The following is a 140,974-nucleotide window of genomic DNA, read 5'->3' on the forward strand; positions in this document are numbered from 1 at the left end:
GAAGAGCTTTTTGTTTGTTTTTTTATATTAATTTTTTACTAGAAATGTAAGTTTATCGATACATTCACACATTGTAGGAATGGCCTGTCCAAAGCAGAAAAAGCAAACAAGATTTACTTAAAGTAGAAATGCACAATGCAGGTTAGTCCACTGCGTATCATGTTTTCCTTGTGTCCTGGTTATGAAAAATGCCCACTGTTGTTTCATGACATGGTATTAAATCATAATCACAATATCCAAGAGAAAAACGACCCTTTGGTTTCTTAAAATAATCAAGTCCCCTTCCAATCTTAATCATTCAAATTTTCCAGTCACGTATTGATAAAGAGTAGTCTGATTTCAACAGCGTGTCATGATCCCCACTACATTACATCCCCTCTCAGACCAGTACATTGCCGCACTCTCACTGCCTTCATCCAAAGAGGTGAGAAGATGAATAGTTTTTACTTTACACGATCTTTCATTAAGCATGTCCCCAAATCAAAGGAAGTTATACAGCTAATGAGTGTGTCTAATATAGGGGTCTTCTATCCAAACGTCTGGAACTCAGTAAGATCTTCTTGGAAAAGTGACAAATAGCGAAAACCGGTCGCATTTTCTTCTACTTTGCTTGTGATATTTTCCATCTTCTTTTTTTTTCTTTTAAAAAAATCATTTTATTGGGGGCTCTTACAATTCTTATTATATTCCATACATCGATTATATCAAGCATATTTGTCCATAAGTTGCCATCATCATTTTCTAAACATTTACTTTCTTTTAAAAATCATTTTATTGGGGCTCATACAACTCTTATCACAATCCACACACACATCAATTGTGTAAAGCACACTTATACATTCGTTGCCCTCATCATTCTCCAAACTCACTTTCCACTTGGGTTCCTGGGATCAGCTCCTCATTTTCCTTTCATCTTCTCTTTATTAATCCAAGTATTTATTTACATTTTCTGCTCTATCCATGTAGTTGGAACTTCTTTTTCTGAGACTGCATTTCTTCTTGTTATCCCTGAAGCCTTTCAGAACTTGCAAAAACTTGCAAAAATCCCTTCTTGATATCACACCAGAGCTAGCTGTTGCCAGTACACTGAATCTAGTTCCACCGCTCACTTTAACACCGTGCTGGCGGCTGTGAGATCTGGGTCCTGCCCTAGTCCGGATTTTGCCATAGCTCCAGCACTTCACTCAACTTCAACCCCAACAAAGAAATGAACCAGAGGCACTGTCGAGAAGTGAGACACGATCACAGCTGGTTTTGTGTTTAAATGCCTTTCTTTCTGCTCCGTTTACCTTGCGTTCCTCTTCTCTCATTACTGGACTGGCTAGAACTCCCAGTACTGTTCTACGTAGGAGTCCTTGCCTGTGTTCAGTCTTACAGAGAAAAGTATTCCATTTTTCACCATGAAGTAGAATGTTAGCTGCCTGGTCTTGGCAAAAGGGACTCCATTTTGAATCCAGTGCCTTCAGCTTGGCTCTCAGAATTCACCTCTCATAGACCTCCCTCTCACTGACCTCCCTCTCTCACTGATCTCCCCCTGCCCTGCTCAACCTTCAAATTCCTGGAGCCAGCTCCTCCCAGAGCCAGAATGTTTTCTGAGGATAAGCACACTCCACTCTACCCGTCCTTGGCATATAGATAAGGTCAAAGGCCTTCTCCCTTCTGAACCACCTGTGTGCACAGATCCTCCCCAGCTTGGACCCTTCCCAGCTGTGCCTGCCAGCAGGGGTATAAAAACACAGCCTAAATTCCCCAAGGCTCGGTTTCAAAGGCTCAATCCCCTGAGTTGCTGAATCCGCCCGCAAGCCTCTCAATAAAGCCTGCTTCTAAATTTTGCTGATTGGATCTTTGGTTCTGTTTCACGCCCCAAAATTCCTTACATTAGCCGTAAACTACTGGTAGGTGATTTGTATCAAGCTGAAGAAGTTCCCTCTATTCCTATTTTCTGAGAGGTTTTGTTGTTGTTGTTTTCTTGTATCATGAATGATATTGAATTTTGTCAAATACTTTTCCTGCATTGATTGAGATTCTCATGTGATCTTCTTTAGCCTATTAATATAGTGATTCCATTAGCTGACTTTCAAAATATAGAAACGACCTTCCATCCCTTGAACAAACCCCATTTGCTCAATGATATGTACTTCTTTTTATACATTTTTGCATTAGATTAGCTGATATATGATTAATGAGTTTTTTGCATCTATATTCATAAAGGGTAGTTGTCTGCAGTGTTTGGGTTATTTTTTTGGGGGGTACTATATTTGCTTGGTTTGGGTATAAGGGTAAACCTAGTTTCACAAAACTAATTGAGAAGAATTCTCTCCTCTTCTTCTGTTTTCTGGAAGAGATTGTATAGAACAGGTATTAATTCTTTAATTGCTTAGTAAGATTCTCCAATGAAAACACCCAAGTCTGGAGATTTCAATGGAAGGAGAGGTTTTAAATTATTAATTCGATTTTTAAATAAGTTGTGGAGCTATTGGAATTCTCCGTTTCATACTGGACACGTTGTGGTAGCTGTATGTTTCTTGGAGGAAGTAGTCCACTTTGTGTGACTTGTCAAGTGTATGTACGCAGAGTTGTTTTTAATATTCCCTTAGTGTAATTTTTACTTCCGTTAGGTCTGTAGTGATGTCCTCTGTTTAATTCTGGATATTAGTAATTGTGTCTGCTCTTTATTTTTCTTTGCCAGTCTTGCTAGAGCTCTGTCAATTCTGTCAATCTTTTCAAAGAACCAACTCTGTTTCATTAATTTCATTGGCTGTGTTTTTGCTTTCAGTCTCATTGATGTCTACTCTCCCTCATGTCCTTTATCTAATAACTCTCTTTGAGCTCACTTTACTCTTTATAAACCCAAACAAAAACTTCTTAATTTATTTACAGAAGAAGTACCTCATAGGATTTGGTTTATTGGGGATGGAGATTTAGAGTCATGGTTTTATGGGACATCCCAGTTAATTGGTCTAATTTTTAAATTGATTCTCTTCTCCTTCCTAGTTCATTGGGTAGTGCCTGGATTTGAAAAGTTGCAACCATCTATCTAAAGCACAACAATAAGTCTTATTTATTTAGAGCAACAGAGGAAGACAGAGAATCGAGAAAAATGTGTATAGTGTGGCTACTGGCCCCTATGAACTACTGCTTCCTTTGTCCTAGACCCGAAGAACTCGATGGTGCCCAGTGACCATTACTCAATGTTTTGATCAACGATATTGTAGAAGAATCTTAATCAAAAGGGAGAACTGCAGAACAGAATTTCACATTCTCATGGGATCCAGCATTTCTGGAGCCACAAAGACGGGCTAAGTTCCCAAAACTATTGCCCTGAAATAATCCTTAAAATATAAACCAAAAATAGCCTCTGACGTCTTCTTAAAATCAAACAATCATTTAGCTTAATTGGTGAAGCATGTCTGCCTTCAGGTCTCCAACAGCTTTACTGGCCGAAAGAGGTCAGTGTGAGCTAATGATGCTGATCCTTGGTCAAACCTGATCCTTGGTCAGCGGACCTCCCTCTTGACCCAACCTGAATGGGTTCTAGGTGCAAGTATTTCATGCTTGTTCCATGACAAAAATTTCTTCCTTGGCTTTTAAAATATTGATGGTAGTCTTTTCTTTCTTACTCATTGTTTGTATTTTTATCTTTATATTATTATTATTTTACCCTTACCACTTTATTTTATTTTGATTTTTACTGTTTCCGTTGGGTTTCCCAGTTTGTGAAGCACAGACAGAGTGGATGCATAGAGATGATCACTGATGCAAGGGTTTACAGGGGGCGTAGGGGTGGGGGTGGGAGATGGGGAGGGTGAGGAGATTTGAGGAGCAGACAGTGAATGCAGCAGGGGAGAGGGAGCACTAGAACTGATCATGTTATACAATTCATTTTAAAAGCAATTTACCCATGGAAGTATATATGTGAATATTACATCAAAAACAAGGAAGGAAAAAAAAAAGAAGAAAGAAATCAGACTTGCCCAATGGTCAGCCTAGGTGAAGGGGAAGAGCTGTTGCCTGGTGGGCACTGAGTTACGTCGAGGGTGGTAGAGTAATCTGGAAAGGGTTGCCGATAGTGGCTGCCCCGCATGAAGAGTGTAACGAATGACAGCGGAGTACACAAGGAGAAGTGGTGGAATTGGAGAACGTTCTGTTGTGTATCGTTTTTGCCGCAATTAGAAAAAAAAATACTAATTACATGAGTGAAAATGACTTCAAGGAAGAAGAAAGTGTTCTAGAATTGAATATGGTGCTAATTGTACAAGTCTTCTTGCTGTGATTGAATTACTGACTGGTATGGCATGTGGGTGAAGTGCTAATAGAACTGTCCAATAGAGATGAGAAGGGAAAGAGTCTGTCAGGAATACACTTAATATGTTGACTATAGTTCATACAGTAAGTGCTGTCTTCATTATTTAGAAAAGAATGTCTGCCTGGAGCACTGAGCCATTTGAGGAACTCTCCACACAGCATGAAACTGACCGCAGGGACTCAATACAATGCAGGCAAGGATACTGAATGGAAATAAATGAAATGACAAAGAAAAAGAGGATCAAATGTTGCACAACTTGAGGGATGTAACCAACGCCACTGATTGAATCGCACGTGTAGACGCTGTTGTATTGGTGTGTATTCTGCTGTGTAAATTAACAGTAACATAAATAAGATAAACTGTCTTTAAAGGCAGAAGCTAAGATTATTGACTTGAGACCTTTTAAAATTTTCTAATTAAGGCTTTTGGTACCTCAAGTTTCCTCACCCATTTTGATAGGTTATGTTTCATTTCCATTCAGTTCAAAATACTTTCTATTTTCCTTTGTGATTTTGAAGTGTGCTTAATTTAATTTCTGAATATTGGGGTTTTTTTCTACATATTTCTGATAGTGATTTCTGATTTAACTCTATTGTGGCCAGAGAGCATAATTCAAATGAGCTGAAGCATTTTATTTTCATTGATTGAGACTTACTTTGTGTCCCAGAATAGGCTCTATTTTGGTATAGGTTTTGTGGGCATTTGAAAATATGCGTATCTCACTATTGCCGATTATACACATTGCTGATTGTCGGCTAGCACTCGCGGAGAGAGCGGTGTTGCTGTCGTCAACCGGAAGGGGGAATGTGCCTGCTTCTCCTTTGAGCCTGCTTCACGTGGTTTGCAGCTCTGTTGTTTGCTGTGGGCGCCGTCAGCATTGTTCTGTCCACTTGGCGAAGTGACCCTTTTGTAATCATATCATGGCCCTCCCGATCGCTGGCTCTTTTGTTTTTCATTTGACGTTCAAGTTGAGCTATTTCTTCTCTGTTTGGTGGGAACATAATTCAGTCCATCAGAGAGAGCATGAGAAGCTGACCCAGAGAGTCAAGGAAATCGGCGGAACTGGAAGAGGAAGAAAGAAACAATTACTAGAGAAAAGATGTATTAGCGGGGAAGCAATCCCACTGCCGCTCCACGCGGGAAAACGTGAGGCTGCGTGCTGTGAAGATGGTGGTCTAGAGACCCGGTGTCGAGTTGCTGTGGGTCAGGATCGGTTTTGTCCCTTTTTGGGGTGGGGGAGGGGCGCGCAGGGGGGTGGGTGACTTAATAATGAGAACACTAGCGTGTTTGAGCAGTGATTGACAGCCAGATTTCACCAGTCATTTGGAGAACAGCTTTATTCATGTAATAAACACAATTTCCATCAAGTCAGACACACCCATTTTAAAGTGCTTCAAGGGAGCCCTGGTGACGCAGTGGTTTCGCGGTGGACCGTGGGCCAGCACAGAAGCTCCTCGAGAGGAAGACTGAGCCTTCTGCTCCCCTCAACACTTACAGGCTCGGAATCCCACAGGGCGCCGCTAGGAGTCAGCGTGGCTCAGTGCCCGTGAGCGTGGATTGGCTAATGGGCACTCACAGACACATGGAGCCATGAGCCTCTGTTACAGTCAATATATGGAACCTTTCGATTTTCCCAAAAGGCTCTCGTGCCCTTTTGGGGGCAACCAATAACTTTCTCCTTGTTGCCATCACCCCTGAGCGAATCAGCTTTCTCTTACCATCGGGGAGATCGGTTTCTTTGGTTGCAAATGTTGTTGCAATTCATCTGAGGGTACAACAACCACGCCTCTCTTTTTTCACTCCGAAGGTAACCGCCGTCGCATGGTCTGGATGTGCCACAGCTGTTGATCCGTTCCCTTGGGCGTACTTCTCGAAGGACTCCTCTAGCAGAGACTCGGAGTCCATATGGTGGTCCAGACCAGAGATGACCAGGACAGTGTCTTGTCACACAGCCCCCAGGATATTCCCTGACACCCAGCAAATGCTTTCCCCGCACAGGGCCTCCGAACCGGCCCTTCCTCAGCCTGCCATGCTCTCCCAGACATGTCCACGACGTTGGCCTTCTCACTTCGTTCAGGTCTCTGCTCAACCGTCTCCTCCTCCCGAAGGCTTCTCCGACCACCGCTCCCCGCCCTCCTGACCTCGTCCCCACCTCTCGGCAGCATGCCTCTGTGTACTTGTTTACTGCCTGCCACCCGACAATGGAACGCACATTTCTTGACAGTAGTGTTTGGAACATCTCATTCACTGCCACCTAGTCAATTCCAACTCACGGTCACCCTGTGGGACAGACTAGAACTGCCTCTGTGGCTTTCGGAGACTGACTCTTTGTGGAAGGTAGAAAGAGGCTGCTGGTTTCGAACTGCTGACCTTATGGTTAACTGCCCTCTGTATAACCACTGTACCACCAGGGCCCCTACCTCTGGAACAGAGGCATTTTATAAATATTTGTGAAGTGATTCAATGAGGGGCAGAGCGTCTCTGTCTTTCATCTTTGGGATGTGTAATAGGTTTATTGTGCCAACGAGGCAGATAGGAACATGTGGGCGGGCTTTGATCAGGTCAAAGCTGGATTGGAGGATGACCGAGATACATGAAGATAGTTGGCTTTCCATATCTCTCTTGCTCCCTGGTGCTGTTGCTTTAGCTAGTTCTCTGCCTCTGCCTCATCCAGTGTGCGACACTACCTGTGGGCCAAGCCAACCCGTGGAGCATGTCACTAGAGCTTGAGACTCCCTTGAGACCTGTTTCACCACACTGCTGGTCTGTACATCGCTTGAACTTAAGGCTGGTGGATTCCATTCAAGTGCATCACTTGAGTTCGAGAGCCCATCGGGTCCTGCTTTGCTAAGTTCCTCTGGTGCTCCTGACTGTTGGTGACCCATCCTGCTGCCTGCTACTTGTGAGCTGACTCCGCTGTCTTCTTCCTTGACCCTGGACCCAGCAGCCCACGTGAGTTGAAGGACTTCCAGTATATTAACTGTTCCATGACAAGTGAGTTGAACTGAGCCCTCTGTACAGCTGTGTGGACTAATTAGCTGTTATATTCCCTCAGGCTGTATGAGCCTATATATAATCATAAGTGTCCTGGTTTTGTTTCTCTAAAGAACCCTGCCTAACACAGGATGCTATGTCTAGCCCACGCTAGGAGTCCAAGACATGCTGTCTATACATAAATAGTTTGTATGTATAGATCTATATAGTAGTTGAGATACAGTGAGGGAAATAGTCAAGGAGTCAAGCGTTGAAGCTTTAACTCTGGATTTCTTCCAGATGTGTCCTTCAGGTGGCCCCAGCTGTAGTTCTCCAGGTAGAAACAGGGGCCCTTAAAAAGCGACGGGCCAAAATACATGGAGACAGAACCTTCTAAGTGGGTACCAGGAGCTGAAGGGAATGAGACGTTGTGCCCAAGGGTGCTGAGTTTCTGCGTGGGGTGATGCAGCCGTGGAGGGTGGTGGTCGCTGCACAGACTGGTGAATGTACTTCACGCCCCTCAACTATACATCAGAAAATGCTTAAGATGGCCATTTTGGCCTTATGTCAATCTCTAACGCTTGTTGTGGAAAGATATGTGTAACAACAAGTTTGCCAGAAATGCAGTACCCTTTCAGCGTTGACGCTTTATCCCCGCTCCCACCTTTTGGCTTTGCTGCTTGAGCTATCTATAATAAGCAAAACTGACACTGTAACCCATTCCGAGTGTGCAGTTCAGTGATCTTTGTAGTGTGCTACCGTTGATGCTGTCCGTTCACCAATGTTCCCCACCTCGCAACAGACACTCAGGAGCCTTAAGCACTAGTGTGCCTTAGTCTCTTCCCTTCACTTCCTGGTGGCCCCTCGGCATCTTCTCTTTATGAAGTTGCCTGCTGTAGGTACAAGGGGATTGTATTTGTCCTTATGCTAATGAGGCCTGGACTGCAAACCTCAAGGTCAGTAGTTCGAAACCACCATGCACGACTCGGGAGAAAGATGGGGTGGCCTGCTCCCCATCTCAGTTTTGGTTTCAGAGCCCCACGGGCAGTTCTACCCTGTCCTGTAGGAATGGACTGGACGGCAGTGAGACTGACTAATGTCACTGAGCGCGATGTTCTCCAGCTGTGTGCATGTGGTCGCGTGCCTCGGCACATCAGTGCTCGGCAAGGCAAAGCGGTAGTCTGTTGGCTGAATGTAGCCCGTTTCGTGTATCCATTAATCAGCTGATGGGTACTTGGGTGCTTCCAGCCTCCGGCAGCTGTGAACGATGCTGCAGGGAATGTTGGTGTACATGTAGCTTACCAAAAGCAAGATTGAAAAGAGAAAGAGAGGCGAGGGAGATGGCCCGGGGTGGCGAGCCACCCTGAGCATGGTGGCTGCAGCAGGAAGACCATTCCAGACAAAGGGAGCAGGGTGTCGCGTGAGGCCCACAGCCCTGGATGGAGGTGCTGCAAGAACCTCTCCCCGGTGTGTGCACGGGAACCGAATAGACGCTGCACCCAGCCTCTCTCCAAGGCTTTCTGGCCCCTGCCCATTGGGTGCCCTGTTCTTCCCCAGCCCCCAGACTCACCAGCATAAATCTGGAGCAAGAATGCCTCTTCCAGCCTTTGACCAGCTGGTTGAAATGTCCCGGAACAGTGGGGAAGGCTAATGAGCAGTCGCTGGTGGAGTTGGGAGTGAGGGCGACCGTGTTGATGGCAGCAAGAGCACTTAATTAAAATCGGTTGGCTTGGCAGCCGTGGAGAAGCTGCCTTGATCTCTGTGGCTCCCCCGTCACTATCTCCTTGTTACAAACACATTCTGAAACGTGTGGTTTGTTTGTGGGTGACGTGCCTGCTGGGGCGTCTGGATGATCGTTATGCAGTTTTTCCTCTGAAATTTAATTTCACAGGCTGTCAAAACGGGCTGGTTATATTTATCTCTGAAATCATTAGGGATAGTAATTAGACCAAAAATGTTTCTCTATTAATAATTGTTTTTAGCTTGAAACTGTCGCTAATCATGGGGTCCTGCGGTTGGTTGGTTTAGAGCTCTCTCACCAAACCCGGGGCTGCGGAGTCAGTGCCGACGCATGGTGACGCTAATGGAGAGAGAGAACCTGCCCGGTCGGGCCTTCAAGTCTGTCCAGCCTTTTGGGAGCAGGTCGCCACATCTTTCCCTGGGCAGCAGCCGCCCGGTTTGCCCTGCTGATCTTGGTTAGCAGCCAGGTACCAACCAGGACGCTGCCAGGGGTCGGTGGGACTCCCTCGCCCCACAACAGCAAAAACTCACTGCCGTCGAGTGAATGCTCCTCGGAGGCCAGCTTGGCGAGACTGACTGACGTCGGCCGTGTGGTCAGGAGAGGCCAGTCCCTGGAGAAGGGCACCGTGCCTGGTAAAGAAGAGGGGCGGGGAAAGCGGGAAGGCCCTCGACAAGCAGGCTTCACACGAGGGGGGCTGCAACCACGGCCTTCGTAAGGGAGCAATGATGAGAACGGCGGGACCGGGCAGGGTTGGGTTCCCGTGTGCATCGGGTTGTTAGGGCACTTCACAACAACATTGTGGTTTGGGGGGTTGGGGTTGGGGGTGCCGCATTGATTGGCAACAGTAGCTCACCTTCCAGGAGGGCTCACAGGCAGACGCTGTTCTAATTACTTGCTTGTGTCAACTCACTGGATGACGGCAGGTCCGTACCCTCCCATTCTACAGATGGGGCTGCGTAACCTACCCAAAGGGGAAAAGCCAGGTGGGTCTGGTACCCCAACAGTCTGACTCCAGGACTCACTTTTAATTGCTCCGCGAGATTGCTTCTGTTCATTAAAACCTTCTGCCTGTCGGGGCGGGAATTATGATTTATTCCCTTACAGTCAGGCCGGTGCGATTCGTGTGATGGAAGAGGAACCCAAGCTTTAGGTTTGCCCCTGACTTTTCTTCATTCACGTACTCATTCCTTCCTTCAACGTTTATTTACTGACAGCTTGGTCTGTACCCTGGTGAATAGTGTGTGATGCGTTTGATTGCTAACTGAAAGGTCAGTGGTTCAAGCCCACCAGCTGCCCCGGGAGAGAAAGGTGAGGCTTTCTGCTCCTATGAAGATGTACATCCTTAGAAACCCACAAGGGGCAGTTCCACCCCGTGCTGTGGGGTTGCTGTGAGTCGAATGAGCTCAATGGCAATGAGTCTGAGTCCTGTTTCTGAAGGCGTGTGCCAGGCACTGTTCAAGGCCCTGGGGTTACCGTGGTGGACAAGTCAAATCCTCGTGATACTTGTAGCCCCGTGAGACAGGACATGCAATAAACTAACCAATAAGTACAAAGGTAAGACAATGCCGGATGATCGGGACCAGGTGTTCTGAGTGATGGTTCTTAGGGAAGGCTCCTTGTGAGGAAAAGAGAATGACAATGTAGACCGAGCTTGGAAAAGCTCACAAGAGGGCCGTTCCAGACAAAGGGAGCATGTGCAGATGCCCTAAGCTGTGAGCATGGCCGAACGGAGGTCAGTATGAGGTCTCGGTGCCCTTTGTGAGCCCAGGTGAGAACTATGGGTGTGTGTGTGTGGGGGGGGGGGGGGTTATTTATAAACACAATGGAATAATATCAGAGAGTTTTACTCAGGGAAGTAACGTGATGTGAGTTTTGTTCTCACAAGGGTGTGTGGTCTGCTGGATGGTGAGTGGACTGAGAGGCTAAGCGTGGCAGTGGGGGCTCTGGCGGGGAGCTGTTGTGACAGCCCTCCTAAGAGCTGGCGATGGCTGGTGTGGGTGTTAGGGATGGTGCGAGGAAACAGTGGATGGATTGGGATGTGTTCAGAGGGCCTGGCTTGATGATGAATCGGATGGAGGGAGTTGGGAAGAGAGGGTAATTTGGTCTGAACTACTAGGCTGTCGACTGAAAGTGAGAAGGTTGGGGAGCGTGTTTCAGACACGTAAGTTCACATGCCTCTCAGCTATCCTATTGAGCGGGTCTCTTGACCTTTGAGCTGGATTCCAGAGATAGATTAGGGCTGACGGTCCAGATTTCAGGGTCCTTGGAGAGCTGTTGAAACCCAAACCACGGAAATGGAGCCGAGGTTGGAGAAAAGTCTGTGGCGAGCACCGAGGAATGAGCCCTGCGTTTGGTGGGTGTTCTGCGCAGTGGCAGCTAGTAGCGCAAAGAAGGAAAACCAGACGTGTGTGGTGCTACGGACGCCGAGGGAAGAAGAGATGGTAAAATAAGAACCGAGACAGGGCAGCATGATGGTCATTGTGGGAGTTACAGCATCTCTGTCAACTTGAGGGTGTTCAGAGTGAAGGGGTGGAGTGTAGCCTGTCAATCAAATTGCAGCTTGTTGACCTCATTTGGAAGTGCAAAGGAGATAAATAGCTCACTGGAGGCTAGATCCAGTCTTTCTCTGCCTTCCGTTTTCTGCTGAGACACTCAGAGAGCTAGAGGAGCCACATGGAGACCTGTGCCAATGTTGAGATGCTTCCACCGCCACTGGATCCCCAAGACATTCTACCCCATCACTGCAGGTGCTGTGTGAGTCTAAAGAGGAATGTATGGACTAGTATTGAACATATGGGCTAATATTGGACTTCTGACCTTGGCTGGGATGTTTTCTCAATAGACAATTGCTCTTTGACATCAAGCTGTCTCTGACACATATAGGAGTGTCTCTGGATTTGTTTCTCTGGTCAACCCGGACTAATACAGCCATTGCTGACCCCGAGCATGGTCATTTCAGAGAAGTGTAATTGGAAGGAGTTGAGGGGAGGATGTAAGAAGCAGAGGAAGTAGGCAGAAGTGCAAACAACACTTGCAGTGATGGGAGCAGAGAAGGGGGACAGCCAGGGGCGATGTTGGCTGAGTCAGGGGTAATCACACGGGGTAACAGAGTACTTTAGAACTGCAGGGTGGTGTCCTTGAGAAGGGGAGACAGGCCCAGAGCCCTGGTTGAAGTAGGTACACCACAGGTAACAGAAGGACTGGAAAATGTTGTGGGGTATTTGGCAGTTTTCAGGGATGGGGAGGTAACAGAGGGGACTTTCCTTCTGATGGATTCCATTTCCCCTGCAACAAACAGTGGGTTAAGTTTGAAGTGAGGAGCAGGTAGGAAATTATCCATGTGTAGAAAAGGCAAATGAGCTTCCTGGAGGAAGAGGGATTAGTGGATTAGAGTGGATTAGTTTTCTAACCAACTGCAACCTGGATGGCTTTAATTTATTTGCCAGCAGAAATGCATTGGAGACCAGGAGTCTGAAATTGGTAGGACCATGCCCCTTCCAAGTTTCTAAGGGATGATGTATCTGCGTCTCCTCTGGACTCTGAAGTCGCCAGCAGCCTGTGTGGAGGATGTCAGTTCCAATGAACAGTGAACCGTGTTCAACAGACAAGCCACTGTCGGCTCCTGTGCCCACCTCCCGACTGTCATGTTTGAGTCCCTTGTTAGCAGCAGCCCTGTATCAACCGAACTCGTTGTCGGTCCCCCTTCTATTCACTGTCCCTCCACGTTACCAAGGATGTCATTTTCCTGGTCTCTCCTGATAACGTGTCCAAAGTACAGGAGAGGGAGCCTCCCCATCCTCCATTCTCAGGAGACCTCTGGCTGTACGTTTTCCAAGACGATTGGTTTGTTCTTCAGACAGTCTGTGGTGCTTTCCATCGTTTCCACCAACCGCACGAGTCAAATGCACCCATTCTCCTGTGGCCTTCCTTCCTCACGCACTGGCCAACTTGTACGTGAAAGCGGTGATTGAAAAGGCCGTATCTTGGGTCAGATGCACCTTACGCTTCAACATGACATCTCTGTCTTCAACGCTTTAAAGAGGGCTTGTGCAACGGATTTGCCCGATGCGATCTGTCACTTCATTTCTTGACTGCTGGTTCCATGAGCATTGATTGTAGATCCAAGGGACATGAAATCCTTGGTGACTTAAGTCTCTTCTCCAGTTATCTTCTGTTGTCTACGGGTCCAGTTGTGAGATTTACATGTGAGTTGCAATCCGTACTGGAGACCACAGTTGTCCACTCTCATCAGCAAATAACTCAAGCCTCGCTCACTTTCAAGCAGCAAGCTGTGTTCTCTGCGTATCACAGATTTTTCATAAACCTTTCTCCAATCCTGACACGTCATTGTTCTTCATGTAGTTCAGCGTGTCGGATCGTTTGCTCAGCACACAGAGTGAATCAATGTGGGGGAAAGATACAGCCCGACCCACACCTTTCCTGATTTAAAGCCCCGCGGCCGTCCCTTGTTCTCTTAGCACGACTGCCTTTGATTCAAGTAAAGGTTCACAGGAGCACAATGACGTGTTCTGGAATTTCCATTCTTCTCCCTGTGAGCCATAGTCTGCTATGACCCACACAGAGGCAGTAAAACAACACGTAAACATCTTCCTGGCCTCTCTACTTTCAGCCAAGATCCGTGCCTTTCCATGTGTTTATTTGAAGCTGGCTTGATTTTCCGTCAGTTCCCTATTGAGGTATTGCTGTAACCACTTCTGAATTATCTTCAGTAAGTTTACTTGTTTGTGATATTAACGATAATGTTCTATAATCTGCACATCTGCGGGGTTACCTTTCTTTGCAATGGACACAAATATGGATCTCTTCCAGTAGGCTGGCCAGTTAGCTGTCTTCCACGTTTCTTGGCATAGACTAGTGAGTGCTTCATTGGCTTGTTGAAACGTTTCGAGTGGCGTTCCATCCATTCCTGGAGCCCTGTCTTGTGCCGATGGCCTCAGTGCACCTTGGACGTCTTCCTTACGTTCCGTCGGTTCTTCAGCATATGCTGTCTCTTGGTGTGATTGAGGATCAGCTGGTTCTTTTGGTACAGTGGCTCAGTGTATTTCTTCATCTTTTCTTGCCTCAATATCTTGCCCAAGGAATCCTGCAATGTTGCAATTCAAGGCTTCCATCTTGCTTCACTTCTTCTTGAGCTGTTCTTTCACTTCATCATTTCTTCCACTTACCTCAGTGACCCTATGTGCAAGGTAAATTTCAGTCTCTTTTTTTAACAGAATATACATGTTTATTATAAAATCACCTGGGTTTCATGGTGAGAGTAGAAAAATAACACTATCAGCTACAAGAAGAAAAGAAGAAGGAGAAAAGAAGCAGCAGCAGCTTTGGACCTTCTGCACTGTCCCGGGGTGCACCATCGAGTTCCATGGGAAGGGGTGGCCCAGCACCCACAACCAGTGGTGGCCCAGGGGCTGCTGGCAGCCCGCAAAGCTTATATGGTTCCCACAGAGACTCTGACCATGGTGTAGAGAACTTGAGGTCAGCAGAGAAGTGGTTCTGAGAAGGGCCTAGGATGGTGGGCGAGGGGTCAGAAGGAGGAACATTGCTCCTCCCTGTGCAGGAGTTTACAAGAGTCTGCTGGGGGCCTGGTGCTGGGTTTGCTGCTCGACTGTCCCCTCTGAGGACAAGTTGCAACCACTCCCAAGGCAACATGAGCCTGCAGTTCCACTGGGGCGGCTCCAGAACCAGAAGCCAGTGTGAGGCAGCCCAGCCAGACTGCTGGCTGGCACGTTTGTGCTTCAAGTCCTGCCTCGACTGGAGAGAGCGACCAGGGTGAGCACCTTGAGCCGCAAGATGCTGCTCATGATGCCTTCCAGGCAGAGCACGTAGGTCAGCAGCAGCAGGTAGTCATCGGCCATCACGGCAGACGGGAAGGTCAGGACCACACTCAGGCCAAGGGACATCTTGTCCGGGCAGAGGTTTCCCTCTGTACCAAAGAACAACCGAATAACTTCAGTGCCGTGATAAAGCAGGAGCACCACCACATCCTGGACCAGGTGGGCTGTTGGGAAAGGGAGTAGAAGGCATCATACAGAAATAGGAAGAGTCCCAGCGGGAAACAGGTAGCATAATATCGGCTGTTCAGGATTTCTAGGGTCATGGAAGACAAGCGTTTATCTCCGGGATCTCACCGCATGGTGCCATCTTCAGTCCCCATGGCAACGATCTCAGAGTCTCTTCTGACATCCACTGGTGTTTGGTCTTTTCTTTCCTGTCCTCCCCCGCCCCTCCCCCACTCATTATGAGGCCATCCCACAGCCCATCAGAGCCTCCGTCATTGGTGTCTCTTCTTTGGTTGGTGACTCAGATCTGTTCTCGAGATGGTCTCTAAATTCAGGTGGGAGAGACTCAGGGTCCTATTTTGACCTTCACAGATTTATTTTTATTTTCTTCAACTTCAGTCTGAGCTGCATGTGAGCAATTCATGAGCTGTCCCGCAGCCAGGCCCCCGGCCTCCTTTTACCTGGTGCTATTGAGCTGCTCCGTCATCTTTCCACAGAGGTGGTCCCTTTGATGCCCGTGGCTTCCACCCGGCGAGTTCCGTGTTTACAGACGCTGTTTATGTGGTTGGGAAAAAATGTGCAAAATGAAGACGTCGCTGGTCTTCAAAAATTCTACCCTAGACCCCAGCTTTGTTTCTGTCACCACGGCCCTGTTTTCTAACCACTGCGCATTCCTCTTGGTTTCCACAATGGGCATTCCAACTGCCATGAATTACCCATCCTTCTTGATCGTATGTCTCATCAACTTCAGACTGAAGAGACTGGTAGAATTCTTCAATTTATTTATCACTAGCTTTCTTGAGTATGCAAATTTGAATAATAGTTATATTAACTGGACTTCCTTTATAGGATTATAGATAATATTCTGTCACGGACAGCGTCGATCTTCAAAAAGACCTTGCAATATTCTTTTAGACAATTATGGGGCTCCTTTCCTCCCGAAGTCGATCTTGGCGTAGTCCACCATATGATTGCTTAGGATGTTGATCTTCATGTGTTCCATTTGATTCCTGACCACTTTCAATTCTCATACTTGGTGCAGTGATTTCTCCTCCCTTTGAGTCTTGCCCCATCGGCAAAGGAATGTCCTGCAGGTCTCAGGCCATCCTCTGGGAGGTGGCAGCTCCTCCGCAGTCGTAGCTCGAGTGCCCTCCAGCGGGCATCTTCCAGCACTGCTCTGCCGCTCCTCATAAGTTCTCAGTAGCCAGCCCCTCAGAACTGGATGGCTTCTTCTCTCTTCAACGTCTGTTCTTAATCTGGAAGCTCCGTTGAAAACTGTTTGCCTCGGGTGACCCTGCTGGTCTTTGACATGCCACTGACATAGGCTTCAGTGTGACAAACTGTAACCCTTGGAGTGCTTTACTTGGTGGAATACCTTACTTGTCACATGGCCGTTTCTCCTCGGCCACCGTGTCTCTTCTTGTAAGGACACCAGGAACTGGATTGAGGGCCCACCCCTTCCAGAATGACATTAGCTTAAATAATAACATCTGCAAAGACCTGGTTTCCAACGAGGTCCATTCTGAGGCTCCACGTGGACGTGGGTTTTGGGTGGACATTATTTAACCCAATACGGGAGATTGGGGTGCTGGATGCCCCCCGGAAACTAGTAGCCATAACCGTGTTCTCTGGTCACGTCCATGGCCAGAGTGCATGGAGCGAAGAAGAGAGTCAGCGACATCAGATAGCCAAGTCTGGGCATCTCCAGGTGAGAGCATGCAAAGAGGGAGGGCAGGGTGGGCTGGGGTCTCCAGAATTACAGTGGTAGGCAGTGCGCGGAGGCCTGCCTCCACCACAGCCCATCTGCTTTCTACCCAGCCCTAACGCCAACGAATCCATTTTCCTCCTCTTTCCTCCAGGAAGTCCCCACCAGGAACTGCCGGGCCTCCCAGGCCCACGTGATCATTTCAACAGATGCAAACAGACATTTGACAAAATCCGGTACCCTTACATGATGAAAATACTCAACAAACTAGAAATAAAGTGAAATTCTCCAAGGTGGTAGAGGACATTTGGGGGGAGGGGGACCCAGCTAACATCATAGTGAACGATGGAAGACGAAGCCCTTCCCTTGAAGCTCCAGCCTGAGATGAACAGCTCAACCACTGCTACACCGCAGCTTTGTGCTGGGCGTTCCAGCCGGAGCAATCAGGCGAGCAGAAGAAATAAAATCGGAAATTGATTTCTTAAACGCATTTCTAATTGCATATGACACGATCCTAAAAGAACGGCAGCAAATACCCACTGCCACCTAGCGCCTTCTGACACGTGGCCACCCTACAGGGCAGAGGAGAACTGCCCATGGGTGGCCAAGGCCGTCAATATTTCCAGCAGTGGAAAGTGTCATCTTCCTTTCACTGAGCGGCTCCTTGTGAGGGGCCGTCAGTTGGTCCTGCCGCAGAGCCGTCCTGTGGACGCCTAACAATCGGAACACACTGTGACACGTTGCCATGTCTGGGCCCCTGGTTGCGGCCACTGTGTCCGTCCAGCCCCTCGCCCGTGCTGCTTTACTAAGCATGATCCTGCTCCAGGATCCAGGCTCTCCTGCTGGCAAAGTCTCACCATCCTGGCGGCTTAGGAGCGTTCCAGCCCTACTTCTCCCCAGACAAATCCGCTTCTCCTTTGGGTTTCCCAAAACAGGCTTCGCCAGCACCGTCCTTCCGATGCAGCGATTCTTCTGTCTTCCTTCCTTATTCAGTGTCCAACTTTCACACGCAGGTGAGGTGCAAAATCACGGTGGCGTGGGTCGCGCACACTTTACTCGTCAAAATGACATCCTTGCCCTTCAACTCTGTCAAGAGGTCTCGGGCAGCAGGTTGACCCGGCGCAGTGCGCTGTGTGAACTCGTGACTGCTGGTCCCCTGAGCGTTGGCTGTGGCTGTGAGCCCGGTGAAATCCTGGGCAACGCTGATCTTTTCTCCACGATCTGCTGTTACCAGTTATGAGGATTTGGATTTTCTACATTGAGCCGTAAACCATACAGAAGGCTAGTCCTTGGTCGTCTTCAGCAGATCTTCAAGGGCTCTCCGTGTTCAGCAGGCTCGCTCCTATCATCCGCACGTCGCAGGGTGTGAGACCTTCCTCCCATCCCGACGCCGAGCTCTTGTTCACGCCGTCCAGCAACTCCGATGACGACTTGCTCCGCGTGCAGATGGAATCAGTATGGAGAACGCTTGATTCATGTACACGGGTTCTTTACATTTCTCAGTGGCAGGGTTAGAAACACCTCGGTCCTTGGCTTCGCATGAGAAAGAGTTCGCTCCAAAGCCTGGTTCGTGTTCCAAGTGGGATTTTTACAGAGGACAGAAGCCGTTTCAGGAGCTGCAGTAAACTGAACACAAGCCAGAGAGAGAGCCCGTGGCAGAGCTGCCCTGAACTGTGTAGGAGCCACTGGGAGAGCCCCCGAGAGAGAAAGCTTCTGGCTTTTCACAGCCCCCGTTGGGAGGTGTGGTCGATGGCACTGGTCGACCCCATTGACTGAACCAAGCCCACCTAGCCCAGATTGGTGTACTGGTTTCCTGTCTCAAAGACCTGAATGTGAGCCTGCCCTCTAGCCTTAAGCAGCTTCCAACTTCCTGTTAGGGAGATGGGAGGATTTGGCATGTAGAGGGACAACCCCTAATTCTGCCTCTAGCTACCTAACATTTACCCCCTGAAGAGGTATGGACCCAAATCTTTGGGGTACTGGGAGACATCTCTAGCTGCTTCCTGCTGGCAAACAGGGTGGAATGGGGCTTTGGGTCCACACCCTTCCTACTCTGATGGAAGCAGCTGTCCATTCAGGCCCCAGGATGGATAAGGTTGAGGTGGTCCAGGAGCTGGTGGTCCTGAAGCTGGCACACTTGGTTCAGAGGCCTCGGTAACCTGAGAACTTCTGAAAAAACAAACAGGTGGACAGTTTAGGTGGGACAGGGGTGAAGCTGTGAGGTGGCAGTGCCCTTGGAGGTTAGTGTCATGGGACATTTTTAAAAAGGAAATCCTAGGGCTGACTGGCATGGGTGCAGGTTCACTTTAAACCCAGGAATGGGGTAAAAGCATTCACTGGCTAAAGGCTGTGATGGGCCTGAGGTAGGCTTTCTGTGAAGCCCTTATCTGTCCTGGGGTCACAGTGAAACACCCCAAGAGCTCTCAGGGGTGCTGGTCTGGACGCAACAGCTTCCACGGTTTCACCTGTGAATGGTGTTCAGGGTCCAGGGAAGGAGTGGACAGGACAGGTGGCCCAGTATCTAGGAGGACATCCACTGACCTCGCTGCCACATTGATTGGTCACCCGAGGTTCTGGACGTGCTACAGCTCTCCTTGCTGCTTCACTGGCCGGGCCGGGTCAGTCTTCATTGAGCGGCTGCTCACTGGCCTGTGGGCGCCCTTCCTCGTGGCTATCTGCCATAGGACAAGGGACACCCCAGTGGCCAGTTTTCTGGGGTGGCATGGCTCTCCAGTAGACCTGTTCTGGCTAGGGCAGTTCCAAGCCCAGTGACCCAGTTCCCGACACACCTAACGCTTGGCACTTTGGTCACAGGTCTTGGACACCTGGGAGGCAGTTGATGGGTAGTTAGCAAGTGTGGCCTGCACTTGGGCATGCCTGATGTCCTTCCTTATCTCCTTCTCCTGAGCCTGTACCTCCTGATCCCTGTCGTAAAGGGTAGCCTCAGCCCAGCAACCGTCTCTTCTAGGGAGCTCCTTCAGGCGTCTGCACTAACTTTTGGAGCTTCTGCTGCACTAGCCCCTCTGGGTCAAATCTATCCCAATTAGACAATACACCAAACTGGGGTTCCCTGTGTCACTGAACTGCCGAGCCTCAGCTAGAAGACAAGATAAAAATGACTGAGTGTTCGATGCCTCAAGGTCAGTAACAGCAGCTTCAGTGCACATCTCTAGGGTGCCGTGAAACTGGGGTCTCAAGCAGGTGCCCCTGCCCAAGGGAGGGGTCGGGGCCCCCAGCCTTTGCCGGCAAACTGGGCCCCGACTGCTTTCTAGGCAGCAAGCATTGGCCACTGACTTGGGTGACCGTTCAGGGCCTACAGAGTGAACTGCTTACAAGAGTGATTCACTGACTTCCGAAGGCAAGACCACTGCTTGGAGTGGCCTCCCAGTAGCCATCAAAAGTAAACGCCGGCAGGGAACCTTTTAGGAAAATTGGGATCTTAGCTGGACCCACTGTCACAGCGAAACTGTGCCAGGATCTATCCCCGAATGTGTTGAAGGTGGAGTTGGTGAAGGTTAACAGTGACTCAGGTTTGGCCTAGGCTTCAGCAGCGGAAAGCCAGGCAGTAGGAAAAACACCCAAACTAGCCCGCTGGCGAACGCTCAGGGCACACCCCGCAGGACTAAGCAGTGTGTTTGTAAAACCAGGAGAAGGAAGCAAGGGGCAAGAAAGCGGGAACCCTGGAGATGGGCAGCCAGCTCACCAAGGCCCGCCCCCGCCCCACGTGTTTGGAGCAGTGGGCAGCACGTTGGCCAGGGTCACGTGCTCGGTTGTCCCACAATGAAAATGGTGGCGGCCACTGGGCAGCACCGTCTTGGCAGTGAGTGGACTCAACAGGCGGCCTAGTTGAGTGGCGGGGGGCAAGCCACTGAATCCACTGAATCCAGAGTCCTGCGGAGACGTGCGTGCCCATCTCGCCTGTGTCTCGAGTCACACAGCATCATGTTAGGTTTCCCCGGTGGGAACTGCCTCGGTACTTGACTTCGCGTGAGAAAGAATTCTCGCCGAAGCCTGGTTGGTAATCCAAGTGAGTTTTCTGTAAAGGATAGAAGCCATTTCACGGCTGACCGGTCGGCCCTGCTGCCCTCTTGGTTATCGGCCCAACTTGCAAAAGGACCAGGCCGCCGGGGTTCGAAGGGTCCTTGACCGCGAGGGCCGTGAGGTGCCCAGGAAAGGCCAGGAAGAGACAATGGCAGGCGGTGTGAGGTCCGCACAGGTGAGGGCTGACGGTGACGACCGCAGGGCAGCAGCCAGGAGGAGAGCGGTTTGGGGGAGGATGGGGCCACTCACTGGATTTGGGCTTGAGCTGCCATCCCAGGAATGCTGTTGTGAGGTCCTGGGAGAGGCCCCTTTGTTGGGGAGAGGAAATCCTGGTGAGTTTGATGTGCAGGGAGAGGGTCGCTTGGTAGCGCTGCATGTCCAGGCACCAGAGCAGGCGCCCTGAGAAGGAATGTGGGGTGAGAAGCCCAGCAGGGAAGAAAGGCCGGGAGACACTCCTGTTTCAGACGTGAGTGGAGGAAGCTCCAAGAGAGGAAGTCAAGTGGCCAGAGGCAAGAGGAGGACCAGCAAAGCTGTGTGTTCTGGCATCTGGGAAGGTGAGCATCCTTCGAAGGGAGTGCTCCAGCGGGCTGCCTGCGTGCCTGTGGAAGAAAATGGAATGATTAGGGTGGCGTCAGCTGCCCCCAAAGAGGAAGACCCTCTACAAGATGGATGGACACAGTGGCCGCAACCATGGGCTCAGACTTAGGGACCCGGCGGTGTTCTGTTGGCATAGGGTCGCTCTGGGTGGGAACTGACCCAATGGCAGGTGTCAACAACAGCAGCTGCCCAAGGTCGGTTTTTGTGAGGCTGAGGTCAAGCATACTTCCACCTGAGACATCCCTCTGTACTCCAGCACCAGCTGTCCCTCCCATGACACCTGTCCTGCAGCTGGGCTCTTATTGCAGCGGTCACGCAGAACTAAACATGATGCTCACAATTATGTGGCTTATTAGGGAAGCTAACAGGTGAGACGTGCTCAGGGTACAGTTGGTCAGTCAGGAAAATGCCTTTTTTTGTCAGGCCTGCCTGTGGGAAACAAATTTCTCCCAAGTTGTCTCCCTCAAATATATGCCAAACTTAGCTGCTTGCTACACGTGGTGAATGACTGACTATACACTTGGAGGTCAACAGAAGTAGGTCAGGGGTCATTCTCCCTAAGGCTTATCAGCCATCCAGAGCAAGCAGACACCACTGTTTATCCCATAACAAGCAGGGCCCACTCCCTTCTGATAATGATAGTAGTAGATTGTTTCCCTGATGGAGAACCCAGGGAGGTCAAACCCACCCAAGGGTGACTTAAGGTTATGCCTACATTATGAGTCTAGGGTCTGCCCATCTTGTCACATGCATACCTCTAGTCCCACCCCTTCCTATCATGTGTACATCCCTAGCTCATCCCCTTCCTGTCACGCTTATGCCTATTGTATATCCCTTCCCTGTGACCTGTGGTTGGTATCTAAGCACGCCCCCCTAAGTAGAGATAAGCCTTGGTTAGCAATAAAGTTCCCCCCTGCTCTTGCTCTCCTGCTCTCTCTACGTGGATCACCAAGCAGAGGTGAGATGAGCATGCTACCATGAAAAAAAAAAAAAGCCGTTCCAGGCGTTCAGTAAACTGAACATGAGCCAAAGAGAGAGAGAGAGAACATGGCCCAGCTGCTCTGGTCAACCAGTACTGTCGACCACGCCCCTCTGCAGAGGGCCTGGAAAAGCCAGAATCCCAAGCCCGTGGTTCTTTTTCTCCAGCTGCTTTTCAGCCCGGCCGCTGGGGGTCTCCTCTGGCCGCAGGTCTCCTCGCGCGGTGTGACGTGCCCTGTGTAAAACCTGAAACATCGTCTGTCCTTTATAAAACGCACCTGGATCCTGGATGAACAATCTGGAAGAGAAAACAATGGACCGATGGGTAGGGGGGGGACATGGAAGAGGAGGAGGTGGGGGAAAAGGAAGTGGTGTTAACAAACCCAGGGACAAGGGAACAACAAGTGATGCAAATCGGTGGTGAGGAGGGTGTAGGAGGCCTGGTAGGGCGTGATCAAGGGTAATGTAACTGAGAGGAATTACTGAAACCCAAATGAAGGCTGAGCATGATAGTGGGACAAGAGGAAAGTCAAAGGAAATAGAGGAAAGAGCTAGGACGCAAAGGGCATTTATAGAGGTCTAAATACAGGCATGTACATATGTAAATATATTTATATATGACGATGTGTAAATAGATCTATGTGCATATATGTATAGGTTTAGTATTAAGGTAGCAGATGGACATTGGGCCTCCATTCAAGTACTCCCTCAATGCAAGAACACTTTGTTTTATTAAACTGGCATCCCATGATGCTCACCTTCTTGACATGATTGCTGAAGACAAAGTAGGTGCATAAACAAATGTGGTGAAGAAAGCTGATGGTGCCCAGCTATCAAAAGATATAGCATCTGGGGTCTGAAGGTAAACAAGCAGCCATCCAGCTCAGAAGCAAAAAAGCCCACATGGAAGAAGCACACCAGTCTGTGTGATCACAAGGTGTCAAAGGGATCAGGTATCAAAAAATCTTATCATTGAGAATGAGGGGCAGTGCGGAGTGGGGACCCAAAGCTCATTTGTAGGCAGCTGAACAACCCCTTACGGAAAGGTCACAGGGAGGAGATGAGCCAGTCAGGGTGCAGTGTAGCAATGCTTCCTTCCCCAGCCCCACTATCATGATCCCAATTCTACGTTACAAATCCATCTAGACCAGAGGATGTACACTGGTACTGATAGGAACTGAAAACACAGGGAATCCAACAAATGATCCTTTCAGGACCAGTGGTGAGAGTGGCAATACTGGGAAGGTGGAGGAATGGTAGGGTGGAAAGGAGAAACCGAATACAAGGATCTACATAAAACCTCCTTCCTTGGGAATGGACAATAGAAAAGTGGGGAAGGGAGACGTCGGACAGTGTAAGATATGATAAATAATAATTTATAAATTATCAAGGGTTCACAAGGGAGGGGAGGAATGAGGAAGGAGGGAAGAAATGAGGAGCTGATACCAAGGGCTCTAATAAAAAGCAAATATTTTGAGAATGATGATGACAACAAATGTACAAATGTGCTTGATACATTGGAGGAATTATGGATTGAGATGAGATGTAAGAGCCCCCATTAAAATGATTTAAAAATAAACACAAAAAACTCACTTGGATCACAAACCAGACTTCAGAGTGAATTCTTTCTTGCGGGAAACCAAGGATTGAGGTATTTCCACCTGAGAAACCTAACATATTCTGGTGCCTGACTCAGAGATAAAAGGTAAGCCAGCTCCAGATATTTTCCTGGAGTGACCCCCCACATCCTGGTCTCACTGGTTTTCGGGCACTGTGTTAGACAGGGTTCTCTAGAGAGACAAACCAGATTTCTAGTGATTATATATGAATACATTTATAAAGATAGATATATAATACAAGAAATGAACCATTAAATTATATAAAGATAGATAATACAAGAAATTAACAGTTAAGTTATAAAGCAGTAAGACACTAGCAGTCCTTTAAGGTTTGAGAGCTGCCAGTTGCCAGTCAGTCCCCTTCTGTAGAGAGAGCTGGGCTATATATACCCAGGCAGCAAACAGCAAGGCAGGTCCCCAACTGTCATCAACTGTCGGTCCCCAGCTCCAGAGATGAACATTCCAATCGTGTGGGCTTAAAGGGACCTCAACTTACAGCGACACAGTCCACAGGCTAGGCATCCCACAGGTAGTGTGCCCCTTTAAATTGAAGCACAGAACAAGCAAGGCGTGGCTCACCGAGCCATTTATCCCTCTGCCCTGCAGTTAATCCTACTTGTATTTATCGGCCAGGCTGGCACAATAAACTATCGCAGGCACCTTCTGGACTTTTCGCTTCAGTACCCTCGGGAGAAGACAGGTAGCTGGAAGGGAAGCCGAGCTGGACTTTTCCCGCTAAAACACAGCTGTGCATGGTCCTGGAACCAGCTCTTTAGAGTGCGTTGCGGTGGCCCATCCCTTGTGTCTGTCTTTTCATCCATTCTCCCTATTGATCTATGGGGCTCTCATCTGCCTTTCTGTGTTTCCGGACTCGCATGCTGTCCCAGCCTCGCTTCCTGGAGGGGATGGGAATGCTGCTACTTGCAGGGTTGGAGAATTTGGACCCCAAAGTCTTGGTGTCCTGGCCAGCTAGATGGCCGGGTGTGTACTTATAAGCCCTGTTGGTCTCTGCTGGCCCTGTGCCGACTCTCCTCTAAGAAAGTGAAGCTGCCATTTTCTGATCACGTGACTGACCACATGACTCTGTTTCCAGTGAATGGCACCACCCAGTGTCTGCCATTTCAGCTGCGGGGAGATGGAGCATGTGACCCTGGCCAGGCTGGCCCCGCCCTCCGAACACGTGCAGGGGCCGCGTCTAGTGGTTGGCTGCTTGGGCCCTGGAGTGAGCCCACCTAGTCCTGGACGCCTCTTCCCTCCAGCTTTCTTCTGGGTTTACAAAGTAGCTGCTTGAGCCTCTGCCAGCGTCCGTTTGTCTTTCTCCTGCTGGCTGGTGTTCCATTGCTGAGGCCTAGGCCAAAGGCGTTCGAAGCCAGGCCTGGCTGTCGCCTTTCAGCAATGCCTTCCGCACTTTGGGGGACTGTTCCTGATACAGATCCGCTGCCAGCGTGTGCCCAGCCACAGATCCCAATTTCCCGAAAGGCTCCCTGAGCTACTGAACAATCGTTCCTCCCCTTCAGAGGTTTCAGAGCCTGCTCCTGCCAGCGGTGCCTTTGAAGGCAATGGGGGCCACCCTAAGCAGTGGCCCACCCTGCTTGTGGTCTGGAAAAACGGTCAGGACCTAGTTGGTCTGCAGAGACTGATTCCCTGGCCCCTCCCTCGCGCAGGGGCGCCTGCCTGAGGCCTCAGGTTCGCCCTAGAGGTGCATGCAGAAGCTGCGGTTACTGACCTTGAAGCATCAAGCTACCAATAACCTCCCTGTTCTGTGTTTCTAGATGGGGATCGGCAGCGGTGACACAGCGAACCCCACCTTGGTGTATTCCATCTAATTGACATAGATTTGACCCGGAGAGGCTGGAGAAACAGAAGCCGATTTCCATTTGCAATTCCATTTGGCCACAATAGGACAATATATTTTAGAAAAAGGGCCACGGGATTTGGATTCTGGCATTCCGGCCCTCCGCTGGGAGGCGTGGTCAACAGTACTGGTTGACCCCTTGTCTGAATTCAGCTCACCTGGTCCAGATTGGGGCCCACCTAGGTGTATAGTCCCTTCCTGGCTCAGAGCCTGTATTTGGAGCATGCCCAGTGCACACCCTGTTCCCTGTTCTGACTACCTAACAGATTGATTTCAAAGACATTTATTTGCTATGGTCAGAGTTTGTCCATCTGGATAAAATGTAAGATTTTGGAGAAAGCTTTGAAGTTAAATAGATTCAAACAGGGCATCGGCTTTCCGGCCATTACAGTGACAAGTAGCCAGATACTCTCTGCTGACAGTTTACAGACTGAATCCATTCTCTGAGTAATCTGGCTGTGGGACAGGGTGGATTGGGTTCCAGCCTGCATGGCTTTCAGAAACCTGATACTCAGGTGTCATTTCACAGACAGTTACTGTAACTTCTTGGTTATTGACAAATTCACGGAAAGTCAATAAAGATGGTTCATGATTTTAGTTATTTTTACTTGAGCCTAGCTTTGTTTCTTTTTTAACAATTTATTAGGGGCTCATACAACTCTTATCACAGTCCATACATATACATACATCAATTGTATAAGGCACATCCATACATTCCCTGCCCCAATCATTCTCAAGGCATTTGCTCTCCACTTAAGCTCTTTGCATCAGGTCCTCTTTTTTTTTCCCCCTCCCTCCCCGCTCCCCAAACGTTAACTTTTGAAAGGAGTAGACAGCCTCATCTTTCTCCCTGGGAGCAGCTAATGAGTTCGAACTGCCGACCTTGGGTTAGCAGCTCAATCTGAAACCCACTGTGGCACCAGAGGTCCATTGGTTAAACCTAGAGAGATTATAAAACCATGACTAGAGAGGTAACTAAAACTCAAAGTGATTTTTACAGAATGGAGTGGCAGCAAGATTTCCTGCTACGTCTCCAAAGAAAGTCTTCTGTCTAACTAGATGAAGGTTTCTGTGTTCATATACAGCCTGAGGCTTCACAGAATGCAGCTGCTACATTACTGCCTAGATGGACAAAGGCCATGAGGTACTCGCTATTCTTGGCACAGAGACTTTCACCTCTTGCTTTTGTGAGTTATTTCAGACAACAGGCTGGATATTGTTGATATGTCTCTTCTACCTCTGGCTTTATGGAAATTGCGCTAACCCTCCAAGGGTCTTTGTAAAACGTTGCATCTTGCGGAGGGGGAGTAACTGGTGCCTGAAAGCCATTTTTTAATTGAGCAATGGTTCAAAGAAAGTAATGAAACGAGTTATATGCTTTCTAGTGGTCATAATCAAGCTCTTACCTGCATATTGCACATCTTAAAGCTAGCTTTCCAGAAGAATTCTGACCTCAGCTTGAGTCAGTTTGTTGTTGTTGTTGTTTTGTGGGGGACCAAATGGCTGCTCCAATATGCCTTTGCTCTCCAGTTACCCTAATCTCTGACTCACTCATGACAGCGATCAAAGGATCCCCATGGAAATCTATGATCAGAAGAGAGGAAAATATGTAAGGGCACCCCAAATCACCACATGGGTAACAGGGCACCCCAATCATCTAACTACCTTTTAGCTTCACCACATGGGTAGCAACAGGTCACCCATGTGACCTGGTTTGGACTCCATTTGTCTGGCTCGACCTAGACAAGAGAAGTTTGCCTTTGGGAAAATCACTTAGCATCTTTTAAATAGACTTCCAACAGGCAGGACTGGCCCCCCATTTTCTTGCTAATCATGTCTTCTAGCTGAATGTTTTCTTCTGCTGTTTTCCATGATCCTGGCTTCCTACAGATTTGAGATTGATCTTTGCAAAGTGTCACAGCAGTTTGATTTCACCCCACAATATTTTGTATTGGAGGAGACATCAAAAAGACTCCCTTGAAATTCCACTAAATACACTGAACTTTGCTATGTCGAATGCTAGACACATTTGGCTCAGATTAGAGGAACTGAAGCGCTCATTGGACTTGAAGCCGACACACCCTAAACGGGCTGAAGCAGAGGGGACATTTTTCCCAAGGTCGCTGGGCTTTGTTCAAATCTTGATTGAAAACCATTCCACGGAGATTGTCAGTATGTCTGTGATCTGTGTCCATATCCATTACTTTTGGCTCACAGGCCTTAGGTTCTAGAGGCTGATGGTGTTGCCTTGGTGAATGGACGTCATCAACATGAATGCTTTGTGCCTAATGCATACTCTTTTTGAAGTCATTTTGTTTTTTCACTAAATTTTTAATAATTTGTATAGGTGAACCTTTCCATATGTCTTGACTGAGAAGACTTCCTTTATAATTTTAAGTGATATCTTTAAAAGCTATTATATGAAAATTTCCAAATGTGTGGAGGTTACTTATAATGTAATTTTTCAGGAAACTAATATGCTGTCGATGAAGTGAACTGAGTAAATATTCTATGAATGAATTTGAGCTCCCACCTGAAAGCATAAGGCCGAATCAAAGAATAAGCGGGTCTTATGATGTGACCACTGAAGATTTGGATGCTATTGTAACACCCAATGAGGGAATCAGATGACGCTCAGCTATCCGAAAGGGGCCTTTAAGGCGTGTCCTAAAACCAGGAGTCATCAGCTAGTCTGTGCAGAGCAGCACCCACCCACCTAAGTATGATCAGAGGAAGGGAATGTATTAGAGTTTCAATTCTAAGCACTTAGTTTGCAGAAGTCTGAGGTTGACAGTGGGATTTACATTCAGCTTCCACTTGAACTCGTTCTGACCCTACGCTGTTGTTGTTAGGGCTGGAGTTGGTTCCACCTGGTAGCGATCCTATGGACCAAAGGACGAACCCTGCGTGGTCCCGCATCATCCGCACCATGGGCACGGTGTCTGAACCCGCTGCTGCAGGCACTGAGGCAGTGCAGCTCTGCCAGCCTTCTCCTTTCCATTGGCCCTCTACCTGACCAAGCACGATGTCCTTTCCAGAGACTGCTCTCTCCTGACCACCTCTCCAAGGCATCCTCACTCTGGCTGTACTTTTCCAAGACGGATTAATTTGTTCTTCTGGCAGCCCATGGTATTTTAAAAACTCTTCACCAACACCATAGTTCAAAGGCATCAGCTCCTCTGTGGTCATCCTTATTCACTGTCCAACTTTCACATGCATGAAATGATTGGGGGGGGGGAATGATTGCCATGGCTGGAGCAGGTGCCCCTAAAGAGGTCTTGTGAGCAGATTTACCTAGTGCCATGTAAAAATCCTCACTGTCCCCGAGTCGATGCTGACTCATAGTGGTCAGCTAGGACACGGCAGACCTGCCTCTGGGGGTGTCTGAGACGGACTCCTGATGGGAGTAGACAGCACAATCTTTCTCCTGAGGAGTGGCTGCTGGTTTCAATAGCTGACCTGATGGTTGGCGGCCGAACCCATAGTCACTGTGCCACCAGGGCTTGAGCTCTGGGCTGCTGCTTTCGTGAGCATTGATTGCGGATCCAAGCAAAATGAAATTCTTGACATCTTCCATCTTTTCTCCGCTTCTCACGATGTTGTCTACTGGTCAAGTTGTGAAGATTCTGGTTTCTACATTTTCATCAATTAAGTGCGTCAAGTCCTCTTGGACTTCAGCAAGCAAGGTTGTGCAATCTGTATACTGAAGGCTGTTAATAAGCCTCCCTTTATTCTGATGTCAGGTTCTTCTTCATACAGTACAGCTCCTTCCGTTATTTGCTCAGCATCCAGATTGAGTACATATAGTTAAAAGATGCTGCGTTTCTGTTCTAGTCCAATGAACTACCTCTGAGTCCATGGACAGGTTGTACTATGGAACTTCCATTCTTCTCAGTGTGGGCCATAGTTTGTTATGATGCACACAGTTGAGTGCGTTTGCTTAGCAATAATAACTGGCATCTCCGTAAACGTCTTTCTAGTGTCCTCGGCTCTCATCCAAAGTCCACCCGAGGCCATCAGTGACAATATCCCTTGCTCCAGATCTTCTGAACCCAGCTTGAATTTCTGTTGATAAATTCTGCAACCATTTCTGAATTCGCTTCAGCAAAATTTTACTTGCATGTGATATTGATATTGTTCAATAATTTGCTCATTCTGCTAGGTCAACTTTTTTTGGAGTGGACACAAATATGGATCTCTTCCAATAGGCTAGTCAGGTAGCTGTCTTCCAGATTTCTTGGCATTGACTAATGAATGCTTACAAGGGGGGCACCCTCCCCGCTCCAAAATGGAAAAGGCTCTGCTGGGCAGTGCTTTCGTAGTACGCATTTGTCCTGCTAGGCGAGGATCCAGCAACCCTTGCTGAGTTGGTGCACCCAGTGGCATTGCCTGGGAGGATTACCTCTGGTCACAGGGGGCTTTTCATATGAGCCGTTTCGCTCAAACCTTGTTTTTTGTGATGGCCAATTTAAGAAAACAGCGTGCAACTGTGAAATGTTGTTTCCTGCTCAGGAAAAATGCCGCAGAAACTGTTGTGATGTTGAATACAGCTTACAAGGACAGAGCTATGGGGAAAACCTCACATGTATGAGTGGTTTTCTTGTTTCAAAGATGGTGAAATGTCGACTGATGACAAACCTCATCCTGGACATCCATCAACTGCCCGAACAGATGAAAGTGTTGACAAAATTCATGCACTTGTGCTTGAAGATGGGTGAAGGGTCTGGACGATCTTGGAGCTCAGGTCAGCAAATTTTAGTGGAAGGTTTGGGAGTGAGAAAGGTCGCTGAGACATTGGTGCTTCAGGTTCTGACTGACCCGGAAAAAGGGCGTTGAGTAGAAGCATGCCGCTCTTTGAAGATCAGCTTTGAAGTGACCCAGACTTTCTCTCCAAGGTCATTACTGATGAGGAGACACGGTGCTGTCCTTATGACTCCGAAAGCAAACGTCATTCAAGCCTGTGGAAGATGCCATTGTCACCTCACCCAAAAAGGCTCGTCAAGTGAAATTAAAGATCAAGACAATGCCCAAAGTGAGGGGGATAGTGCCTTTGGAGTTCGTTCCAATGGGTCAGGCTGTTAAATCATACCTTCTGTTTAGAGGTTCTGAATTGATTGCATAACAGTGTGCAAGAAAAAAGGCCTGATTTGTGGCAGACGGGGGTTTTTCCCCCCACTATGACAATGCACCAGCTCATGCAGCCGTCTCAGCACATGAGTTTTTGCCAAAAAAACAGCATGCCTTTCTTGCCCCCATGCACCTTACTCATCTGGCCTCTCTCCGTGTGACTTCTTATGTTTTCACAAATGAAGATGAACATGAGAGGACAAAGATTTGAGGATGTAGAGAGGTAATGAACAAACGAGGGAAGTGCTGTCAGCCATCCAAACAGATGAGTTTGAGAAATGTTTCCAAGAACGGAATGGCAGATTTGACACATGTATTTAGTGTAACAGAGAGTACTTTGAAGGTGAAAAGGTTGTTTTTAATTTTTTTAAAGTATTCCCCCCAGGAGAATTTATTTTAGAAGACAGCTCTGGGAGAGGGACATGTCTGATCAGAACACACAGGAGCAAATGAAGAGGAGGGAAGAGAGAGTGGAGCACATCCTGGCCCACCAAGCCTTGACGACAAGATTCCTGCTCAGAGCAGCCAATCCACAGAGAAGACCACATGGCTGGCCCCACTAGGAGACACGACATCCCTCACTGACCCATAGCCCTACAGGGGACAATAGTGGAGACACAGTGTGGGAATTCTGCCCTATCTGACCCCACCACACTGAGGCAAAACACTAAGGGCATGGAAAAGAACAGCAAGGGGAACAGAGAAACAAAGTCCCCAGGGAATACAAAAAATAGACTTTGGGGCCAGGGCTTGGTACCCCATCAGACTCCACTGGAAAATACTCCTAAAGGTCAAGAAACAGTCCTTGAACTAACTACAAGCTTTTCTTTCTTGTTGTTGTGCTTGGTTTTGTTTGTCATTGGCTTGTTGTTCTTTTTGTTTTGTTTTATTTTGTTGCTTGGTTTTGCTCTGCTTTGTTTTTGTGCATGTTATTATCTCCGCAGGTCTGTCTAAATAAGATAGGCTGGATGAACAATCTGGAGGAGAAAACAACGGGACTGGCAGTTCCGGGGGGACATGGGAAAGGGGGAGGTGGGGGAAACAAGGGAACAGCAAGTGATCCAAATCAGTGGTGAGGAGCGTGTAGGAGGGTAGGGTGTGACCAAGGGTAATGTAACTGAGGAATTACTGAAACCCAAATGAAGGCTGAGCATGATAGTGGGACAAGAGGAAAGTCAAAGGAAACAGAAGAAAGAGCTAGGAGGCAAAGGGCATTTATAGAGGTCTAAATACAGGCATTTACATATGCAAATATATTTATATATGAGGATGTGGAAATAGATCTATGTGTGTATATGTATAGGTTTAGCAGTAAGGTAGCAGATGGACATTGGGCCTCCACTCAAGTACACCCTCAATGCAAGAACACGTTGTTCTATTAAGCTGGCATTCCATGATGCTCACCTTTTCGACAGGAACGCTGCAGACAAAGCAAGTGCATAAGCAAATGTGGTGAAGAAAGCTGATGGTGCCCGGCTATCAAAAGATATAGCATCTAGGGCAGGTGTCCTCAAACTATGGCACGCGGGCCACATGCGGCCCACCGAGGACATTTATCTGGCCTGCCGGGTGTTTTTGCCCCGATTGTTTTTTTACTTCAAAATAAGATATGTGCTGTGTGCATAGGAATTTGTTCATAGCTTTTAAAAAAAAAAACTATAGTCCGGCTCTCCAACGGGTGTGAGGGACAGTGAACTGGGCCCCCATTTAAAAAGTTTGAGGACCCCTGGTCTAGGCTCTTAAAGACTTGAAGGTAAACAAGTAGCCATCTAGCTGAGAAGCAACAAAGCCCACATGGAAGAAGCACACCAGCCTGGGAGATCACAAGGTGTAGAGGGATGAGATATTTATTAGGCATCAAAGAACAAAAAAATCAAATCATTGTGAATGAGAGGGAGTGCAGATTGGGGACCCAAGACCCATCTGTAGGCAATGGGACATCCCCTTACAGAAGGGTCACAGGGAGGAGACGAGCCAGTCAGGGTGCAGTGTAGCAATGATGAAACATACAACTTTCCTCTAGTTCCTAAATGCTTCCCAGCCATCCCCCATCCTCGCCACTATTATGATCCCAATTCTACCCTATAAATCTGGCTAGACCAGGGGATGTACACTGGTACAGATAGGAACTGGAAACAGGGAATCCAGGACAGATGATCCCTTCAGGACCAGTGGTGAGAGTGGCGATACTGGGAGGGTGGAGGGGGAGTAAGGGAGAACTTCCTCCCTGGGGGGTGGACCACAGAAAAGTGGGTGAAGGGAGACATTGGACAGTGTAAGACATGACAAAATAATAATTTATAAATTATCAAGGGTTCACGAGGGAGGGGGGAATGGGAAGGGAAGGGGGAATATGAGGAGCTGATACCAAGGGCTCAAACAGAAAGCAAATGTTTTGAGAATGATGATGGCAACAAATGTACAAATGTGCTGACACAGTGGATGGATGGATGGATTGTGAAAAGAATTGGCTGAGCCCCCAATAAAATGATTAATTTTTTTTTTAAAAAAGAATCATCTGTAACTTATGAAGGGTTCGTGAGGGAGGGAGGGAGGGAGGGGGAAGAAATGGGGAGCAGATATCAGGGGCTCAAGTGGGAATGCTTTGAAAATAAGGATGGCGGCCTATGTGCAAATGTGCTTGATACAATGGAGGAATGTATGGATTGTGATAAGAGATGTAATTAAAAGGATTTAATTAAAAGAAAAAGGGAAATCAGCTAAAAGCGTGGAAAGTGGCCGCCTCTGGGGAATAAAGTTAAACAAACTCGCTGCCTTCATGCCAGGCCACGTCCTAGACCCCGTGGAAGAGGCGCTCTGTGCCCCTGCGCGCTTCTGAGAGGACTCTTCAGGGGTGGGCAGCCCGGCGCTCTCCCTGGGGACCACGGGTGGTGCTCAGCTGCCCATCTTGGAGCTCCCAGCCCCACCAGGGCTCCTCTGCAGTTAAGGTTAGCAGGCCTTTTTCAATGGCGGGTTCCACTCATTAAATTACAATCGCGTGCAGCTCTGATGGGAATCTCAAACTCCTCCGCGCTGGCGGGCGGAGCTGACTCTTCCAGGAGTGCCGGTGGTCGGTGATGGGGGCAGTGTGCGCATCGCCCTGGAGAAATCTGACGGTGGAACGAAGCCCATTCCAAGGGAAGGTTCTGTGGTTCCCTGGGAGCCTTCCCACAGCCAATGTCCCGTGGGAGCTCCTGGCGGAAAGAGGAAGATCAGGGCGCGGGGGCGGAGGGGAGGGGGGGCTCCAGAGAAGTAACTAAGTTTCAGATGACCGACTCAAACCTGCTCAGAGCGAACGCGGCCGCCCTGAAGAAGGCCCAAAGGAGCTAGAGTGGGGCAGGAGAGGGTGCTGCGCAGCCTGCTCTCGCGCAGGGCCGCAGGGCTAGGTTGGTGGCTCCCGGCCCTGGCTGTGTCCATGGGAGATTTTGAAGGGAAAGGGCAGAAGCGGGGCTGCAGTGCTATCGGGCAGCTCGTTCTCCACCTCTGGCTAATGGGGCTCTGCTGCCTGTTGTGTATTCCTGAGGCTTCCCATCTCCGTAGCCACCGCGGGGAGAGCAGTGTACAGTCAACCCTTTGCAGCAGCAACAGCGGCAGACACCATCATAAATGAAACCATTCGGACAACTTTAAAACTGGCAAGTACACAAGGAAAGAAAGAAGCGCCCAGAGTCCTGTGGGGGCGCCTTCATCTCAGGGAGCCTGCACTGCCCTTGCAGGCATCCACCCGTTGGAATTAACGAATTGATCGCATGGCTGTTGTTTCATGCCTGCGCAGGGAAGGAGCGTGCGGACCCCCTAACCGCACGCTATGAGGTCAGGGCACCCCGTGCCCATCACACCTTCTGCTCTGCTCTAACCCTGCACCACTCTACACGCCAGAAATGCCAGCCTCCTCGTTCTGACTGGACGGGATAGGGTACACGTGGTGGTGGTGGTGGTGGTTGCTGCTTTAAAGCAGCAGGCTCTCCGTGCAGACCAGGTGTTACTTAGCCAGGCAAAAAAGTTAGTGGAGGAGTTATTGGGGGATTCAAAGCACTTGCTGGGAGGGTAGGAAAGGAAGAAAGGGGGACCCATCGCAATGATCGACAGATCACCACCCCCGCTGGGGGATGAACAACAGAAACTGTAGGGGAAGGGAGACAGCGGTCAGTGTAAGATATGAAAATAATAATACTTTATAATTTATCAAGGGGTCACAAGGGTGTGTATGGGAGGGAGGGAAAAAGGAGGAGCTGACACCAAGGGCTGAAGTAGAAAGTCAAGGTCTAGAAAATGATGATGGCAACCTAGGTACAAATGTGCTCGTTATCATTGGCCTATGGATTGTTATAAGAGCTCTAAGAGCCCCAATAAAAATGATCTTTTAATTAAAAAAAACCCTACATGCTGGACTGTAGACAGTTCACATTTGCTTCCTGCAAAGGTTCGTGTGTCACCTGAACAAAATCAAAGTCAACCCAGCCAGGGCTTTGGCCCAGGTCTTTGGTGGTGTTTGCTGATGTGGTTTTGTGTCTCTCTGCTCCCCGTTCTCCCCCTTACTCCCACGCACCCCACTGCCTGCCTCCCCACACTCTCGAGCCCGAGCCCTGGCGCCACGCTGCTGCGTCTCTGCTCTGTGCACAGTGATGATTTGTGTTCTCTTTGGCACAGTGCCCCCTGGGTCACTCTGGACGGGCCTGAGACATGTGCACAGGGATGCCTAGGCAGGGAAGGAGGCTATGCACCGAGGCCTGCAGCAGGGCTGCTGCCTGCTCTTCTGTGGACTCGGGCTTCTGTCCTGCTGCCGTCTCTCAAGATTGCCTGTGTCTCAGAACCACCCACCCAAGGAAGGGGGAAAGCCAAAGGAACTCACTGCTTCTCTGTGAGCCTCACCTTTCTAGCCCTCTGTGCTGGGGACCACGGTGGATGGAGCCGCCTCTTCTTTCCCTCCTGGGTTGTGGTGAGGTTTATTAAGGCTGCAGCCCCTGCACAGCCCGCACAGTGGCAATTCGGGGGCCATCCCACCCCTACGACCATGCTGGAGAATGGGAGGTGGAGCTGGGGTTTCAGAGACAGATGCCATCCCTGCCTCTGGGAACTCTGGGGAAATGGCAGCCGAGCAGCTGAGGCCCTGTGGGCTCCTTTCCAACCCTCTTCTGCTCCAACCCCCTTCCTCAGCACCTGCTCCCAGCAAAGCTGCCTCCTATCCAATGGCTTTTTATACCTAAACCCTGAGAGCCTCAAGACCCCCAGAGGGACCTCAGGTGCTACCCACAGTGCATGTCCATTTCATGTAGGTCAGTCTTACGTCCGGTTTCATGAAAAGGGATTCTACTTTTTTAAAAAAACATTTTATTAGGGGCTCATACAACTCTTATCACAAGGGATTCTACTTTAGAAGGTAACTGTTACCCGTAACTGTTACCGTGATGGGCTGGGGTGTTGATTCTGACTGCGACATACAACGTAAGGAAACCTGCCTGCCCTGCGCCGTCCTCGCCACTGCTGTGATGTTTAGCGCCTGTCGGAGGCCCCCGTGTCAGTCCATCTGGCCAAAGGCCTTCCTCTTCTTAGCGGCCCCTCCACTTTATGATGTCCTTGAAGCACCATGTCCTGGGACTGGTCTCTCCTGACAACATGCCCGAAGTACAGGAGGTGAAATGTCACCATCCCAGCCCCTAAGAATAATTCTGGCTGTGCCTCCCCCGAGACAGATGTGTTTGCTCCGCCGCCAGCCCTCGGTCCTCCCACCATCCGCCTCCAGCACCGGCATTCAAACGCATGGTCTTAGGCGGAATTTGAGAACTAGAGCGAGCTCTGCGGTCAAGGTCTCCTGATTTGTTACTTTATAGATACAGACAGTTCCCACTTGCCCCTTCTCTAGACTGGGGTTAGCTCAAGTGACAAAGGACGGGAGAGTGTACACACACACACACACACACACACACACACACACACACACCACTACGTACCTGCCTGCCCATGAAGGTGGCATTGAGGGTCACACGTTGAACTACAAAACACAAAGTCGGATGGTTGGAAACTATCAGCTGTTCTGAGGAAGACAGATGGCGTTTTCTATTCCCATAGGTGTCTTGAGAACCCACAGGGGCAGTTCTACTCTGTCCAATAGGGTCGCTATGAGCCAGAATTGACTTGATGGCAGTGATTTTTTTATCTCTAAAAAGGCTGTGTCAAAAAAAAAAAAAAAAAAAAAGGCTGTGTCCTGGCTCCCTGGGAGGCTGCCGTTGTGCCCTGTGGTCGGAGAGCACCACCCAGAGGTTGCGTGGGGTCATTGCATGTTGAGGAGGGCCCTGCTTTCACGGAGGCACAGAGCATACATAAAGGGTGGCTAGGGGTGCTGAGCTTTGGACTAGGGCAGAGAAGGGAACCCTTTGTCCTGAAGAGTAGCCCCTTCTTTGTCAGAAGGGGCCAGAGCGTCCAACCCACTTGTCGGGAGCATGCACACGTCTCTACCGGGGATTGAACTCTTCATGGGAGCCAGCTCAGGCCAACAGACAGCCCCAGGCTCCAGAGGTGGCAGGGCCCAGGGAGGACTTTCGGCCAGCTCCCTGCCCTCCCTGCTTCCAGCTTGAGAGAATGCTCACTCACCCTGCGGGATCACGAGCTGTCTAGTCTCCATCTCTCGGCGCAGAGACCCCCAGCGCAGCTCGGAGTGAGCACAGTTGGCTGTCCCCAGTTGAGTTTCCCATTAGAAAAGAGAGGGTCTCTCTGAGCCTGTAATTATTTTAACAACAATAATATGCCTCCTGGGTTCTACATGTGACCTTGTCCCTGCGGAACGGACAACAGAACAGTGGGTGAGAGGAGACGTCGGACAGGGCAAGATATGACAAAATAACAATTTGTAAATTATCAAGGGCTCATGAGAGAGGGGGAGCAGGGAGGGAGGGGAAAAAATGAGGAGCAGGTGCCAGGGGCTTAGGTGGAGAGCAAATGTTTTGAGAATGATGAGGGCAATGAATGTAAAAATGTGCTTTACACAATTGATGTATGTATGGATTGTGATAACAGTTGTATGAGCCCCTAATAAAACGATTAATAATAATAATATGACTCTCACTTTGCCCTCCCGTCCCCCCTCACCGTGTCCTCACACTGGCTGCCTCGGCCCTCCTGCCCGACCAGAGAGTCCCCCGAGGCTCGGTTGTTGGGCGTTTTAGAGTTTGTAGCAGGTTACCCATCACCCAGGTCCTCAGAGGGATCACCTGAAGTTGAGGGTATCTAAGTCAGCCAGTCCCTGGCCCCTGGCCCGCTGGCATCTCAGCCGCAGGCCACTGCCCAGGCCTGGCTGCCACGGCCCCTCACCCTCCACAGCAGACTGGGAGGTGTGGTGGGGGGCAGGGAGAGGGGGCGCGGTGGACCGGCAGCAGGCAGGCCTCCCTTCCTAACAGGACTTTCTTTCTCTCCCAGCTGCACACCTGAAATTTCAAGGGTGTGACCCTTGCCCTGTCCCCCTCAGCTCGATTGTGGGTCTCACTCTATCTTTGTGTGCCCCCCAGCTTTTCTCAAGTTTGATCGGCTAATAGTGCCCACATCGCACCTTTCATTCGTTGTTCCGCATCAAGAAGGGTGTGCACTGCTCCACTTCCACAATCCATGTGGAACAGGCGGCTGCCTTCCTGTCCTCGGCATCGGCAGCTCCCGCTCCTTTTGCCCTTGGAGCCTCTGCAGTGAAAGAGGCTGAGCTGGGACCCACATTGACCGGATGTCTTCCCGACTGGCTCATGGCTCAAAGACAAAGGCGGGTGCGGACGTCTCCGTTTCTCACGTTTCTCACGCGTCTCCGCTCCCTCAATCCTGCGGACATTGGAAGCAAGCCCAGGAAGCTCCCCGGGAAGCCTGAGGTAGCCCTGGTGCGCCTCCTCCCTGGTCTCTCCCCGTGACTGCGGAGCCCAATCTAATGGGTTCTGGAAGGATCCCGGATGGTGCCGTAGGTTAGGTGTTGCGCTGTGGACCCAAAGGTCGGTGGTTCAGACCCAAGGGCTGCTCCGAGAGAGAACCTAGATAGGGTCCCTATGAACCTGATGGCAGCGCTAGCCATCTCCAATGCGTTCCAGAGAACCCAGGGGCCCCTGCAGGTTCTCCGTGAAGAATCGATAGAACATGGAACCAACGGAGCCATCACCGTGGCAAATAAATGTGGGTGTGATTGAGACCCTCCACCCGCTCCCTGCTCTCTAAACTGCTGCAGGAGAACTGAGAAGCTGGTGGGCCTTGTCTGCTCATCCAGGGTCTGGTCTGTGGGTTCTGGGTCAGGCCAGCCCTGCCTGGGCTCCGGACACATTCACAGGGGGTTTTGGTGAAGCGAAATGACTCCATGTGGCTCTTCCACCCGCAGTCTAAACCACCCCCACCCCCACCCGATGACGGTGTGGGAGCATCCTCGGACTGGGCACTTGTGCCATTCTTCTGGGTACAGCACGAGCCGCCCGAGAAGCAGGAACAAAGAACCCCACAGCCCAGTGCGGGCGAGACCCGTGTGAAGAGGCAGCAGCCCAGCCTGAAAGGGAGGCGGCTGAGGGCACAGCACCAGGACCGTGGGACAGAGCACTGGGCTTCCCAGCCCTCAGAACAAGGAAAGCCGAGTGCCTTTGAGGAGACTGGCTTGCAAAATGGGTGTCCTTGGGCCATTTATCAGCAGCACTGGTGCAAAGCAGCACAGAGGCCAAAGGCTCAGAGATACGCCTGCCCGTCAGGTTCAGAAGCAGCATTTCTGCGGGCAAAAGGACTCTCCTCACAAAGTCTCCGATCCCACTTGTGGGATCTTACTAACCCGCAACCTTGACAAGTACTCTCTGCCAGGTGTGTGGCTGTGGCCACGTGGACCAGAGCCCAAAAGGGAAGGCAGAGTGCTGTGGGAGGGATGGTTGGTGTGGAGACACAAAAGTTCATTGTCACCAAGCCGATTTTTATTCATAGCAACCCTATAGGGCAGCGCCCAATGGCCTCTGTGGGTCTCCAAGGCTGTCGATCTTTGTGGGCACAGACCCTGGTTGGCAGTCCAGGGGGCTCCTCTGGTTGGTGTCAGACTAGGGAAAAGGGTGGGGGCTGACAGCATGTCTGACCTCTGCAGGTGGCATGGGGGGGGGCTTCTCTCCGCGCCCCTCCACACACCCATCCACTGAAGTGGAGGTCAGCATGGCTTCCACATCATTTCCCTGGGTCAAGACTTGGGAGGTGGTTTCATCTCTCCTTGCCTTCTTTGTGGAGAGAAGAAAATCCACTCCAGATAGGGTGGCCTTGAGTCCTTTCTTGTGCATTGCAACTTTGTTTTAACTTTAAGGGCACATTTGGCCAGCGCAGTGGTGGCGGGTGCTCTGGGCGTTGGTGTCCCACAGAGCATGGGCAAGAGCGCTTCCCTGTAGGCTGAGTGTGAACCCAGTTATGCCCACGAATCATCTCATCAGAGACTAGCTATTTAAATATCTTTTATTTGCTTCATCCTTTGGTAGATGAGAAAAATACGTTACAAAATACATTGTACAGAGGACAGCTCACAGTACACGCTACAAAGAACACAATTTCACACCCCAGCCAGGGCTGGTGCTAAGTCCAGAGAGAGGCCTCAGGGGCCTTGAGAACCAGGCCTTGGCTCCCTGCAGTGAATTCCTCCCCCCCATGTGCCTTCTGTCCCATCCTCAGCGTGGGTTGTTGGTGTTAGGTGCCATCGCATCGGTCTGGACCACAGTGACCCTACGCACAATGGGACAAAATACTGCCGGGTCCTGCACCAGCCTCACAACGGTTCCTATGCCTGAGGCCAGGGCTGCGGCCACGGCGTCAGTCCTTCTTGTCCAGGGTCTTCCTCTTTCGCTGCCCCTCTGCTTCACCACGCACAAGGTCCTTCTCCAGGGACTGGCCTCTCTCGACACGTCCAGTGTGTGAGACGAGCGTGTATTAGCACCTCCATCAGGCAGGGGCGGAGCAGCACGGAGTAGGGCTGGCGAACCTGCCACCCACCTGAAGCAGCAATACCTTACTGGCCCCCAAAAGGGAGGAAATGGCCCAAGTCCTGCATCCTGCCGGCTCCCAAACCTGGGGTCTCTAGCAGTAAGTCACCACCTCGGCCTCCCTCGGTCACCGCGTTCACCACCCAGTCTCTTGGCACAGCTCTGAGGGGCGGCCCCCACTCCAGGGCATGCCGACAGCATGCGCAAGCAGCCCCAGCTGATGACCCCATTTCCAAGGGCAAGAACCCCTCCTCCACCTGCCCCCAAGCTAACACACTTTCCAGTAGCATCCACTGTGGAGAACGGCTGGACAGAACCCACAATTCCCCAAGCCAGGCAATTGACTTCTTATGCCAACTTACACGACGCAATGAGGTAAGGAGGGAGGAAGGTGAGTGGGAGTGGGCCCAGTCATCACCACTCTGCTACCTAGAGGCCACCTGCTTCCTGGGTGGGAGTGGAAGCCAGGAAGACCCCGGAGTCCAAGCTACCAGCACGTGGCTGCCACGAGGAGAGGCCACAGCACTGCAGCTTCTGCCCCGCTCCCACTCCGTTCCTTTGACAGCAAGTCTGTGAAGCAGCCTCTTAAGCCTCCTCCTTCTTTTTCCTAGAAACTTGAAAGCATTTTGGCGATGAGAAAAGCAGTCCTAGGAATTCGGCCGTCGCCTCTGCCTACTACCTGGTAGCGCAGCAGGCCAAGAGCTCCACTCCGAGGGGAACAGGCGCTGTGGCTCCGGAGCCTTCGGGAGAAACCCAGAGCCATGGGCGGGGCGACCATGGCAAGGCTGGCCCTCCAGTCCTCTGGGCTCAGCGGCAAAGTGCAGCCTCGTCTGGGTCGTCGGTCGTCTCTGCCAACCAAGAGGGCTCGAAGCCTGCCCTCCCGCCTGGCAAGGAAGTCCAGGGGTTGGGTGGGGGTGGGGTGGGATGTGGGCGTCAAAATAAAGAGGAGTCAAGACCAGCATCTTCAAATTAACAAACTGTAATTGTTTTCCCAAAGATACATTTTTTTTCATACACATCCATCATACACTGTAACCAAAAAAAGCAGTGTACATGAAAGAAGAGAAAATAAATTAAAAATCCATAGCATAGGTAAGGAGGCTCTAGTCTGGAGCACGGCTGAGTCCCAGCAACGTAAGGAGGCTCGAGAGTTTCGTTCATAAGAATGCCTGCTAGCAAGGGTTCCAGCAAGGTGGTTGGTTGGTCTGGAAGTCAGTTCTGTGTGTTGTTTTTCCCTTAGCGTTTAGAATAGCCATCATTGTCCTGCAATAGGCAGAGCTATCCCATCCAGGAAAAGGAGGGAGGGAACCACAGAGGCAGCGTGAGATCCGAATACAGCATTCAAAGGTAATTGGTCCAGTGGTGCCTGGGGAGGAGGGCCGGGAGGGCTCTCCGGGGTTAGCCATCTTCCTTTGGGGGTGTGTACCAGCCTGCCGAAGAACAGAAGCAAACCCGGTCAGGGCGGGCACGGGGCTGCAGGCAACCCCTCAGCCCGTGCTTGAGATAGAAAGAGCTAGGAAGGTTTGCCCCATGCGCGGGGAGAGGTGGTGGGTGGAAGCTGAGGACCACCTGCCTGGAGAATAAAGGGAGGAGAAATGATGCATGTGGACCCCAACCCCAGATGACAGGATTGGCTGAGTCTTTTCACAGGGTGGCAGGGGAAGGGGTAGCAGCCCTGTCTACAAAGGCTGTGGGCAGAGGTTTGGTGGGCAGGGTCGGTGCTGTGGTAGTGGTGGGGATGGGGGGAGGGGGGATGTTTCAGAACCCGGATAAAGGGGTCTCCAAATGGCGTGGATCCAGCCTTACCGTTTTTTTCATGGATCTGCACCAAGGACTTGTAGGACTGCTGTGCTCTCGTCAGACTGTACTGAGACTGCGGAGGGGAAGCCGCCCATCAGCGGCAGCCAGCTGCCCCCCGCCTCCCAAAACACGAGCGCCCACCACCTGAGGAGGCTCCTCTGGAGCATAGGCCACAGGCCTTCACTTTCTACACCTGTGCCCTCCTCCCCAAGGCTTCGGCTGCCCCTCAGGCCTGCTCTGTTGGGCCCCAGCCCAGGCCACGCCCTTGGGTCTCAGCTCCTTACTTTGTTGGCTCCGAACTGCACGCGTGCTTTCCCCTTCACCAGCGTGGCACTGATCTGCATAATCACGGACTCGATGGAGTAGGCGCTGCTCCAGCCCTGGGGGTGGGGCAAAACCGAGCCATCGCACCAGTGCGAGCCCAGCGGGAGCTGCTTCTCTGTGCAGAGCCAGCAGGACCCTGCCATTCACTCCCCGCACAGCCCACACCCAGGTGCCAGGATAATGTGAAAGGGACCCCTGAAGCCTACCAGCCCGGCCCGTACGGGTGTGGATGTGGTCAAGCTCACCTAGCCCGGCCTGACCCCTGAGAGAGCGAGCGGGAAGTTCACCTGTTTAGTGAGGAGCTCCATGCAGATGGCGCCTCCACCCAGAACATACCTGCGGAAGAAAGGTCAGCCAGCTCTACGGTCCATGAGCAGCAAGCCCAGCCCTGCCTCACCCTCCCCCGATGACTCACCCTCCAGAGAGGACTGGAGACACAACCCTGACGAACGGTGGGTCAAAGGGAAAGTTATCCTGAGAGAGAGGGAGACAATCATCAGGGAGGGCGGCATCCCCTCCCCAGGTGGGCGCTAAAGCACCAGGGCACCCAGAGCTGGGGAGGGAGAGAGAGGGGAGGGGCTGCCAAGGCGGCCGCCTCACCTTAAAGGAAAAGTTCAGTAAGATGAAGTCAGCTCCCTCTTTCTCTTTGAGGATCTGGAGGTCATTGTGCAAAGCGCTGTCCTGGTCAACTCTGAGAGAGAAAGGGTCTGGGGTCACCTGCAAGGCCAGCCCACAACCCACAACCGACCGACGGGCTGATGGGCTGCCCTGGAGATGCCCACCGCAGCAGCTCTGTGTCCACACCACACCACTTCTCCACTTCCTGTCCACCCCCGGGGGAGGCCCCACTCACTTGAGGAGTTTGACATTCCAATCATACAGACTGTCATTCACCAGTTCCACTGCATAGTTTCCTGGGAGGAGGAGGAAGACAGGTGTGACTGAGGTGGCCGGGGGGGGGGGGGGGAGTGGAACAGGTCCACCATGCAGACCCCTTCCCCCAGGAGGAGAGAAAAGGATCGAAGGTTGGAAAACTGCATAAGCACCCATGTATCCCAGAACCCCCTGGGGCACCTCCCCACCATCACAGACCCTCCCTCTCACTAAGGAACCCCCAAAGTGGACTCACCGCCTTTGTAACTCTGTGATCGGTATATATCCCTGAGCTCCTTCATCAGCCGGTCAGTGGCCTGCACCGAGCCAGACACCGCGCCCTGCAAGGGGGGGGCGACAGGGATGTCCCAGGGTCTGGGGTACATGTCCTAGTCCCTAGGGGCTTGCCCAGGATTTAGAACGATCAGGCACACCCGTAATCCATAACTGCTCCCCTCTGAACAAGTGAGGGCCTGCCACCTCCCAGCGGGAACCCCAAACCCACTCTGCCCAGCCTCGCTCCCCTAGAGGGCACGTACATTTAAGTAATCTTGCCTCTGGTTCTTTTTAATTTTCTCTAATATGGCCAAGTTTTCTTTCCCAATGCCGTCGTCTTCAGACTTCTTGCCCTCAGCTGGCTCCTCCTCTTTCATTTCATAGTGATCTAGGTCTTCCGTGTCCTGACGGAGGGGAGAGGAGGGACGAAACCAACATGGGGAGTGGCAGGGCCATCCTCTCCCAGTCCTACGAACACACCACCTTTCCCATCTTCTGGGGCATCCCCAGCCTCTCTCCAGTCTAAAAAAGCAAGGCAAATGGCCTCTCTTATTCGGGTTTCACGAGCTCTGGGAAGGACTTAAGGAAAGCAGGCAGAGACTTGTCCTCCAGGCTGACCTGCTCCCGCCATCCCCAAAACTCTTCCGTGGCGGTACAGATGCTTCCCAGATTCCTAGCAGAATGACTGCGACCTGACAATGACTCACAGCTCGTATTTCACTAGGTGACTACTGCACTCTGGCGCTCATAGGGCCTCCGTGTGAAAGAGAAACTGAACCTGAGATTTCCTCTCCAAGAACAGGGTCAGAGACACTACCACTGAGGTGGCAAGGAGAAAGGGGTCCAGAAAGAAAGGGGGCAGTTCACAGGGGAGGCCTGCATTCCCCCGCTGAGAGGCAGCAGCTCACCAGGCCCAAGTGGAGAAGCCCGTGTTTAGGGTCCAAGCCCTCAGTGAGAAACAGGGTGGGGTGGCAGTATGCCAAGGGAGTCCACTGAACTTCATGGATCACCAGCTCCAGGTGGACTCTGACAAAGTTTCAGAAGTGGCAGATCTAGGATGTGGTCTCCCTGCTTCACGAGGAGCGAGACTGCTCACCTCCAAACCTAGTCACTAACTGCACCGAAGGCTGCCCCCACCCCGCCGCCCGCCCCCCTAACCAGGCAGTAGCTACACCAGCCTTGCTCAACTCACTCAACCATCACCCATGCTCTCCTTGTTCCTCACTCCCTGGACCAGGAAGCCGAGGTCTGGTGAAGTCAATTATCACACCCAAAGTCATACAACTCTTAGTCGAGATAAGGCTTGAATCATCTTCTGGCTGGCTCTCAAACCAAGTTCATCGCTAAACTCTACTCTTCTGAAATATTCTTTTGTAGAACAGAAAAATTACTGACCACCTGTCACATACTATATACGACACATCCTACACATAACACCTTTATCGCCAGGACAACCTGCAGGCAGGGGTACTTTACACATTAGAAACCGTAGCTTAGTGAGCGGCCTAGGGGCAAGTCCCCAATGAACACACGAGGAGACTGGGGAGGCACACAGTCGGACACAACTGTTGGACCACATCTGTCATGGGTCCTGCAGTGGTTGGACATGCGTCCTGGCCTCCTCCAGGACCTAGACGGCTCCTCCAGATCAGTCAATCTGCCATGATTCCCTTGGCATTTTCCTGTCCCTGGTTCTGGCTGTGGGCTCTACACCTGGCTGATCCATGCTGCTGAAAGAAAGAACTTCCTGGCCATGTGGGGTGTTTGCTGCCCGGAGCAAGCCTACCTCAGGCATCTCCTCATCTTCATCTTCGGAAGACACATCTTCCTGTGTGCACTGAGACAGAGAGGGAAAAACAGGCATCAGGACCCCCGTGGTCTCCCAGGAAGCAGCCCCTACCCTTGGCCCCAGGGCTGGAAACCGCATGCCCAAGGCTGCCGGCCTGTCCACTGGCCAGGCCAGAGCACAAGCATTAGTCCAGGGAATGCCTCTGCAAAAAGCCCACCCTACGCCGGCGACGTGCCCAGAGCACGTTTGGTGGAAGGCTGGACACTCCCTAGCTGCCCCACGCCTGCTCCCGTCAGGATCTCATTCCAGAAACCATCCACCAGGTGGGGTTTACCAGATGCCTCCCGATCCAAGAGAAGGGTAGTGGTCGTTTCTGTCATCTACTTCACAAATTTCAGTTTACTTTCCCCCAAACTTTTTTTCCCCACTTTTCCCTAGACTAAAATTGCGCTCCTAGTTCTAAGTGAAGGGTCTGGGTCCCAGTGGCCACCAACTGCTACCACTGACAGAGCAGGAAACACTCTCTCCCTCCCTCTCAGTATGAGACTGCTCCTGAGAGTGAATGTTAATAGGCACAGGTGCTCCAAGCACCCCACTGAGCTAGGACCACCCCCTCCTTCAGAAGAAATAGGCTGAGAGTCAGGGTATGGGCCTGAGTGCGGCGGGAAACAACTGCAGATTCTCCTCAACTAACAAGTGTTTCTACTGAGGCTGTCGGGAAGCAACACTGAGGGGGCCAAGCGCCCCCCACGCCCTGCTCATGCTCACCTGCTCTGCCGGCAAGGGCTGATCCAGCATCTCCACATCTGGGTGCTGAGGGAGGTTGTAGAGTTTGCACAGGTCGGAGATGATCCTCTTCAGATGCTGCAAGAGCTGGAGGGGTGGAAAGGGGCACGACACGGACCAGAGTGATATCAAACATGTACCCACCCCCACCTCAATCAGAGCAGGTGTTTGGATGAGCTAAGAGCCTAAGCCCCAAATTGGTCCCTAATTCTCTAGCCTTTCTGCACTGCGTGGCTATGGGAATGAGCCTCGTGGAGGGACCAGCCTGCTGCAAACAGGGGTCTCCCTTGGCCTTCCCAGCCCTTCCTCGGCCCCTAAGGAGACTGCCCCTACCATCTACTTCTCAGGTACAGCTCCCTGTCACTGGACAGCTCCAAGACCGGGGACTCACAGGACCAAATGCCCATTCCCCACCTCCTTACCAAGGTGTTCCCTTTTTTAATGTCCACCAGCCTCTCCAAGACAGCGGCCAAGTTAGGGTCATCGGACTCCACGGACCAGATGGGGGGCACAGCAGGGTATGACTCCTGAGGGGAGAGGAGCAGGGAGAGCAGTCAGAAAAGGTCCAGTTTTGCCACAACCCTCGCCACCCCCCCCGCACCCCCCCCAGCTCGGCATCTAAGCAGTAGGCCCTCGACTGGGAGCAGAAGTCCCTGGGAGAGCACTTTCCAAGCAGCAGCCTAGAACCTCTTCCTTCTCTCCTTGAGAGTAAGCACAGAGCTGACAGCGGAGGAGCCACACTCCACTAGCATGGCGGGAGGTCTCCTGCTCGCCTGCACTGCACACCCCCGCTCCACCCTGGAGGTCCTCTCTCCACACACGGACAGCCCTTCTTGCTTCGCCAACTCTCACTACAGGAGCAAGGCTCAGCTCACCACCACAACACTCATGTCGAGAAAGCAAGCCGCCGAGGAAAGGAGGGGTATGAAATCGATGATGCTCCCAGAACACAGGAGGAAATGGGAATCCAGAGGAGTCTCCCTCTCCACCCCCACCCCCAGCAGAGCCCCTCACAGACCTAGCCCCCCACGCCCGGCTCCTAGGAGCCTACCACCCTCTCAGTCCAAGTGGGGGCTGCAGGGCTCCACATGGCAGGCCTGGAGAAGGGAGCCTACGCTGTTGACATTCCCAGCATTCCAAGGCCAGGGTGCCAAAGGCAGCCTGACCAGACTCCCACACTACCCCAACTCAAGGGGCCAGTTTCAGGCCAAGTCTCACTTGGGGAGGACCGGGGCAGGGAACCTCCTCTCCACTAGCGCTCCCATCAAGGAGAAAGACAACACAGATGGCCCGCGTCCACTGAAAGGTTAGCTAGACGGAACAGGAACACCTGAGGTCTCCCCAGGGCCCAGGAAACCATCCTCTCCTGGGGAGCACTCTGCTGCTGGGAAAAGTGGTCGGAGGGGCCAAATCTTTGCCTAAGTCCCCTGTTCTCCTGATCTAAATGTTTAGTTTTTTAAAAAGGGTGTGGTGGGGCAAGACGCGTTGAGTTTTGGCGGGGCACCGTCCAACCCAAGCTGAGACTTGCCTCACCAAACGCTGGCCTGCTGTCGAGATTTGGTTGGAGGCAAGGGCTAGGTAACAAGACCCATGCCCTTTGGTCCAGCTCCCAAGGACCTGGGAATTCACACGCCGACCGTCCCTGGCCTGCTCCCATTAGCAGTCGGCTACCCCAACCAATAACCAAACAGGGCGATAGACCATGTAGTACCGGGCAGTCCCAGAGGCCAGCCCTCAGTCTTGGGGGCTATCTGTTGGTGGACTAGGTAGGAGACACGGAAGGTGTCTAGTCTACCATGCCCAGCTGCTGACTGGGGAGAAATGCCACAATGCATGGGGTTGGCCCCGGCACAGCACCATCTCTACCAGGAAAGGCCAACGACCCCACGGCCCCGGGGGGTTGAAGATCCACGGGGAACAGGGAGGGGAGGGACAGGTCTGCTACCAGCTGGGACAGGAGGAGGCGAGTTAGAGGTTACACATGGAGAAAAAGCACGCGCGAGCACACACACACACACTGTAAAGGAGTGAAAGAGTCTATGAACTGCCAACTACCACCTGGTACAATTCTGACACCCATGAGGGGCTGCCTGAGGGCTGCCTGGGCAGGGGATCCCACAGGTGGCACCGTCCTAAGTCAAAGGAACTACTGCGAGGGGGCATGCCCGCAAGGTGCCAGGGTCCAGGTCAGGTCCTGCCAGCTGGGTCGGTTCAGAGGCCTGGAACCTTGAGATGGGAGTGGGGGAGGAGAGGGCCGTTCTGAGGTGGCAAGATAAAAGTCGGGAAGGAGTCGCCCAAAGGATCCCAAAGCCTGACGCCCTGGAGGTGGGCGGTGGGACGGGGAAATGGGGTCGCCGGCGCGCCATATGTCACGGCGTCCCTCGCTCTCAGGGGTCGACGGCGGGTCGCGGGTCGCGCCGGCGACGGCAAGCAGCAGGAAGGAGTGTAACCTCTAGGAAGAGGCCGAGCCCTGAGGGTCTTTGGCCTCCCCGGTCCTACGAGAGCAAAGCGCGGTGCGGGGTGCTCCCTGCCAAGGGGCCCCAGAGGGGCGCTCGCAAGAGGGGTCCTCACCGTGATGTTGCAGTGTATGCGGACGGGGTCCCCGGGCACCGACCCCCGGGGGGGCAGATGCGGCCCGGGCGCGGCCCCCGCCCCGGCCCCCGCCAGCAGGAACTCGCAGCTCAGCTCGTCCAGGCAGGCGCTGGCAATGCGGAAGCGCTCGTGGCCGCGGTGGAAGATGGACTCGAGCAGCTTCAGCTCCCGCCTCAGGCAGGGCCCCGGCCCCGGGCCCCCCCCCGGGCCGCCCCCGGCCCCCGGCGCCGCCCCCTGGCCCCCCAGATGCTGCCCCGGCCCCGGCTGCTGCTGCCCCTGCGGCTGCGGCTGCTGCATCCTCCGCTCCGCTCCGCTCCGGGGCCGGCGGGCCGGGCGCCTCCGGCCTCCGCTCCGGGCTCCGCCGCCGCCGCCGCCGCCGCTGTCCGCACTTCCTGATCCCCCCTTCGCCAAGATGGCGCCGCCGCCACCTCCGGGACAGGGGCCCCCCCTCCGCTCGCCGGCCCCCACCAGCCGCCGGAAGCCGCGCGCCCCTCCTCCTCGGCCACCTCCTCGGCGGCCCCGCCTCTGTCCCCCTTCACGTGACCTCCCTGGACGGGCCTCCTTCACGTGACCTCCGCCTTTCCCGCCCCTCAGCGCCGGCCCGCCACCCTGTGCACGTGACTGGAGCGCCGGGCCCCGCCCTTCCCCCCGCCTCGGGGCGTTTGTCTGCGCGACGTGGGCGCATGCGCACGACGGTTCCTCGCCGGCTCTCCCCTGTCACGTGACCCGGCGCCGCGTGCTCCCAGGGGCTACCCGCGCGGGACCCTGCTTCCTGCTTGGGGCCCTAGTCCCCCGCTCCCAATCGGCGGTGAGGGTGCCGGGAACTTGGTGGGCCGAGAGGAAAAAAACGAGAAATTCGGTTGCAGCCTTCATTCGGCGTGCCCGCCCTCCCCCATCCCCCCCCCGTCTGTGGCTCAACGGCTGGGGTTCCCGACCCCTCCCCACCGTGGGAATGGGCACGCGGTGTCGCCACACCGAACTGAAGGGGCGGTACTGGGGGAGCCGCACACGAGCGGCCTGGCTTCTGGGCGCGCTGTGACCTTGGGCTAGCCGCTTTTCCTCCGAGCCTCATTCTTCGCACCTGTACAATGGCTCGGACGAGGCTAACGCCAGCTTTGTCTGCTCCCAATGTTGGGGTGCGCCGAGGCCGTGAAAGGCGGAGATTGGGGCTCGTCGCCCGTCGTGCTTTCCAGACCCCGTGGGGCTGGGCAAGTTTGGGGCAGGGGCGACATGGCGCCCTGTTCAGAGTCGGGGAAGGACTGCACCGCTCGCCTAAACCGTTAACCTGGCCGTAGAGCGAAGGAGACGGCTTCTAGCAGAGGCCATGCCCGACCGCAGTCTGGCACGGCGGCGACTGTCGCAGTGGACCTGGCAGCAGCGTCTCCGGGCGCTCGCTAGGTGGCGCTGTCACAAAGGACAAACAAAGCTGGGGCCCGCGACGCCGGGGCTGGTGTTTCCCTCGCCGAGAGGGACAGGTGTTGGCTCTGGCAGGGCCTGGGGACTTCTGAGATGCCAGGCGGCTGCCATCCTCTCCTGAGCTAAGACGAGCCCGCTTTTGGACGCTCACGGATGGTGCTCCAGGCAGTTATTTGTTCAACAGGGTTGGTAGAGGCCGCCCGTGCCCCGCGTGGGCTAGGAGGATTTAAAGATGGGTGAAACGTGGTCTTGGCTCTGGGGCCTAGCTAGCTACATGTCATCGTGTGTCTGTGTGTGCAAGCTGGCGGTATAGATGGCTGTGGAAAGAATTTCCATTTACGAAGCCCTTTCTCAGTGCCCTAGTGGCACTGTGGACTAAGCGTTACCACTGAATCCGTAGCCCTTGGGGTCAAGCCCACCAGCTGCTTTGGCAGAAGGATAAGATTGTCTGCCCTTGTACAGTTCTAAAACCTCAGCAGACCTACATAGGGTGGGTATGAGTTGGAGCCCACTAGATGGCATTGGATTTGGTTTTTAGATTCAGGATCTTGCAAGTATGGCTAAGCCTGCCAACAACATTGCAAGGTAAGCACTTTTAATCCTATCTTACCAGTAAACTGTGGGCCTGCCTTCACCCTTCCACCGTTGTCTGCCGTCCCTCGTGCTTTCTAAGAGCATAGATTCTGAACACCTTCTTGGCAGAAGGCAGTGGATGAGAGTGAAAACCCAAAATCCTCTTGCCAAGGCCCCAAGTGGATTCAGCTTCCATGGAATTCCTTCTGACTGTTGTCGGGACAACGTGAACAGTCTGCCCTCTGCATTGGAAAGTGGATTGCCTCCACTGCCCTGGCCGGCCCAGGGAGAGGCAAGTCTCCCGGGCTTGCCTGGGTGGGAATGTTAAGTAACTAGCATTAGGGACTGGGATGTCCATTGACATATGCCCTGGAGAGCCAGCATAGGACAAAGCTGGATTTTCCCTTCGGTGGGCACGGATGGGCATTAAACCTGGATCAGCCCACCTGGGCCAGGTGATTGCCGTTCAGCCAATGGGACCAACCTGGGGTCGTTCACCATACCTCCCCCGGGAAGCCTTGAAAAGGCAGGAACCTAGAGGGAGAGGGTCTTCTTTGTCGGAGGAAAACTTGGGAGAGATCTTTGCTTGACCCCGAGCAGTCTCTGCCGGGCCGCATGGTCAAAAGGAATCCTATGGGTCCCGTGTAAAACCTGAAGCTTTTTAACTCTCATTAAATACACTTGGATCAAGAACCAGGCTTCGGCGTGAATTCTTTCCCGTGCGGAACCGAGGACCGAGGTGTAAATCTAGCCCGGAGAGAGAGACTTTACAGGTCCTTGAGGGAGGTCACCTTATAGGGGTAGCAGAGTCATGAGTCATGCCCAGGATGCCTCATTCCAAAGGTCCCGAACCAGCCTTAGAAGTTCTGTCTAATGTGTACATGTCCCAGTCCAGGGACCGTTCCCTTTTCTGTGGCCCCACCTGTAACTGAGATGTGTTGATCTGCGGTCAAATCATGCTTTCTGTCTAATGTGTACATGTCCCAGTCCAGGGACCGTTCCCTTTTCTGTGGCCCCACCTGTAACTGAGATGTGTTGATCTGCGGTCAAATCATGCTTTTGTGACAGTTTCCTTTGCCCTCCCACCTCCGACCTTTCTAAGTCCTTGTGATTCTAGCAAACCCTTGGGCGCCATTATGACCTTATGCTGATGGCCTCCCGCCTCCGGATATTGTGTCTTTGCCTTGGCTGTCTTTTTGAAGAAGTAATAAATGTTCTCCTTAAGTTGGGGTTGAGATTTGAGGGCCTCTTGTATCCTAAAACATTTCTCAAGGGTTTTTTTTTTTAACGTTTCAATTGATTCCAGTCCTTACCAGAGAAATGTATAAAATGCAGCCGTTTAGAAGGTCCTGAATGATGGATTTCATAAAGGGTTTTAATTAGAAAACAACATGATGAGACTACCCCCCATCTTGCACAGATGCTCCAAGTCCCCAGGGAGGACATCGCAATGTTAGGGCACAGAGGTGAGGCCTGTCCCGGCCTTCTGTCTGGCTGCCGGTCTGCTCAGCCTCTCTGCTCAGCCTCTCAGCTTTCTGGCTGGGAGAGCCCTGTTTGGGAGCGTAAATTCTGAACACTGGATTTGCCATAGGACCTTGGCGGGTTGGGCAGATGGAAAGGAGGCCAGTGTAAGGCAGAGAGTGGTTGCAGGTAAGGTAGGCAGGCGCTGCATCTTAGCTGGTATTCAAAGCCATGGTTAGGAATTCAGGTTTTCTTAAGTTTTCCGTCAGGAACCCTGGGGCAAGGAGTGATTGTAGCACTGCCAGAGAACGGGTCTTCTCAGAGAGACCGAGTTTCGTGGGAAAGGTGAGTTATGCACATACTGAGGGGCAGAAGAAGGGTAAAGGGGGTCTGTCTCTTGGCCAGAGACAGCTGTGGTTGTGAGTTCAGGAGAGAAGGGAGGATCACAGATAGATTGGAAAGTGAAACCGGCCACCAAGGGGGCACAGCTGAGTGGAAGGAGCAGGGCGTGGCATGGGGAGCCAGAGAGACCTGGGCAGGGATTTGAGCTCCCCTTTGCTAGCTGTGTGACCTTGGACAAATTATTTCTTTTGGGGCCAACCTGAGTTTCCTCGTCTGCTGGTTGGATGGTATTTGTGCCAGCTGAGACGAAATGAGGTGCATAATGATCACTTCAGTGACAGGCACAGACTGTACCAATCGGCGAAGGCCAAAGATGGCTGTTCTTACAGGCCACCTGGTGAATCTGTGGTGGACCCCTGGACCTGGATGGCTCACCCAGAAGTTCTGGTTTAAGCTCACTCAGTGAGTGACCTGGTGATCTGCTCCCCAAGAGATTAACTCATTGCCATGGAAACCCCCTAAGATGGAGTTGAGCTGTCTTGTGGCTTTCTGAGACCTCTTTTTCCCACCTGGAGCAGCTTAGTGGTTTCAAACTGCTGACCTTGCAATGAGCAGCCCAGTGTGTAATGCACTACACCACTGGGTTTCCTCTGAAAAGATCACATCTTAGGACATCTTGTGGAACACTTCTTAATCACACTGAGTAGCTAGCTATGAGTCAAAATCCACTTGAACCAACTCTAAGGAGATAACAGCTACTATTATACTGTCAGCAGTCGAGGGGTCTGGGAGAACCTGGCACTAGGTTACCCAAAGACAGAGACCATGTGTAGTTGAGAAATTCAGAGTTCATTCCTGCAAGCGCTGGCAGAAGGAACAGTGGGATTCCTACCTCCAAACGGTTTCAACGATTCAGCGGAAATCAAGTTAGAGTCCCCAAACTCTGTGGCAGGTGGGAGCAGAAATAACAGGCTGGGAAGATAATATGTTCGTGCAATGAGAGGATCTTCCAACAGTGGGACAAAGGGCGCGAGGTTCATAGGAAAGTGCCCACGTTTCCCCGAGGGACTGGGGTTAGCACGTCCACGTTTCCCCGAGGGACTGGGGTTAGCAGCCCGGTTGGGCTGCAATTGGGAAGATAAGCAGTTGGAAACCACCAGCTGCTCCTTGGGAGGAAGGTGAGGCTTTCTACTCCCGTAAATAGCTAACAGTCTCGGCAACACACAGGAGCAGTTGCACCCTGCCCTAGCAGGGCCCTATGACTTGGCGTCCTTTCGATGGCAGCAAGTTTGGTTTTTTGTTTTTATCACTGATTATAGTTACTGCTACAAAGTCATGTGAGGAACCACTCGGTAAACATTATGAGGCTTTACCATGTGCCAACAGGACTTCCTGGGTGCCACAAATGATTACGCACCTGGTTACTAGCTGAAATTCTGAGCACCCTGGTTTGCAAAAGGGTATGGATGGCAGTGGCAGTCCCCAATCCATTTGTGTGCCCCCACAGAGAGTGAGCCCCCATTGCATGCTTTCTGATCTGTAACCACGGTGTGGATCAGCTTGCCCTCAGGGAGAATGCTCTAGGGAGTAGATTGCCTCCACCCTTCTCTGGCCACCCTGGGGACACAGTCTCTCTCAGGGGCTTGCCTGGGTGTGTCCTTGATGGAGGTCACCGTACGGAGAACTGGGGTTGCCCTGTCATCATGAGTTGCGCCCTATCAGTTTGGCCCTGGCTGCCTGGGTCAGTAGGTCCCGAACCTGCCTTCTCACCCCTTCTATCCAATCATTTGCCTGCCCCTGCTCCCATAGACCGGCCTCTTATTGTGCTGTGTTGATCTGCCACCAGTCATGCTTTTGTGACTGTTTCCTCCCCAGTTCTCTGGAGTCTCAATTGTGAGCCCTCAGACAGCCGCCACTTCACCCTCGGGTGGGCGCGCTCCGTCAGCTGATGCTGTGTCTGTCTGTCTCTTTGAAGACAGTACAATGTTCTCTTTAAGTTGAACTCAAAGTGGGGCTTCTTTTGAACCCTAAAACAAGGGTCACCCAGAGGTGCTGAGCAGACGGCCGGTGGCCATTCTGGAACAGCCAATGGCGCACTTCTACTCGCTTCAGCCTCCACATGGGGAGGAAGGGTACGTGGTTGGTAGGGGGGGTCAGCGCCCCCATGGGCCTGAGGCTGGCCTCGGGATGAGCACCACCATGGAGCAACATCACAGAGCCTGCGGAAAGAAGAGAGAGCCAAGGTTAGACACTCCCTGACCAGGAGGATTGTTAGGTAGCTAGCTTAGGGACGGGGTTGACCCTCCCATGTCTGCAAAGGCCCCCATCGAGGAGGTTGGAAAGATCAGGCAACCACTAGACACCTGTGAAGGCCCCAATTCAGCATGTGCATACTCAAGCGCCACTCCCACACCCCCCAGCCAGGTGGGAAGTATGCCTGGACCAGCCCAACTAGACCCAGGCTCATGACATCACCCAGGTGGGCCTAACTCAGCCAATAGGGTCAACCAATCCCATCAACCACCCCTTCTCTCACCCAGGGAATAGGCTGGATACAGTGAAGGTGGGGAGCATGCTCTGGGACGCACTTCCCCTGCTGCTGATCAGAGGCAGGTGGAGGGGGAGGCTATCCCTACCCGACTCAGGCACACATGCGCCTGTTCCGGGCCTGGTTGAGCTCAAAGCCTCTAGGGTTCTTGAGCTTCTGGCCTCCCGGGATCCCCCCAATATCCACACATGTAGGTGCTCTTTTCCACATGGTCGTTCGGGCCCAGCCATGAACCCCTTTGAGATGGTAAAGCCTGAAACTTGTCCTTCATAAAAAGCAACTTGGATTACAAAACAGGATGCACGTGAATTCTTTCATCTTGCGAAGCCAAGAAGTGTGGTATTATTACATTACAGACTCCAGAAAACTAACAAGGTGCCTGGACTAGGTGAAAAGGGCCGCTATCCGGAATAAGGAGGAAGCATACATTTTTGGATAGTCAGGATGGGAAGTAAGAGTTATGAGATCACAAAAACCATCCAGGGGTCAGGCGGGAACGCTAGCAGCAGGGGTTGTCACCCAAGTGAGGGGACATGGTAAGGAGACATGCCCTTCCGTAGGACAGGGTGGTCACCTGGGAGTGGCAGGGCAGGTTTTGGGGGTAACCTGTGAGTAGACCGGCTTCCTCCGTCCTCCCTGTCTCTGGGGGTCCATGTTGTAAAGATGTATTGATCATGCTGGGCCTCAAGACCACATCTTGCATGTTTGATCAAAGGTCTCCGTAATTGATTGTGATGACCTGTACCTGGTGGACCTCAGCAACGAGCGACGTCTCCCCAGGGCACATGGCAGAGTCAGCGGCAACTTAAGAGGAGCCGCTGTGAGAAAAGGCTGCCGGTAAAATCAGCGTGGATTCTAGACTAAAGAGAGCTCAGGCTCTGCTCTCAGATTGCTCTATGCACATACCAGCAGCCTCGGGCAGCGGGCAGCAATGGATGAGCCGGACCAGATCCCTGCTCTTGGTACCTCCATGCTAGGTGAAGGAGTCAGGTGAGGCATCTGAGCCTGATGGTGACTGGAGGCTGGGTGAGTCCCAGAGCCAGGGGTTGAGCTGGGATTGATGAGGATGAGGAGAAGGTCGGGCGGGCTGGGGAGAGCAATGCGGGCAGAGGAAGTGTGTGGGACAAAGGACTTTGGGCCTCTTGTCTCCAGTTCCTGAAAGTCTCGGAATTCCTTGGCATGCCCTGGCAATGGAAGGTGTCTTTGTTGTTCTAAAAGAGGAAGGCCACACTCAAGCATGTACAAAGGAGCAGGAGCTCCTGGGCCACCACACGCTGCGGACCCGTACTGTTATAGAGGACCTGGCCTCAGGGGCTTCTGGGTTGGTGATGCAGTGGGAAGACCCACCCCCACCCCCACCGGGGACGAGAGGCTTCCAGGGAAAACCATTCCCAGAAACTCTCCTGCACATTTCTTGGTATGTACCCTTTGCTGTTATAGTTTATAAATAATTGTATTGGGGGCTCTTACAACTCTTAAAACAGTCCATACATCAATTGTATCACGCATATTTGTACACGTGTTGGCATCATTATCGCTGTTATATTTTAAAGGCCAAACAGTGAGTCTATAGCCCTTTCCTCTCCAGGAATCCTCCCATCCGATTTTCAGCTCCCCAGGGGGCTGTGAGGGCTAGCGGAGCCTGCTGTCTGTGGACTGGCCAGTGGACCAGTGGCCGGGAAGACCAGAGAGGGCGCTCACTTGTGATGGGAGACTGCTGGACGGAGGGGAGCCGGGCAGGTCATCATCTTAAAGAGCTGAGTGCCCGGTGGGCGGGTGGAGAAGGGGGAGCATGCGCTGTGAGGTCTGCATCACAGTTGGAGGCTGGATCTGGCATCCAAACAAAGTCAAAGCCCTGGGCATGGGACTGACCCTGGGGTGTGCTGCAGTCAGAAACTGTCGTCTCCTGGCTAAGAGCCTGGACTTTGAGCGCCCGCCCTGCCAACCACTAACAATGTGACCTCCGAAAAGCTCCTTTGTGCACGTGTCAGCCCGACCCGAACTGCACCTTCCTCCAGGGAGGCCACAGGGAGATACTTTAGATCGGTGCGCTTAGAATAGCAAGAGCTCAGAAAGGGTTTTTTACTTTGTTTAAAAAACAAACCAGGAGAAGCATGTCTCGAGTCTTATGGGAGAAGAGGAAAAACTGGGTAGGAGACATGGTTAGTGAAGAAAGCAGGGCTGAGACAAGGAGGCCACAGGGGGCTTGTCTGTACTGAGTGTGGTGGGAAGCCGGATCCCAAGCAGGGAGAGGCTCTGAAAAACCAAACCTCTGCCACCAAGTTGACGCTGACCCGGTAGAACTGCCCCTGTGAGTCCCCGAGACTAACATTTAAGGGGAATAGGAAGCCTCCTCTTCCTCATATGGAGCAGCTGGTGGTTTCAAACTGCTGACTTTGCGGTTAGTATCTGGCCACATATCGACGCTGCCGCCACAGCTCCCTAGGGAGTGGCGAGGCCTCCTTGTAGTGCGTGTCTGGTGGAGGTGTAGACAGCAGTTTGTAGATTCCCAGTGGACAATTTCCACTGTGTGGTGCCCTTGGCGACAGCCACCAGTGCATGCAGTCACATGATTTCTGCTCTGGAGCTTCCGGTTTGGTTTGTTTTTCCCCCAACAGTCACACATTCTCGGGGGGTGGGGGAGGGGTGGAAGGGCAGGGTGGACTGCTTGTACATTTGACTGTCTCCCAGAAGCATAACCTTCTGTCATCAACTCTGCATTTGTTGCCCGGCCCCGGCCCAAATGCACATGGGGCTGCAGACAAGTCAGGTCCAGTCCCTGTGGCAGCACCCAGCAAGATGCTTGTCATAGAGGAGGGACTGCTTCCGTGACAGCTGCTGCTCTGGCTTGGCTCGGTGGTGTGTTCCGCCCTGCCCTCAGAAAGTGCACAGGGCAGTGGACAAGCTAGTCCTGGGACAGACACAATACCAGGGATTTAGAAGGGTGGAGGCCTTGAAGGGTGGGTGATCGTAGTGCCCGAGAAAGAATGTGAAAGATGAGTCGTCTTCCTTAGATGGAGATGAGGGGATATTCTAAAAGATCTGGGACCTGAAGCACAAGGAGGTTGGGAAGAAAGGCTTAAGACCAAGGATTTAAGAGAAGGGAAGTGGAGAAGGAGGAAGCTCTGAACAGGAAAAACCTGTAGCACCTGTGACTCTGGGTGCTGAAGCCACAGTGCCCTGGGTCACCCTGAGAGGGTCAGTCCTTCTGGAAGCCCCTTCAGCAGTACAACCTCACTATAAACCCATTGCCACAAAGTGGGTGCTCTTCGGGTTTCCTAGGCAGTGAATGTTTGTAAGAGCAGGCAGCCTCAGCTTTCTACCACAGAGCAGCAGGTGGGTTTGAACTGACAACGTTTCCACCAGCAGTCCAATGTACCAGACATGCCGCTGGGGCTCCTCTACTTGTCTCCGAAACAAAGCCAAGCTCACTGGCGCTGAGTGGATTCTAACTCCGAGCTATCCCATGGACCGAATAGAAATGTCTCTGGGCTTCAAAGGCTGGGAATATTGATGGGGGCAGGAAGCCTCATCTTTCTCCCACAGAGCAGCTGGTGGGGTCCAGCTTGATTGGGTCATACCTCGGTTCCGGCTTCACAGGAGAGAGAATTCATGCCACAACCCGTTTTGTAGTCCAAGTGGGTTTTGATGAAGGGCGGGAGAAGGTTCAGGTTCTAGTCTCGAAAGAGGATATACTATTTCAGGGTGCATGCCGAGCTGCCCTAGGGTTCACAACTGGTCACTCTCGACCTCCTGGAGCAGAGCACCCACGCGTGCAGAACTGGGGGAGGGATCATGGGGTCAACAGAAAAAGGGCAAGAGGCTGCAGAGGCCTGGGCACAGGGCAAGAGGACTGGGGCCAGAGAGAGCATGCGGCATGAGAGAGGCTGTGGGCCCCAAACAGGCCTGGAGTGGGTCCATGGACACCCGTATGGAGGAGGGAGGCTCTTACCCTCCGACCTGCCGCTGACCAAGAGCAGGCCAAGAGGCCGGCCTTCTCACCACCAGGGTATTTCAGGCCTCTGGCTGGGGAGGCCTGGTTGATGGTGTTGGTTGACACCACTGCCTGTGTTGAGCCCACCTGGGTGATGTCATGGACCTGGGCCTAGTTTGGGCCGCCTAGGTATACCTTCTACCTGGCTGGGGCTTGAATTTGAGCATGCTCAGTCAGGGTCTTCAGAGGTGTGTAATGGTCGCCTAAGTTCTTCCCAACCTCCTTTATGGTGCCTTTGCAGGCACAGGAGCCCCCCCCCCAATCCCTGATTCTAGCTACCTAACACCCACTTACCTTTTGGTTTAAGTTCATCATTTACCGGACCAGGCACCCAGGGTTCCTGTATTTATCTGTGCAGCTGTTAAAATAATGATCTGAGAGTACTTGACGATATCCAGAGATATTTGAGGAATATTAAATGATAAAGTTACACAGCTCTATGGCAACTGTGGGAAACAACCAGGAGGTGAGTGTATGTGGCAAACTCTCAACATTCAGCCACTAAGGAGTCTGGGAGACCAGGGCTCCTGTGGAGGGAACCTTCACGTTGGTGGGCTGGAGGTGCGTCCCACCCACATTCTCCTAGATAAAGTTATTCCCCATAATAAAGCCAAATGTAAGGTGCTCCTTGCAAGCACATGGCTGCTGCTTTAGACCCTTGAAGGTCAACTACTTAAAGGCTTTCTGCATAAAGGTTATCTGCCATCAAGAGCAATCAGACCTTTCCCCTCATGGGCCTGATAAGAAGATGGGGGAAGATACTGGTAGGATCCGCCTGTCATTGTGACAGGATTCCCCGTAGTGCCATCCTGCTGCATATGAAGTGAGCCCTCTGATAGCCGAGGGTGCGGTCTCATCACCAGCAAGAGCCAGGAGTGCAGGTCCTCTTCTAGACCAAGCATCAGGCTTACCTGGACTGGACAGCACACACCACCGCAGGAGCCATTGCCTCCAACTTATGACAGCTTTCGTGGGACATTGAAACAAGGGACTTTTCAGAGCCCAGACACAGGGGAGGAGTGGGGGAGATAATGAAGCAGAGTAGCATCTTGGAGGAGTTGGACTTTCAGGATTTCTTCACTCCAGTTTCTTGGAACAAGTTTGCTACTCTTACAAAAGAAATTACAAGACATGAAATAACCCAAATGTCCATCAGTGGTGGCATAGATAGGCCATGGTACATGTGGACAATGAAATACCCTAACGCAGGAGAGCATGTGAACGGCAACATGCACCAGAATTTACGATTCTTACAAAGATACAGTGCTATGATTGTATTCATAGAAAGGTCAAAGGCAGCCACAATCAGTGTATGCTTTTAGAAGTCGGGATGGTGCTCCTTTTTCCTTTTTTTTAATGTGCGGTGTGAGTGAACGTTCAGAGAGCGAATTATTTTTCCATAACTGAGTTGCAACCTTCAGTCTATCAGCATTCTTCCCACTTCCTCGCTGCGTCCCCTGTTTGCATTCACCCTTCTCTCCTGCCCCTCCCTACATCTCTAGCCTTGCTCTCGGGTCAGCAGTCCCCTGTTGCTCTCGTCTGGTTAATGATTCTGAGGAGCATCTTCCCCATGAGTGTTACTGTTCACCTTATCTCCCTGCCCTCAAGTCAGTGCTGACTCATATTGACCCTACAGGACCCTGCGCATCTATGAGACTGTAAGTCGTTATGGGAGCAGAAAGCCCCATCTTTCTCTCAAGGAGCACCTGGTGGTTTCAAACTGCTGACCTTGCAGATCGCAGCCCAGAGCATAAACACTCCACCACCAAGCTCACATAGGCCTGTTTATTGTTCGGCTGCAAGGTGATCGCTAGGGGTGGGTTCTGTACCAGGTATGAGGGGTGTCTAAGGCATAGACAGTCTCGGGGTGTTCTAAGTCTCTGTGAGACCGTGGGTGTGCCCTTGTTGATGATTTTGGATTTTGATCACCCACTCGACCCAGGACCTGCTGTGGCCCTAATCAGGTCAGCGTGGTAGCTGGGCACCATCTAGTTCTGGACTCGGGAGAGGAGAGGCAGTGGTCTGTGTTGTCCATGGGTCCTTTGGACTGATTGTTTCTTGAGTGTAGTTCCTTGTTCATATTTTACTTTTAGTTGGTGTTAGTGTCCGGTTCAGACTCACAATGTTGTACAGCCGTGCTTCTATGCCAAACAAGCCTAATTAAACACTCACACCTCCTCCCCTAGCTTAGCCTAGGGAATTGGGAAGTCCATTTACGCATGCCCAGGAGAGCCAGCAAAGGACAAAGCTGGATTTTCCCGCCGGTGGGCTCCGATGGGCGTTGCACCTGGAGTGGCCCACCTGGGCCAGGTGACTGCAATTCAGCCAATGGGATCGACCTGGGGTTGTTCACCACACCTCCCCCAGGAACCCTTAAGAAGGCAGGAACCGAGAGGGAGAGGGTCTTGCTTGGGTGGTCTGGTCGTCTTCGTGGAAGAGGAGAGATCCTTGCGTGTCCGGGAGCAGTTTCTGCCAGGCCGCATGGTCAAAGGAATCCTATGGGTGCCGCGTAAAACCTGAAACTTCTTTTAACTCTCATTAAATTCACTTGGATCACGAGCCCGGCTTCGGCGTGAAATCTTTCTCGCGTGGAGCCAAGGACCGAGGCTGAAATCTAGTCCCGGAGAGAGAGACCTAACAGTTACTTTTGACAAGACGGGAATGATGACTGGTCGGGAAGAGGGTGAGGACTTCTGGGGGCTTGGTTGGAGTCTTAAGTTTTTAATTGGGCAGGGCAACACAGCTGTGCTTGTTCTGCTGCAGTGAGTACAGCCTAGGCTCAGACTCAGCAAGCAGCGGCTGTGAGGATGGCCCAGGACTGGGCAGCATGTAGGTCTGTTTCCGGGGGACCAGTCTCCACAACCAAATGGGTGTGAGGGACAGTTGTGTAGTTACGGGGTACATTAAAGAGACATCAGACGAGATAAAACTTGCACGGGCTCACCTCTCAGCCCTGACTTCAGGTGCCAGGTTCGAGCAGAGAGAGTAATTAATCTCACAAGTTTACATAATCTCAGGCATGACAAGCACGTATGTAACAGGAAGGGGTTGTACTAGGGGCACACACGTGACAGGAAGGCACAGAAGTAACAAGATGGGTGGACTTTTGAGTCAAGATGGCAGCCTAACCTTGGTCATCTGAGGTGGCTTGACCTTAGGTGTCCTTGAGCTCTCCTTCAGGGGAACAGTCCAGGATCCTGATCAGAAGGGAGTGGGTCCTACTTAGGGTGGGACAGACACCAGGGTCTGACTGGCTTTGATGGCAGACAGCTTTTAAGCAGTTGACCTCCAAGTATGTAGTCAGTGACCATGTTTGCAAACAGTGCCTTAAATTTGGCTTTATTCTGGGGGGGGGGGGCAGCATGGGGAATAACTTTTACTTAGGAGAATGTGAGTGGGACGTACATCCAACCCAAGAATGTGAAGGTTTCCTCCACAGGAGCCCTGACCTCCCCGACTCCTTTTAAATGGATGAATATTGACAGTTTGTCCGCATACACTCTTCCGGTTTTCAGTTTCCACGTCTGTTGTATACAGTAGCTATGAGCCTGAATGAACTAACTTATCCAATACATGACAACATGTTAGGTAGCTAGTTTAGGGGCGGGGTTGTGCTTCCCATGTCTGAAAAGGCCCCCATAGAGGAGGTTAGAAAGAAATCAGGCAACCATTAGACACCTTTGAAGACTAAACTGAGCATACTCACACTCAAGCCCCAGAGCCAGGTGGAGGTACACCTGGGTGGGCCAAACTAGGCCCAAGCTCATGACATCACATCACCCAGGTGGGCCTAACTCATCAATGGGGTCAACTAATACCATCGACCATGCCTTCTCCCAGCCAGGGGGTGGGCTAGAATAAAGACAGAGACCACGCTCTGGAACTCTCTCACCCTGCTTCTCAGGGGGAGGGGGAGGGCCTCCCTCCCTACTCTGCATGGGCGTACATATGCCCACTCCTGGCCTGCTCGGGCCCATAGCCTCGACCCACAGGCTCTCAGCCTCTAGGGTTCTTGGGCTTCTGACCACCTAGGGTCCCCCCCCCCCCCCGGCAGTTCTGCACATGGTTGTTCATGCCCAATTTCAAGCCCCTTTGAGACTGTAAATCCTAAAACTTGTCCTTCATAGAAACCACTTGGATACGCAACGTGTTCAGGAGAAATTTTTTCATTGTGCAAAGCAAAGAACCGAGGTATTACTGTCTCCAGAAACTAACAGATATGGAATGGAAATTTACCTGTCTTTAAGTTTATTTATAGAAAAAATATAACTCATATAACTATATTCATCTCTGTTTTTTCTAAGTATATATAAATAGATAAATTTGGGAATGTATATATGAGGACTACAAAAAGTTTGTGGGAATATTCTGTCTTTCAATTCCATTTTCCCCCAACTTTTTGAAGCCTCTTGATATAAAGTACTAACAAGGTTTGGTTTTGTTTCCTAGGAATTGGCATCACGAATCCATTTTGGTAGGTACTTTGCCTTGCTAATTTGTGTTTTCCAGTGGGTCTTCGTGAACATGTATTACTTGTCCTTGTCTGGTTTAAGACTTAATAAATGCTGTCTTCCAGTTAAAAAAAGAAAAAGAACGTGGATTTTTGTGAGTCTCGTGAAGAAATATTTCTTACTCTGTTGCCTTGCAGTTGATGGGAGTGGAAGAAATGAGGGTGCTCCAGTTCTGCTTGGCCACCGACAGGGGCCAGCGTGAGCAAGCTAGCTGGCCTGGCCTGGAGAGAGCTTTCAGGCAGCAGCCCAGGGCTTGCACTATTAAGGTGACCCCAGTCCATCCTCCCAGAGACAAGCAACCACTCCAGAAAGAAGATTCCCACAAGAAAAGACTTCCACAGCCACCTTTATTTGCCCCACATCCACCTCAATAAGGCACGGCTGAAGCTGCCACTGTCTCCCTTTTAAGAATCCGGAATGTCTTTAAACCATCCTTACCCTTACTTTCTCATCTTTCCAATGCAATGTTCATCCCTAATCCCTCCACGGCCCTCAGGCACTGTTAACCTTTGCCTCTTCTGTGCATTCACAGGACAGCCTGTGTATTTCTACCAGAGCGGCCTCCACATTACGTAATAATTTATGTTACCTATCTTTGCCATCAAACCATAATCTCCTTAACAGTGGAGCTCTTTTTGATCACTCATCCTCAAAACCAAAAATCTCACCAACTCCGTGTGACCCTGTAGGGCAGGGAAGGAGGGCTCCTGTGGGTTTCTGAGACTGAGTCTTGATGGGAGTAGACAGCCCCGTCCTTCTCCCTTGGAGCGGCTGGTGGTTTCAAATGGCTGACCTTGCAGTTAGCAGCCCAACTCCTCCCCCACTATGTCACCCGGGCTCCTTACTGCATGCTCCACACCTGCACCACTCTTGGGAAACAGTAGATATTCAACACTGACCTGAGTCACTGGAGGGGCTCATCTTCCCACCCTTGACCCTTCCTGCAAGTGGCATGACTGACTACCCATGGCACTTCCCTTTCCTTGAGATGTGCTCACCACCTCTTCCTGGATTTCAAGATTCCTTTAATGCTTGTACATGTTGGCACATGCAAGTGCCCCCGAGCTAGTGGGTACCGACGTGACGTATGCCCGCGTCTGTGTGTATTACAAGGCCAGTGGTTTGACTTCCAGTGACTGTCTTTGTGATTGCCACAAAGTGACCCAGTGAAACAAGGTAGATATAGTGTTTGTGGCCCACCAAAAGGATGGGACAGCCTAAGAATGCAAATAAGGTGCGTGAAACCCCTGTAGGGGTAGGACCACACAGATAAGGGGTGTGGAACTGTAACAAGGGGGCTGACCAGAAAGCCAATCTCAGAGTAAAAGAGGGCCTCTCTACTACTAAGAGACCAGCATAAATGCATCCTTTGGACTAGAGCCCATGCATCGAGGACCTCCTATGCCCAGGAGACATCAGGGATGGTGCAAGACAGACATGAGCCAGGAGACGGGTGTTAGCACTGTGAGTCTCTCGGCCTATAAAACAAGGAAATAACGGGAGGTATACTGGCCTGTGAGTGTAAGAGCTGAGTGTCTTTGGGCAAGAGATTTGCTGGCAGGGTACGTTGCCTCAGGGCATTTGGCAGAGCTAGGATAGCTGACCCACAGAGCTAGAGAGCTGAGCTCCTAGGGGCCAAGGCTTGCTGACAAAGTGGGACACCTCTGAGCACCTATTAGTGGATCACAAGAGTTTGCAACCCTTGTCAAAGCAGTGGTGCTGGTCTGAGGCTGTACAGCAAGGAGAGGCATGACGGGTTGTCCTCACCAAAGAACTATCCCAAGTTGTTCTTGAACCTGAATTATAACCAGGTCATTCTCTGAGGGTCATTTGTGAGTTCTGTGTGGTCGTTACAAAGAATCATCGATATGAGCAGGAGAGAGTCCCGAAGGTGGGACAACTGGTGGCAGAACTGGTAAAAGGCTGGAGAGAAGAGGTCTGACCTCCGTAGGAAGCAGCCTTGGCCTGATGCTGGTGGTGAGTCTCTCTCCCTAGGGAAGTTGGAGTTGGCCTGTGCCCCCACCGTGTCATTTTGACGTTGAGCACTAGGGATACAGGAGCGAGCAAACAGCTCTGGTCCCTCCTGGTGCTTACAGGCTGAGCACAGGAGAGGAGCATAAAGCAAGCAGCATGGTGAGCGAATGCTTTGGAAACACAGTAAGGCACTTCGGCGGGTCATGGGTCAGGCACTGGTTTCTTGGGAACTGAACTGCCTGCTAAAGACTCAGAAGGTGGTTGAGAGAAAAATAGGTGACAAAAGAACCACCAAACAAAATGCCACGCCTCTGTTTTAAGTCCTCAAGTGTGGGGGAGGAGTAGGTAGAAAAAGAACGTTCAAAGAATAAAAAAATGGTGCGGAGGGAGCACTAGAATAGATTGTGATGGCTTGAATCCTCTTACAGGCGATTTGACCATGGGGGGGAGGAAAACTCTAAAACTGATGTGAGGGTGATTGTACAGCTCTCCTTGATATGCTTCAGTGAATTGTTGAAATACGACATGTAAGTTACTTGCGAATAAAACAGGAAAAATCTGAATAAAATTTGGAATTTAGTTGCTAATAAAAACCTCTAAAAACAAACTAAAAACCTCGCCTGGGATAATGATTCAGTAACCCTAGAGGACAGGATACAAAGCCTCATCCTACGACTGCAGGGAAACTAGTGGTTCTGAACTGCTGGCCGTGTAGTTAGCATCCCAATAGGTAAGCAGGAGGCCACCATTGCCAGTGGCTACAGTGAGAGTTCGAGTGGACCAGGAGAAGTCGGAGTAGACATGGATGGGGCAAAACAGCCGTGCTGTATAGAAAGTTAGGCGTTCTTTGGGTTCACAGCGACCCAAACAGACAAACCCAAAGACCCAAGTCTTTGCATTTAAGGGAATGGGCATTGGCACTATTGGCTTAGTAGCTACAGGATCCAAGATGTGAGCAAGTGTCGGGCCCTCTGGCCTTCCGCTTCCTTCTGCACAGAGTCCCCGTGATTTGGTTCGATTCCCTAGGCTACAGAGGTCAAGACTCGCGTGGGAGGGAGGGGAGACCTGCTCAGGGAGGAGGGGCCCAGATCTCCTCCTCACAGGCCTTTCCTGGGGGAACGACAGGAAGCTTGACCTTTGAGGTTTTTATATGATAGGGAAGCTGTTGGCTTTTCCTAAATCGGAAACACACAGCCCCGATCTAATTCTCTAAAGGTCTCAAATGCATTGTCTTCGTTATATCAACTTTGTCGGGGTGTAGAATCATTTGGATTTGGTTAAAAAGAAAAAAAAGGCAGGGAACCCTAAAAGGTCATCCTAACGTCCGCTCCCCTCCCAGCCACTCACTCACCACCCCCAGGTGGCCCTGCCCCACTCACTTACTCAGGCTGCTGCTTCACATGCAACCTTGGGCCCCTTCCAAACTCACATCCCCGCCCGCCTCCCCGACCCTCCCCAAGTAGCGGCCTCTGAACTCCACCGCCCCAGCACTGGCTTGCTCCGCCTCACGGCAGGATCAGCCGAAGGACATCTCACCCAGAGTCCGCCTTTTTCTGGGACCAGGCGCTTCCGCCTCCGGGGCGAAGGCTCCTCCCCCGCCATCCCAGTTGTATTCCCTGGAAGAGCCAGCGCCCGCTCTGCCCGCTCCCGACCGGATAAGCTAGGAGCCGGTCGCTCCCACAGCCCGCTTCCGGATCCCCCAAATCGCCGGGGCGGCGGCCACCGCAGCACCAGCCGGGCCCGACTTCAGCACCACGGACAGCGCCCAGTCCGGGGCGTGCAGAAGCGACCAGGGCAGGGCGGCGAGCTATGCCCGCAGCATGGCCCGGTTCTCGGGGCCCGCGGTGCTGCTCTTCAGCTTCTGCCTCCTTGGATTGTGCCCAGGTAAGGACGGGCACCGGCCAGGCCCCGACCCCGGCCAGGGGCTCAGGATTTGCCGCGCTCTATTGTCCCACCCCGACCAGGCTGGAAGGTGGGATTGAGCCATCTCCCAGGGGATTTAGGGAGCCTGTTGGGGTTTAGGGGAGTGGCCCCAAGGGACCGGATGGAGCTCCTAGCCGAGTTGGGGGGAAGGCGTGATCCGAACGAGTGAATGGTGAAGGGGGATGTGAAAGCGGGGAAGGAGGGCCAGTGTGGAGAGGAAGAGGGGGAAGAGGAGCTCTCTGCCGAGCTGCAGGCAGTCAAGGACCACAGCTGAGATACTATTTGGCTCTGAGTGAACTATTGTCTCAAGAAATCCACCTAGGTCAGCGCCTTTGCCTTGGTCACTAGCATTTCCTCTAACCTGCTTTGGGCTTCCAAGTCCAGTCGCTCCCCCCAGAGAAAGTGGAGAGAATTGTAGGGTGGGACAGGAAACCTTGAAGAGGTTGAGGGGGGGCAGTAGTGCTCAGGGGGCAGGGCTCTGCCTGAGGGCAGAGTTGGGGGTGTGGAGTGGCAGCTACAACTAAATGGCCTTCCATAGCCCAGGTCACCGCAAAGGGACTGGGCACTTGGGGTTGATATATGCCCTGACCCAGAGCTCAGGAAAGCGAAATACTCTATTTCAACCCAACATTGTTTTGGGATGGGGCAGCTAGGGCCCCAGTGGCATGTGGAGCCACATAATGTTACCTGCACACGCAGAGGGGCCCCTGACACGCAGAGGGGCCCCTGAGGAAGGTGTGCAGTAGAACGCAAACAGCTGTTCTCCCTTCACAACTCTCCCAAACCTACCGCAGTCATCTGCTGGGGAGTCCCAGAAGCAGAATCCCAAGCCTCTGAGCCATCCTTGAGACCTTAGGGCAGTGGTTCTCAACCTTCCTAATGCTGCAACCTTTTAATATGGCTCCTCATGTGGTGGTGCCCCCCCCAAAAAAACCCATACAATTATTTTCATTGCTACTGTAATTTTGCTACTGTTAGGAATCAGTAGACATAGACCCCTGTGAAAGGATCGTTTGCCCCCAAAGGGGTCGAGACCCACAAGTTGAGAACCACTGCCTTAGGGGCAGAGCACCTCGCCCAAACCAAACTAAACCCACTGCCACTGAGTTGGTCCCGGCTCATCATGCCCCTACAGGGCAGAGGAGACCTGGTCCCTGTGGGTTTTCATTATTTCCCTGGGCTCTCAGGCTGGAGGGATTGGGGCAGTCCTTTTAGAGAGGGCCTTCTTATGAGGGTCTTGGTTTGGGCTTCTAGAGGATCAGCCATGCATATTTGGGGGGTCGCTATGCGTGAGAACTGACCCGATGGTGGTGAGAGTTGAGTTTAGGAATGGAACAGTGGGAAGCTATAGCCTCTTGATTGAGCCTTAGTGGACCCTCCCAGCATACCTCCGCACCTTCTGTCTGCCCACTCCTGTCCAGAGGTGTGGGGGACAGATACGGAGGAGCGGCTGGTGGAACATCTCCTGGATCCTTCTCGCTACAACAAGCTCATCCGCCCAGCCACCAACGGCTCTGAGCTGGTGACGGTTCAGCTCATGGTGTCACTAGCTCAGCTCATCAGTGTGGTGAGTCCAGAGGGTGTGCACGTCCATGCCGGCTCCTCTGGTATCCCTAAGGCTGAGAAAGCCCTGGGAGGGGTCTGGGGGCAGCGGGTCCACAGGCAGCGAGGGTCGCTCAGCAGCTTCTCTCCTTCACAGCATGAGCGGGAGCAGATCATGACCACCAATGTCTGGTTGACTCAGGTTAGTGCCCCTCCCACCCACCCCTCCTTGGCCTTCTCTTTTGAATCCTTCTGTCTGAAACACTTGCTTCCCCCTCTGTAGTCTCCAGTGGGATCTCAAGTAGTGGACTTTAAAGCGTGGTTCTGTCACTTAGCAGCTGTGACTTTGGCCAGGCTTCACTCACGGAGACCCGTTTCCTTATTTGTAACATGTAGAATCTGTTACCTGGGTGGGGCGGTGCGGAGCAAATGAGAAAGTATTTTACAAGCCACGCGTGCTCACTGTGGGGAAACTGGCTTGTGAATGTCTACCCCCGTTCCCCGAGGTCCCTCTCGCCCCGGGTCCTGGCCAGGACAGGGGCTGGTGCTGCTGCTCTTGCTCCCTTCCCCAGGAGTGGGAGGATTATCGCCTCACCTGGAAGCCTGAGGAGTTTGACAACATGAAGAAAGTTCGGCTCCCATCCAAGCACATCTGGCTCCCAGATGTAGTCCTGTACAACAAGTAGGTGGCTCTGGGGCAATGGGGGGTGGTGGATTGTGGGAGTGCTCAGCAAGGGGAGGGGTCGTGGGGGAAAGCAGGGGCTTTTAATTGGCTGATTCATGGATGATCAGCTATCAAGGGGGCCATGGAAACCCCATCCCAGCCGATTAGAATTTCTCATGTTTGCACCCGCAGGGGTGCAAATTAGAACTGTCAGCCCCTACTGCCTAAACTGGTTCAAGACTAGGCTTTCCTGGGAGCCTGGGTAAGATCAAAGAACCTTAAAGCCTCAATTTTCTCCCCCAAGTGTCATTCCCATTCCTGTCACATACTTGCTCACCTCCAAGACACAAATCTACCTCCATCCACTGATGTGTCATCTGCTGGGCCCATCTGCTGGGCCTACTTCTCCACTGCCTGGAGGGTGTCACTCAGCCTTCTTGGCTCCCCCAATCTCTCCACCCTCGTGCGAAGCAGCCAGCTCACACAATGTGTGACAAGTGGCAGCTATGCCCTTCCGACCCTCGGATCCACCTGCGAGCAGCCACACGGGCCTCTTGACAAGGACACCTCTTCCCCCCACCGACACATTTCCTCGCTCTTGCTGCATTCCAGTACCATGTCTTTACAGTCTTTACACCCCTTAGCCCTGGGCCGCCTCCTCTCTCCCTCGGGCTTTCCTCCCCTCGCACTCGGGGCTGGGTTTGCCGGCGCAGAGGGAGACTGCTCAGGCCAGTGATGACTGTGTCCACCCCTTGGCAGCGCTGACGGCATGTACGAGGTGTCCTTCTATTCCAACGCCTTGGTCTCCTACGACGGAAGCATCTTCTGGCTGCCACCCGCCATCTACAAGAGCGCGTGCAAGATTGAGGTCAAGCACTTCCCATTTGACCAGCAGAACTGCACCATGAAGTTCCGCTCATGGACCTACGACCGCACCGAGATCGACCTGGTGCTCAAGAATGACGTGGCCAACCTGGACGACTTCACACCCAGCGGGGAGTGGGACATCGTGGCCCTGCCCGGCCGGCGCAACGAGAACCCGGACGACTCCACCTACGTGGACATCACATACGACTTCATCATCCGCCGCAAGCCGCTCTTCTACACCATCAACCTCATCATCCCGTGCGTGCTCATCACCTCCCTGGCCATCCTGGTCTTCTACCTGCCGTCCGACTGCGGCGAGAAGATGACGCTGTGCATCTCCGTGCTGCTGGCGCTCACCGTCTTCTTGCTGCTCATCTCCAAGATCGTGCCGCCCACCTCCCTGGACGTGCCGCTCGTCGGCAAGTACCTCATGTTCACCATGGTGCTCGTCACCTTCTCCATCGTCACCAGCGTCTGCGTGCTCAACGTGCACCACCGCTCGCCCACCACGCACACCATGGCGCCCTGGGTCAAGGTCGTCTTCCTGCAGAAGCTGCCGGCGCTGCTCTTCATGCAGCAGCCGCGCCACCACTGCGCGCGCCAGCGCCTGCGCCTGCGGCGGCGCCAGCACGAGCGCGAGGGCGCGCGGCCCGCGCTCTTCTTCGGCGAAGCCCCGGGGGCCGACTCGTGCACGTGCTTCGTCAACCGCGCCTCCGTCCGGGGCGTGGCCGGGGCCTTCGGGGCGGAGCCCGCGCTGGCGGGCGGCCCGCGGGGGGCGTGCGGCTGCGGCCTGCGGGAGGCGGTGGACGGCGTGCGCTTCATCGCCGACCACATGCGGAGCGAGGACGACGACCTGAGCGTGAGTGGGCCGGCGGGCTGGGGCTGGGGCGGGGGGCGGGTGGCCACGCCCACCGGACGGGCTGTGGCTGGGGTTCCCCCGTGGCTTCAGGGAGCCGCTGCTACCCAAGTGGGAGAGGGGACCTTGCGACTTCCTGAGGACCAGTGTCAAGGGCATCAGGCCCTGGAGGATGCCCTGGGAGTGTCCGTCGGAGGGCGTGGCACGGGAGGAGGAGGCGCTAGCAGGTGCAGCCACAATCCCCGTCGCCCCTCTCTGCCTCCTGCCTTTCGTAGGCTGCTTTTGGCCTTTGGGAGAGGAGCCCTCTGTGTGTCCTGAGGGGCAAAATGAGGGCAGCGGAAAGGGGGGTGGGGGTGGTGTGTGTGTGTAAGGGAAGGAGGAGGTGTGTGTGTGTGTGTGTGTGTGTGTAAGGGAAAAAGGAGATAATAGATAACAGAAGCCTTACAAGCGAGGCTCCCAAATCAATAGCCTTTCCTGCTCTTCTGGGCCCTGGCCACAGCCTGGTAAAATATTTGTGGAGGTGGAGGTGAGGAAGGTGACTGGCAGGGCCTCCCAGAAAGAGAATTGTGCGCTGGGCCCAGAGCGTGGTGTGCGTATGTGTGTGTGTGTGTGTGTGTGTGTGCACGCGCCCGCGATGGGTCCAGACACCCATCCCGCTCCCCCTTTGCACTTGGCAGCCCTACCCCAGGCCAGTCTGGATACCTGGCTGGTTCTAGGCCAGGCACAGCGGTTGTCGTGGTGACCGGTCAGGCTTCCTGGGGCATGCGCCCATTGCAGGGTAGGGATGAGGAAGGGCGAGCTCCTGCACTACTGTTTGTGCAGCAGGCTTGAGAGCCTTCCCCCCATTTCTGGCCTCAGGTAGGGCAGGGGATTGCACTGGGACTTGGGCCAGAGAGTTCTGGAGTTCTTTGTGGTGCTGAGAGGAAGAGAGATAGGGCCTGAGGTTGGAGGAGAGGGAGGCAGCAAGCCAGGAGCGCTGAGGCGCTGGGGTGCAGGGGCTTGGTCTCTACGGCAGGCAACGCCTGGCCGCGACTGCTGCCCACTCACGCGTTGTACATTTACTGAGCTAGGGGCAGGCGGTGACCTACTTGGATGCTTCAGGAGTCCTTAAATGTAGCATTTCTAAGGCAGCACACTAAATCTAGTCTTCTCGGCGACTTCTCCCATCTCTGTCCACTGGGTGCTTCATCATTCCTCTGTCACCCAGCCTCTCTCCAATCCCCAGCCACCGGTAGCTCTTGCCTGGTTCAGGGCGACGTCTCCCAGTGGTGTTCCTGGAACCCTCCATCCACACACACACCCCATCTTCCTACCCCCTCTCGTGTCTCTCCCCCTTGCTGACGTGCCTGGCCGAGGCCTGCTCCACCCAGTGTGTGCCCATATGGACTCTGCCTTTTAAAAATTGTTTTCAGCTCTTATTTGCTTTACTACTCCTGTAAAGCGTCAGTCTTGGAAACCCACAGGGACAGTTGGACCCTGTCCTACAGAGTTGCTCTGAGTTGGCATCACCTGGATGGCCAGGAGTTTGTGAGGGTCAGCCAAAAACACAAAAGATAGACTCTTAGTTAGGTGATGGACGCAGCAGCTACATCAGTGGGTCCAAACATGACAACTGTGAGAGGGCCAGGGGCAGGGTAGGGGCCACCCCTTAGTTCTTTAGTAAGTGGGGTGTTGGAGCCAGAGTCAGAGCCCGGAGGGCATTGCCAGCAGCACATGACAACATGTGCCCCCCTACCTCAAATATTTCAGCTTCTGTCTCCTAGGAGTCGAGCAAGCTCATGCATCACCCCGGGTCAGCGATGATCACATTTCGGGGCCTTCGCATCAGTCCAACAATAGCTTCACCTAGTGGGCACCCATAACTCAAGCTTACCAATTTTTCTTCAGGGCAGATCACACACTACTGGCAATCTTCCCGGCCGTTTCGCTACCCTGTCCTTTGTTTCCCATATAAGCACCTGCCAGTGTGTCCCTAGTTCAGACCTTCACATTTTTTAGTCCATCCTTAGCAGGTCTCGAACGTCAGACTGTTCTGTCTTGATCTAGTTCAAAGATTCCCAAACTTTTGGGTCCCACGGCCCCCATTTCAGAAAGAAAAAATTACTGAGTGCTCCTCTGGCCATTAAAAATGTTTGTATAGCAGTCCATTATCCAGGTTAAAGTGTATGTATCTGCTTTTGCAGCGCCCACTTTGGGAAACGCTGCTCTAGTTGTATGTCCAGCATCCAGCCTGGAGCCAGATATACAGTAGACACAACTGTGATACGAAGGCATGGTTGTTGCGGACCTGCCTACATGAAGGTGTGCAGCTGTTCTGGGTAGAGAAAGGGAGAACAAGAATTCCAGGCACAAAGGAACTCCAAAGATGGGATCTGAGAGGACACATTGGAGTTTGGGAAGTCCGAGTTGTGGGGTGGACCACATGGTATGAGCAGCTCTTAATCCCAGACTTGGGGTCTGGATTGGCCTTGAAACCAGTGGGGTCACTAGGGATTTTTAAGCAGGTAAATCAGGACCATGGCTTGGCAAGGTCACTCTAGGGTCCCTGAGGGAGAGATGTGTGTGTGTGTGTTTGTGTATGTGTCGGGGGGGGGGGGACGGGATAGAGTGGGGGTGATAAAAGCTGCATGTTTTTTTTTTTTGTAAAATAATTTTATTGAGGGCTCTTTTAGCTCTTATAACATTCCATACATCAATTGTATCAAGCATATTTGTACATGTGTTGCCATCATCATTTCCAAACCATTTTCTACTTGAGCCCTTGGTATAAGATCCTCTTTTCCCCCCCTCCCCCACCCTCCAGCTTTCCTGAATCCTTGATCAATTATATATTGCTATTATTATTTCGCATCTTTTAAAAAATCATTTTCTTGGGACTCGTACAACTTCCATCCGTCCATTGTATCAAGCACGTTTGTAAATTGGTTGCCATCATCCTTCTCAAACCTTTGAAAACCTGCATGTTCTCATCCTCCTCCGTCCTGAATCATGCGACTGATACCCAGGCATCCCGGATCCCTCCATCCAGGTGAGTGAGGACTGGAAGTACGTGGCCATGGTGATCGACCGCCTGTTCCTCTGGATCTTTGTCTTCGTCTGCGTCTTCGGCACCATCGGCATGTTCCTGCAGCCGCTCTTCCAGAACTACACCACCACCACCCAGCTCCACCCCGACCACTCGGCTCCCAGCTCCAAGTGAGGGGTCCCCTCACACTGTGCGCCTTCCCCCCTCTGCAGGCTGCTGTGGTGTGGGGCAGCGGGGCCAAGGCAAGCAACCAAGCAGAGGGTTCGTAGCCCCCACAGATCCACCCATTTACTTCACCTGGAGCCCCTCGCACGCACACCCCTCCACCCACACAATCAGTGCCAACCGGGAGGCTGGAGCAGCAGCCTTGTCTCTTGGCCACGCCCCTCCTCCTGTACCAAGCCAGGCAGCCCTGGTGGCTGCAGAGGGTGGAGGCTAAACTTGGGGGGACAGGGCTGCTGAGTCTTCCACCCTGACCGGGAGGAGCCAAGAAGGGGACTAATTCATCTGCCTCCAGGTCCTGGGGGAAGCGCAAGCTGGATTGTGGGAGGACAGGGACTTGGACTGTGGGCGGGGCGGACACAAGATGGACACAAGCTCAGAAGAGAGGAGCAAGAGGCCTGCCTGGGAGCTGGCGGCCGCTCTTTCTGGTGGACAGAGGACAGCCGTTCCTGCCTGGAGGGCTTAGGCACGTGCTGAGGGCACAGACCCCGGGAGTCTTCCACCTCAGCCTCTTGCTTCTGAGGGGCTCAGCCCAGAGCCCTAGGCCCCGTTCTGGTCCAGTGAAGAATTCTCTGTACCCCTAGATGCCCCGTTTTCTCGCTCAGGCTCAATGTGTGGACGACAGTGTGTGGACACAGTGGAGCTTTAGTTAGGGCTCCAAGGTCAGAGTGTGGGTGACCTGCTCTGAGTGAGAAGTGCAGGTTCCCATATCCCCCCCTAGCTGGAAGAGCCCCTCGTAATTCTACAGGCAGAAGTCATGCAACAGCGGCTGCCGACCCAAGCAGGAGACCTCTGCAGCACTGGGCCTCTGACCTTCAGCGCCGACACCCATCTGGAGTGCCCTGCCTTTCTGCCCACTCGGGAGTGACTGACCGTGGAGGATTTCCATTGGAAGTAAACCTAGCCTGGGGCAAGCTGTAGAGCCCGCTGGGCCGGGACTGGCTGCATTAGCACCGCTCCGTGGTCCTTCCAGCCCACAGTCCATCCTTTCTGCTCCAGATACCTCTCCCAACCAACCTGAGCACTGTAACGCAGACTGTGGGAAGGGCAGCTGGACAGAAAGGGCAGCCTTCCCTGTCCTGCAAGCCCCTGGAGGGAGGCTGGCTCCTGACACTGCTCCCAGGGATCAGCTGGAGGCTGCCTGGCCAGTTCCTCCAGGAAACAGACCCCCAAGGGCCCTCCCGTCCACCCCTCCCTGCCCTCCCACTTGCTTGGCTCTGGTTTGTGGTTCCAGCTGATGCTCTGTGAGGAAGGCTGGCAGATGGAGGGTTGCCCAGGGGTCAGTCTGCTAGGTGCACTCTTGAGACCTGAGGGTCTTTGGGGCCCAGCAGGGAGCAGGTGCTGATGGGCAGAGCAGACAGCATAGGCGAAGAGTGCTGGGCAGGATCCCAGAGTGGCAGGTTTGGGGGAGGGACCCCACTGTGAGGCCCTGGTATTGCCCACCCCCACCCCCCAGCACATTTATATGCTCTGGGGAGGCATGATCCTGGGATTGGTGCCATCAGGGAAGCTCCTGGCCCCTTGCCATGGCGGGGCTATCTCGGGAGAGGAGGCGCCCCACTCCGTGCTAGCTGTGGTCCTGAGGCTGGTGAGCAGCTAGGACAGGAGCTGGGCCGGTCTCCCGGAGGCCCACTGGTGCCCCATAGCCCTTTCTCTCTGAGGGGGCATGCCCAGGCTTTCTGCCCCTGGTGGCTGGCAGTGCTGCAGGAGGGGCAGCTGTGCTGAAGGATTGGGAACTGAAACACCGGGAGACCTGAGCAGCACTGGCTGGATGGAGGCTGTCTGCTTTCCGAGGGGGGCTCCTTTCCCTCTAAGGAAACAAGGCTTTGGGGAGGGCTTGGGGCTGTGGCCCAGGCTCTATCCTCCCCGTCCCTTTCTAGGTCATGTTCACCCAGTCTGCTCTCAGCCAGGTTCTTCAGATGCAGTCTTTACTCTGACCATTCGGGGGTGGGGGGAGGGGGAATGGGGCTGTTTTATAATAAGTGGCTAAGAAGCCAATGGACACGGTTGGTCACCCCCAAGTCCATGCTTTGGCAAAGAGAGCTCCTTGGGTAGAAAGTGAGGGACACCCAGCAGGGTCTTCTGACATCACACCCCACCCGAGGGTGGACTGGGTTCCAGCCAGTCCTCGTGTTTCTAGGGCAGCCAGGGCTGGTGGGCCACAGCTCCCTCACCCTTGAACTGCTGCTGGCCAGTCTCCACGCCCTGATGTAGAACAGGGACCCCCTTTCATCCCCAGAGGCCAACGTGATAGCCCCAGAGTTCCTAGAGGCCCGCTGGACTGACCACCTCGAGGACACCTCACCCACCCACCTTGAGAATGCCTGCTCCCCCCACTGGCCCTGTCTGCACTCCCAGAGTATCTGCACTGGTCCAGGTCTGCCCACGCCAGGCGCATTAGGAACTCAAGATTCTTGAAAAGAAGGTTGTTTGCAAAGATGTCTGTCTTGTTGCTCTATTGGTTGTGGGGGTGGAGTCACCAAATCTGGGGACAGGGATGGGGCAAGAGCATCGAGCTCCTGAGAGGTCAGCTAAGGCACGCTGAAGGAGAGGTGCGTGGGTAGCAAGCTACGCAGGACGTTGCTGCTCCGTGAGCTAGTCCTCCTGAGGAGGGAGGGAAACAGTATTCAGGTTTGGCCCCCTGAAAGACAGGAAAGGGACAGTGATGGAAATGATTAAGGTCAGGAGGAAAGCCCTCTTGTGGCCCTCAGGCAGTGCTGCTCCCCTGTGCAGGTGGGTGGGGGGAGGGGAACCTAGCACTTGCTTGAGCTGATGGGGAACGGGCGCAGTTCCCTTTAGAGGGCCTCTGGGGCTGTGTGCATTTACCCTGCACTGTTTCAGCAGATGTTAGAGACCCGCACGCTCAGCCTGGCTTGATGTGGCCAGATGCCTGTGTGTGGGAGGGTGGGGGTGATAAAAGCTGCATTATTTTTTTGTTAAGAATTTTTGTGCTGCCAACCCCTGCCTCAAGTTCCCACCTGTCCACAGAAGGCCTCAGTGTGGGAAGCTTCATTGTGACTTGGGCGAGTCTCACACAAGGAACTGCATGCACCTCCTGATGGCAGTTCTCAAAGGTCAAGGATAAGTCTGGTCCCACTTCCATGGTAAAAAGTAGTGCATGCTCTTGGAGAGCCAGGAGGGCAGTTCTGGATGCCAGGGATGAAGTAAGATGCCAAGGCAGCCTGGGGCCACCTCGGACTCAACAGCTGGTGGGTAGAGGGTAGAGACAGGAGACCCACCACCCAAACCCTCCGTTCCCACCTAGCTGCTCACAGGGTTTCCCAGCTGCGCCCTCCAAGGCAGTGACTGCCACAGCTGCCTGCAAGTGCCGACCGGTCTGAACTGGCAGCAAATGCTCACCACAGGGCTCCTCCAGGGGCACGCCTCTCACTTTCATCGCATCAGTGAGTTTCTGAGGCTGACTAGTCACGGATCGGAGTAGAAAGCCCTGTCATTCTCCTTCAGATCCGTTAGTGGTTTCGAACGGCTGACCTTGGGGATCACAGCCTAATGAGTAACCACTATGCCACCAGGGCTCCTCAGAGAGTTAGGCTTGTGTAAAACTTCTGTGAACTTGTCTCAAGGGTGACTTTCCTATTCTGGATCTTGACATCTGCCTACGAGTCTCGGGGACAAGCTGTTCAGTATAGGGCTCAGAGGGAACTGGGGACATCATCCCAGAGTGCAAGGCACACCACACCCGGCCCAGCCACCCCAGGAGCCCCTGGGATGGGCTTGCGGCAGGCAGGGCAACTCTCCACCACCCTCGAGTCAATGCTGCTGGTCCCCCGCCCGCCCCCAAAACCAAACCTTGACGTCTAACAATTTGAACTTTTTATTGATGGGGAATGTGTATCAGTCAGTGATATCAAGAGACACATAAAAGCAGAAGTATAAAACTGGACTGCAGCCATCATGGTCCCCAAGTCTGTACTTGGGCACTTGCCAACTCTGCTCTTGGGGTCATGAGACCCAAAGACCATCAAAGTCCCTTCAACACGAGTAAAGGAAATAGCTTCAAGCAGCAACAATTCTTACAAGTGATTACCCACAATAGCCAGAGTTCAGACAAATGACAAAAATCATTAAAAAAGGCAGGGGGTAGGGTGTCCTGCTTAAAAAAAACAACAAACACTTGTAAGAGTGAGCAGAGCCCCTGGTAGGGCTCAGCGGCCTCTGTCCGAGGCCGGGCAGGAGAGGTGGTGCGGGGTGGGCAGGGCCTGCCTCGGGCTGGCTCCCGGCAGACATAGGGAGCCGGGGCTCTCTTCCTACAGCAGACACGCAATACTGGGAATTTGCTCCATCAGATCTTGGGGGCGAGTGGGGCCCTGATCTTTGAGAGCCCCCATGCTCCTGGGGAGATGTGGCATGCAGGCCAGGGTAGCACCCGAGATGCCCGGCGGGCCCAGCTGTCCGAGGAGCCAGCATTCTGCGGACCCCGGGGAAGAGCTTCCTCCTGATGGTTGGGAACCACACGCCTGTGCCCAGCCTGATCACGGCCAGGGAGCGAGCCCCTTGCCTCCAGCAGACAGACAGTGATTCCCTGGCAGCTGCTCGGCCGCCTGGGGCTCTGCAAGGACATGCCCAGTGTATTCTAAAAACGTGGGTCTTTTTGTTTGGGCCAATATTTGGTTACGGAACAGAGGGTTTGTAGCCACAAAGAATAAAAGTGCACATGTGGATGCATCTACTGTGGAAGAGGTGGACAGACAGGGTTGACTACTCAGTAGTTTGCCAAGGGGCAGCGGGACTGGGGAGGGCTGTGAAAGCATGTGGGGGGAGGTGAGCATGAGGCTCAGCAAGTTCACAGGGGCCAGGGGCCACCTGGAGGGAAGAGGCAGGTCAGTCCTGGAGGTAGCACAACCTCTCTAGTTCTTGTGAGGCTGACATGGACCCTACAGAAAGGCTGCAGGCTCTGACCGGCTAGGGTGCAGACAAAGGACTTTACCTCTCCGGGTGGGAGGTCAAGCTGCCCTTTCACCAATGAAGACTGCCTTCATAGGCCAAGCCTATTCAGAGTCCCTGCAAGGCCAGGAGAGAAGCCTCCAAGTGTGAGCCCCACCCTGTTCCAACTTCCGGATCCACCTGGTAAAGACGAGAGCACTTGGATCAATGGAGACAGACGTCTGGATTTCCACTCGGTGCGACTGCAGGCCATCGGTGGCAGGCAGGACGCCACAGCGACTGAATTCTGGTGAAAACGCCCACGTTCCCCGAGTTTTCTCAGGAGAAGCACGGGACAGAGATCTGGCCCCAGGTGATGCCCTGATTATCTGAGCGGAGGTGATGGCTACCTGCTGCCAGCGATCCTGGGGTTCGTTGGTTGTTTCCTGCCAGCTGGCTGGCTGTGGCCCTGCTCCCTCCGTTGGCTGGGCAACTTCCTAGGAAGGCTTTGGGAGGAGCGGCTGGGAGCTTGGCCAGATTCCCAGGATTGGCTGTGCCATTCTGCAGGGGACCCGGGCACACTCTTGCCTGGGCCACTCCTCTAGCCCATCGCGATGGGTAGTAGGCCTCCCTGCTGCCTGTGGGAAGAGGCCCCATGGCGAGCGGAGCAGCAGTTTCCCAGCTGCCTGGCCTCCCAACGGGCTAAAGTGCAAGGTCCAACGATCACTGAGCAGCAAGCTACCTGCAGATTCCAACCACACGCTCCCACTGGTGCCAGGAGTCAGCTGGCCGCCGCTTTCAATTCCTGCCCTTGCAGATGTCTCAGTGAACATTTTTAGGTTTCTCTCTCTCCCTCGGGCAGCGAGAGAAATGGAATGATCACAAGGAAGGAAGGAATCTCCACGTGGAGGGGACATTCTGTAGAGGGCCGCACTCGCCACCAGGGTGTCCACCGGTACCTAACATGATTCACACGGCTCACCTGGAGCCCAGGCAAGACCACAAGAGGTCAGTGTAGCAAACACAAACTCCAAGGAAATGGCAGGAAACAGAACCAAACGGAAGAGGAAAGGGCAGCAGACGCTGTGGGCGAAGAGAACCCCCTTGTTCTCCCCTTAGGTCCCTGTCCCTTCACTTAGGGCAACAGAAGGGGGCTGGCCAAACCCAGCCCAGCCACCCCAAAGGAAGCGGGATACACAGAAACCCAAAGTTCTCAGTATTAGGACTCTTGGTTCTGTTTTTTTTTTTTTTAAAGTAGAAAACATAAATGAAAACCACCACCCTCTTCCTAAAAAAACAAACAAAAACCCCAAACCTGAAAAACAACCCTGACCAACGTGGTGAGGAATGCTACAGCCGCCTCTCTGAGCCCTGTGCGAACACCCACAGCCAGCCAGCCCCCAGGGGACTATACGGGGCACAGGTAGAAGTTCTTTTCCTCCTGGGGCTTGCTGATCCAGTTCCCGTAGCCCATGTCTTTCAGGCTCTTTTTGAAGTAGTTCTTGGCTGTCTCGTACTCCCGGGCGGCTCTCTTGGCCTCACCATAGGAGAGTTTCAGTAGGTCCCTGCGGTGATGGAAGGAGCAGAGCTTCTTAAACTGAAGGAAAATGTTCTTTTTGGACACCCGTGACAGTTCATTCTGGGGCCTAGAGAAGTGAAAACACTGGTTATCCCCCTGAGGCTGGTGGGGGTGGGGGGAGCCGGAATCTGGTCAGCTTTGGGCACCCTCGGGAGCGCCCCTCACCCGTCCACAGTGCCTCTGGTCCCATCCAGGATCTCCAGGTCATAGCCATCAGCCAGACACCAGTTGACACTCGTCTCCTTAGTCTTCCCAGATTGCCTTTTGGAATCATAGACACTGACTCGGCCAACCTGGAGCAGGGCAGGAGAGGGAGACCTGTCAGCACAAGGCCAGCAGCAGGGACTGAGAGCCTCGGGAGGGGTGGAGGCGCCTCGAGCTCCCCCTCCCCCACTCTGTGTCCTGTTTGGTGAGACTAGGCAGCATCTAGCTATGCCAAACCCTAGCCAGTTCTGGACTCTGAGCAGGATCAAGGTGCCCTGGTCATGCAAAAGGAGGGGTGCTGCGAAGGCTCCTTTTGCCCAAAGTGCTTATTTTTGCTTAGTCGACAGGATGGCCTAAAGGGTCAAGGGAAAGACATGTGGGGTTACAGTACCTTCGGGTGGTTGACAATGAAGGGATGTCGCAGTCCGTCCTCAAATGCCTTCCCGTCTCTTGTCACACGGCAGCAAATAGCACGGGTCAGATGCCCTTGGCTGAAAAGGTAACCTGGATACAAAAATGCAAGGGGCTGGGCGAGCAGCCGGGGCTGGGAGGAGGCAGGGGTGGGGTGGGGGGTGGTGGAGGACAGGTTTAAAGGCATCAGACAGTGCCATCAGGGCGACAGACCAACAGTGCTGGTTAGGAAACATCTTGTGACTGTGGCTCCCCAGACATGGATGGCATATCAAATACTGCTGTAATCTAGATGCTTGGGGTCAGGCCAGGGACGGCGGAGAGCAAGGATGCTAGGACGCTGCCGTTTGAAGCACTGGGCTGCTTTAAGTCGCCTGCCATGTCTTGGGCTTGCTGCCTAAACTCCAAGGCGGTCGGCCATCAATGACTGGCCGCTGAGTCAAGCATGCTAACAACATCTGGCCAAAACGCACACAGCTCGCGGTTTTTGGGCACCATCGGACATACCAGTTCCAGCGTCCTAGGCCCGCCTGCCCCTTACCCAGTGTGACAGATTTGAGATACACAGGCTGCAGGAAGTGGGTCAACAGCGCCCCTTGCAGGCCGAGCACGTTCCAGCGCAGGATTTTGTCACTGCAGGACATGGTGCGGAGTCGCTCCCCGAGCCGGATGCCATCCCAAGTAGGCACGATGTCACTGGACTCCACTGGGATGGTGCCTTCTCCTGTGAATATGACTCGGGTTAGAGCCCCTGGGTCACTGGCCGGCCTCACGCACTCTGCCTAGATCTCAGAGCACCTACTCTGTGCCGGGCACTGCACTTAATGCTGCGAAACAGTGGTGGGAGAAGCAGGTGAGAGCCTCGCCTTCACGAATACCCTACAGAGTGGGGTTGGGGTAGGAAAGGGACGGACCAGCACACACTGGGGGATTCCAGGTGCTGAGGGCTTCAGGGGAGCTGAGACATGGAGGAAGAGAGGAGCCGCTGGAGCAGTAGTGTCCCAGACAGAGAAACGGCTAGAGCAAAGGCCCTGAGGCAGCAAGGGTAATGACAAGAGGCCACGTGGCGATGGGCCCGCGTGCTCGCCTGGGCTTTGCTTTTACATGAAGGGCAGCGGGAAGCCACTAGAGCAGCGGTTCCCCACCTTCCTGATGCCGAGACCCTTTCATACAGCTCCTCATGTGGTGGGGAGCCCCCACCATAAAATTATTTTCGTTGCTACTTCATCACTGTAATTTTGCTTCTGTTATGAATCATAATGTAAGTATCTGATATGCAGGATGTGTTTTCATTGTTATAAATTGAACATAATCATAGCTGAATATAAAAAGATGGATCAGCATCCAGATGGTGTATATGTGTGTGTATGAATATATATATTTGCAGTAGTTGATGATTTCACAGTACATGATTTTATATTTACTCAGTAATTATAATTCATGGCGTGTCATGTTACGTCCAATACTGCTCCTTTCAACACAGTAGCTGCTTTCAACACAGCAGCTGCTTTCTACACGCATGACTGGTCTGCATAAGTATATTATGGCGCCAACCCTGCCATATACACCTGTATTTGTATGGGATGTACGTGATGGGGTTGGTGCAATGATGTCATCATGCTGGGTTCTCGTATATGGGCGTATCTGCATGTGGGCAGACCCGCCTGGAGATGGATAGAGGAGTGGTGTCTCGGTTCCTAAGACCATTGGAAAGATGTGTTTTCCGAAGGTCTTAGGCGACCCCTGAAAAGGTCATTCAAGCCCCAAAGGGGTCACATCCCAGAGGTTGAGAACCACTGCCCTAAACCTTCTCCGCTCAGCCAGCAGCTGTAGCCCAGTGCAGTGATGGGCCTGGGGCTGTGCGGAGCCCTTAGGGGGCGGAGGGAGGGCGTGCCACTCACCATTCTCCACCTTGGTGCGGAGCTTGCCTTGTTTGGGGTTCTCGAAGACAGGGTAGTGGCGGGATTCAGTGCTCTCCACAGCCCGGTCACTGCAGGACTTGTCGAAGAGGGCACCATCTCCACAGGGAGCCGTGCTGCGGGAGGGGACTTTGTGAGAACCCACCTGGGCAGATACTGCCTGCCAGTTTCTTGGACCACAACAACAGTCCTATTGGCTGAAGCCAGGGATTCTCCTGTCACCCACCATGGGCCGCATGTGGCAGGACAGTAAGTGAGCCCCCAACCCCAGCTCGGGCCGCGAGACAGTACAGACCTGATGTAGAGATGGAACGACACTGTCTTTTTTATTTGGAGCTTCCCTCCTCCCTTAGCAATCTCAAAAATGCTGTCCTCTGCAGTCTGGGGGTTGTACTTCATCAGCTCGCTGTAGAGAAACCTGGGGAGACAAGGCCTGGCTGAGATCTCAGGCAGGCTCCGTGCGGGGCCAGGGGTCTTGCATGGTTTCTCAGGCTGACAAAGTGCAGAGTTCTCCGGGGAGACCTCCCATTCCTGACAGGAAGCTAGCCTTTCGGGTCAGCGTTGCTTCTACGCAGGGCACCTGGCTATAGCGGCTTCCAGGATCCGTGGGCAGGACAAATGGCTGTGGGAGGCTGCATCTCCCCAGGGCGCTCCCTCCATGGATTACAGAAACGGTGAGGTGGAGGCGAGAGCTGGCAGGGGTGGGAGAGACGGCTGCCTTGTTTCCAAGGCCCAAAGTCAGAAATGTCCTTTGAAGGATTTCAAAAAGGGCAGGAATCAAAGCTGGCAAGGAAGAGGCATGCACTGGGCCAGGCAGCAGGGTCAGAGGGACTGACGGGTCAGGCAGGCTCAAAGGGCCGGGCTACAAGCAGATGCCGGGCCCAATGGGGGCCTGAGAAGCCCGGGGTGGCACGGGCTGGATGCAGCGACAGGGTCCAGGCGCTGCTCACCTGATGAAGCCCCTACGGGAGATGATCTCCGCATGGCAGTCGTTAACGGTTTCTCCCTTGAGGCTGAGAGAATCTCCTTTCACACAGCGATTCCCTGGGGAGGGGGAAAGCAAGGGGGACTTCAGTCTGTGCACTCCCACATCCCCTTCCCCGGGAGAAGAGGGCCATTTCCCGCTCGGGATCGGGCAGCTCCAATGCAACAGACAAGAGCTCCCCCCGCCACCCTGCCCCTGCCTTACCGGTGCCCAAGCTGACCACAACGCCCAGGTCTTCGGCGTCCTTCTTCATGACGATGGCGGCCAGGATCTTGCGGCCGAGCAGGGAGGGCTGGAAGCTGTTGGTGAGCGTGTTGAAGCAGCGGTGGCTGAGCATGGCGATCTGGTCGTGGAAGGTGCTGCCGGTGAGGGGGAGCTGGGGGGACACGAGCCCCGTCAGGGCCACGGAATAGACACACCCCAACCCACCCACGCCGCGCACTGCAGACAGCTCACAGGCAGGGAGGTCCCGCCCCTCTCCCCCCGAGCCCCGCTTTCCAGGCTATGGGGCTGACACGAGAGCACCAAAAGTAGACGTCTTAACTGTCTTTGGCTGTGCTTCTGGGGAGCGGGAGAGGAGAAGCATAGTTCTTCTGAGACTGGCCCCCGTCACTGGGGTTACCTCTGTGAACCCCATGCGCTCTGCCTTCTCGTTCTCCCCAATCAAGACACGGAGCGCCGCATCGGCTGCTTCCTGCTTGCCCTGCTTCTTGCTGTGGGCGCAGACGGCTGGGAACCAGCGACCCCCAACCTTTGCCTGATAAACGAACCTGGGGGGGTGAGAAGCAGGGCATAAGACAAGCACCAGAGGTGAGGTGGGCAGCTCGCTGTGCCTTGGAGGACTGGCTTACGCCACGGCCCGGCTAGCAAACAAATAGCCCGTCACTTCCTCAGTCCGGTCTCCAATCCCATGGTGAATCGCAGCCCACTCTGAGTTCGAGCCAGAGCGCCGACAATACCCCTCCGTGTCTCTCTCTCAATGGAGCCTTAAAGAATCTGGGTCTGCAAGGGCCCAGAGGCCCGCCTTTCCTCTCACAGAAGATCAGCAAGTCCCAGAGAGGTGTAGAGAAAGCCTAGCGTCTTCAGCAAAAACGAGAAGGGACTGACTTTCTCCCCATAGGAGCTAATGCTGCTTAATGCTTTGTCAAGTTCCGGATTCCATTTCCTCATCTACTTCCTGATCTGCTCAAAAAGGCCTAGCCCTGACTGAGGGGCACGTCCAGGGAGCAGGCTGTCCTGAGGCGGGTTCAGACCTGGGCTCGGCTTGGCCCCTGGCACAGACAAGGCAGCGAGTGGCCTGGCCCGCCGGGCCGGGGATTTCCTTCCTGGAAGAGCATGCTGGAGCAAAAGGGCCTGGAAACTTACCAGGCGATTCAACAATCCTGGCTTCCAACCAGGTCCCAGCCAGGGGCCTGGGGAAATTCAGCTCTGGATAATTCAACTGCCTCTAACTGGATGCTTTAGTAACCAGAGCTACCGGGTAAAGTGAGGGTAGGAGGCCAGAAGTGTGGGATCTTTGCCCAGGGATCCAGGATAAGTCCACATGTTTGCGAAGAATGTGAATGATTGGGCACAATGTCTATATATCAGATATACAGGGGCTTCAAAAGTTCATGCAAGACCTGCACTATCTGTTAATCGAATTTTCTTGAAATTTTAGAAGCCCTCCTCACATAAACATGTGGTACATACACATACGTATGTGTGTACCTATCCTTCTTATCTATGACATATACGATATATTCCATATATATGAGCATGTATTTTGAAGCCCCCTCCCATATACACAGATTTACATATGTGACCTATACAAGCATCTGCCTGCATACATGCGGGGGTTTCCAAAAGTTCACGAAACATGGAAGCCCCCCTATATGTGCATGTGCACATGCAGACACACATACATGCACGTTTGTTCTACTACTTGACTCCTGTAGAGTCTACCGTGCTGGCCAATATGCCAGCCCCTAGTCACGAGAGGCCATTGCTTAAAGTGGAAAACGCCATTCCGTTCCTCAGCTGCCCCAGCCACACTTCAAGCACTCAGCAGCCGCAGACGGGCGGAGCTGAAGGAACGTCCCCCAGGAAGGTGTGTGCTATAGAATCGACCCGGTCCCTACTGGCCTCTCCGCCCAACAACCCTGACACTTTGACCAGATAGTTCTTTGCTGTGGGAGTTGGGGGTGCCCTGCAGGGAGTTCAGCAGCACCGCTGGCCTTCGCCTATTCCATGCCAGTAACCCACCCCAGCTGGGACCACCAAATGGTGCCTAACGGCACTACCAAATGTCCCTTGGGGGGAGGGGTGGGAGTCCAGGTGCCCGTTTTGATAGCCACTGCTGCTGCTTACAGAGCCTCCATCCTCATCTCAAGCCCGTCCCTAATTTACTGGCTTCCGAGTAGGTTCAAGCTCGCCCCAGTGGCTTGGATCGACTGTGTCCTTGCACAGCCCCACCTTTCTTTCCTCTAAGTTGTTCCTCTGAAGGTGCTCGTTTAGCCCACGTTTACTGAGGACTGACTTCGCATACTGCTAATGGAGCAGCAAACAAGGCGTATGACGCCTGCAGCGCTGGATACAGATAAGTGTCCATTCCAGTGGCCAGGAGCACCCAGTGAAGCAGGCACGGGTGAGAGCTGGGAAGCAGCTCCGTCAAGCGCCGGGCGGGCTGCAGCCTCACGAGACCCTGCCCTGAGGTACCTAGCTAAGCCCCGGGTCTCGAACTGCGAAATAATACACATTTATTCCCTCCATCTGAAAAAGAAAATGAAAAGTAAGTTTCTCACCAAAAACAACGCGTGCAGATATAGGAGGGGGAAATGGGATTCAAAAGATAAAGGCATTTTCCCTCAACTTTATGCAATTCCTTCTTGACATAAAAGAGTGGGTATGTCACTAGGTTTTGTCCTTTTAGTCAACCTAACCTAATGCATCATCACATATTTTTATTTTTGTTAAACAATAGCGGCAACGAAAATGTGGTAGTGCATGTGTAGAAATTTCTAGGTCCCAGGACTAGTAGCACTGCACCGGTCTGGGGAAGGAGACTAGAAGCTTGGGGGTAGAAACGAGACTTTTCATGGTATACTTTTTAATCGGTTTCCATGGCTTTCCACATAAAGAGGGCTTTCAAAAAGTTCCTGGAAAATTTTCATTATCTTTTAATTCCGTTTTAAGATGAACTGTTCAAATCTTCCTTATATATTCCTTTAAAAATAAATTTTAATTTAAACCCACTTCCCATTTTGGTTTAAAATTACATCAACACCCACTGCCACCACGTCGATTCAGACTCATCGTGGCCCTATATGGGGTTTCCCAGGCTGTAGATCTTTACAGGAGCCGAGAGCTTCATCTCCCTCCCCAGGAGCAAGTTGCCATGTGGACTTGAACTGTTGACCTTGTAGTTAGCAGCCCAACCCTTACCTGACAGTGATAAAAAGAATCGTGTTCACTGGAAGAGGGCTGGGATTATCTTATCAGGGAGACCACGGAGATGGGGCTAATTGGTTTGCTGTCCTCTCACTCACAGCTTACACACATCCTTTCCTTCCCTGGTGACAGAACGTGCCCCCCCTGCAACCCCGGGCTGTAGCCAAGACAAGGACACTCACTTGGGCTCATGAGGCGGTCCAGACTGGTCGATCAACTTGAACTCAGCAGCGAAGCCGTGGGAGCGGGCATACTCTAACAGGCCACCCACAGGGTTGGTGTTCAGGTATCTGACAAGCTCCCCAATCCTCCTGACCTTGTTGGGCATCAGAGATTCCAAGTTATCAAATGACTCCGTGTTTGCACCTCCAGGCTGAAGGAGAGTTAGCCAAACAAAGCGTGGGCCATGAACACTGGAGGAAGTTCATGAGCAAGCCGGGACCACTCAGGTGCTCAGAGACCCTCCTGCACCTTACGGGCAGGAAAGCGGCCCACCTGCTCATCAGACGACGTTGAGTTGGTGGCCTCCCCCTGGAGGGCCTTCATGGCTTCCTCTGCGGCCATCTGCTTCGCCGCTTTCTTGCTGGGGGCACTCGCCGTGGGGAAAGTGTGAGGCCCCATGGCAACACAGTACTGGAACCTACCGGGAGGGCAAGAAGGGTGAACAAGGTCTGACAGAGCGGCTACGAAGCCAAGGTCAGCTCGCCATCCTTCACTGCGCCTCGTTTCCTTGTCCTCCCCCTACCCACCGTGCCCTGGCTCACATACCCACTTCTGCCTGGACTAGCCAGTGCCCTCTACCTCCCGTCTACCCCCCAAGGCAGCACTTCAGTATCAGCCTGGCCTCACAAGAGCCCGAGTTTCAGAGTAGAACACGTCTCACGCCGCCCAGGTCACCGCAGCCTCCTTCTCCAGGGCTTGGTCCTTGCTTCGCCCTCTGAATTCCCACGCTCAATTCTCGGCCCCCCCAACAGCAACCCCTCCCCTCAAAGCCCCTTCTATTCTCATCTGGAAATCAATGAAGTACCCTGCTGTCTCTCAGGAGGTGGAGAGGAAAGTCTGTCTGTCTGCCTGCCTCTCTCACTCAGAATACCACCACAGAGACAGATGATATAAGAGACATACTTGGGGTCATGGGCAGGGCCCTCCCTGGACAGGAGGCGGAATTCACAGGAGCTCCCCAACTTGTGCATACACTCCAGCAATGTACTGACAGGGTTCTTTCCAGAGAAAAGCGATGCTGCTGAAGGAGTGGCAGGCTGGCACTCAGTGGTCTGCAGAAAATGCGAGACAGAAAAGAGCCACCTGAGAAAACACCGGCCAGTCCACCCGAGGGGAAGACCCAGCCCTGCCATCAAAGGGAGCCTCAAGAGGACAGGGGGGACCGGCCCCACCGCGTTTCTGAGGCAGACAGCCTGTCTTCTTCCAGGGGCATGGCTGGTAGGTTTGAGCCACTGACCTTGTGGCCAGCAGCCCAGTGTTTCACCCATGGCACCCGCAGGGGTCTTTTTACGGAGGCTGGGAGGAGAACATCTCTGCTGGCCAACACTAGGTTGGGGAACGGCTTCCAGAGGAAGAGAGGCTGCTGGGTATGTTTTAGTCACTGCATAAAAAGCAAGTTACCTAAAGTTCCTAGAGCTCACGTTCCTCCCTCGCCAGGCGGAACTCTGAAATTCCAGCAGGCTAGCAAGGTGGAGAGAGGGTGGGATGGCTGATGAGGTGGCAGCAAACCCACCTTATTGACCAGCCGGAAATCCTGGTACTGCTCAGGCACGGATTACCTCCTGGAGGGCGGGCACCTACCTTCTTGGCTTCCTTCTCGGGGGGATGGTGCAGCTCCTCGGCTCGCCCACTGTCCTTGGCCTTCGCTTCCGCCAGCAGAATGGTCATGGCCTTCGTCGCTGCATCCTGCTTGGCCACCTTCTTGCTGCCAGCTTCAGCTGGGGGGAACTCTCGGCCACTGATAACCACCTGGAATTTAAATCTTGATGGACGGTGATTAGATAGATGTGTGAACACTAGCCTAGGCCCTCCTTCCAGAGATTCAGCCCACCACTTCTTGGGGGCAACACTGCCGCCTGCACCAGACTCTGTATGGCTAATGGCTCATGAGACAACAGGGCCACAGGCGACACCAGACTCTATGGCTCATGAGAACAGCAGGGCCATAGGCGACACCAGACTCTGTGGCTCATGAGAACAGCAGAGCCATAGGCGACACCAGACTCTGTGGCTCATGAGAACAGCAGGGCCATAGGCGACACCAGACTCTGTGGCTCATGAGAACAGCAGGGTCATAGGTGGCACCAGACTCTGTGGCTCATGAGAACAGCAGGGCCACAGGTGACCACATGCCCCAAGCGCTCAGCGAGAATGAAGAGCAAGCCCGTGCAAAGAATGAGAACGAGCTACAATCACCATTACACTTCCGTGCTAGCCCAGTCGTGGCCACCGCAGAGGAAGTTCCTAAATGAAGGGAGGGCTTCTCAGGGCCCATTTGCACATTACTCAGACACCTACCAGGGACCCGCAGACACCTGCCACTTGTCAGGGGCCTGATTCAATCCCCAACCCCCCCCTCAGAGACACCGCTCTTATCGTGCCGAGTCACTCGATTGCTCTCAGATGGAGGACGGGTCTCTTCTGCATTTAGAAACCCAGGAGCGCCGGCTCCGGCGCGCTGAACCTAGTTCAAGCTTTCAAATGTGTTCAGCTCCTTGCTCAGCCTGGGATATCATTTCGAAAAGTCAGCCAGACCCCTCGTTTTCTAGGATGTCTTCTGAGATTTCTGAACATGATGCCTATCTGTCCAGCAGCGGGACTCTGAATCAGTCACTGCTTCCCCAACTCTGGGGGTGGTGGTGTGTTTGTGTGAGATAACCGGTCTTTGACCCAAACAGAAACAAGCCAGCAGCGGCGTGGGGGGCCGGGGAGGGGGATTGCGGGGAGAGCGGGCTGTCAGCTTTTGGACAGACACGTCACCTTTTCAACAGCTCAGGGGCAGTGCCATGTCGTGTCATTAACCATGGCCAAGATAAGGCACAAGGGCCACGGCTAAAAATTCACTTGTCCCTAAAACCGGCCCAGACAATTAGAGAGATTGGTGGAAGCTTCTCCCTTCCCCCTGGCTCTCTTTAGCGGCAACCTTCAACCACTCAGCTTCTATGGCTTTAGGACCTTCTGGGCCCACTGGCTGTCAGGGTGCCATGGTGCCGGGCCTGCCCAGCTGCCTAAGAGGTGATCTCTGATTCCATAGCTCAGGAGCAGCAGCAGCAGGAGGCCGCCAGCCCCATATCTGTGCAGGGGAGGTGTGTAAAATTAGAAACAGCACCTTCAACAAGCAGGCAGTGGCCACCCTGGCTTTGCCCTCTTTTCCCCTGCCCCCAGGCGCTGAGGTGGGGAGCTGGCCCACTTGCTGCTGCCAAGCAGCCGGCCTGCCCACCCAGCCCATCTGTTCCTGAACCTACTCACCTGGCGGTTGGGGGAGGACGGCGCAGGGGGCTGGGGGAAGGGAATCAAGGCTTCACTGCTCCGGCCTCAGAAGCAGGCCGGACAACGGTGCATCACGAGAGCTACTGCCTTCTAAAGCGGCTCACTGCAGCCACCAGAGCCAACCTCCCCATCCTTCCCAGCCAGGACTCGGGCTGGGCTGAGGTCTTCAGCCCACCTCAACCTCTGGAGAAAGGGCCCATCGGGGCTGAGAGCCAACAGGCCGACAGGAGATGCCGATCAGCACGGCTCCCCAGCCAGCCGAGACTGTCAGGAGCCCAAGCGCCTGACCCCAACCCTAGGGGCAGTCCCTGGGTGGTCTCTTACCGAGGTTCATGGGGTGGTCCGCTCTGCTCTATCAGGTGGAACTCACAGGTCTGACTAGCGAATTGAGCATATTCTAACAGCCCGCTGATGGGGTTCTTCAGCTGGCACTCGGTCAGCTTCTTGTAGGGCGAGCACCGTGGCAAGCCAGGACTGTAGAAGGAGGGCATCTCCATGATGGCTCGGAACTCACCTGGGGCCGCGCGGATACTGTTCAAGTCATCTGGGATGTCGTCTGTGGCCCACTGGCCGTTTTCAAAGCCAGCATACCCTGGTTTGGACGGGCCATTGTTATGAACAGGTGGCCTCGGTCTGATTGGTTCTGGGGTGGCCTCTTGGCGATGTTCTAACTTTATGACGGGGTCCTGCCCGTTCGCCACTTTCCCCGGGGTCACCGTGTTGTTGGAGGCACCTGGAATGGGTAGGGTACAGGGGGGGAACACCACACTTGTCTTGGTCTCAGGGGAGGTAGCTGGGGCGATGGTTGACACAATGCTGGGCTTCCTCTTGATTTGCATCCGTTCCCGCTTCTTGTTTGTCAAAAACCATATGGGCGGGGTCGCCCACTGCCTGTACACATCTCCCTGCCTCTCCAGGTCAAGCAGGATGGTGTTGACGTCACGGGCCCTCGTCAGCCCGACGTTTCTCGCCAGATTCAGGGCGGAAGAGTTGTACACGGTGAACAGGTAGTCGCAGATTTTCTCCTTGATCTCAGCCATGTTGGAAGGCACGGGGGGATCTTCCAAGCCACAGGTGGGGTTTCTGCGTTCAGTTTCCAAGCCAGGTGCGGAGCTCCCTTCTTTCTCAGCTTCCGAGCCAAAGGTGGAGCTTGTGCTTCCAGTTTCCAAGACACAGGTGGGGTTTCTGGCTCCTTCTTCTTCCTCCTCCTCTTCTTCTTCTACTACTACTTCTTCTTCTGTTTCAAAAATAACTGGGGGGCTCCTGTCTTCTGCATCCAAGTCAGGGGTGGTGTCCTCGGATTCAAAACTGAAGTCTGTGTTTGGTGCTGTCTGGCTGTGATTGTCTGGCTGCGGGGCTGAACTGAGCTGCGCCCTGGCCTGACCCGAGCCTGCGATTCTCCACAAAGGGGGTGTCCCCGCCTCTTTGTGGAGCTTGCCCTTCTTTGCCAGCGAGTATACAGCACGATTGATTTCCCTCTTGGGGGTCCTGAGTTTTCTGGAGAGCTCAAGCGCTGTGATGCTCTTCCCCTCCCCAAGGGCTTCCAAGTGCTTCAGGACCCTATGTTCCTGGTCCGGGCAGATCCTTAGCTCCTGGAAATGTGAGGCTAGTCCGTCAACACTGCTCCGCGGCTGAACCCATGGCAGGGGAAAGCGGGACCCTCTCTGGAGCCCCTGACTTTGGAAAGGCACGCCCCTAGGGCTATGCCGGCGCCCTAGCTGCCCAACTCTGGCAGGTGGTTCCGGGAACCTTGGCAGGAGCCCAGGGTGGAGCGGAGGCAGGGAAGGTATCTGCTTTCCAACCAGGGGCACTTCTGAGAGTCGCCCCTTGAGAAACTCTATTTGCCGAAGTTGGAGATGGTTTGAGTATGATTGCAGGTCTGGCTGCTGGTGTCTGAGGTCTCTGTGCTCATAGCTGTGAATGAGAGGGGTGCGGTGTCTGTTCAGGGAATACCCCTGCAGAACAAACAAGAAAACGGAAAAGAACGGGCATTAGGCCTACAGCAGTGAGCCTGGGGGTGTGCGGCTCCCCCCTGCCCCCATGGGGTGCCTGTACCTCTAAGTCCTGCTGGGGATGGAGGGCTGCAACCGTGAAAGCAAGGAGGGAGCCAAGGGCAAGGGAGGGCGAATGTGGATTAGAACACGGGTCAGAACAAAACAAAGATGCAAACCTACTGCCATCAAGTCGACTCGGACTCAGAGTCACCTACAGAAGGTCCCCGAGGTGGTCGGTCTGTATGGGAGGAGACAACCTCCTTTCTTCCTACTGGGGGCTTCAAATCACCAACCTTGTAGCTAGCGGTCCAGCGCTCACCCAAAAGCTCTACTAGAGGTGTCTGTGTGGAAATGCTGGGCTTCCGGCTGGACCCAGGGGCACGGCTACCTCAGCACAGCCTCTAGCGGGCCACCTCAGTCCTTCCCCTGCGACATTTTAGGGAGGTGAAGGGAACCTTTTCCTTCAAACGTGTGTTCTTCTGAGTAGCAGAAAGATGGTGAGCTAGGCAGACATGCTCCCCGAAAATTCTAGGGGCCAAATGAAGCTATGGATGATAATCCTGGAACCCTGAGCTTCAGAGAAAAGGCTGGAGGAGTGGATGGAATGTTGACTAAGGGAAGAAGCAACCGGAAAGGAGACCGGGTGAACTGCAGGTCAGCCGGATGCAGCAGAGCTATCCTGAGCGTTTGCAAGCAGCATTCAATCGTGGCCTTTCACACACACACAGCAACGAGAAAGGTGGGCTCCTCTCTTGCTCCCTACATCATCCAATGTGGCCACTCCCACCCTGAGCCCTAGTGACTGGTGACACCCCTGACCCTGTGCAGCCCCGCTCTCTCTGAAGTCAGCCACATCCTCATGAACTGGGTACTGGGTACAGTACCTCCTCATGTCAGGAGGCACTTGAACTTCCCCTCCCCAGACCAGCAGAACTCCTGAATTGGTAAGAAAGAACACAACCAGGTACCTGGACTCCAGCCCTCTGAGCCCCAAAGAATTCCTTCCAGGATTCCACACCCTGACTTCAGCCACCATCTTAGGAGGCACAAAGTACTCCTGGATCAGGTTCCCCGGGGGAAGACAACATACGGGCCAGAAGAAATGCCATCTCTTCCAGAGGGTGCCAACGCCTGCTGGGTGCCCTGCCCACCTCCCAGGGCGCTCTTGCTATTTCGCTCCCTTCCCTTGTTTTTGTGGGAGCCCTACTACTGCTAGCTACGTGGTGATGGGCTGACCTGGTACTGCCAGGTCAGCAGTTTGAAACCACCAACCACTCTGCTGGAGAAAGAGGAGGCTTTCTACTCCTGTAAAGAGTTGCAGTCTCAGAAACCCACAGGGGCGGCTCTACCCTGCCCTGCAGGGCGGCTGTCGGCATCGATGGCAGTGAGTTCTGAAGTTTTCCCTTACTTTCAGCCTTCCTCGCCTTTCCTTTGCTCTCACCGCCCCGCCACCTCCTTTCTTAGATTGTTCTCTATTCTACCCTCCCTAGTTTTCACTTGTATTTTTTCTTCCCTTATTTTTATTTTCCTTTCCCTCTCTTTTTAGTTATGATGTCTCCTTCCCGTTAGTCTAGGTACATTAAAGAAACAAATCCACAGAAACTCATGCATAAGAGAGTTTTCTTTAAAGGTTAAGTGCACATCAAGAAAACATCCCAACCCAGTGCTGCCCAAGCCCCCAAGTCCAACATTAGCCCATGTGTCCGACACCAATCCACAAAGTCCTCCTCCATCTCACAAAACACACACTATGATGCTGACTGCAGGAGGAAAGCCGAATCAGTGAACGTGTATCTCGGCGCTGGCAGGGGTCTCCACACGGCTGCCCAGCATCTAGGGCTGCATTGGGATAGATTCATGTGGCTTCTCCTCAGGGATGTCTTGAGGAAGTGAGCCTTGCCAGCTGAAGCAGGGAACTGGCTAAGGCAATTGCACCCTGATCTGACCATCACAAAGCAAGAGACTTGAGAACTCGAAAGGCGAGGCTCACTGAGCCATTTTTCCCTCCGCCCTTCATTCAATTAACTCTACATATGTTTATTGGCCAGCTTGGCACAATAAATTAACTCACTTCCTTATTTTTTATTTCTTTACTTTTTAAATAATTTTATTGGGGCTCTTAAAACATTCCATACATCCATTGGATCAAGCACATTTGTACATATGGAGCCATCATTTCCTAAACATTAACTTTCTATTTGAACCCTTGGTATCAGCTCCTCTTTTTTCCCTTCCTCCACTCATTTCTTTCTCTCTTTTTTTGTGGTTTATTTTTGCTTTTTGCCTTGTCCCACCAGATGGAGACAACAACTATAGCCACCCACACAGTCCAGCCACACCCATATGTTCTGCCTACTGGGCATGGTCCACGACCTACTCTTAAACCACTTCACCACCAACAGACAGCAGCTGACAACAAACCAGTGCTCAGCTGGGCCACATAAACAGCAAACACAGAATTGCATCCACATTTACATTCTCTATGACTCTCGCAAGGACACTGATGGTGTGTGCCTAAGAACGCATCCACATGCCATCGATCGTCAACGAAACACAAATATAACATCACAGACACAGCAGAGTTTCAGTTCAACTGAAGGAACAAGACAGAGCAGCACAAACAAGTGACCAAAATACGGGGTGGGGGTGGGACTGTAGAAGAATTCAGGAAAATACAGTGAGCTCTCCAAAAAGTCTCTCTCCAGGGCTGGGGGACACAGCACCAGAGGGCTCCTCTGACCTATTTTCCTTCTGCCGGCCTCTGTCCCTTTCTCTGCCCCTCGCATGTAATCAAACCCCAGTTTTCTCTGAGAGCTTCTTTGTTTACATCCTGCCCCCATTCTATCCACTTCCTCAACCTGAACTAGCGCTCTTGACTCCAGCCACCACCTGGTAATGGGCTTGAGACCTCATTTCCAACCAGGGGTCAGCAAACGGCAGCTCTCTGAGCACGTGCACGTGGCTCTGAAGGAAAATCGAAAGTGAAAATAAAACTATCATAGTTTCACTTAAAGGACATTATTCAGTTAATAGTGACTCCATTTGCTTGTAAATAGAGACTTGTGGCTTTTAAGTAGCTTTGAAAATTGTTGAGGGACAGGACTGGTTCTGCCATCTCCAAAGTGTGCCAACCTGCACTCAACCATCTAGCTGCGCAGTGGATGGAGCTGGGCTGCGATCCCCAGGTCTGTAGTTCAAACTACCAGACAGGTTTTCTCCTCTCGTAAAGAGTTACGGGGTCGGACACCCACAGGGGCAGTTCTACCCGGTCCTACGGAGCTGCTGTGACCCAGAACAGACTCGATGGCAGTGCGGTTGGTTGGTTTCTTTGTTCAGGAGACCACCTGTCATTTAGATTCCTGCCACTGCCTCCATCCCCACACATTCCAGACCAAATCAATCACTCTCAACCCCGGCTTTCTCTGCCTCTTCATTCCCATGAATGGGAGCAGTTTCCTCCCAGCTAAGGCTAGAAACCCCAGCCTTCTTTGCTACTCAGGTAGCTGCTCAGTCCTCTCTGGTCCATGCTCCCGCACTGTCTCTTACACGTGCCTGTCTCTCGCCCCTCATTGGCTCTCAAGGTAGAGTGGGTTACAAGTTGGGCTGCGAACAGTCCACCAGCCACTCTGAGGAGGAAGGAGGCTCCCTGCTCTCCTGGCGTTAGTCTCGGAGACCACAGGCGCAGTGCTGCCCCTTAGAGCTGCTGGGAGTCAGACTTGACTCGACGGTAGTGAGTTTGATTAGCTCTCACACAGGCCACGGCAGGCGTCTTCCTCTCTGCCAGCACTACGTTCCCAGCACAACTCTGACCCCCGCCTTACAGAGCTCCTTACGGTTTCAGACTTCGGACTCACCACCCCAGGGTGTGGGAGCTCCGCCCATCCAGTCCATGGAAAGTGGATTAAAAGATAATGGAATTTCCCCATAAATCTATTGATTGATATGTACTTAAATTCTGATGCCGCACATCGCAGTACATCTGACAGGTGATGAGCAATGGCCTACAGCTAGTACTCAACCCTCCACTCCTCAGACACGCAAGTGTGGATGGACGCGGGGGAGGGCATGGCTGCAGTTTAATCCATGGAACTCCCTGGAGGCAAGGACTATGCAGTCCCAGTATCTGAGAGCACCGGGGCAGAGCTGACGGTCACGTGATAGTTGAATTAGTGACTGCATGAGGAGGACGCCACACAAGCAACACACCTCTCCTTGCTGCTCGTTACACCCAGCCCCCATCTTCCACTCCCCCGACCTCCCGACCATATGCACACAGAACGAGCGAGGTTAGCAGTTCAAAACCACCAGCTCACTCAGCTGAACTATGGGAATCTTCCAGTGAGCTCTTTGAGTGACCTGCGGTAAAGTGTCTAGTGCTTGTTTCTTGGAGGCCTAGCGGCATAGTTGGCTATGCATCGGGCTGCTGAACCACAAGGTCGGCAGTTCCAAACTACCAGCTGCCCCGAGAAAGAGGAAGCCTTCTCCACCTGTGAGAGTTATAGCCGCGGCAGCCCCAGGAGCAGGCCGAGCCCGTCGTTCAGGGTCGCTGTGAGTCGGCGTGCACGCGGCAGCAGTGAGAGAAGCTGAGGTCTGTACCGTTGGTCTCTGAAGCGCTCTGGTGGCACCGTGGTTAAGTGCTTGGTATGGACCGACCCACCAGCAAAACCACCTGCAAATGTGCTCCGGTGAGGATTACAGCCTAGAAAACCCCAGGGGCACTTCCAATCTGTCACATACGTGGTCAGCTCAACAGCGCCTAACAACAAAGTCAATGTCTAGCTAAACACTTTCTAGATTTAAACTGGCCAAAATCGAGAAATACTTCAATGCCCTTGTATCAAGAGGATTAAAAGAAAATGAACACATTCATTCCACGTTAGAGTATTCATAGTCTAATTTTGTTTGTAAGTGACCTGCATACACAGTCAGAGAGCACTGCCACAAAGTAATGGAGACCTCTATTAAACAGACGGTCCTCCCTCCACGTCTACCCGCTGCTGAGGCGGCGTCCGCCTTCCTGGGCCTTCTCAGAGGCCTGCTGCACCTGACTCGCTCCACGCCACTGCTGCCATCTGGGCAGCCTCGAGGGCTTAGCCCGTGCTGCTGTCAGTGTCCGCTGAGTTTGTGGAGCAGAAAGACGTTTGAACGGACAAGCTCAGGGCTGGAGGGGATACGGTTCCCCAGTGAAACGCTCAGAGACTCAGTGGGGTCATACGTTGTTGCGATGGAGAAAACATTTACTGGCGAGTTTTGCAGCCTTTTTCTCATGGAAGCAGTTTCAAGTTTTCGTTCTTGCAACTGGCATCTTATTGGCTGTTCTGAAGCAACACTGAGACATTCTGAACAACTTGTACACCATTCTTGATACTTGTAGCCAAATCCTAAAAGTTTCTTTCTAGATTTCAGGGACTTTCCAGCTGTAAATTTGGAAGCAATTTTGAAAAAGAGGCTATCAAATACTATGACCTTTAAATGTTGATAAGCTGTTACATCTTGAGTCCCACGAATTCACCATTCAATGCCACACAGACCGCACCCTGAAATGCTCAAGCCACCAGCGCATGTAACAAAGCTATCAGGAGAGCCGGACTGGCCGGAGAGGAGGTGTTGCAGGATGCACAGTTCTGACCATCACAGTTCTACGAAAACAGCAACATGGAGACAAAACTTTTAATGCTCGAGTCATACAATGCATGACAGTGACTCCAAACTGCCATTCAGTATGCTTTGTACGAGGGGTACAAAAATGCTTCCCAGCCCATGCAAGGTTGTGTTGACTGACACTCAACTGTTCCCACAATTCAACATCCCACTATTTTCTGGATATGCCAAAAAATAAACAACCAGGTAATGATTTCACATCTTTAAAAAGAGCATTTTTTTTTTTTAAAAAAAAGGAGGAGGAAGTGGGATTTCCTCCTTCTTAATTAATGTTTCCGGAGCTGCTAAAAAACTTGAATTTACAAAATAGTTGGTAAAAATATTCCTCTGGATTGTGCAAGAAGGGAGCTAACTTGGTGGATAAACAGTCATCAGACGTGGCTTCTTTTTCTCCTGCTTCATCAGAGGCTGGGCGCTCCTCGTTTCCGTCTCCATTTTCCACAGGTGAATCTTCTTTAGCTTCTTGGTTAGCGGCTTCAGCCTGTTTTCCCTTCGCTCGCACTTTGGTCTGAGGATCTGTCCTTTCCGGCTGCCTTTTTGGGCTTCGTCTCCACTGCTGCAGGCGCAGGTGTCGCTGACAACCGTGTCCGTCTTCTCCTGGCCTCCTCCTTCACCGCCCCTTCGACCGAGCTGACCTCCCTTTGGGGCATCTTGGGAATGGGGGTGGGGGTGAGGGTGTTTGCTGGATACCTTCAGAACTCGTGCACTGAGAGCCTTCTAGAAGCTGGGTTGCCTGGCCGCTGCCACTCTGCCTGTGGCCTGAGCTGGGAGGCGGTGGGAGATATTTAATTTTCTTGAAACTTCTTCATTGCAAGTCCCTGTGATTATTATGCATCTTTTAAGAAAATCAATCAAGACCCACCCTTGGAATTAAAAGAGAAGAAATCTCTATAACCTTCTAAGCCAGTGGTTCTCAACCTTCCTCATGCCTCGACCCTTTAAGACAGTTCCTCATGTTGTGGTGGGACCTCCCAACCATAAAACTGGTTTCCTTGCTACTTCATCACTGTCAATTTGCTACTGTTATGAATCGGGCAACCCCTGTGAAGAGGTCGTGACCCACAGGTTGAGAACCGCTGCAAGTCTAGAACCTTCTAAGCTGATCTTCTGCCTTGAATTTAAGTGGCCCCGCAGCGTGTCTCCTTGGAAGGCACTGTGTTGGTCGGACCTGGCTCTCTGGGTCATACTGGTGAATCCAAGACTGGCTCCAGTTCCGGTTCATTCCATGACATCACCATCAGAAGCTTTAATCTCGCGCCCCAGACTGATGGGCAGACCACCTCGTAGAGCTGGCTGAACTCACGCAACGTGTGTGGCACCCATCGCGCTGAGAGCTTGCTGATGGCAAGGTGTCCCCTTAAAACAGAAAGTGCAGAGCCGCCTGCAGTACCAATGGCAACCCTCCGGCCCCGTTTCTGGGCTTGCGCCTGTTTCTGCGTTTGTTGAAGCTGATGGTCTTTCCTTGGCTCATCTTTGAGGTCGTCTTGACGTGTCTTAGAAATACGTGATCGCCCCCTCGCAGAGGGGGCTAGGGGAGGGGATGAGTCAGTCAGGGTGCGACATAGCACGGATGAAGAACACAGCTTTCCTCCAGTTCCTAAAGGCTTCCTCCCCCCTACTATGACCCGAATTCTACCTTGCAAGTCTGGATAGAGCAGAGGTTGTACACTGGTGCATATAGGAGCTGGAGGCACAGGGAATCCAGGGTGGATGATGCCTTCAGGACCAGGGGAGTGAGGGGTGAGGCTGGGAGAGTGGAGGGTGAGTGGGTTGGAAAGGGGGAACCGATTACAAGGATCTACATGTGACCTCCTCCCTGGGAGATGGATGGCAGAGAAGTGGGGGAAGGGAGACTCTGGATAGGGCAAGATATAACAAAATAACAATCTGTGGATTATCAAGGGCTCATGAGGGAGGGGGGAGGGAGGGGAGAAATGAGGAGCTGATGCAGAGGGCTTAAGTGGAGAGCAAATGCTTCGAAAATGATTAGGGCAAAGAATGTACGGATGTGCTTTATACAACTGATGTACGTATATGTATGGATTGTGATAAGAGTTGTATGAGCCCCCAATAAAATGTAAAAAAGAAATGCGTGATCGCTATAAAAACCACGGGGCAGCATCCCTGTGAGCCTGTCACAAAGCTTCAATGAGTTTGGAAGATGTTAAAAATTTGAGTTTAGCTCTGATCTCAAAATAATTTTCCATCCTTTGTCCTGCTTCCTGTGGGGAAGCACTTGGATGAAACGGAGCAAGCACACTACGGAGCGGACTGGCCACGGACATGTCTGCGCATGCTCCAGTGGGATCAAACCCATCATGTGTGAATGGCACGGGCGTGACGGACCTTCGTAGTGTGTTAGTCTGGAGACAGTTTAGGAGCGTGTGATGCCAGCCCTGGCAGCACACTGGGTTACGTGTCGGGCTGCCAACCATAAGATCGGCAGTTCGAAACTACCAGCTGTTCCTCCGGAGAAAGAGGGGCTTGCTACTCCCCACAGGGGCAGCTCTCCCAGTGCTTTAGGGCGGCTGGGAGGTGGAATTCAGTCGATGGCAGGGAGACAGACCGTGCTAACTTGAACACACACCAGCATGCCACAGAGGGATGCATTTGGTCGAATCCCCTTTTTCTGGTAAAGAGAAGCAGCCATGTAACAGAGTGTAAGTGTAGCTCAGAAGGAAGGCAAACAAAGAAGAGAATCGGTTACAATGGTTATTTTGGGGGAAGTGGCATTACAGGGAAGAAGATTATTAATACCCTATCTCCCGAGTATTACTTACAAGCCACACCACCACGTGAGAAAGGCCTTCGGAGAGAGACCAACCCAGGCGGATGGATAAGAGCAAGGAGGCGGGCAGCCGTGCTGTTCATCCCGAATCTCTCTCTAGCCCCCTCTCCCAAGCACATCCATTCACCAGGCCAACAGCCAGTGAGCATTCAAGGCCCACACAGTTTCACTCCAGTTTGGTCTTATAGATTCAGAATCAAGCGAGGAGACCCCGTGGCCACCACAGGAAGAAAGCTGTTTCTCCCCCTTAGTTCTCTGCTCCCAATCCTTTCAGAGGAGCCTTGGCAGCCCAGTGGGACGAATGCTGTCGGGCTGCTAGCAAAGGGAGGGCCTTTGAAGAACGGGGTGTCCCAAGCAGAAAGACAAAGCCCTCTGCCCCCATACAGATTCAGCGTCGCAAAAACCCTGCTGCCTCCGCGAGGGCTGCTGCAAGGCAGAACCAGCCCAATGGTACTGGGTTTTGGTCTTTTAATTCTTTCAAGGAATTCCTGGTGGTGCAAATGGCTAAGCATAGGTGACTATGAGCTAACCGCAAGGCTCAGGGTTCAAGTCACTCGGTGTCTCAGAAGAAAAGACTCGTGATTTACCTCTGAAAAACCAGCTACGAAACCACTATGGCACACAGTTCACTCTGACACACCAGGGGTCACCGTCACCGAGTCAGCTGTATAAAAAACTAAATTATATTAAAGGCTTGAAGGTGAACAAGGCCATCTAGCTCAGAAGCAACAAAGCCCACACGGAAGAAGCACACCAGCCTGTGTGATCATGAGGTGTAGAAGGGATCAGGTATCAGGCATCGTCAGAACAAAAAAATCCTATCATTGTGAATGAGGGGGGAGTGCAGAGGAGACCAAAGCCCATTTGTCGGCCACTGGACAGCCCCTTACAGGAGGGTCTTGGGGAGGAGAAGAACCAGTCAGGGTGCGATGTAGCAATGATGAAAAATATCACTTTCCTCTAGTTCCTAAATGATTCCTCCTCCCCCAGTATCATAATCCCAATTCTACCTTGCAAGTCTGGCTAGACCAGAGGATATACACTGGTACAGATAGGAACTGGAAACACAGGGAATCCAGGGCGGATGATCCCTTCAGGACCAGTGTTGTGAGTGGCGATACTGGGAGGGTGGGTTGGAAAGGGGGAACCAATTACAAGGATCTACATATAACCTCTTCCCTGGGGGATGGACGGCATAGGAATAGATGAAGGGAGACGTAAGGACAGCGAAAGGTATGAAAAAAAAATTTACAAATTATCAAGGGTTCATGAGGGAGGGGTAGCGGGGAGGGAGGGGAAAATGAGCTGATGCCAAGGGCTTAGGTGAAGAGCAAATGTTTTGGGATTGATAAGGGCAATGAATGTACAGATGTGCTTTACACAATTGATGTATGTATGGATTATGATAAGAGTTGTATGAGCTCCTAATAAAATGATAAAAAAACAACAAATTATAATTTACATAGATTAAAATCTACCCTTTTTAGGGTATGATTTTATGGAGTTTTGACAAACCCTACTGGCATCGTGGGTTAAGGTCAGCAACTGAAACCTTGGGAGAAGTTGAAGCTGCCTGCTCCTGTAAAGATTTTCTGTCTTGGAAACCCAAAGGAAGAGTTCCATTCTGTCCCATGGGACGGCTGAGCCAGCATCAACCCGATGGCTGTGGGTTTGGGGTGTACTCTGTTAGGTCAAGCACACACAGCTTACACAGACCAGACACCTAAACTCGCTGCCATAGAGTCGATGTGACTCAACAGGACCGGGTGGAACTGCCCCTGCGGGCGGCTTCCAAGGCTGTAACTCTGTGCGGCACAGAAAGCCCCATCTTTCTCTCTCAGAGTGGCTGATGGTTTTGAACCACTGACCTTGAGGTTAGCAGCCTAACGTGTAACCCACTGCGCTTATAAGGATCATCCAAATAAAACAGAGGACCCTTCCATTCCGCCTTCTCCCCCTAAGCCCAGCCCCTGGCAACCACTGCTCCGTTCTAACGGTCAGGCAGAGGAAGCATGTCCAGATGGCGCCTTTGGCTCTGGCTTCTTTTGGCTTAGGTGCCGCATGTGAGTCTGCTCAGCAGTACTCCACTTTTGTGGGGCCGCATCCCAGTCTATCAATTCAGTTACTGAAGGGCATTTAGGGCCTTCCACTCTGAACGACCACGAAGTGGGTATGCATTCGGCTGCTCACGGCTACGTCAGCAGGTCAAAACCACAAGCCAAGCCGCTCCTGGGTCTTTCGACGGCTGCCAAGTGGGGCAGTTCCAGCGGGTCCTGCAGGGTTGCTATGAGTCGAGTCGGCAGGTGAAGGAGGACTACTTCCATTTGCCCCAAGCCCTTCAGGAACGCGTGGTGCGGGGGTGCTGCTCCTGGTGAAGAAGTAGGCTGCCCACGTGGGGCTCAAGGGGAGAAGCAGCCACAAGGACCAGGCAGCGGGGAGAGGGAGGGAGTGCCTGCCATCACAGAGTCAGCTCGGCCTCCCCGCCTCCTCCTCCCCACCTCCTCCTCCCCACCCTCTTAAAGCAGCAGCGTAAGTAACACAAGATCCCCAGAACAGAAGCGTCTCTGGTTGAGGGGAGAACATGAGGAAGCAAGCAAGCACAACACTCAGGGCTGTGGACGGAGCACTTGATTCCCGGGAGGTGGGCACAGTGGGAGGACGCCGGCAGTGTCTCTGTCTAAACGCCGCTGAACATGTTCTGCTGTTTGTATTCTCCACACCACCACCAAGTCACATTAAGTTACAAGACCAGCTTAAAGCGCCAGGGAAAGGCGCCCTGTGTCCTGAGGGCCCGCCTGCATCCGTCCGCACGGCGGGCCACGCACTCACCTGTCCCCGGCTTACCTGCCAGGAGTCCATCACGAAGCCCCAGGCATTTCTTGCCACCAGGGTTTAGCTGAGCGGGACCGAGCCGGTCTGAGCCAAGCCAAGCACACTGAGCTTCCTAGAGCTGCTTCGACCAAGCAAAGGGCTCCTGGGACCGGAAGGTGTCTCTGGAGGGGTTGGCCTTGCGAAGTGAGCTGGGACTAGGAAATAGCTCAGTTCAGTTTCACTTTCGTTTCTTCGGAAGGACTTGCTCTTCGGGAAAGTTTGGCCAGGAGGCGGGGTTTAGGCAAATGCAGCCTGAGCTGTCCAGTTTCATGGGGATAGCCAATCGGGTCCCGTTCTTGCAAGAGTGCTATTTCTTTAGGAAAATAAACAGCTCACTCCACTGGGCTGATAATTCTCCCATGACCCTCCCCCGAGCAGTGTGCGCTCGGCCTGTCATGTGATGGTGGGTCTCTCAAGTGGAAAGGGGCTGGGCAGGGACAGCTCTTCAAAGCCTAAAGCAAGCGCTCCTCCCTCCGTGAAGAATTCAACATTCCTAGCACTTTGTAAGTGGCTAGAAAAGGGCACCTGCCAGTCAAAAGAGGCAAGATGATGATGACAGTTCTCCTGTCTCCGCATGTCCCCTAGAACAGGACGAACCCACAGATTGGCATGGCCTTTGTGCCACAAAGACACGGAGATTCTGAAAGAATCGGGCTTTGAGGGTTGTCAGGGATGGGAGGGGGGTGAAGGGAAACTCACCCCAGAATGTAGTAGCCCCATTGGAGCTTGGGGGAGCGCTCCCCGGGGGTAGGTCAGCACAAGGCGATCTGGGCAAAAGGCAGGCACTGGGAGGTGCGCAGTAAAGGCAAGGAAACACCACGCTGCCACCACAGTAACAGCAACAATCCACGGGACAGCCAAGGACACCCAGGGGAACAGGAGTAGGAGGGCAGATGGAACTGCCCCGCACTATAAGTCTGGAAGACGGTACTTCTACGTGGGTGGTCACAGGTGCTGCGAAACAGCCATGCACACAGCAGGGCATACCGTGGGGCTCAGTCATAACCAAGGGTCTTGAGGGAACGCGCCCCGGGGCTTGGGGACGGGGCCATCATGGTGTGGGACATTTAGGTCATCTGGTCGCGTACCGTGCACAAGGGCAAAGGCTATGTCTGACTCTGCGGTCTCAGCAGCCTGCACGCGGCCATCTCATATGTAACTCTTGGTCTCTGCCAGTCTGAGGCCAAGAGGATGAAGAAAACGAGACGTAGAAGGAAACACTAGTGCCCGGGACTCAAAAACCGCGAGGAAGGCCACTCGCTGGTCTGTGAGAGGCCCGAGGAGCCCCTGAGCCAGCGGCCTTTAGACACCCCTCAGGGCTGGAACCCAACTACCTGGGCACCACTTGCAGCTAACAATAGACAGGCCATGGAGAGAATAGCAATACCAGGAGGGAGACATGCTTCTTGAACAATCAACCACATGAGCCCCCAACCACGCTCAAAGGGCGGGAAGGGGGCAGGACAGATGGCAAAAGGGAGTTGGGGCTTCGGGGAAGACGTGGGATGTATGCACTGTGAGGATTGCAATCCATGCCATGAGGCAATACGTATGGATTGTTGAATAGAAAACTAATTTACCCTATAAACTCTCAATCCCCTAAAGACAACAACCCATCCACTACAGATGAGTTAACGTCCATCAGGCGCCTCTGTAGGGCAGAGTAGGACTACTTCTTATAGATTTCAGGACTATAAATCTTCACAGGAACACACAGCCTCATCAAGGGGCAGCTGGTGATTTGAACCACCGACCTCATGGTTAGGAGGCCAATGCTACCACAGGACTCCTTAATGACACCACCACCAACAAACATCTCACTGCCACCTAGTTGACTGTAACTCATAGGGACCCTATAGGACAGAGCAGAATCACTGCCTCTGTGGGTTTCCTAGACTAACCCTTTATGGGCGCAGAAAGCCTCCTTTCTCCCGAGAAGCAGCTGATGGTTTAAACCCACGGGCCGACGCCTGGCTAGCATTCCAATAGAACCCACCGTGCCGCCAGGGTCCAGGATGAAGCAGCAGTGCACGAGCTACGAGCTACATCGTGAGCTCATCTCCAGCCGCCACCACTCACTCACTCGCACAAGTCGAGTTGTTGATTTGCATTATCTCAGCTGATCATGACGGCATCTCTACGACACCAGTGTGGCAACAGAGGCTTGCCTGGTGGCCAGGTCCACCCTGCAGCTACACCCAGCTGACGGGGGAAGACCCACTCTTTGTCACCACTCTGAATGCAGCCACATTACAACGTCACTTTACAAAAAGGGCCTGTGCTTAAGTCAGTTCAAATTCTACATGGAAAGGTCCACTTTAGTTATCTAGAGAGGAAGACAATTTATTTCAGTCAGGATTATATAACTGCTCTAGTTAGTTCAAGATACCTAGGAAATGGTTCAATAAACAACTGCATTGTATCACAGCCTTCCTGGTTACCTGAGAGAAATACATCACTCTGTGTTTAATGCCCATTTTATTCCTGCTGCCTATGATGCTTACAAAGTAGTCCCTTCACAGCGTCATCTCCAGCTGACACCTCTCTCCACTGTCCACTGGTCCATCTACGCTGTTACCAAGCAAGCAACCAACCAATCTCCACTGCCCTCTCATCCACCCACCTGTTACCAACCAGCCAGTCACCATGGAGCTGCTGCGTATGCACGGGGATCCCATCTGTGCAGAGACTAACTGGGTTACATAGAGGGCTGTCCGCAGCTGTGCTCTCTCGGGAGGGGAAGACCAGGCATTTCCCTGTGGTGCCTCTGGGTGCACTGCAATGCCTACTTTGGATTAGTCGCGCCCATAGACATTTGTAGCACCCAGGGCTCCAGCCTGCTTTGTGAGTCCCCAGGAGGTGAGCCCTTCTCTGCCTTGTGTCCCTAGGTGGGTTTCCTTGGCTTGGAATGTGTGCGCTCCCGCCAGTGCTCCTGCTGAACTCCTAGAGCCCTTTCAAGACCCGCGCACGCATCCGCTCCTAGGAGAGAGAGCCTTCTCCCACTCTGGTGGGGCCAGTGCCCCTTTACTTGGGGCTTCTCTATTATTACGGACATGATTTCTTTTAGAAAAACTAATACCAGACTAGTCTCCAAAGCTGAAGATCTAAGGATGTCTCAAATTTCCAACTCTTTAAAAACGCTACCACCCCCCATTCCACTCTGCCTGGTATCAACTACTACTTCCTGTACTGTGTTCCTGTAGGTCCCGCAGGTCGGCAGAGTGCAGCAATGGCCACACCCAACTCACAACCTGAAGGAAACGGCTCACAGAGTTGTGCTGCTGCGCCATGTTCAATGTGCAGTTCAGACCTGTCTGGAGAGCCCTCCTTACCCAGGAGGGTAAGTCAGGTCAGGAGATGGGTCACAACTCAAGTCCTCAGAACCGGAAGGCAGCCAAGGAGAGGCCAGCCAGATGCAGGACCTTACCCAGACCCAACCAGACTCATGATGGCTAGAAAGCCACTAATCATTCCCCTGCAGGCATGTCACCTCTACTAGGCAGCCACATACTCAATCGTTTCACACATATGGATTAAGCCCCACTATGTGCCATGCCCCGGGTCAGGGCAGCAACCAGGGCCCAGTCCTGCGGCAATGTCAGTGTGGTGGTGGAGACAGGCGTCTCAACAGTCACCACAATATCACATATCTGTGTCTTATATTTCTGTCTTTACAACCAGTGTCTTCTCTCTGGGAAACGGAGCAAGGTTTACATGTCCCCACACCTCCCTGCACAGTGACCTTCAGGGGGCTGGCCACTCCAGTAGGGAAAATATGGACAAGACAGTTGAGCAGATTTCAACTGAGCAGGAAGTTCACAGGAGCGAGTTTAAAGTATCAGTAAGCATATGGGGAGGAACTCAGCCTCGCCACATTAGTGAGATCAACAATAAAGCCACAGTGAGTAGTCCTGAGCACCCACCAGAAGGTGACGTGCACCATGGGACCAGGAGGCGGGGCGCAGATGAGCACTGCACAGGAAGACCTCGGAGTTGGGTGAACCATCTTGGACCCCAGTTTGCCATGCTCTAGGAAAGGTGCAGATACACACACCTGTGATTCGGAATGTCACACCTGCGCGTATGAGTACACGGACACTGGTTAGTACCTCAGGACGCTTGGACAAGAAGCTCGCGGTGCACTAATCCTACCAGTCCCAAGCTGGGAACGACCCCATGTCCATCAGCAGTCAAGTAGGCACATACACGCCCGGCGCCATATTGCTATGTTGGGCTATCAGGCAGCCACAGAATGGCGTGCTGTGACTACCACGACAAAGTGGTCACAGGCGTGTAAGTCAAAGATGCCACAGACCACAGAGCACGTGATTCCACTGCCCTAACACCAGAGGAAGCCCGACCGCGTGGTACACAGCGGGAACCCTTCCTAGGGTGCTGGTCATGCACTGCTTCTGGACTTGGACAGCGGCTATGTGGCTGTGTGTGTTCCAACTCACCATTATTGTTTGAAGTACAATTTTAAATGTCCTCCCCCAAAAAATATCCTGCAGCAATTCCAGCCCATCTCTTCATTTAAACACAAAGACCTCTGCCTTCTTCCCTCAGGCTAAGCAATCCCACGACCTTTGGCTGGCCCTCCCTCAAGAATGGCATTAAGCACAGCTCCGGCGCAAGAGGGGCCCCACAGGGCTGCTCCCCTAAACCCCCTGAACTGGGCATCAGACGAGGTGCAGCAGCAGAGAGGGTGGGATGTCGCTCCCAGAGGGTCTGTGCCTTGAAACAAGAACAGTAACTGCCACTGTCATGGGATCGGAGCCGCTCACGTGACTGCAGACAGCCCTATTCAGAAAGGTTCATCTCCGCCCCCTCGGCAATTGTTCCAGCGCCCACGGGGCTGTGCGGTGGTGACGTCAGTCAGTCAATCTCGTTTGCTGTTCTATTGTGGGGACTTGACAGCTGGAAGGAGCTCTTTAAAGTCACGGGGCTAGTGCAGAAAATGCCAGAAACTAGAGACACACAAACTTATTGCCCCCCCAGTTGACAGCACCTCACAGCGACCCTCTGGCCCTTGGGAACTGAGGCTTCCAAGGTGGGGAGTGTCTGCAGAAGCAGGCAGCCATGGCCTCCTCCTCAGAGGAGCTGCTGGGCTCGAACCCCCGGACTCCTGGTGAGCCGTGGCTCCGTTCAGCACTGAGCTTCCAGGGTTCCAAGCAAACTCAAGACAATGAGCATCTGGCCTCATCCCCTATGCTGATCCATCAGCACTGCCCCTCCCGGCGCTCTCCTAGTGCCTGATGCACAGAGGCCAGTGTAAGGTCAGGCTTCCTACAGTGTGGCTCCTCCCCAAAGCAATCGCCCATGTGCATGCACAACCAAGGGCTACTCACTAGCAGCCTGCACAGTTACTAAGAGGTACCACATCGAAAATGAGAGGTTCCGATTCTAGCATTAGAGGCCGCTGAAGCCGAGCCCCCCCCTCCCTCTCTCTCTCGGCCCCCCCCCCTCTCGCTCTCACTCACACACACACACACACACACACACACACACACACACACGGCTCTCTGGGTGCCTTCAGTGGCTGGACTTTCCCAACTTTGGGAAGGACATGTCATCCTCCGGGTTACTGAGTTGATTTTTAGTTCCCAATCCTTCCTAAACTTGCTTTTGTTAACCAAATATGACTTGTTTGGTCTGGGGTGGATCTTCGGCGCTGGGATGCAGATCCACGACAGCCCTTCTCGTCTGTAACTTCACGACACAGACGGGCTACATCACTTGGAGCGTCTCTCTCCCTGCTGCACAGCAGATGCCTGCAAACTGCGTCGGCATTTGCGCACACAGCGAGGCCGCCACAGGCAAGCACTGCCTGCGAACGAGCCTCCATACACAACTTGAAGCAGAGTAGTGAAAGAAGGAACAAAGTCCGGAGTTACTTAAACGCCACACGCACGTAAACAAACTCATGCTCTGAGCCTAACGTATAGGCAATGCGTGATAAGCCAATCAGAAGTGCTGGGCACAGATTCAACGTCCTCTGTGTGGTGTTTCTCTTCCATTCTCGACCACTGAGGCTGTCGTTCCACGGCACAAAAACCTACTCACTGCCAGGGACACAGTGCCGCTGGGACATTGAGTTTCTGAGACTAAAGCCCGCCTTTGTCCCTTGGAGCAGCTGGGGGTCTCCAACTGCTGACCCTGCAGTTAGCAGCTCAGCTCGTCATCACTAGGTGACCACAGCTCCGACTGTAATCACTGAAACAATGAAATGCCTGAGGGTCCTTCCACTGTAACTTCACTTGCTTTGACAGCCTGAAGGTTGAGAGACTGAGAGATTGGCAGTTCTCTTACCCAGAAGCGCCTTGGGGAAAGGCCTGGTCATCTATTTGCACAGGGCCACAGCTCCGAACACCCGAGGGAGTGCAGGTCTGCCGTGCCACGCCTGGGTCACGCCAGGTCACACTCAGCTCCACGGCAGCTGGCTGGGCTTCTGTTTCTTAGTGGCTTCAGGCTTGCTGTCGTTAGGGCAGAGGTGCCCAACTGACTCCGTAGGGCCCTGAGACCGCCATGTGCTTTAATGACATTAAGGACTATTTAGGTTTAACATAACTTTGTATATTGTGCATCAGGTGGTTTTACAGCCAACAGCCCACACATTTTATGCTCACCCACAGCAATCTCCTTCCTCTTGGCATTCCTGGGTTTCACTGTCTTTCCTAGCCCTCTGAACTTTGTCCTTGGTGGAGGATGCCCTTTTGATCTGAAATGTGTGTGTGTGTGTGTGTGTGTGTGTGTGCGCAAGGTGTCCTAGTCACCTGAAGAAGGGTGACTAAGGATACTTCAGGGTGACTGAAGTGACCTGGTAAGTCAGCCTGGTCTCCTCGATGTCTCTGAGGTTTGTCACACTGGTTTTTGAGGTTACAAGAGGTGTTGTCAATTGCCCCTAGAAGGATCTGAGGCCTGCGGTATCTAATGCCAACCAAAGATTTTCAGTAAATGAAAACAGAAAAGTGTGGCTGGATGTGCCGGGTGTCGTGTTAGCTGGTACTGTCATAAAAGAATGATAAAATATTAGTAACAACATCAAAACAACACTGGTCAGTCTTACTGGCTGGTGCTGAAAATCTTGCATGTTTAACCAGTTAATGCACAGTCTCTTAGCACGTCTACAGGATGGCCTGTACAACTTGCAGCTTGTGCATTCAATCTCTACGCCCTTAAAGTCTGCCCCCACCCTAGACTGGTCTCGGGTGTAGACAACTGACAGTCCTGGCTTGGAGCCAGCCGGCACAGAAAGGTTTAGTGACTGGCCAATATTGCGTCCACGCAGTTGACATACTCCCATTCTAATCTCCTCTTTCCCGGGATCCCACTTCCTGCGAGAGGGGTAACGGCCCATCTCCAGGGCAAGTAGGAAGCCAAGGGAACAAGACGGGCTTGAGACAGGCTGGACCCTGGGTTCTGCAGTCTTGCCCAGGTGAAGCAGCCAATCCCATCAATAGTCAATTTGCAGAAAAACTACTTGCCAAATAGCCAATTCTCTAAACAACAGTTTTACTAAGTGACTGGTTGGCTGGACTTCCTTTTATCTTGACGTTCCACAGTCCTGGTGGCCCGGCTTGCATTCTGCTATCCTGGATGTTGACAGGAAATGTGTTCTTCTCAGTCCTGCTGCTACTGCAGCGCTGCAGGCTGTGGAGGTCCTGCGGGGAGCGAGGCCCAGGGAAGCTTGTGGACCTACGAGGGCTGATCCTCGGGGGAGTGACCCAGACCAGGGTCTCCACCCTTCTTCCCAAAGAGAATTGTGAAGGATTTGGCCGTCCTGGGGGTCTGTCTTTAAGAGCAGTCACAAGGCTGCAGAAAATCCCATTCCTTTCTGTAACTTACGAAAGGACCATGCACTTTACAATGAGGATGGATGGCAGAGTCCAGAACTAAAGACCTTCCCAGTAAAAAGATGGGATGGGCATCATCCAGAATCTCATTACTTGGCTCCACAATCAACACTCTTGGAAGCAGCCATCAGGAAGTCCAAATAACAGGATGCACCAGGCAAATCGCAGCTCCAGACCTCTTTAAAAGGGCTCAGAAGCAAAGGTGTCAGCTGGGCGATAAATCAAGACAGTGGAATGGGTGCCTTTGAACCGTAGTGTTGGCCAAGACTATGAAATATGGCGGGCCCAGCAGCACAGGCCTGTGGGGGAAGAAGTCTAGCAGCGTGCCCCATACCTGGGACATGCTGTCAGGAGAGAGCAGTCCCTGGAGAAGGACATCATGCTCGGTCAGGGAGAAGCTCCAAAAAGCCAAAGTCACGGCCATCGAGTCGACCCTCACTCACAGAGAGCCTTCAGCACAGGACAGACCCGCCCCTCTGGGTCTCGGGGCGGGAACTCTTTATGGGAGCAGACGGTTCAGTTTCCTCTTTCTCTCGCAGAGCAGCTGGTGGTTTCAAACTGCTGACCTTGCAGTTAGCAGTGGGACACTACCTCCACCCCCTCAGGGCTCCTCCTAGGGACGCAGAAGGACGTGGAAAAGGAGGAACGTGCGTCAGACGGACTGACACCGTGGTTGCAAGGCCCGGCGGGCTCAGGCCTAACGGTGGCCCCGAGGACGAAGGCGCAGGGCTGGGCAGTGTTTTGTTCTTCACGGGGAGCCGGACCGACTCCAAGGCCTCGAAGACAACAAGACAGTCACAGGAGGGACAAATACCTAACAAGCCACGCCAGGCATGCACTTGTCTGCCTGTCTGTCACAGCTCCATGTTGGGCTTCACGGAGTTGATAAAAAGTGAAGTCACTGCCCCCAATCCAACCCACCAGACGCCTGCGACCATCCTCTGGGACGTCCACGGGTTCTCTGAACATTTCTTGGCAGAAATCACTCCCAACAGTAAATGTGACACGGATTTCACCAGAGACGCCCTACGCTGAGGACACAGGAAAAGGGAGCCAACCCTTTCTGCCCAAGGTGACTTTGAGCACAAGCCTTGACCCAATGCCATCCTTGGCTCAGCACCACTGCCGCGGCCTCACAGGGCAGCCCAGGGATTTCCGCATTCGTGGCCAGCACGGGGAAAGGTCCAGAGAGAGGACACGCCTGAGCGAGGACCCGGGCACCATTTCTCTGTCTCAGTTCAGCCCAACAGCAGAGCCTTCTCATGACTGTCGGGCTTTTGGTATTGCTTGCTTTTACTCCCCACCCCAATCCACCCCCAGCTAGGAAAATGCCATGCAAGTTTTTGTCTTTAAAGTGATGAAAGGCAATCCTGTGTGAGTGAACTCATTTCAACGTAATAAAATAAAGAAGAGCCGGCCAGGCCTTGGCTGGGATAATGGTTGATGGGATCACAACTTCCTTCCGGATTTCCCGGGACAGTCTCCTTCCTACCAAGTCAAGGCCCAAGCGATCTCTGGGAATCAAAATCTCACCATGCCATGGGATTCCAGAAAGTTCTAAGCCATCTGTTGGGTTGTGGGCTCCAGGAGAGGTCAGAGGCACGTTAGCAATTCAGAAGGTGCTGGTTTGTGGTAGTTATATAATCTGGTGTCATTTTGAGAGGATTAGGAGTGAAGGGGTGGAGTCTGGCCTGTCAATCAAGATATAACCAATGAGGGCTGTGTGGGCATGGCCTCCTGAGAATTCGGGGAACTCCAGGATTTCCTCTTTGGAGGTGGGAGACAGTCCCTCTGTTCACTCACAGAGAGACATGGCGCTACACCCTGGGAGCTGGAGAAGACACCCTGATGCAGCCAGACCTCTGGAGCCAGAGAAGTCACGTGGAGACCCCTGCCAGCGCTGAGATGCTTACAACACCACTGTATCCAATGACTTTCTACCCACTGGCCTGTGATCGTCCTGCATTCAGCGTCATTGCATGTGTTTCATGAGTCTGAAGAATTTTATAGATTGGTATTGGATATATGGGCTAATATTGGATTTGTGGGCTTGGACTGGGCTGACTGGGTTGGGGTACTTTCTTAATGTACAATTACACTTTTTAATAAAACTCTCTCTTATACACAGATGAGTTTCTATGGGTTTGTTTCTCTAGTCTACCAGGACTAACACATGGTTCTTGGCAATGTTAGGCTCATGCACTTGTGTTTCGTTGTATGTAAGGCTTGTGCGTAAGCTGTAAGAATTCGCTGATGTACATCAAAGAATTACCTTACCAGCAACAGCTCCAGGGTGTGCCGAAGATAAAGGCCAGACTGCTTACTTAACACAGTGGCTGGGGCCTGGCTCCATGTCCCCTCTCCTTCGACACCGCCCCACTGTCTTTATAACCCTGGCTCCCCGCCTTCGTTTTGGCTTTTCCAGGTACTCCCTCCGGCCACTGCTACTCTCTCCTTGTCACACTTCAGCTGCCAACCCTTCTCAGGACCTGCCCAACGACTGCCCCGGCCCATCAGACACTTTCAAGGGTCCTTTGGGCTGGCTGCTGCTCAGGAGAAAGACGGGGCGGGGCTTTCTACTCCTCAAGACTTACCGTCTCGGAAGCCCCCGTGGTCGGTTCTACCCTGTCCCACAGTGTCACTATGAGTTGGCATCGCCTAGAGGGCAGTGAGTTTGGGTTTCGTGAGGAGCCTTCCTCTAGAACAGGTCACACTGGGAATCTCCCATGTAGTGTTGTCGGTCTTTGGTTAAGCTGTCTCCATCACCCCAAGTTTCCAGCGGCGAGGGACTTGGCTTGCGTCGTGCTCATCGCTGTGTTGTTGGTACCGCTCAGACCACGCAGTAAGTGGTCAAAAAGAGCGAACTCTCCCTTCCTCACATAGTATTCTGAAGAGCAGCAAACACTTAAAAATGAAAAAAGGAAAGCATCTATGAATATGTTACCTTAAGAAGTGAGAAGAGCCGACAAGAAGAAAGTGACAACACATTGCTGGGGGGAAATACCTTCAATAAATAGTCGCTGTTCCACGCTGTGGGGTCGGTTCCCACTCACAGCGACCCAAACATCCCCTGGTCCTAGGCCATCCTCAAGCTGAGGGCTGAATAGCTTACAAACGCCAGCCAGTGCCCAATCAGACAAGGGCTCACTACAAATTCTAATGAGCTTGGGGGCAGTACAGAGTGGGTGTTCTTTAGTGATTCAGCTGAAGTTCAAGTGCAGGAACAAACAGGCCAGGTTGACTTGAGTGTGCCTATCTTAAGCTAGGTAGTGACTAGTTCAATCAGGGGGCAGTGACCCAAGAAGAGCTGATCTACAGGACATAACTGCACACACACACACACACACATACACACACCCCACCCCTGCAGTCCTTGAGTGTGTACAGGCTCAGTGGGAGGGAAGGAGCCAAAAGCGGCAGCAAGAAGATGGAGCTGGGCCAACTGGTTGGCCACTTGAGAGGGAAAAGAAAATCGATTTCAAGCCACGCTTTACATTAATATACCGAGATAAATGTAAATGGATTAAAGGATCACATGCAACTATTTTAAAATAAAAGCACTACACAAGCAAGCCAGTGCGTCCGAGCTGATCACGCACGGCGACACGAGAGAGCTCATCGGGAGAGGCTGAGGCCTATTCACTGCCCGAGACGTTCTGAGCGACGAAAAGGCAATAGAATGTTAGATAACTCTCAAAGTATCACTTTGGGGTGGGGGGAAGTAAAAACTGTTCAGGAAATAAAAATGCGAGGGGCAAACGAGACTCTGTTGTAGCACGTATGCAGAATGAAAAGATCAGTGTGTGCGTGAGTGTGAGCCTGGACAAGAGCCGCTGTGTGGCGCTCGCACAGGCCAGCATATGTACCGCTTACAAGTTAGGCTGGAACCACAAGGTCAACAGTTCAACAACCACCAGCCGCACTGCAGGAGAAAGATGAGGCTTTCTACTCCCTTAAAGAGTGACAGTCTTGGAAACCCACAGGGGCAGTTCCACCCTGTCCTATAGGTACAGTCAGAATTACATACCGTGGCTTTTTATTTTTTTAATCACTTTTTATTGTGAATTTCTGGCTTATAATCTTCCAAACCATTTTGTGAGAGTTAAACTACTCTGTCCCCTCCTTACAGAAGAGGAAACTGAGGCAAACCTCACTCTTCCAACCTTACACAGCCCGTCGCTGGCAGAGACAGGGTTCAGACCCTGGCCCCGGGTCCTGGAGTGGGCGTGTCTCACCCCTACGCTATGCTGCTTCTGCCGCTAACACTGCAGCGGATGTGGAGGGGGGGGAAGAGAGTTGCACAAATGGCAAGTGGCAGCGCCCGTCGGACATTCGATCGCACTGACAGTCAGACATCACGAGGCAACAGGACTTACATTTCCAGTCTTAAGACGCGCACTTTGAGAAATGTGAGCACTCGATGCTGGCAGAGGGCTCCTTGGCTCGTCGAGTGCTCGACTCCAGGGATCCCCCCTTCCTGCTGGGTGCCAAGTCAGTTCCCAGGGATCCCCCAAGCACAACCATGAGCCATCACCCAGGCCCGCACCATCCTCACAGCCGTTTGGATGCTTGAGCCCACTGTTGCGCCCCTGTGCCAATCCAGCCCCTCCAGGGCCTCCTCCTTTCTCATTGGCCCCCACCTGACCAAGCACGATGCCCTTCTCCAGGGCCTGATCTCTCCTGACAACATGGCCAAAGCACAGGAGCCCAGGCCCCTCCATCCTTGCCTCTTCGGGCTGCGCCTCTTCCAAGACAGATGTGTTTGTCCTTTTAGCAGCCATGGCACCTTCGAGCCATCAATGCTCAAGGAAGCAGCAATCACGAGGTCAACCGACACATTGTATTAAGTAAATCTGCCCCACAAGACCTGTTTAAAGGGCCGGAAAAACAAGGATGTTATTTTAAGGACCAAGGTACACCTGACCCAAGCCATGGTGTTTTCGATCACGCATATGCATGTGAAAGCTGGCCACTGAGTAAGGAAGACTGGGGAAAACCGAAGCATGTGAGCTCTGGTGTTGGTGAAGATTATGGACTCTATCCTGGCCCTTCCCAAATGTTCTCAAACCTGACTGGGTCACTCAGGCTGGCTGGTCAGATGGAGGCTGCGGTAGTCACATAATTTCGTGTTAACTTGAAGACCCCGCTGCCTCCACCTTCTGGTTGCTGACCCAGCTGAGACCTGCGCCAGCCCTGCGATGCTTCCACGGCCACTGGATCCACAAGACCTTTTACCCACCAGCCTGCGATCTTCCTGCATTCTGCAGCTTTGCAAATGTCTGCGTGAGTCTGAAGGGGGACTTACGGCCTAGTTTCGGACTTATGGACTTGAGCTGGGACTGGGTTGGCATGTTTTCCTGATGCACACTTACTTCTTGATATAAAGCTCTCTCTTACACATATATGAGTGTCACTAGATTTGTTTCTCTAGTCCGCCTTGCCTCACACAGAGGCCAGATGGAAACACCGCCCCACCCCCAAGTCTACGTATGGCCCTTGCCCTTCAGGTCTAGAACTGAATTCACCTCTGGCCTGTAATTATCAACCCTTTAAGATGAAAAGGGCAGCATTTTCCCACAGACTCGATTCAGAGGGTTAGGAGGGAGACAGGGAAGAGGTGGGCGAAGTGACGGTGCATCTCGGGGACTGTAGTGCATGAGTTGAATCAGAATGTGTATGAATTGCTGAATGCAAAAATACTATGTACTCGGTAAATCTTCACTGGATTAACAGTACAAACATATTTTTTTAAAGTCTCACAATAAAAAGGTAAGCCACAGTGCTTGCACGCATGAGCACTGTATAGTTAGCTCTTACCCAGGCTTGGTGTACACACACACACACACACACACACACACACACACAGGTTTTTCGCCCAGTATACGTGCTACAATGAAGGGAAAACAAACAAACAACTCACTGCCATTGACTCGATGCGAACTCATAGCAACCCTACAGAACAAGGTAGAACTGCCCCTATGGCTTTAACTCCACAGGTGTGGGAAACTCCCCTCCTTCTCACAAGGAGCAGCTGCTGGTTTTGAACTGCTGACCTTGCAGGTAGCAGCCCAACTCCTCATAACTACTATGCCACCAGGGCTCCGGCAACAGAGTCCTTGTTAGAGCCTTCAGTAGCTACCCACTGCTTTTCTGATAATGGCTCAAGTCTGTAACAAGGTCTGGGACTCACCCCCTGCCCTTCCCAGGCTCCCCAGAAGACTTCCTTCATCTTTGCTCAGCAGCCACATAGTCCCCTCAGGACTGGAAACACCAGGTTACACAGCTTTCTCCACCAGCGCAGCCCCAGGCCAGGGGGCATCGGGCATGGAATTTACAGTACCCATAACCCCAGGAGGTGCTTCTTTATCACCCTGCTTAGTACTTAGAGCCATGCATCGATTGCTGTGACCGCCTGGTTAATTGCCATGTCTGCCTCCACAAGCAGTTCATGCAGCCCATGGCCAAGCTCAGGACAGTTCATGTAGCCCACGGCCAAGCTCAGGACAGTTCATGTAGCCCACGGCCAAGCTCAGGATAGTTCATGTAGCCCATGGCTCAGGACATCGAAGGTGCTCGACAAACATCTGTCAAATGGAATGAGTGACTGAAAGGGAGGGGAAAGGCCATCTCCGATGTGCCTACTGGTGGCAAGGTGAAACTGGTGGGCTCCCCTTTTCAACACAGCAATTAAAGAGTGTGTATTAAAGAAAAGAAGTTTAATAAAAGTCTGTTATGTCCCTAACTCCAGTGAAGAGCACATCATGACTAATAGCATCATCCTATTTTCATGTAATTAGTAACTGTACTTAACAAGGCAGATGGGTGGCCCAAGGGACTATGAGCTGCGCTGTAACGGAAAGATCAGTGGTTCCCACGAAGACAGGCCTGGCAATCTGCTTCCACAAGCTCCCAGGCTGCGATCCCTGTGGGCACTTGGACTATTTACACGTGGAGCCATCCCGAGTTGCATCCAACGCGATGGCAACAACAGGGACTACTAATACAACCTCCAAATCCCACTGAGGAGGGTACCATTGGATCACAGCAGAAATTTGTACACGCATGCTACGAACAGCCCAAATGTCCATTAACCAGAGAGGAAATGCAGAACTCACTGTATAGCCACACAATGGAACACTGGCACATCCCACCTGGTTGATCTTCAGGAAAGAGGCCGTGCAAGGGTACACACTGCACAACACCACATAGGACAGTCTAGTCTAGCACTGGCCAAGCCAACCTACAGACCTCGGTACGGTGGAGGCTCCAGTGGGAGTGAGGGGGGGGGGGGTTGGAGGATGAGAAAGGGCACACGGGAACTTGCTGAGTGATGGGAATGGTCCTGCTTCCTGACTTGGGGGGCAGTTAAGCAGGCACGTGTATTTGTCACAAGTCACTGGACGGAACACTCACAGTCTGCGCTGCTTAGCTCTACCCCGATGAAAGGGACTTGGGGAAGCAGAAGAGGGTGTTCAACATGGTGGCTAACACCCCGAGGAGCCAGCTGTCTGTAGAGTACAAGTGCTTTCAACGCCAGACCGTGGATGCCAGGGAAACATGGTTTCGTGTGGCAATTACTGGAAACGCTAACGTTGAAATTCCAAGAATTATGCTTCGCATGCTTATTTAAGAATTTGAGCTTCTGTCGCACGGAGCCAACTTTGATATTTTGATAAATTACAAATAAGGAAAAACGTAAATACAGACTGTAACCATTAAGACAAAGCTTAGACCCTTGTCTAATTAAAGCCAATTCATTTTAAGTATCACATTAAATAAACTTGTTAAAATTGGGAATAAGACTGAAGATTAGATTTTGAAAGCTTGAGAGAAACAAGTCACTGACTAGGATACAGAAAAAAAAAATCTGACCTCCTCTTTCTCCCACAGAGCAGCTGATGGTCTCGAACTTCAGACCTTGTGCATCACAGTCCAACTTGTAACCACTCTGCTCCCAGGGCTCGGGCAGTACAAGCACGGGAAGAGATCAAGACCAGACAGAGTGCGTCTGCAAAATAATGAAACGGACTTTGTATGCCCAACCAGCCAGCCGACAGGAGGGCTCACAGCGAGCTGGGAAACGCTCACAACGAACAAAGTAGACAAACAAAGAGGACATACGCAGGGCTCTGCCTTTTATTTTACAGCATCTGTACCATTCATTAGATGATTAGCTGAGAGGCTAAAACCCAGAAATAAAAAGGGTTCACAATGAAGCACCACTGGAAATACAAGATTCAGCTGTGACTTTCTTTTCTCAGCTGTAACCCTCGGGGGTGAAGAAGGCAGAGGGAGGCAGCCTGCAGGTCTGGATGAAGCCCGGCGGGGCAGTGTGTGGTTAAACAGCTCTCTCACCGCAAACCGCTATGAGCAGGAGGATTCTGGGTTTTGTTTTCCAAGTAGAAAGAACAGGAGTCTCTTTTTCCTTATGATTGGAGGAGTGGAGGGTGGGTGTGACCTGCCCCCCACCCAGAGATAAAGTCCCACAAGTAACCAGGAAGATGGACATGTTGCCAGGGGCCTGTGCCCTGCTTGGGAGATGTCTGAAGACAGGTGTTTGAGCAGTGTCCCTAAGAACAAAGGGGGTGGGGCTGCTGAGGAGCCCCACCTGAGGAGGACTGTCATTATTCACTTCGTAAGCATGCACCGAGGAGCCTGGTGGCCCAGCAGAGACTCGTGGGCTGCGCTGACCACTTTGAAACCCCCAGGCGCGGCGAGTAAAGAGCCAGCCTTGGAAACCCACAGGGCAGACCAACTCTGTCCTGCAGGGTCGACTAGAGGGCAGTGCGCTTGGTGTTGGTTTGGAGTTGCAACCCACCAACGGCTCTGCTGGCGGATGATGAGAGCTGGTGCAGTCTGTTTCCGCAGTCGACAGCCCACCCAGCACTCTCCTGCAAAGAGCGACCCTCTGGAAACCCTCTGTCCTACAGGGCTGCCAGTCGGAATCAGTGCCACCGCAGGGGGTCCGGTTTGGGTTCCGGATCCACCCTTCCCCCTCCCTTGTTCTTCCGGGGCGGGGGGGGGGGGGGCGCGCTTCCTCCTTCGCCAGCCTGTCCAACCGAGGTATCCTAGTCCCCTTTGCCCAACATGTTGAGTTTCATCGGCTCCAAGTGAGGCGGAAGGCTAGAGAGAGGCTTGGACTGCCAATAAGCAGCCAGCTTTCTCACCCAAGGGAGCGAGGACAATACACAAAAAGAAGAGAGGGCCCCCATGGTACCGTGTGAGCTCCAGTATCATCCTTACCTTTTCAGTTAAATGACTAAGGGGGTAAAAACGAACCCCCCCAACCTACCTTAATAATTTTTAAAAATTATATAAAAAATCAACCTTTTAAGTTGATTGACACTAGGTTTCTGGCATTTGCACCTGGATGAATATACCCTTTTCTTGGACAAGAGTTTCAGTGTTCATGGGGGAGGGGACAGGGTCACAAGGGGAGTGGGGTCATCCGAGCAACTTCCTCGTCCATCAAGAGAAGGGCGATGAAAAGGCGCTCAGGGCCTACACACAAATCACCGGCTACAAGGATGGGCTCATGACCGTTCTGAGAGGCCAAGCGCTCACCACTCAGCCCTCAGCCCTCTTCAGAGACCCAATCCAGGCCGGCCGGCCCAAACCACCAAGCACACCATGCTGACAGCCGGCTCGCTGCTCTCACGTGGGTGCGCATCGGCCCTGGCGATTTCATTTTGAGACAAACTTAATATTTTGAACCCTTTAGCCCCGACGCCAAATGATGATCCGGAGCTCTCCCGAAAGCTTAACTGAAGCAGCTGCACGCACAACGGTCCAAGTCTAACAGAGGTTGAAGCAAAACGAACTGCTGTCTTCTCAAGAGATTACGACAGCAGCCCTAAAGCCCAGAGCCCGCTGCTCCGGTCCAGGAAACGCTAATCAGCTGGTCACAGATAGTAATACCCATCTTGGGCTGAAAGAATGTAGAATCTGTAAATGCATGAATCAGAAAGAGGCTGACGTTACATCGTGTTGTCGTATAAAAATAGCTAGCTTAAGCGAGTCTTTGAGTCTCAAGCACTGGGCCTCCTCCAGGCAGCAAGAGCAACACCTCAAGACGTTTCCTGTCTTCCCACAAGCACTTTCCAATACCTACTGTGTGCCCATGGCCTGTCCTTTTTCTCTGGGCACCAAGGCCAGACCTCGGCTCCCGCTGGGACCACAGCAGGCAGCATGGCGAAGACAGAGACTGCTAGCTGAGCATTTGCAAGAGTTATTCCTGCATGACCTCGCCCAGAACCCACCGCTCTTCCTCTAACTGTAGCGGCCTGAGGTGACCTGCCAAAATGGCTCGCTACTCACTTGACCCACAAAACCAAACCAAATCCTGCAAATCAAGAGGCTCGGACCTCCGGGTCTACTTCAAGAACACCAGGGAAACTGCCCAGGCCATCAAAGGCATGCACACCCGGAAAGCCACCAAACACTTGAAAGAGGTCACTCTGCAGAAGCAGTGGGTGCCCTTCCGAGGGTACAATGGTGGCGTTGGTAGGAGTGCCCAGGCCAGACAGTGGGGCTGGACCCAGGGTCGGTGGCCCAAAAAGAGTGCTGAATTTTTGCTTCACTTGCTTAAAAATGCAGAAAGTAATGCTGAACGTAAGGGTTTAGATGTGGAATCTCTGGTCATTGAGCACATGCAGGTGAACAAAGCCCCCAAGATGCGCCGCCGGACTGACAGAGCTCACGGTCGGATCAACCCACACATGCACGCCCCGACCACACTGAGATGGTCCTGACCGAGAGGGAACAGATCGTTCCCAAACCAGAAGAGGAAGTTGCACAGAAGGAAAAGATTTCCCAGAAGAAACTGAAGAAGCAAAAACTCATGGCTCAGGAACAAAGTAAGCTTAAAATAATAAAAGTTAAAGCAGTAAAAAAAAAGGGGGGGGTTATTCTTGCAGCAGGAGTTGGTGCTCCAACGCCGCATCTCCTCCCTTCCTCCTACTCCACCCACCGAGCGCTCACCTCACACAGGGGGAAAGCAGACCCCAACCAAAGGCCATTAGTTGGCATGTGGAACATCACCCAGCCTCATTTCCTTTCTGTAAAATGCACCCAATAACCAACACTCAAAGCCACCGAGTCAGTTCTGACTCCTAGCGACCTGATGACAGGAGAGAGCTGCCCCGTGGGTCTCTGAGATGGTGACGCTTTACAGGGGTTTCTCATCTTTCTCCTCAGGGTGGCTGGCGGTGTCCAAATGCGGGCTTTGTGGTCAGCGGTCCAACGTGTAACCGACCACACCGCCAGGGTGCCCTTCTGCCAAACAGGAATAAGCCAAATCAAAGCCACTGCCACGGAGTTGATTGCAACCCTTAGTGACCCCCCAGGCCAGGGCAGAGCCCCCACAGGGTTCCCAGAGGCGACACATCTTTACAAAAGCAGATTCGCCTCCTAGCCTTTCTGCCCAGGAGCAGCTAGTGGGCTGGAACTGCTCACCTTGTGGTCAGCAGCCCAGCCCTTAGCCCAGTGCTCTAAAGGCACTGGGTCGCCAGAGGAACACAGTGGGCTCATGGACGTACAATGTGCAGCTCAAGGTCAGGTACAAAGAGAGTGCTCAACGGAGTCTGTCCGTGCTCCCAGTGGTTAATGGGCTCTGCCGCCCATGCCGGAAAGCCTTCGTCAGCACACCTCAACTTCAACACACACGGGCGGCCAGGGTTTGGAAATGACTCCGTGGCATGGTTTGGGCTGATCATCAGCAGGATATGAGGAGGCTTTACGCTCTTATATGGAGCCCTGGTTAAGTACAGTGGTTAAGAGTTGGGCTGAGAACCCCAAGGTCTGAAGTTCAAAACAACCAGCCGCTCCTAAGGAGAAAGACAGAACTTTCTACTCCTGTAAAGAGTTACACTCTCGGAAGTTCTCTGGAGTAGTTCTACCCTGTCCTGCGGGGTTGCTATGTGCCGGCATCGGCACGATGGCGGCGAGTCTGGAGTTTTTAAATCTCTTGGTAGTCTTACCATTCCACGAGGTCCACAGGAGAGACGTGGTAAGACTTTCCCCCTGGTCTGCTTTCAGAACATACACTCAAGACAGCAGAGTTGCCCTGCAGCTCAGGGGAAACCTTCAGCCAGGAAGCAAGCTGTGCTTGAGGGCTGGGTTCTTACCAATACCAGCTGGACCCTTCAAGTTCTGACCACTCCCAGCAAGGTCGCTCGGAGTACCTTCATTGTGTCGAGAAGACCCAGTAGGAGCGGAGAGATTAAATACCTCGGCCAATGTCCCATCACCAGCCAGTGTCAGACCTGCCTTCAAAGTTCAAGTTCCTTTCCCATTCTATTTCCCAGCCCGCCTAACAGCAAGCGCTCAATCGTTTGATAAACAAATGACAACGAACCAAAAAGATTACTTCAAGATCTTGGAAAAACAAAACCCCAAGTAACCAAGGCAAGTCCTCTTGGGGAGAGAGGGGGGCTTCATCACCCCCATGGCCCAACCATTGATGCTCCTGCACCCTCTGTTCCCAAGGACCTGTCCTGGCAATCCTGCCTCTCTCACGGCCACAAGCCAGTGAGGGCCCTTAGGACCGGCTCCCACTGCCAACCTTCTGCCCCCAACCCTCCCGCCCCATCCACCACTGCACACATCGCATCTCGGCTCCAATGACAGGCATCTCTTTTGGGAGGCAAGTTTCCTAAACTCTGACAGCAACGCGCAACACCTGGGGCCGGCTTACCCTCTAGTGGGACCCAAGAGTCAAGGCAAACAGATGGAGGAAGGGGATGTGACGCAACCAGGCCTCCTGCACCACAGCCGGGCGGAGGCGGTGCGCGGCCGCCGGGACCCGCAGCGGGCTCTCCGCCGTGGCGCCTCCGCCTCCCCAGGGTCAGGCCGGGCAAGGCCGGCCCGGAGCATCCCGGGCGAGGGCGCCGGTGCGGGCGGCTGTGCCGTTTTGAGGGGAAAGGCGCAGCAGGCGGGTCCCGGGCCGAGCCCCGGGCGCCCACGGCTCCGGTCCCTCTCCGAGGAGGCGGCGGGGTGGCAGCGAGGCGGAGGAAGGGTCCTCGGTCCCCAGCCGCTGGGCGCCGGCGGGCGCGCGCGCCCGAGCATCCGCGCGCGCAGACGCAGCCCCGGCGTGCACGCGCGCACACGGGCCCGCGGCGCCCCCGCGGGCAGCGGCCGCCGCGCCAGGTGCGGTCCTCCCGCCCCGCGGCCCCGCGCGGCCCCGCGGCCGCCGCCCCCCGCGCCCCCTCCCGTCCCCTCCCGTCCCCTCCCCGCAGAGGCGGCGTCTCCGCCGGGGCAGCGAGGGCGGGGCCGAGCGAGCCTCTTACCGGGTCTTGCACGGCCTCGGAACCCCGCCCGGGCCCGGAGGTGGCCGCCGCCGCGGAGACCCTCCCGCGCCCGCCCGCCCGCCGCGGCGCGGAGCCTCTACCTGCAGCCGGGAATCAATGGCCCGGTCGCGGCCTGGTGACATCACGCACGCGCCGCGCGGGGCGGCCACGTGACCCCTTCCTGCCGCTTTTGTTTGCTGTCGGGGCGGCCCGGCCGCCGTCGCCCGTCTGCCCCGGGGCCCTGCACCGCGGACGCGGGCACCTGGTGTTTGCTCGCGGCCGGCGTGAAGCGCCCAGTCCGTCATTCAGTCCCCGAATCGGCCCGAAGGCCTGAAAAGGGATGTAGTCGGTGCAGCCTTTGAAAAGAAAATGTTGTTTTTAGTGGGCCGCCAAGTATAGGTGCAGTGTATGTAATCAGTGGGCCACCCAATTCTACGTAATGACTTTGTAAAAGTAGAAGCAGCAGCCTCTAACTAGTAACCCTACCCAAGACTCAAATGTTACCCATAATTTTCATCTCCCTGGAAGAAACACTGCATCCTCTCTCTGCTTCCCCTGCAGAGTAGCCCTGTGGGGGGAGGTCAGATGCTCACAGGCATCCTCCCTGAGGGCCTGAGAGTTGCCAGACTGCAGTGGGCCCCACTCTCTGCTGTTAAAGACAATAGACGCCCGCAGACAGCTATTTGGTTCCAGTAGGTGGGGTTTGCACCCTACTGATAATGGTTCCTATGGAGATCTAGGGAACAGGTCAAAGTTAAGCTGCCATCCTCAACCTAGGATCCTCCCATCTTGTCACATGTATAACCCCAATCCCTCCTCTTACTATTGCATGTATGTCACTAGATCACCCCCCTCTCATTACTGTATTACCTATAGGACAGCCCCTTCCAGTGACGTATGTCCTCACCTGTAATTAGGGGGCTTGCATGTCCCCAGAGAATATAAGAAGCCTGGGCTACCATTAAACTCTCTCTCTCTCTCCTTCCACGTGGACCATCAGCGCGGCTGAGGTGAGCATGCTACTATGAATCATGTCTGACTCCATTTATTAAAATACTTCACTTCTATCTCTCATGCTCTCAATAACTTTACTATGATCTTTACTTATTGTCGCTGTACAATTGCGCCTACCGGACCCGTAATGATGTGTTAGGGACTGGCTTCCCCTGACATAGGGCGCCCATTACGTGGGCCCTGTAGGAAACGAACTCTTTTGAGTTATATCTCATGTAACAATTTTACGGCCTCATCGGACAGTGAGGGTGAATCGGGACATTTTTTTGAGTTTATTTTTTAAGAGTGTTTTTTAGTCCGAGTGAGATATGGGTCAGGCAAAGAGCAAGGATACAGAGTATGGTATCACTCTTTGCCACCTCTTGAAGAAACAAAATGTAGGGGTAACAAATAAGAAAATGAAAGAGTTTCTTCAATTGGTAAAGAAATTTAATCCTTCTTTTCTGGAGTCAGGAACCTTTGATATGGAGATCTGGGAAAAGGTAGCCATTAACTTAAGAAAAGCTCACAGGGAAGGACAGGGCATACCCTTGGAGACCTGGGAGCTGTGGGTGCAGATTGAAGCAGTGTTGGAGCCGCTGCAGGGTGAGAGAAGGAAGGATCAAGACCAGCAGAGTAGTGAGAAACCTCTAAGCTACGCAGACTTAAATCAGGTGAGAAGCAGGCAGAATGAGTTTCAGGCAGATGAGAAAATTTTAGGTGTAGCTGGGAAAATGAAGTTTGAATCAGGAGATAGCAGAGTAGAAGCATCTGCCCCGCCAGAATACTGCGCAGGGTATCAAAATACTATCAAGCAGGCCAGTGCTGGAGGAGATGAGATTAGATCCAAAGGAATGCAAATAGAGAGATTTAACCTAGCAAGTGAGGCTGGGAAAGTGAGAGGCAAAGTACCTTTGCTCCCAAGAGTGGGGAAGAGTATAGCTCAAGAAGCAGACTTAGAATTCAGAATGGCTTATCCTGTTACAATTATAGACAGGGAGCCCAAGCAGCACCCAGAAGGGAGTCAAGAAAGGCGATACACTGCCTTTCCCTTTAAGCTACTGAAAGATCTTAAGCAGGCAGTCAATGATTATGGCCCAGACTCATATTTTGTAATTAGCATGGTGGGGGCCTTAGCAGAGTCCGAGAGCTGGACGCCTACAGACTGGAGAGTTGTAGTGAAAACTTGCCTTTACTCTTCAGAATCCTTGCAATATCTAATGCTGTGGAAGGAAGCAGCCCTTGCACAAGCTCAGAAGAATGCTGAGGATGGGATAGATATAGGGGTTCATCAACGGCTAGGAGATGAGAATTATATCACAGTTGAGTCTCAGCTACAGTTTATTGAACAGACAATAGGACAGATACGTGAGGTTTGCTTAAGGGCCTGGGAAAAGATAATTCCATCAGAAGAGAGAAAGCCTAGTTACAAGGCTATAAGACAGCGGAATGGTGAGCCTTATGCTGACTTTGTGTCCCGACTGGAAGATGCTATTTCTAAGTGTGTGAAGAATGTCCAGGCAGTAAGAGACCTAGTGCATAAGCTAGCTTATGATTTCTCCAATAAACACTGTAAACATGCCCTACGTCCCTAAAGGGGAAAGGGCACCGTGCTAGATTATCTCAGGATATGCAGGAATGTAGAGGCAGAGGAACACAAGGCAGACCTCATGGCAGCTGCACTGGCAAATTATATTAGACCTAGAAGAGAGTGCTTTAACTGTGGGAAGACAGGCCATCTTCAAAGAGAGTGTAGGCAGAGCAGGCTGCGACCTATGTCCGAGCATGGGCCAGGGCCATCGGGATCGGGTTTAAAAGAACCTGAACTCTGCCCCCGCTGTAGTAAGGGGACTCATTGGGCAAGCCAATGTCGTTCAAAATTCAACAGTGAAGGGTTGCCATTAGCAGAGGCTTCCTGGCGGAAAAATAGAGGAAGGAGCTTGATACAGACCCCACCCAGCAGAACATGGGAGGAAAGGTGTCTGCCTGCCAGAGCAAAGATCTTAAAGAGAAACTGCAGGCATCCCCCAGCCTCACAGCAGGAGACCAGACCTAGCCAAACTTGCCAAACCCCAGCCCCTGTTCTGGCTGCTATAACCTTGATTAACCAAGAGAAGGCTCCGGAGCCCTCACAGCAGTTTGCTGATTCTAAAGAACTGGAGCCTCTTATTGAAAGAGTAATACAGTTTTTATCAGGAAGTTTTCACCTAAGTACTGAAGAAATTAAAGTTGATACTGGAGTTGATCAGAGTTGTGAAGTAAAGCCAAAGCTGTAATTGAATCAGAAATTAAGAGCGGTAATTGGGGTTCACTACCTAAAAGAACTATGGGATGTTTATTAGGAAAGTCTAATGTAAATTCTCAAGATGTTCTGATTGTTGCTGGAATTATCGAACAAGATTATGAAAAAGTTAAGGCAGTGATGAATTTTGATATATCATGGTTTATAAAAGAAGATCGCTTAAGCCAATTTTTGCTTCCTTGTGTTCCTAGAGTAAAAATGTATGTCTATCAGGAAAGAGTACTTAAGAAATCTGACCACCCTTTAAATCAAGGGGTCTTTTGGAATGCTGTTGTGGGGAAACAACAGCACCCCCACATGGAATTAGAAATTGAAGGGAAGAAGTTTTTAAACTTTGGCTACAGAGTCATTTCATTAGAGCATTCAGGGGGGCCTAAGACCCTCCCATTAACTTCCCCGAAATCCAGCATGAAAGGAATGAGTGAAGTTAACCAAGAGAGATGATTGCAAGGTTGTAAAATCATACAGTGTAAAAAGCCTGAAGGGCAAAGCGGCTTAATTGAGCCTGTAACCTCATTGGTAAGCTTGGAGAGAAAATGTCTGTTTGGTAAGTTACTTCAAGAACAGCTGAACAAATTTATTAAGAATTTTTTCAGTCTTTCAAAGTATAAGAAGTTTTCCCAATTAGCTCTCTTAATTCTCTGAGAGCTGGAAGCCAAAATTTACTTAACAATGGAGGCTATCTAACTAGTAGTTTTACTGATTCAAGACCTAGCAAGTTAACTGAGATTGCCAGCAATGCTTTGAAATCTGAATTGTTAAAACAAGGGCAAGAAGAGGAATCTTATGTGTGACAAATTTCATTTAGTGATTTTAACCAAAAAAATTTTCTCCTTACTAAAAGTGTGTAACAAAATTAGGGCAGATAAACACGTTTTCAATTCTACAGAGAAAATTGATCTTAAGAAGTCCCAAGGTGATGGAAACTGTGTTTGAGATCCAGGTTCATTTACCTGGAGAAAAGGCTATGCATTTATGTTTTTACAGAATAAAACTGATGGCCTTTCTTCAGAAGGACACAACCACGTTTGGAGAAAGATGGACAAGGAGGAGCTGTAGAAGCCACCCAATATTAATCATAATCCCTTTTCAGGTTAATGACACCCCAAAGGGACGGGCTATTTGTTTATATTTTCACAGGCAAAGGAGATAGGTGGATTTCTCTTCAGCCAGCAAAGCCCAGAAGAAAACAGGGAAGCTGATGTGTGACCAGACCCTGTCCTGTTACTGAAGTTACTCAAAACGTCAAGAAGACCCCGCAGATTCCTGAGAGTGGTGATTGCTGACCGCTGAGATAGTTCTTCCATTGCTGACGCTGTCTAAAAGAAACTCTGGGGCTCTATCATAACTGAACATTTTATACAATAATGACTGGACTATTAGTACAGATTGCTTTGCCGAAAGATCAAGATTTTGGACTTGTTAATTAATGCTATAATGTGATTGGAATGTAACTGATTTCTGTGTAACTCCTTACCTATATAATGTAGCATTGCATGATTGGGATTTGATTAGGAAACATTTGCAAGGGTTTAAGGGAACATTTCATTAGATATTGATCAGCTTAAAAAGGATATTTTCTATACATTCAAAGACAAGCTTGAGGCATCTCCTGGCTATGATATAATTAAGCAGTTGGTGAGTGGCATGGAAGGGTTGGACCCATGAGCTTGGGTGCATAGTATTTCACACAGCTTACCTTCCAGTCTGACTGTTTATCATCATAATTTGGGTGCATAGTATCTCACCTAGCTTAACTTCCAGTCTGACTGTTGTTTGTCATAATTGTGATGCTTGCAGGCTCCTGTCGCTTCAATAGGAAGCTGAGAGACATGAAGAGAGACCATGTTGCCTCCGTGACACTATTAAATCTTAAACATAATGCAGAGAGGGGAGATGTGGGACTCTAACACTGTAGGGAAATTAAACTGGGACTTAGTCCCTGACTTGAACAGAGGGAATCTGGAAGACTAGAATTCCATGGCTGGAAAACTGCCACTCTGCTAGTTGGGGATATAGTCCAGGTACATGTTCCTGCGGGTGTCTAAGTTTTCCACAGTTTCTCCCTTAAAGTTGTGCTGCAAAGTGAGCACATGGTTGATTCATTCTCACTATGGAAGCTGATGTTCCTATTTGGCTCTATTTTCTTCCCGCCACGGCATCCAGCCCCTCTCATACCTTCCTCCAATAGCAGATGGACATAGGGGGACTTTATCCTTCATGTCTGGATTCAAAATGTTTCTATTAAGCCTGAATTTTTGGCTATATTAATTGGATCATGAAATTTTGTCTTCACAGCTTTTAATATATAGAAAATAACCATGTCACCCATGTGGCTTTTGAATTTTATATATAAAAGGGGGACCTACTGGGGGGGGGGCAGGTCAGATGCTCACAGGCACCCCCCCCCTGAGGGGCCTGTGAGTTGCCAGACTACAGTGGACCCCACTCCCTGCTGTTAAAGACAATGCACGCCTGCAGTCATCTATTTGGTTCCTGTAGATGGGGTTTGCACCCTACTGATAATGGTTCCTAAGGAGATATGGGGAATAGGTCAAAGTTAAGCCACCATCCTAAACCTAGGATCTGCCCATCTTGTCAAATATGTATCCCAAATCCCTCCTCTTCCTATTATAGCACAGCCCCTTCCTGTGACGTATGTCTTCACCTGTAATTAGGGGGCTTGCATTAAAAATCTCTCTCTCTCTCCACGGGGACCATCAGCGGGGCTGAGGTGAGCATGTACCATGAATCGTGTCTGACTCCATTTATTTCAATAACTTTACTATGATCTTTACTTATTATCGCTGTACAATTGCGCCTACCAGACCCGTAATGATGTGTTAGGGGCTGGCTTCCCCAGACATAGCCCCGCCCTGAATTTTCATGGTTAAATGTGTTTCTTCATAGTATCTTTTTTTTTTTAGAATTATAGAGTAGCGTGATCACACATGGCTCTAAAACATTCAAACAGTAAACCAAATACAATCAGATGTTAAAGACTGGTCTTCAGACGTCCATCAATGATGCCTCGCCTGCCTACGATCTCACCAATATCAAACCACAGCCACACTTCAGTGGCCACCATACCATTCAGCAGAGCTTCCCTCACCGCTTGAAGCAACCAATCGGAGCCTAGTGATCCACTCTCTAGCTCTGAAGAGCTGCAGGGATCCCAACAGGAGTTGGCGGAACCAGCTCCACCTAGCTCAGTGCCAACATGTGGCCAACTGCGCCTTCGAATAGGTCAGTGTTTTACCATCACCAGTCTTCTCCACCAGGTGGCGGATAAGTTGGGCCATGGTTCTAGGCGAGAAAGCCCATGGCCCTGAACGGCCAGTTGAATGTCCCCTGGGAAGTGGACAGTATTCTTTTAGTGTAGTCTTGTGCTTGATTTTGAACTTCCGTCAGATGCTCAGGACCTTTTATTTTTCAGAAACGGGTAACTAAGTCATCCTTCCCATTGGATGACATTACATTCATTTTCCCTGCTAATGAGTAATCGACGGTGTGTTAGGGGCGCTTGCTTGAGTGGCGGTGTCCTAGGCTGTAACCTGTAGGAGCAGGTGCAGTCGGCTGTGTGATTTGGAACAGCCAGCCTTTCCATGAACAGCCGAGGACTTATCCGTTGGGCTAACATACTTTGCTTAGCTCATTTTCCAGCTGTTGAACATATATACACGCCTCCCTTTCCCCCCTTTGTTTCTCTCCAACACTCCTGCTAGGAGCTTTGCTTTCTGGGATCATGCAAATGTTTCTCCAGGGGTTGTTTACTACGGAGGGGAAATGACGGGTGTTGGGTATGCCACTGTTGAACTTGACATGATAGTATCAAAATAGTTAACCAAATATAACAGTTTCTACTCATCAGCATCTACATCTTCTCAACACCTCAGGCATCTGTACTTCCCACCCCCACCTTCCCCCCAATGAAACGCTCTTTATAAGTGCTGGCTACTCATTCTTTGCCAGTTATATGGGCTGTAAATTTCTTCTCCACTTTGTGACTTTTCACTTTGTTTTGATAAATAGATCATCTTAACTTTGAATTTATAAGTAGGATGTTTTTTCTTCAAAAAAATATGTAGTTTTGCTTTTGATAGTTAAATCCTTATTCTCACTAGAATTTTTTGGTTGTTTATTTTTTGGTATGGTGTAAGGTAGGGATCCGGTTTTATCTTTTTCCATACCTTGCCCCCAGCCCCAGGTTCATTTATTGACTAGCCCCATCTTTCCCAACTGATCTATTTCAAGCTTGTTAACATTCCATGTACTTCACTTTGACAGTTTTTCCTGATGCCAACATCACGCTATTTATTGTTATTTACTAAGGAAAACTTTATATTTTTCTTCATTAATGACTATCTTGGTATTTTGGGGTTTTTTATACACATTTTAGAACAAGCATCTCAAATTGTGCACACACACACACACACACACTGCATGGATTTTAACTGGCATTGCATTGACTATATTGATCAATTTGGAGAGAATTGACAGCTTCATGATGCTGAGTTTCCTATTCCATGAACAATGAATTGCTCTATTTTTATTAGGTCTTCCTCAATGTCTTTCAGTAAAGTTTATTATTCTTGAGTCTAGGTCTTGGACATGTTTTGTTGGGATTCTTCTGAGATACTCTGTAGCTTTGGTTGCTACAGTAAATGGCACCTTTTAAAATTGCACTTTAAACTTTTTTGGTGCTGGTGTAGAGAGGAACTTGAGTTTTGTATATTGAGGGTGTGTGTCCAGGCACCTTACTTTCTTCTTTCTAATTTTCCCGATGATCCTTGTGAGTTTTTATGTAAATGATCATATGAAAATACCCCGGCCTCCTGCACCGCCCCTTCCTGCACCTCTCGCCTCCCGCCACTGCCCTGGGAGATGGAGCTGCCTCAGTGTGTGGAAGAATTGGAGGATGATGTGTTCCAACTTGAGGATGGGGACCGGGACCCAGCGGGGGCTTGCTCTCTGCTGACCTGTTTGCCCAGAGCCAACTGGACTGCCCCCTCAGCCGGCTTCAGTTCTTCCCTCTTACCCATTGCTGTGGCCCTGGACTTGGAGCCACCAGGCAGGAAGACAAGGCCACGCAGACCCTCAGCCCAGCCTCCCCCAGCCAAGGTGTCATGCTGCCTTGTGGGGTGACCGAGGAACCCCAGCGACTCTTTTATGGCAACATTGGCTACCGGCTCCCTCTCCCTGCCAGCTTCCCTGCAGGCTTGCCCCTGGGGGAGCAGCCCCCTGAAGGACAGTGGCAGCATCGAGCAGAGGTACAGACCAACAGACCAGTTCCACCGTGCAGCGGCACCAGCAGAACCGGAGTCGTGGGTGGCGGCAGGTTTTTTCCTTCACAAGCTCGCGTTGAACGGAGTTGAGAACAGGAAAGGGGCAGGTCCCAGGCCTCCACCAGGAAGGAATGGGGGCCTTGGTCAAACACTGTTGAAGGACAGGAAGAAGCATCTGGGACGGTGGGACTTCCACAAGCTCTGACAAGCAGATTCTTCAGTGGCCAGCGGTCCAAATGCCCAGCGCGTGCTGCCCTCTGGGGAGTGGACGGTCGCTTTTCCCCAGAAACTAGGCTAAGGAAAGGAGACCCAATGCAACTCCCAATTCCACCAGACCTGTCAGCCTTCCGGTGTGGATTGGGGGGTCCACGATCTCGATGGCAACCCTGCTGTACTGCACCTGGGCCTCAGCCAAGAACTTTCCAGCTGCATAAGGCAACTTCACTCGGCCAGTGCGTCAGCTCCACGGCCGGGCTCCAATCTGGCCCAGCCAGTGCCCGCCTCAAGGGCTCAGGGAGTTTTACCCAGCCCGTCTTCTCCAGCAGACCTCAGGGAGGGCTGGGTTTCGCCAGGACCAAACCTCTGGGTAGACCTCAAATCTGACTCAGTCTTACTTGGGAGGCCCCAGGGTTAGTCCTGAGGCGCAGAGCCTGGCCTTGGACCAACTGGGTGTCAATCATGGACGTGCTGAACAGCGGATCATCTTGCTGTCGCCAGCAGCTGGTGCCTTGGGCAGCTAGCTCCTTTTTCTCAACACCCAGCCAAGTGACTGCACTCGACCCCCCCTGCAGGACATTAAAGGGACAGGTTCGCAGCAGGTCTGGGAAATAGGTCTTAAAGGGTCTGCCCTAGAGGAACCCAAAGCCCTTGGTTTCCTTGGAAACAAAGTACCTCTTCCTCCTTACCCCCTTTCCTTTTGGCACACCTGGTGGGTGACAGGAAGAAGCAGAGGGCAGGGGATTTGTCCCAGGAAGCGTGTCTCTTAGAGGAACACAGGCAATGACTCCACTGTGGGACTGTCTAAGCCGGGTACACATTTCCTGTCTCCCTCCAGTGCCCAGAGAGGCCAGCTCTGGGACTCAGCAGGCTCACAGCTGCCTCCAAACTTCCTCTTTGCCCCTGCTGTGGCACCAACGGGGGACATTTGAAGCAGCCTCTGAAAAGCACAGGGCATCTGTCAGCCAGGCGGCTAGACATTAAATTACAGGTATTTTGAAAAAAAAAAACAAACCCATTGTGTTTCCACTTGTCCAGTTCTTATTCTCTATTTTGTTTTAGTTTAACAGTTTTATTGAGATATATTTCACACGCGTTACAACTCAGTAATTTCAATGTATTAAAAAGTTGTACAATCATCACAGTCAATTTGAGAAATTTATTCACTCTTGGACCCATTATTATTAGCGACTCCTTACCCCTAATGTCCCCTCCCATAACCCTGTTGTTAATTTCTAGGTACCATTGAGTCGGTTCTGACCCATAGTGACCTGTCTCTGGACACAGAGTGAAACACACAAATGGAACGGGATGGCCCAGAATTGTGGGCCCTCCTCTTTCTCATGGAACCTCTACCAAGCTTGATGTCCTTCTCCCGGCACCACCCTTTTCTGACAACGGGTCCAAAGTATGTGAGATGAAGTCTCGCCACCCTTGCCTCTAGGGAACCAAACTCTGGCCATACTTCTTCCAAGACAGACTTGATTATTCTTTTGGCAGACCCTGGTACTTTTAATTGTTTTTACTAGCACCTAAGCTAGCACCTAAGCTAGCACCTAAGCTAGCACCTAAGCACATGGACTCTTCTTTGCTCTTCTTCAGTCAGTGTCCAATGTTCACATGCACATAATCTAGTTATTGTCTCTACATATTACCTAGCCTAGATTTCATATAAAGAAAAAAATCAAAAGCAATAGTTGGGGGTTGGGAAAAGGGAGCTGATGTCAAGGAGTTCAAGAAGGAAGAGAATGTTTTGAAACTGTGGTAGCAATTGTACAACACTGCTTGATGTGATTAAACTGAAATGGTGTGAGATCTGTATTAGCTCCTGATAAAATGGTTTTAGAAATAAGCAAGTAAATAAACAAATAAATAAAACACAGAAAAACCTCAATCCAAGTGAAAGCAGAAGATGATAGAAAACAGATCAATTAAAAATGGATCCAAAGGGAAAACAAATGTTCACTTTTGACCTTGTCGGCAGTCCTCCCTCCCGGTGCACTCTGAGGGCAAGGCTGCTCGCATCCCTGGCTGAGCACTCTCTGTTTCCTGAGAGTATCACGTTGGTTGGACCACCAGAGCACTGTCATAGAAATGACGACTTCATCTCTCGATTTCTGAAAACGCAATTTAAGATAATTTTTTGGTAGATGTTTCGGGTGAATTTAGAATAATATTCTCGTAGAGTTGGCAAATCTCTCTGTGTCCTATTAAAGGAGAAAAAGCCAGAACCACCACAATCGGTTGCCAATGAGCACTTTCCCACGGTGACCCCATGTGCTTTAGTGCCAGACCGCTGCTCAAGGCTCTGGATGGCTGTTAAGTGAAAGTCTTCTGGAAGTAGATTGTAGATTCTGAAATTGATCACTAGACATTTCTGTCAGGCTGCTCAGGATCGACTCAAGCTCACAGTGGGCTTGGTCACAATGACAGTACATTTGAGCAGACATTACACGTGTGTGTGTGTATGTGTGTGTCCACTACTTCTCTGATAGGGGATCCGGGACAAACATCTGTATGAAAATCCAACGGTCATCTTGACTCCTCAGGGACAGATATAAGCTTGTAAGGCACCAAGATTGGGGATTTTACTACTTCCTGCAGCATATTATTAAAAAGTGACTGCTAAGTTATTGGGTTTTTTTACATAAATCACTGCTAATATTGTTGACTTTGTGGGTATTTTTATTTTTAATAAACTTTTAACAGTTTTACTAGCACTTTATCCACATGTCATACAATTGAATCATATCCAGAAGGGTTGTACGTTCATCACCACACTCAATTCTAGAAGAACACTTTCCTCTTCCTTGCACTCACTATATCATTTTACAATAGACTATAGAATATCATGATATAATAGACTACTATATCATCTTTGTTTTATAGTTCATTTTCTGTTCTTTATCATCTTCCACTTCCTTTGAGTACAGTCTTACTTCTGAAGTTGTGTGTTTGGTTCTCTTTCAGCCTTTTTCGCATAGAAACTATTAAGGCAATGCACTTATCTTTCCCATTCTTAAGTTTTAGGATATACTAATATTTCTATCATGAAGTTCCACAATAGAACTTATATTATAATATCATCTATGATTCATAAAGTATTAAAATTATGTTCTTTATGATACAGATATAGTGAGATTTTAACTTTTGGCATAATTGCATTGTCACTAGAGAAGGCGATTTGTATGGCATCTTTACTTTAAAACTCACAATTTGTTTCATAGTGTAGTGGTTACTTATTGACCTGCTATCTGCAAGGTCAGCAGTTCGAAACCACCAGCTGCTCCAAGGAAGATGGGCTTTCTACTCCTGTTAATAATAGTTATAGTCTTGGAAGTTCATAGGGGGAAGTTCTGCCCCTATAGGATTGCTATAAGTCAGCATTAACTTGATAGTAGTGAGGGTTTTTTATGGGAAAAATATTAAATAACATGAAGAACCAAAAGCAGGTGAAAGGAATGCAGTTACTATACCAAATATATTTGGTCGACATTCAGCCATTTCCAGAGGTCACATATGGTCAAGAACTGATGAAGTCTACACTTCACTGGAAGCCTGGTGAAAAACAAGCTCAGAAATGGGCAGAGTACCAGTTGAGATGCTTCAGCAAGTGGATGTAATGCCAGAAACACAAATTATTTGATGTAGACTCTTGTAGATAAGAGTCTACATCAAATAATTTGGAAGACAGCTCCTGGCTAACCAACTGCAGAGCTCCACGTCTTGTTTCTCTAGTCAACCCAGACTAACTCCGCAAGTGAATGCAGAAATTATCAAACAATATCATTAATAGCACGTGCAAGTGAAATTTTGCTGAAGTTCATTCAAAAAATGGTTGCAGTTGTACCTTGACAAGGTACTGCTTAGAAGGCAAGTCAACGCCATTGCTGATGTCAGAGGCGTCTTGGAACTTAGTGCAGAGAATACCCAAAACTGCTTACTTGTGCGCCACTGGCTAGGCACAGGTATTGACTTTGTAGATCATAACAAATTATGGATTACCTGGGGGGAAATAGGAATCCCAGAACATTGTGCTGATGTGGAACTTGTCCAAAGACTAAAAGGCTATCTGTTTGAATAAACAAAGCCAGGAGACACTGCATAGCTTAAAATCAGGAAAGGTGTGTGTCAGGGCTGTATCCTCTCACCATACTTACTGTGCTTAGACAGTTGACTAAAGAAACAAATCCAGAGGCATTTATATATCAAGAAAACATCTATATTATATATATATCAAGACAACATCTCAACCAGTCCTACTCAAGTCCATAACTCTGATCAATCCCTCTTCAGACTCACACAGCTGCATGCAGTGGTCAGAGTGCAGGAAGATCTCAGGGCACTGAGTGAAAAGCCTGTGATCCAATGGCGGTGGAAGCATCACAGTGCTGGCACAGGTCTCCGCCACGTGGCTTGTCAACAGGAAGGTGAAACAGAGAGAGTGTGGCCCACCTCCAGGGAGCAAGAGAGGAAGTTCCCAGAATCCTCATGAGAAGGCCACACCCACAAGGAGGCTTCGTCAGGCTGTGACCTGATTGACAGGCAGCCTCCACCCTGCACTTATTGTCAAGTTGACATGAAATTCCGTAACTACCACACTTATCCATTCCGTATGCTAAGCAAACAATCCAAGAAGCTGGACTATCCGAAGAAGAGTGTGGCGTCGGAAGCGGAGGAGGGCTTATGAGCGACCCGCGGTGTGCAGATGACTGGCCCAACCTTGCTTACAAAGGAAGAGGACTTGAGGTATGTACTGATGAGAATCAAAGACTTCAGTCTTCAGTGTGAATTACGCCTCAACATAAAAAACAAAACAGAAGAAACTGTCATGGAGTTCATTCTGACTCATAGCGACTCTCTATCAGATTCCTGAGGCTGCAAATGTTTATGGAAACAGACATTATTATTATTTGTTTTTAGAATTTTTAAAAATCATTTTATTAGGGGCTCATCAACTTTTATCACAATCCATACATACATCAATTGTGTAAAGCACATTGTACATTCATTGCCCTCATCACTCTCAAAACATTTGCTCTCCACTTAAGCCCCTGGCATCAGCTCCTCATTTTTCCCTCCCTCCTTGCTTCCCCGCTCCCTCATGAATCCTCGATAATTTATAAATTATTATTTTTGTCATAACTTTCCCTGTCTGCCGTCTCCCTCCACCCACTTTTCTGTTGTCCGTCCCCCAAGGAGGAGGTTATATGTGACCTCTTAGATCTCTCTGGAGCTAGAGCTATTCCTCGGTCCTTGTCTCCGCGGGAGAAAGAATCCACGCTGAAGCTGGTTCGTGATCCAAGTGAGTTTAATGAGCATTAGAAGGAGTTTCAGGTTTATACAGGCACCCACAGGGCTCCTCATGAACATGCAGCCTGCCTGGAAGCTGCTCGCAGAGTCACGCAAAAAAGGTCCCAGTCAACCTGGGCTCCTGTCTTTCAAGGATTCCACGGGGAGGCATGGTGGACAACCCCGGATTGACCCCATTGGCTGAATTGAATTCACCTGGCCTAGGTGGGTCAATCCAGGTGCAGTGCCCACCCATG

At 52.0% G+C, this 140,974-nt stretch overlaps 3 protein-coding genes and 3 pseudogenes across 7 annotated transcripts; 3 read left to right on the forward strand and 3 right to left on the reverse strand.

Moving 5' to 3' along the window:
- Nucleotides 1–157: 157 nt before the first annotated feature.
- Nucleotides 158–1,168, reverse strand: LOC142437777 (MIT domain-containing protein 1 pseudogene; annotated as a pseudogene).
- A 40,710-nt stretch (nt 1,169–41,878) lies between these two features.
- On the reverse strand, nt 41,879–49,759 carry UBE2Q1 (ubiquitin conjugating enzyme E2 Q1). The gene is made up of 13 exons (XM_075562511.1): nt 49,335–49,759; nt 47,186–47,290; nt 46,746–46,850; nt 45,975–46,025; nt 44,452–44,592; nt 44,169–44,253; nt 43,893–43,953; nt 43,640–43,730; nt 43,455–43,513; nt 43,327–43,375; nt 43,000–43,095; nt 42,722–42,788; nt 41,879–42,345 (listed from the first exon to the last, which is right to left on the reverse strand). The coding sequence occupies exons 1-13, from the start codon at nt 49,650–49,652 to the stop codon at nt 42,314–42,316; spliced, it is 1,260 nt and encodes a 419-aa protein (XP_075418626.1). The 5' UTR covers nt 49,653–49,759; the 3' UTR covers nt 41,879–42,313.
- An 8-nt stretch (nt 49,760–49,767) lies between these two features.
- On the forward strand, nt 49,768–75,388 carry CHRNB2 (cholinergic receptor nicotinic beta 2 subunit). The gene is made up of 8 exons (XM_075540752.1): nt 49,768–49,894; nt 49,950–50,030; nt 67,858–68,058; nt 69,519–69,664; nt 69,797–69,841; nt 70,212–70,321; nt 71,063–72,029; nt 75,055–75,388. The coding sequence occupies exons 1-8, from the start codon at nt 49,768–49,770 to the stop codon at nt 75,223–75,225; spliced, it is 1,848 nt and encodes a 615-aa protein (XP_075396867.1). The 3' UTR covers nt 75,226–75,388.
- Nucleotides 75,389–79,090: 3,702 nt separating this feature from the next.
- On the reverse strand, nt 79,091–105,614 carry ADAR (adenosine deaminase RNA specific). Of its 5 annotated transcripts, none has more exons than XM_075562518.1 (15): nt 105,464–105,614; nt 92,501–94,131; nt 90,488–90,668; nt 89,810–89,958; nt 89,180–89,324; nt 88,867–89,057; nt 85,800–86,025; nt 85,460–85,631; nt 85,221–85,314; nt 84,566–84,688; nt 84,253–84,386; nt 82,893–83,075; nt 82,332–82,444; nt 81,902–82,029; nt 79,091–81,803 (listed from the first exon to the last, which is right to left on the reverse strand). In XM_075562518.1, exons 1-15 carry the CDS (start codon nt 105,476–105,478, stop codon nt 81,566–81,568), a joined length of 3,723 nt encoding a protein of 1,240 aa, XP_075418633.1. In that variant the 5' UTR covers nt 105,479–105,614; the 3' UTR covers nt 79,091–81,565. The 5 variants fall into 5 exon arrangements, with proteins under 5 accessions (XP_075418633.1, XP_075418639.1, XP_075418647.1 ...); XM_075562524.1 differs by having other exon boundaries at nt 88,867–89,000; nt 105,449–105,607; XM_075562532.1 differs by having other exon boundaries at nt 85,878–86,025; nt 88,867–89,000; nt 105,449–105,606.
- An 18,030-nt stretch (nt 105,615–123,644) lies between these two features.
- Nucleotides 123,645–126,257, forward strand: LOC142437810 (large ribosomal subunit protein uL22 pseudogene; annotated as a pseudogene).
- An 8,551-nt stretch (nt 126,258–134,808) lies between these two features.
- On the forward strand, nt 134,809–135,414 carry LOC142437826 (bcl-2-modifying factor-like; annotated as a pseudogene).
- Nucleotides 135,415–140,974: the final 5,560 nt, after the last annotated feature.

The sequence above is a fragment of the Tenrec ecaudatus genome, chromosome 1 (assembly GCF_050624435.1).
Source record: "Tenrec ecaudatus isolate mTenEca1 chromosome 1, mTenEca1.hap1, whole genome shotgun sequence".
NCBI lineage: Eukaryota > Metazoa > Chordata > Mammalia > Afrosoricida > Tenrecidae > Tenrec > Tenrec ecaudatus.

Bases quoted from the DNA above. Each gene is read 5' to 3' on its own strand.
- UBE2Q1 (XM_075562511.1), bottom strand. From the start codon at position 49,652: ATGCAGCAGCCGCAGCCGCAGGGGCAGCAGCAGCCGGGGCCGGGGCAG. The intron at 43,096-43,326 runs GTGAACTTCCCG...CCCCACCCCCAG, and splicing joins TGGAGCTCCTCACTAAACAG to GGCTGGAGCAGCGCCTACTC. The intron at 42,789-42,999 runs GTAAGGAGCTGA...TCCCCTCCGCAG, and splicing joins TGCAGTTCGGAGCCAACAAA to TCTCAGTACAGTCTGACGAG.
- CHRNB2 (XM_075540752.1), top strand. From the start codon at position 49,768: ATGGCGCCGCCGCCACCTCCGGGACAGGGGCCCCCCCTCCGCTCGCCG. The intron at 68,059-69,518 runs GTAAGGACGGGC...ACTCCTGTCCAG, and splicing joins CCTCCTTGGATTGTGCCCAG to AGGTGTGGGGGACAGATACG. The intron at 70,322-71,062 runs GTAGGTGGCTCT...ACCCCTTGGCAG, and splicing joins GATGTAGTCCTGTACAACAA to CGCTGACGGCATGTACGAGG.
- ADAR (XM_075562512.1), bottom strand. From the start codon at position 105,478: ATGGACTCCTGGCAGGTAAGCCGGGGACAG. The intron at 89,959-90,487 runs GTAGGTGCCCGC...CATTTTCTGCAG, and splicing joins CCGAGAAGGAAGCCAAGAAG to ACCACTGAGTGCCAGCCTGC. The intron at 89,058-89,179 runs GTGGGCCGCTTT...ACTCTCCTTCAG, and splicing joins CAACGTCGTCTGATGAGCAG to CCTGGAGGTGCAAACACGGA.